General features: G+C 41.6%; 7 protein-coding genes across 13 annotated transcripts in view; 5 read left to right on the forward strand and 2 right to left on the reverse strand.

Annotated features, from left to right (window-relative positions):
• Positions 1 to 1486: 1486 nt before the first annotated feature.
• On the forward strand, positions 1487 to 13517 carry LOC134626510 (uncharacterized). 2 transcript variants are annotated; one of them, XM_063472405.1, is made up of 8 exons: positions 1487 to 1769; positions 7172 to 7231; positions 7486 to 7542; positions 9820 to 9879; positions 10031 to 10114; positions 10206 to 10265; positions 10710 to 10769; positions 10867 to 13517. In XM_063472405.1, exons 1-8 carry the CDS (start codon positions 1551 to 1553, stop codon positions 13105 to 13107), a joined length of 2841 nt encoding a protein of 946 aa, XP_063328475.1. In that variant the 5' UTR covers positions 1487 to 1550; the 3' UTR covers positions 13108 to 13517. The 2 variants fall into 2 exon arrangements, with proteins under 2 accessions (XP_063328475.1, XP_063328477.1); XM_063472407.1 differs by having other exon boundaries at positions 10206 to 10244.
• An 11080-nt stretch (positions 13518 to 24597) lies between these two features.
• Positions 24598 to 57987, forward strand: ppfia3 (PTPRF interacting protein alpha 3). 3 transcript variants are annotated; one of them, XM_063472408.1, is made up of 31 exons: positions 24599 to 24752; positions 25757 to 26527; positions 34310 to 34411; positions 34576 to 34815; positions 34918 to 34977; positions 36754 to 36882; positions 37012 to 37104; positions 37588 to 37640; positions 38260 to 38353; positions 38567 to 38701; positions 39509 to 39592; positions 39863 to 39994; positions 41278 to 41340; positions 41427 to 41506; positions 41753 to 41918; positions 42309 to 42499; positions 43453 to 43690; positions 45264 to 45397; positions 45483 to 45637; positions 45795 to 45894; positions 45985 to 46066; positions 46139 to 46339; positions 48223 to 48288; positions 48748 to 48774; positions 48932 to 49107; positions 49409 to 49506; positions 51790 to 51965; positions 53352 to 53420; positions 53533 to 53695; positions 54800 to 54861; positions 55134 to 57987. In XM_063472408.1, exons 2-30 carry the CDS (start codon positions 26180 to 26182, stop codon positions 54850 to 54852), a joined length of 3708 nt encoding a protein of 1235 aa, XP_063328478.1. In that variant the 5' UTR covers positions 24599 to 24752; positions 25757 to 26179; the 3' UTR covers positions 54853 to 54861; positions 55134 to 57987. The 3 variants fall into 3 exon arrangements, with proteins under 3 accessions (XP_063328480.1, XP_063328478.1, XP_063328479.1); XM_063472409.1 differs by having other exon boundaries at positions 26172 to 26527; XM_063472410.1 differs by lacking the exons at positions 49409 to 49506; positions 51790 to 51965; positions 53352 to 53420; ... (1 more) ...; positions 54800 to 54861; positions 55134 to 57987 and having other exon boundaries at positions 24598 to 24752; positions 48479 to 48774; positions 48932 to 49024.
• A 3893-nt stretch (positions 57988 to 61880) lies between these two features.
• On the reverse strand, positions 61881 to 69220 carry LOC134626786 (uncharacterized). Its single transcript, XM_063472711.1, has 2 exons — positions 68846 to 69220; positions 61881 to 63363 (listed from the first exon to the last, which is right to left on the reverse strand). Exon 2 carries the CDS (start codon positions 63342 to 63344, stop codon positions 61881 to 61883), a length of 1464 nt encoding a protein of 487 aa, XP_063328781.1. The 5' UTR covers positions 63345 to 63363; positions 68846 to 69220.
• Positions 69221 to 77480: 8260 nt separating this feature from the next.
• slc1a9 (solute carrier family 1 member 9) lies at positions 77481 to 100336 on the forward strand. Of its 2 annotated transcripts, none has more exons than XM_063472411.1 (11): positions 77481 to 77613; positions 84885 to 85040; positions 85868 to 86020; positions 87465 to 87721; positions 89513 to 89618; positions 89756 to 89882; positions 91789 to 92022; positions 92782 to 92976; positions 96665 to 96799; positions 96938 to 97376; positions 98110 to 100336. In XM_063472411.1, exons 2-11 carry the CDS (start codon positions 84890 to 84892, stop codon positions 98308 to 98310), a joined length of 1998 nt encoding a protein of 665 aa, XP_063328481.1. In that variant the 5' UTR covers positions 77481 to 77613; positions 84885 to 84889; the 3' UTR covers positions 98311 to 100336. The 2 variants fall into 2 exon arrangements, with proteins under 2 accessions (XP_063328481.1, XP_063328482.1); XM_063472412.1 differs by lacking the exon at positions 77481 to 77613 and adding an exon at positions 82443 to 82616.
• Positions 100337 to 108800: 8464 nt separating this feature from the next.
• On the reverse strand, positions 108801 to 113899 carry kcna7 (potassium voltage-gated channel, shaker-related subfamily, member 7). 2 transcript variants are annotated; one of them, XM_063470844.1, is made up of 2 exons: positions 113074 to 113899; positions 108801 to 110043 (listed from the first exon to the last, which is right to left on the reverse strand). In XM_063470844.1, the coding sequence occupies exons 1-2, from the start codon at positions 113758 to 113760 to the stop codon at positions 109108 to 109110; spliced, it is 1623 nt and encodes a 540-aa protein (XP_063326914.1). In that variant the 5' UTR covers positions 113761 to 113899; the 3' UTR covers positions 108801 to 109107. The 2 variants fall into 2 exon arrangements, with proteins under 2 accessions (XP_063326914.1, XP_063326915.1); XM_063470845.1 differs by having other exon boundaries at positions 113047 to 113899.
• A 2566-nt stretch (positions 113900 to 116465) lies between these two features.
• On the forward strand, positions 116466 to 121333 carry hsd17b14 (hydroxysteroid (17-beta) dehydrogenase 14). 2 transcript variants are annotated; one of them, XM_063472414.1, is made up of 9 exons: positions 116466 to 116706; positions 116802 to 116840; positions 116967 to 117064; positions 117240 to 117306; positions 117425 to 117516; positions 117940 to 118044; positions 118125 to 118192; positions 118895 to 118991; positions 120842 to 121333. In XM_063472414.1, the coding sequence occupies exons 1-9, from the start codon at positions 116625 to 116627 to the stop codon at positions 120995 to 120997; spliced, it is 804 nt and encodes a 267-aa protein (XP_063328484.1). In that variant the 5' UTR covers positions 116466 to 116624; the 3' UTR covers positions 120998 to 121333. The 2 variants fall into 2 exon arrangements, with proteins under 2 accessions (XP_063328484.1, XP_063328485.1); XM_063472415.1 differs by lacking the exon at positions 118125 to 118192 and having other exon boundaries at positions 117425 to 117536.
• A 156-nt stretch (positions 121334 to 121489) lies between these two features.
• bcat2 (branched chain amino-acid transaminase 2, mitochondrial) overlaps positions 121490 to 125144 on the forward strand; it is a 14683-nt gene continuing 11028 nt past the window's right edge. Inside the window, exons 1-4 of the mRNA XM_063472413.1 lie at positions 121490 to 121637; positions 123732 to 123803; positions 124258 to 124458; positions 124757 to 124867. Coding sequence (XP_063328483.1) covers positions 121620 to 121637; positions 123732 to 123803; positions 124258 to 124458; positions 124757 to 124867 — 402 coding nt within the window. The 5' untranslated portion in view covers positions 121490 to 121619. The remainder of the gene's footprint in view (positions 121638 to 123731; positions 123804 to 124257; positions 124459 to 124756; positions 124868 to 125144) is intronic.

Here is a 125144-nt window from a genome sequence, read left to right on the forward strand (position 1 = left end):
TTCAAAATCAGTTATTAGCTTTGGGAGGTAATTACTGTTTCACACAGGGCCAGGCAGGTTTAGATAGCTTTTTTACCTTAATAAATGAAAAACTATTTTGAACTATTCAGGTTATCTTGGCCTAATATTTAAATTTGTCTCATTATCTTTAACATCCAAGACAAATATGCAAAAAACTATGAAATCAGGAAGGGGTCAAATACCTTTTCACAGTACTGTACAAACAAGATTATCCTGACAAAAGGTTTGTCCGTCTATAAGATTCAATTCTTCCACCAACACTAGAAGTATCCAATACTTGAAAACATGAAAAATTATAATTTTGTCTCTGTTGTCTAACCTATTGTGTTTATCTTGTGACTAAGATGAATGTCAGATCGCATTTATGACCAGTTAAGTCAGTCCACAGGCTGTTTACTGTGTACTACGTTTGTGTCTTGTCTATCACACACTGTGGAATTCCTGTTTTGTGTTTTCCTGAACCCAGCCTCGCCTTCCTCCTTTCACTGTGAGTCTGCAGACACTCCGGGTTGTCTCCTGTCATTGTTCCCAGGGGAACTGCTGATGCTTCTTCTTCTTGTCCTCACGATGAGTTGTTCACTGAGCCACTCAGGGCACTCCTATCAGTAAGATATTAATCTCATTGTCTACTGTGGATCTAATACCAACAAAAGGGAAGAAAAGAAAAGGAAAGAAGATGGACACAGGTTTGGGGAAAATCTTAGTTTGAGGTATTTGTGTTTAGAACAACATTTGTATGACAAAGGTAAAGATGCTGGAGTTTTCTTGACGTCATTTTTAAAAGCATTGTTACGGAAATATGATGATGGTGGTGTTATTAAAGTGGGAGATTTTTACAGGATGCACTTCATTTAACAACACAATGCTCTGCCCAGTGGGTGCTGCTTGAGTTTAAGTCACTTTTCTCCTTCAATATGGAACCCAACCATAACCATATTAAGATATGGTGGCAACAAAATAAACACAAGTTAGAAGTGTGCATCAAACCAATAAATGTTCTGGAATGTTCTTGGGACTTATGAGGCGAAATTTCTCCAGAAACTGACTGCTGGAAGACCAGACATCATCCTTCCAACCCTGCAGAAATCTTGACAAGATTTCCTATTCGCTTTGCAGCTCATTTGTTGGAAAAAGATTGAAATTTCATGATTTTCTTTTTTTTTGTTTTGGACATATTTTGATTCCTTAGAGTGAACCTCAAATAGAGACTACATTAAATCACTGACCTGCTCTGGTTAATTTATAGCAGTCACGAAGAAAAGGCTGGAATTTAAAAGAGTGCAAGTTTCCTATCTGTGGTTATCATAACCTTTGCAGTTCATACTGTGTTGTTTTAACAAATTATTAGGTTGTCAGAATCCCAAAGAAAGTTGTTGCTTTTTGTCCTGTTTTTTGGTTTGTTTGGGTTTTTTTAATTATGAGGAAAAAGTCCACACTTCCGGTGCAGAGGGAGCGCTTCCTGTTGGCTGAATCCCTCAACAAATATATTCAAATGCTTTTATTGATGGATATTCCTCTTCATGTGAATCATGCCTCGTAAAAAGGAGCTCTCAGAAGATTTACGAGCCAAAATTGTTGATTTGCACAAAACTGGAAAAGGTTATAAAATAATAGCACGCACTTTGGGTATTCATCTCTCCACAGTTAGGGAGATTGTGCATAAATGGAAGCGATTCAATACTGTGGCTACTCTGCCGAGAAGTGGACGCCCTACAAAGACGTCTGCAAAGACAAAGATCATCAACGAGGTAACCTTAATAATCAGTCTGCAAAGAGTAAATCGTGCAGCCATGCGTGCATAAAGGCACCTCTGCGGGGCTGCAGCGAGTCATCGAGTTGATTAAAATAACTGGATCACAAAAATAATACATAAAACATCTTCGACGCATCTTATTTATTTAATTATTTAATATTTTATTCATTTTTTTAATTTTTTGCTTCGTTGCTTCATTTATGCTTCATGCGTAGATCTCAACTTGTAAAGGCGAGGGTTTCTCCCACGTTTGCAACTAAAATCAGACCCACAGGAGCATACGTGTGAATAAAAAGCTTTACAACATTAATGCAGGCAGTCCCCATGTTTTCAACGAAAAAAGACTGGTAACACACCGGCAGCAGTGAAGATGATGCTGTCATAGTTTTTTTTATGGGATCTGCACACCCGGCGGAGAGCAGAGAGATGGAGCCGTTAGCTCAGGTGGAGCGCTGTTCCTGTAAGCGCCGTTAAAACCTTTACTAGAAAACGAGCTCCAACGTGAAGAAAAGAGAACCTTTCAGAACTTCCCACCCAGCGCTGTTTGTTTTAAACAGTGACAAAATCTACGGCAAATCCACAGAGGTCAAAATAAAAGCATATGTACACTCTTAACTGATGACATGATGGTTAAATTAGTCCCACTTTCTGCCAGAGTGATTCCTAATGTAGGTTAATATAAATATAAATTATATTACAGAAATTAAAATGCTGATATGCTGCGTTAAATGCTCAAACACACACACAAACACGTTAAGACACACCAAATCTGCCTCATCCAGGAGACAATACTGTCAGAGCTCTTTATTAATATAAGAAAGTCTTCCAGGAAGACCGAGACTAAAGACTATTTCATTTCATGGCCTTGTTTGGGTTGTATTGATGCTTTATTGTATTGTATTGTGATTAATTATTTTGTTAACGTTTCATAAAATGTTTCCTTCAAAAACTGTTAGTTAAAGTGAGTTAAGCTGTTAAAACATTGTAACTTGTAAAATGGAAACTAATGAGCAGTTCGTTTTAAAAAATTATTATTTTTTTATTCGTTTGAATATTCACTATTGCCGAGACAAAAGTATTTCTTATCCGATAAGTCATTTAATTGATGGAATAATTGATAAAATCCTCAGTTACTAAGGAATCAATAGGTGCAGCCCCACTTTTAACACTAAAGGAATGTGCTTTATCTAACGTTTTTAGAGCCTGACTTATATTTTGGTTGGCCATTATTATCCCGCCATAGATTTTTTGGTAACAGCAGTTGTCACGGTGGGGAACACCGGGGGGGTTAAAGGAACGGACCCAAAAGCAGAACACGAAAGAAAACTACTTACTGGTTAAACAAAAGGCGAGCCTTTATTACAGCTGATGACATGAATGCACAAACAAAGCAACACCAAAAGTGGCAAAAACGAAACTAAAACCTAAACTGAAAAAACTAGCATTGGCTATAACAACTCCATCCATCCATCTATCTATCTTCTTCCGCTTTATCCGGGGCCGGGTCGCAGGGGCAGCAGCCTAAGCAGAGAAGCCCAGACCTCCCTCTCCCCAGCCACCTCCTCTAGCTTAGCCGGGGGAACACCAAGGCGTTCCCAGGCCAGCCGAGAGATATAATCTCTCCAGCGTGTTCTGGGTCTGCCCCGGGGCCTCCTCCCGGTGGGACATGCCCGGAACACCTCACCCAGGAGGCGCCCAGGAGGCATCCTTGTCAGATGCCCAAACCACCTCAGTTGGCTCCTTTCGATGTGGAGGAGCAGCGGTTCTACTCTGAGCCCATCCCGGATGGCTGAACTTCTCACCCTGTCTCTAAGGGAGAGGCCAGCCACCCTTTGGAGGAAGCTCATTTCCGCCGCTTGTATCCGCGATCTCGTTCTTTCGGTCACTACCCACAGCTCGTGGCCATAGGTGAGGGTAGGGACGTAGATCGACCTGTAAATTGAGAGCTTCGCTTTTACACTCAGCTCTCTCTTCACCACAACGGACCGGTGCAGCGTCCTCATCACTGCGACAGCAGCACCAATCCGTCTGTTGATCTCCGGCTCCCTTCTCCCATCACTCGTGAACAAGACCCCGAGATATTTGAACTCCTCCACTTGGGGCAGGAACTCATCCCCGACCCGGAGTGGGCACTCCACCCTTTTCCGGCTGAGAACTGTGGCTTCAGATTTGGAGGTGCTGATCCTCATTCCCGCTGCTTCACACTCAGCTGCGAACCGTTCCAGTGCGAGCTGGAGGCCATCACCCGATGAAGCCAACAGAACCACATCATCCGCGAAAAGCAGAAATGAGATTCTGAGGCCACCGAAGTGAAAGCCCTCCGCCACTTGGCTGCGCCTAGAAATCCTGTCCATAAAAATTATGAACAGAATCGTGACAAAGGGCAGCCCTGGTGGAGCCCATCACCCACCGGGAACGAGTCCGACTTATTGCCGGCAATGCGAACCAAGCTCTTGCAACGGTTGTATAGGGATCAAATGGCCCGTAGCAATGGGCCAGACACCCCATACTCCCGCAGCACCTCCCACAGGACACCCCGAGGGACACGGTCGAATGCCTTCTCCAAGTTCACAAAACACATGTAGACTGGTTGGGCAAACTCCCATGCACCCTCAAGTATCCTTGAGAGGATAAAGAGCTGGTCCAGTGTTCCACGACCAGGACGAAAACTGCATTGTTCCTCCTGTATCTGAGGCTCGACTAGCGGACAAACTCTCCTTTCCAGCACCCTGGCATAGACTTTCCCAGGGAGGCTGAGGAGTGTGATCCCCCTGTAGTTGGAACACACCCTCCGGTCCCCCTTCTTAAAGATGGGGACCACCACCCCAGTCTGCCAGTCCAGGGGTACTGCCCCTGATCTCCACGCAACATTGTAGAGGCGTATCAGCCAGGACAGCCCTACAATGTCCAGAGCCTTCAGGAACTCGGGGCGGACCTCATCCACAGCAGGGGCTCTTCCACCAAAGAGTTGTTTAACTGCCTCAGTGACCTCACCCTCGGAAATTGGCGGGTCATCCCCCTCATCCCCAGACTCTGCTTCCTCCTCGGAAGAATTGTCAGTGGGATTAAGGAGGTCCTCGAAGTATTCCTTCCACCACCTGACAATTTTCTCAGTCGAAGTCAGCAGCGCTCCACCAGCACTATACACAGTGCAGGTAGAGCATCGCTTTCCCCTCCTGAGACGCCTGACAGTTTGCCAGAATCTCTTCGAGGCAGTCCGAAAGTCTTTTTCCATGGCCTCTCCGAACTCCTCCCACACCCGAGTTTTTGCTTCAGCCACTGCCCGAGCCGCATTCCACTTGGCCTGTCGGGACCTGTCAGCTGCCTCCGAAGTCCCACAGGCTAACCAAGCCCGATAGGACTCCTCCTTCAGCCTGGTGGCTCCCTTCACCTCTTGTGTCCACCATTTGGTTCAGGGGTTACCACCACGACAGGAGATGCTGAACATGGTCCATTCGGACTCAATGTCCCCAGTCTCCCTCGGAATGCTGTTGAAGCTCTGCTGGAGGTGTGCGTTGAAGATCTCACGGACTGGGGCCTCTGCTAAGCGTTCCCAGCACACCCTCACTACGCGTTTAGGTTGTCCGGGTCTGTCCAGCGTCCTCCCCTGCCACCTGATCCAACTCACCACCAGGTGGTGATCAGTTGACAGCTCAGTCCCTCTCTTTACCCGAGTGTCCAGAACATATGGTCGCAGGTCTGGTGATACGATTACAAAATCGATCATCAACCTGCGGCCTAGAGCATCCTGGTGCCACGTGCACTTATGGACACTCTTGTGTTCCAACAAGGAGTTCGTTATGGCCAAACTGTGATTTGCACAGGGAATGTCCAATAACAAAACACCGCTCGGGTTCAGATCAGGGAGGCCGTTCCTCCCAATCATGCCCCTCCAGGTCTCGCTGTCGTTACCCATGTGAGCATTGAAGTCTCCCAGTAGGACAACAGAGTCTCCAGGTGGAGTACCTTCCAGCACCCCACCCAAGGACTCTAAGAAGGCTGGGGACTCTGAACTGCCACTCGGCGCATAAGCGCAGATGACAGTCAGGACCCGTTCCCCGACCCTAAGGCACAGGGAACAAACCCTCTCATCCACCGGGAAGAACCTCAACGTACAGGCAGCAAGCCGAGGGGATATTAGAATACCCACCCCAGCCCGCCGCCTCTCACCAGGGGCAACTCCAGACTGAGACAGAGTCCAGCCCCTCTCCAGGAGACTGGTTCCAGAGCCCAAGCCATGCGTAGAGGTGAACCCAACTATATCTAGCCGGTACCTCTCAACCTCACACACTAACTCAGGCTCCTTCCCCACTAGAGAGGTGACATTCCATGTCCCATTTGCCAGTCTTGGTAGCCGGGGATCAGTCCACCAGGGCCTCCGCTCCTGGCCGCCGCCCGGCACATAATGCACCCGACCCCTACGGCGCCTCCTGCGGGTGGTGGGCCTGCGGGAGGATGGGTCCATGTCCCCTTTTTGGGCTGTGCTCGGCCGGGCCCCATGGACTAAGGCCCGGCCACCAGACGCTCGCCCTTGGGCAGCCTCCCTGGGCCTGGCTCCAGGGCGAGGCCCCGGTAACCCTATCCCGGGCAGGGTAAACTGTTCCCTCGATGTTTTCCTCATAAGGGTCTTCTGAATCGCTCTTTGTCTGGTCCCTCACCCAGGACCAATTTGTCATGGGAGACGCTACCAGTGGGCAAAAGCCCCCGGACAACATAGCGTCTGGGATCCCTGGGACACACAAACCCCTCCACCATGATAAGGTAGCGATTCACGGAAAGGGTAGCGATTCACGGCTGTAACAACTATGAACATGATTTTGAGCAGGAGCATGAGAGAAGCTATGAAACACAAACATGAACTAGAAACATGAACATGCCCTGAACAGAATCATAAAGACATTGGAAACCTGAAGTGACGGGGAGAAGGAAAACAGACAACCTGACAAAAACTAAATGAAAACACAGACTAAATACACACAGGAGGTGATCAGGGGAAGTGGAAACACATGGGGAAACAACTGGCTGAATAAACGTAATGACACCACAGGGAACGTAAAACTATACACATTAAACATGGAAACACCAGATTTTTCTAAATAAAACCCGAAACATGGAGAGACGTAGACATGACAACACCAGCTAGACAATTAGGACATAGAACAAGCAGAGAGACAAACGCACAGGCATAACTGAAAGTAAAACACTGAGGACAAGACAGACCACATAGAGGACAGGAAAAGATTCATAATCACAAATAGTGATGCATGAGGCTTGTCAACCACAACAATGATAATACTCCTGTTAAAAATCACTGGCAGCTACAAATTGATGTTTCACATCTTTAAATGACCAAATATAATGTGTAGATTCCTTGATTTATCTTTTTGTGTCTCTCAGGCTGGTCATGGCTCTACTGAGCCAAAAGGTAACAGAAGAGGAGATTCAAATCATAAAAAGGTAAAATACCTTAATACTAATACTATATAATAAGGATTATTAAACCTTAGAAAAAAAAATTAAATGTTATTTTACAGTTAATGATCAGAAAGACTGTAACGTCACATTCAGTAATGTCGAGATTATATATTTCCGCTCATCTGATACTGAAGTAGCACCCGTATATGTGAGCCTTACAGTAAATGAAATGCTTTTTCTTTCACAATATTAAAATGATCATATGAAGATGTTTATAACAAAGTCCTGTCTTCTAGGCTCATCATGGGTCTGCTGGGCCAGCAGATGATAGAACAGATTCAGACCATCAAACGGTAAATTATTGTTTTGAGAATTTTTAAGGTTTAGAAAGAGAAGAATCCAAAATTACTTAAAATCCAGAGAGGCTATAACATTGGCCGCAAGGATAGAGTCAAAATGTGCAAAAAGGGAGTAAACTTACCTGATTTAAATTTTGTGCACAATCCAAACAAGTTTCTTTGTCCAGTGTCGCACTTCTAGGGAGAAAATAAAATAAGCAAGCAGATTTAAATCAAGTGCATTTTTCATCTTTTTATGGGAGCAGTCATGGAAGTTTTTGAAGAAGCTTATTTATCCTCCCTGGCCACTCTAGATACATGTGAAATACACAGTTAGGTCCATGTATATTTGGACACTGACACAAGTTTGTTTGGGTTTTTTTTACCCGTTTACTGAAACATATTCCATCTATAGTTATATAATGAACATGGACATAATGTGAAGACTCTCAGGTTTCATTTGAGGGTATCCACATTTAAATAGGATGAAGGGTTTAGGAGTTTCAGCTCCTAATATGTCCCACCTCTTTTTAAAAGAACCAAAAGTAATTTGACAATTGACTCAAAGGCTATTTCATATGCAGGTGTGGGCAATTCTTTCATTATGTCATTAATGTCAATTAAGCAGATGAAAGACCTGGAGTTTATTTGTGGTGTGATGCTTGCATTTGGAAGATTTTTCTGTGAGCAGACAACATGCGGTCAAAGGAGCTCTCCATGCAGTTGAAACAAGCCATCTGTAAGCTGCAAAAACAGAAACAACCCATTCGAGCAATGGCTAAAATAGTTGGAGTGGCAAAATCTACAGTGCCATACATCTTAAGAAAGAAAGAAAGCACTGATGAACTCGGCAACGCAAAAAAAACCCTATACGGCTACAGAAGACAACAGTGGTGGATGATCACAGAATCATTTCCGTGGTGACGAGAAACTCCTTCACAACAGCCAACCAAGTGAACAACACTCTCCAGGAGGTAGGCGTATCCATATCAACGTCTACCATAAAGACAAGACTGCATGAAAGTAAATAAAGGCGCCACTCATAAGCCTCAAGAATAGAAAGGCTAGACTGGAATTTGCTAAACAAAAAAAAAACATCAAAAAAAGGCAGCACAGTTCTGGGAAAATATTTTTTGGGCACATGAAACCAAGATCAACATCTACCAGAATGATGGCAAGAAAAAAGTATGGAGAAGGTGTGGAACGGCTCATGATCCAAAGCACACCACATCATCTGTAAAGCACGGCGGAGTAAGTGTGATGGCTTGGGCATGCATGGCTGCCAGTGGCACAGGGACACTAGTGTTTATTGATGATGTGACACAGGACAGAAGCAACCAAATTAATTTGGAGATGTTCAGAGACATACTGTCTGCTCAAATCCAGCTAGATGCAATCACATTGATTGGGCGCTGTTTCATGATACAGATGGAAAACGACCTAAAACATGCAGCCAAAGGGATTTTTTTTAAAGCAAAGAAGTCGAATATTCTTGAATGGCCAAGTCAGTCACCTGATCTTAACCTAACCCTAACTAAACTTCAGACAGAAAAGCCAAAAACAAACAGCAACTGAAAGCCACTGCAGTAAAGACAGGGGTGGGCAATTCCAGGCCCCGAGGGCCGGTGTCCTGCAGGTTTTAGATCTCACCTTGGGTCAACACACCTGAACCACATGATTAGTTTGTTACCAGGCCTCTGGAGAACTTCAGGACATGTTGAGGAGCTAATTTAGCCATTTAAATCACCTGTGTTGGTTCAAGGACACATCTAAAACCTGCAGCGACACCGGCCCTCGGGGCCTGGAATTGCCCACCCCTGAGTAAAGGCCTGGCAGAGGATTAAAAAGGGGAAAAAAACGTAACATTATATTTTAGGTTAATTAATTACAATTACTTTCGAACCCCGGAAATGAAGGGATTGTGTTAAAAAATGCTTTAGTTCCTCACATTTTTTTTTTTGCAATCTTTTTGTTCAACCCATTGAATTAAAGCTGAAAGTCTGCACTTCAACTGCATCTCAGTTGTTTCATTTAAAATTCATTGTGGTGATATACAGAGCCAAAATTAGAAAAAAAAAAGTTATCTTTATCCAAGTATTTATGGACCTAACTGTAGTACAGCTGTTGTCAAAAAGGTGGTGATTGAAATTTCTTATTGAGGCCATTAGTTAGTTGGAGTACTTGGAGACAATAGTATCTAATACTGAAGTTACAAAACATCCTATGGTGATTATATATAAACGTTGAATGTGATCATATCATGCTTAGAAATCATAATTTTCTTTATCTCAGGCCACTCATGTGTCTGCTGGGCCTACAGATGACAGAAGAGGAGATTCACAGCATGTAATGGTAAAGTAGGGGTGTCAAACATCACATGGGATTATTATTGGGATTAAATCATGGATCCGGCATATGTAGTTTATTGATATGTTTAGAAGTTTTTATACTTCTAAAATGAAAAAGGTTCCTCATTCTGTTTTCTTGCTACAATCCATGACAGCATATTGCGAGAGATAACACAGTCTACAATGACGGGGACACAGATTCTTACTCATCTGATTCTGACGAAGATGAAGATCCTACGGTATGTGAAGCGGCCTTGAGTGAAAAGTATTTTAAGGATATTAAAATTATGCCATTGAGATGGTCATCATCCATCTTTTTTTTAATCGTAGGCCAGTCATCTGTCAGCTGGGAAAGCAGAAACCAAAGAGGTAGATCCAGACCATGAAATGGTAACGTATATGCATACAGGAAGTTTTAACACGGGAGTCTGAGGAGACTGAGTCTGTTTTTTTCTTCTTCTTCTTTCATAGACTGGAGGCTGCCACTTAAATAACATCAATAGATCGTCACGTTTAAATGTCCTGTTGCCTAGTAGAAAGAGGCAGAATTACAGCTTGCAAAATGTGTTGCTCACAATAGCCAATTTATTTCAATTCATTTCAATTTTTTTACATAGTGCCAAATCACGGCCACAGTCACCTACAGGTGCTTTATATTATAGTAAGATAGTCTCTACAATAAAATTCCCCACTCATAATTGTGCAGGGGCTATAAGAAGGTTCCAGGCACCTATATCCTCTAGATTTCTACTAGCCTTCACCTCGTCTACTCTGTTTAAGAAACATCATCTGCCTCATTACACATTTTGTATCTCGTTCTCTTTTATGTTATAGCACCAAGAACCGACGAGCTGTGCTTCATCTGATGATGAAACTACAGAAGAAGATCCGACAGTTAGTATTTTTCATTTGTTTTGTTTATTTAAATTTTGGTTTGTTTCTACTATGTTTAGCTTTTAAAGCATATTTCTGGCCTGTCATGTGTTACTAGGAGCAGTTTTTCTGTGAAGAGAAGAAGATATATGCTGGTTCCTCAGTCACAATGGGAGCCCTCCTCCTGCTCCTCCTGGCGTTCATTGTGAAGCACGGCTTGTCAAAAGCAGCAGCCAGAGATCTCCTGCACCTCCTAAACTTGGTGGTACCCGGATGTGTTCCAAAGTCGCTTCGCTTTTTAAAAAAACATTCGACTGATTACAATGGAAAGACTGAGATTCACTTTTATTGCCCCAGGTGTACAAACTACCTTGGTGTGGATCCCGGTAATGAGTGTAGTGTGTGCCAGCAGAGCTTGAACAGAAAATATCTGATCTTGAAGGCTTACTACTTCCTTGTAATGCCGCTAGAAATTCAGCTAAGAAACCTCCTTGCACGTGTCCACTCAAAGCTTGGGAAGCATTTCACGAGGGATGATTCCTTCTCTGATGTCCACACTGGAAACGAATACAAGAGTGAAAGACAAGATGGCAGTATTACACTCACCTTCAACTGCGGTGGCTCGCCCGTCTTCAGCTCCTCAAAATACTCCATCTGGCCCATCCTGTGTACCATCAATGAACTACCGTATGTGGAACGATGCAAAAACGTTCTGTTGCACACTTTATGGTTTGGCAAAGGAAAACCACAAGTTCAGAGTTTTTTGACTCCGTTCATTAACGAGCTTCAGAAACTGTCTGCTGCAGGGTTCTGTTGGAAAGATGAGATCGGCTCGGAGCATCACACCACAGTAACAGTTAAAATATGCACATGTGATGCGATAGCAAGAGCAATGGTGCAGAACTTTGAGCCGTTTAACAAAGAATTTGGTTGTGGTTTTTGCTACCACAAAGGTGAGATGGTTATAAAGGGCAGGGGTTTTACCAGAGTTTACCCGATACAGATGGACGGCTGTGATCTGAGACACATGCCTGAAACGGTGCAACTTGCTGAGTTAGTGATGGGAAATAGTTATGACCAGAGTCAAATGGGGGTTAAAGGTCCAAGTCTCCTGTTTCTTTTGCCGTCATTTGACATTATCAAAGGCTTTGTTCCAGATTACATGCACTGTTTTTGTCTGGGCGTTGTCCGTCAGTTCGTCAATCTGTGGTTCGACCCGCTTTATGCCAGCAAGGACTTCCATTTGACAGATGAGCATTTAAACGACCTGGACAGAGCCTTGTGTGAGATCCAGCCACCAAATGAAATCAGCCGAAGTCCCAGGAGCCTCAGTGAGAGGATGCATTGGAAAGCTTGTGAGTGGAGAGCATTTGCTCTCCTCTATTCTCCTGTAATACTGAGGAATGTTTTACCAGCAGTGTACTATAAGCACTGGATGCTTCTTCCTTCTGCCCTTCACGTCCTCCTCTCCCACTTTGCCACTCAGGATGAGCTCAACTGTGCAGAGTTGTGTCTGGTTCAGTTTGTAGCACAGATACCGTCTCTCTATGGACTCGAGCATTGTTCGTACGACTGCCATTTGTTGACGCATCTTACAGAAGGTGTCCGGAACTGGGGGCTTTTGTGGGCCAATTCAGTGTTTGTTTTTCAAGACATGAACAGCAGACTGTTGCAGATGTACTCTGGTACACAGTCAATTTCATTACAGATTTTCAAGAATTTCTTTTCATATGAGAAAATAATAAGACAAGGAAGTGCTACCCTTCAGGACACCAGCACAGAAATCAAAGACTTCTTCTGTTCCATGACAAGTTATGATCGTTTTACAAAGTCATTAAATTACATTGGAGAAGAGTTAGTGACTCTGGGAAGTGACTCTCAGAGAGTTTTGACAGCAAGAGAAATTGCAGCATTGCAGAAGAATGAAACACTTTCGTGGTGCCAGCCACATCGTGACAGTGTAACCGAATATAAGCGTTGTGTTTATAAGAACATGCTGGTTACTAGTTTGGAGTGTAGTGGTACATTAAAAAGAAACAATTCAGTAATAGAGACGAGCAGTTGCTTTGCCGTGGTGGAGTCCTTGGTCGTTGTACCGAAACCCTGCAGCTGTGAAGGAAGGCCCGACTGCTCCTGCAGAGAACTGGTCTTTTTCTGCAAGCAGCTGCAGCGACTAACCAGACAGCCAACTATCCACGACACACAGATCAACACAAACATCGCCAAATTCCTTGTAAAAGTGAGGAACTCAAATGAACTGTGTGCAATAACATGCCAGGACATTGTTTCCAAATGTTTCATGATTGAACACGTGGGTCAGTTATATGTCATGAGAATGCCTGTGTTTGAGACACATTAAAGTCTGTCATTTATGATTCATGTCAGACCTCTCTGAGCTTGGGTTGGGAGTGTTGGAAATGTTCCAACCAACCTTCGTCACTTTGACAACCCCTGATTAAATCAAAGAAATCAAGTAAAAAATAAGTAAATATATTTTCCATTTTCCAACAACTGATTTCCAACTGATGTCTCATCATAAACCCACTGTGGGGAGTACTGAAACATGCAACAAGCACAACTTGTGTACTGTATTGATTAGGTTATTATTGCACCAGCGGAATAAAGTGATTTACGTTAGTATTTTATCATTACTTTTTTATTTTGTGCAATGCTTTACATCTTGCTGTTAAAGAGTACCAGTTCCATATTTTGTATGTAAATTAGACACCACCAGTGAAGGTCCTTCAATTTTGCATTTGTTTTGTATATATCAGCTTTGATTAAAAAGTGGAAACTTTCGAAAATGTGCATGCGTTTCAGAACATCTTTGTGCTTCTTTGCTCTCATTTGGTTTTAATACCAGCAGCACCCATGCTTTATGGACCCGTTTGTTTTTTTTAATCACCATCGTTATCCCAGCATTATCTAACAGTCGACAAAAGAGCTTCCTATGAGGAATACTTCACGTGGCTTCATATTAATTTTGGCTGAGGTCAACAGACTGATTACATCATCTGATACCAATAAAAGTAAAGATAATGTTGGGCACAGGTTTGAGCTTTTTGTGTCTAGAACAACATTTGTGTGACACAATTGAAGATGCTGGAGGATTTCTCAGTGTAACTTTCAAAGCAAATATGATTGTGGTGTTATTAAAGTGGGAGATTTCTACAGGATACACTTCATTTAACAACACTATGCCCTGCCCTGTGGGTGCTGCTTGAGTTTAAGCCATTTTTCTCCTTCAACAGGTCAAAGCCAAAGCACAGAACCCAACCACGCAAAAACTGTCCCGTTAACTCACAGCAAGAAGGTGCAGGGTTCAAATCCACAATCTGGCTAGTTTACAGTATTCTTGTTTCCTCCCACAGTTAAAAGTCATGCAGTTATTAGAGTTAAGTTCATTGGTGATTCTAAATTACCCATAAGTGTGAATTTGAGTGCAAATGGTTGTTTGTCTCTATGTGATAGACTGGCAAGCTGTCCAGGGTGTACCCTGCCTCTTACCCTATCACTTCTGGGTTATGCCCCCGCCCCTGCAACCCAGATAAAGATAAGAGGATCGAAGTTGTTATAAATCCATTCATTTTTTATGTAAATCAGACATTATGTGACAACGTAGTATTTAAGTGACCAAGTAGTACTGGGGTAAAAGTTATTGAATAGTGTTGGAATAAAGTGACAAAATTGTGAAGGATTCCAAGAGCTCAGCTTACTTCGTCTAAACATGTTTCAATCACGTTTAATCAACACAAAATGCACAGGTTTATTGAATATGAATACGTTGCGTTGTTAAAGTTTCTGCCAAAGCAAAGCAATTGTGTGCAGTCAATGTCCACTATTGAATTAAGTAAATCCAACATGGCCTTTTTTTCAGTGTGTAAGCTTTAAAGGAGCATGCGCCAGCTGCAATGAAGAAAAGTGAGCAGATCAGCATTCTCTGAGGTTTGCCCTGGACTTTGTTTCCTGCTGCAGAAAACAGATGTTCTGATGACGTAGATGTTAATAATTAATGTTAGTAATAATTCAGTGTCCAGCCTAATAGCACTGGGTCAGTGGCTCAAAGTTTTACTGGCCTTTAAAGGTGATTACAGTAATAAGAGCCGCTGTTTTAGACTGCTTTTCGAAACACACTTTCATTCGCTCCGCTTCTTTGTTTGTCGCTCTGTGTGTGGAGACAGACTAAACTATGAGACCATCATCTTCACTGCTGCTGTTATGTTATCAGGTTTGTGGTTATTACCTTATGTACTTTATGTGTGTCAGTTTTAGTTTGTAAATAATTGTATTTAAGGTTATTAAGGCACATTTAATTACCGTCAGATGGTGTTTGTCAGAAGGAGCAAACATGTTGGATACTAAGATGAACGGTGGAACAACAAATGGAACCGATGATGAGCAGGAGTTATTGGACTTTCTCATTACCACAAGTTTTGCTCATAACAGTAGCATCGCGTCAACCCCACCCATCGAACACCTCAGTGGCTTCAGAGTAGACTTAGCCTCTACAAGGCTCTTTGTGGAGAAAAGTGGGAGCGGCATGGGCATGTTCAAATACTTTTAATTGACGCGCACCAATAAATACCTTTTTATTGCAAGTCTATTTTTAGTCGCAAACTTCGCTCGGCTTAAATGGATTAAACAAAGCATCAAAGAAAAGAATTTGCCCAGAGGATGTTGTAATCAGGTTACTCGAGTTCTGCGATGAATCATTGCAGCCCTACTCTTGACCTTGACTGTTTAAGAAACATGCTAAACTTACACCTACCTAAATACAACTGCTTATATCTCTTTCTCTTTTATGTTATAGCACCAATGAGCAACTAGCTCTGCTTCATCTGATGATTAAACTACAGAAGACGATCTGACAGTTAGTGTTTTTCATTTGTTTCCCTTTTTTAAAAAATATAGAAACGATGATGTTTTGCTTTGTCTTGTGGTGGTTTAAACGAATATAAGTGTTGTGTTTATAAGAACGTACTGGTTTGGAGTGCAGTGGCGCATTTAAAAGAAACAATTCAGTAATTCTGTCATTTATGATTTATGTCAGACCTCTCTGAGCTTGGGTTGGAAAATATTTGCTAATTTTTAAACCAGCTCTTCTCATTAAACCCTGGTTAAATCCAGTCATCCATCCATTCATTTTCCCAGTAGTCTAAACAGAAATGCATCCTTTAGAAAAAGCTAACTTCTGCCACTTGTGTCTATTAACTCACTCTTTTACTTACTACCCACAGCTTGTGGCTATATTTTGCCTAAATGCTCTGTCTTTGCCACAACAGACTGGTACAGCATCTTCATCACTGCAGATGCCTCACCAATAGTTGGGTTGGACAAACTGCCACATATACTTACTATTCTCAAGAGGATAGGCTGGTCCACTGGTTCCCCACCATGACAAAAGCTGCTTTGTTAACCCCAAGTAAAGTTCAACCAAAGAAGAAGCTGTCACATCCAGCACCCTGTGTGTTATGAATAAATCGTTTTGTTTTTTTGTTTTTTTTTTTTGGGGGGGGGGGGGGGGGGGGGTAACCGGTATTGGTTTTATTTTGTTATATTTATCCACAACACCTTAAAAGCCGGTCTGTGAAAATATTGTCGGACATAGACCGGTCCGTGGCACAAAAAAGGTTGGGGACTGCTGCCCTAGCCCATCACCTTTCACCAAGGGAGACTAAAATTGGAATAGAGTCTAGCTCCTGTCCAAAAAGCTGATGCCAGAATTCATTAAGGTGATTCCAACTTTATCGCACTGGTACCTCTTGACCCCATTCACCTGCTTGGGATTCTTCCCGATCTAAAACATGATATTTCATGTCACAACAGCCAGTTTCCCCCAAGGTCTCCTTCTTTGACTCCTGCTCAATTAAGAAAAATTTAATTAAAAGTCATATTCTGCTACTATCAAACAACTCTTATACAATATCCATCGTCACAACCCTGCTGTGGGTAATACTGAATCATGTAACAAACACAGCTTCTTTATTCCATACTTTAGGTTACAATTCTAGCAGTGTGATTGAGTAAATAGACTTACTAGTTATAATTATTTTTTTACTTGTGCAATATTGTACATTTTGGTGTTGTAACTAATGTCACACATCACCACTAAAGATTCTTCTACTTTGCATTTATTTTGCATTTAATATGAAACTGTTGATATCAGCTTTGATTAAAAAATTGAGTCTTTGAAAGATGTCCATGTGTTTCAGAACATCTTTGTTTGTTTGCTGTCATTTTGCCTTAATGAGGCAGCACTTGTGCTTTATGGACTCCATATGTTTTTTATTTTTTTATTTAAATAATCCTCATTGTCCAAGCATAAGGTGACAGTGGCCTAGAAAGCCTCCTGCAATATCAGGATTTCACTGTCTCGGTTTACAGGTGTCTCCATGTTTTATTTGGTTGACATCAGGCGATGAATAAATTAATAATAAATAAATGAAATGAAATTTACTGAGATATAGAATAAGGACCGGCCTTTCACTTCAGTTCTTCGTAGGTTATAGCTTCACTCTTCTCTGTAGTTGGCTGATCGACCGGCAACAGCACAACCAAGAGTGACCCACAGACTAGTTGAATCATGCTTTTGACACTGCCCCCTTCTGACAGCAAACACTCTCTGCAAGTAGACGGGCCATCCATGATTGCCTGCAGACTGTCTTCACACTATCCTGCTTAAGCATAAAACAAGCATCCAGACTCCTCAGAGAGTCTGAGAATAAAGCTGAGCTGAAGCAGTTCTGTGAAGCCAAAGAGTGACTTTAAAAGGTCTAATTTTCAGCTATAAGCAAGGTAGAAATATTCACCAGCTTTTCCACCAGAACCTGAGTTGTTTATCTATGTCTCCAGATAGGTGAAAAACTAGTGAGTGTGTGTTTTCTAGCAGATTGTGTTTGCACATTTTATGATCAATTAAAGCTGAAAACCAAGTCTTTCCACAAGCTTTTTTTCCCCACTGCGTAATCATCTGTGTTTATTGTGTATCACACATTGTATCTCCTTTTTTAGATGAGTTTTTGTGAACCTAGCTTCCCCCTCCTCTCCTCTGAATCACTGTGAGTGTGCAGACACACTGGGCCTGTTGTCCACTGTCATGGCTCCCAGGGGACCTGCTGATCCTTCTTGTTGTTGTCCTCATGATGAGTTGCACCCCTGATTGTCGCTCAGGGCATTCCTATCAGCATTCCTCTAACCCGCTGACCTGTCATGACCCCACAGGGCCCCTCCCCTCCTGGTGACCATGCATCTGCCACATGTCAGTCACTGCTGTCACATCAGCCAAATATAGATGTCTGAACAAACCTTCCAAATTATGCAGTCTGTGTTTATCATGAAGCAATTTTTGTGACTCATCAGATTTATATTTGCATTTATCTCTCTATGTCCTGTCGAATTCACTTGGGATTTCAGGTGAGGTTATTATCCTCTCTCCACCATTTTCAGGCAGTATAAACATCAAAATGCATTTCTGCTGCAGGGTAAGCACAAGTTATTGTGTTTTTTGTTTTTGTTTTTATTATTTCAGCAGCTAACTGAAATGATGCTGACCAAAACTTGACTGTAGCTATTAAGCAGTTAGCAAAGAAAAATGGTAAAATAATTATAGCTAATGTTTGTACTAATATAAGAGCATCATAGTAAATTTTAGATTGGTTAATAAACATTCCTTTAGTTAAATTGTTAAGGGAATTATTATTACAGCAAAATATTTTAACAATTCAAGTCAAATCTACTTGTTGAAAAAAAACGTCTAGAAACTATAGTAGAAGTAAGCGTTTTACATAAGTGTTTACATTAAAAATATTTTTAACTTTTAAATATGATAATGTGCAGCTGTATTCAGCATGGACGTAAAGAGGTGAGTTTATTTATGAGGTTTTGTTTGTTTTTTAGTGTTATGCTTTAATGTGATTTCTGGTGTCTGTGGACAGATGTTCATTCCATTCTGTTCCATTCAGACCTCTCCACCACCATGAGAAAACCAAAGAGCTGTCAAAGGATGTCAGGAGCAAGATTGTAGACCTGCACAATGCTGGAATGAGCTATAAGACCGTCAGGATGAAGTTTGGTGAGAAGATGACAGCTGTTGGTGCAGTTATGCAGAAGTTATTGAAGACATTTAAAATGACATTCAGTCGACCTTACCTCATGGGGTGAGGATCATCATGAGCAAGGTGGGGGATCAGCTCAAAACTACAGGGGCTGAGCAGTCATCAAGGACAAAACTGGTAACACACTACGCTGTAATAGATTGAAATCTTGCAGCGCCGGAAAGGTCCCCCTGCTCAAGCAGGCATTTGTACATGCCTGTCTTAAGTTTGGCGGTGAACATTTAAATGTTTCAGAGAAGGTTCTACGGTTCAAAACCAAAACCAAGCTACATGGCACCAACTCAACCCGCCGTGTTTGGAGGACCTGAAGAATATCATCCCCACAGTCAAGCACGGATGGGGCAACATGTTTTTGTGCTAAGGGTACAGGACGACTTCACTGCATTGAGGCCCCAATCAAGGGGACCATGTACCATAAAGTTTTGGAAGAGAACCTCCTTTCCTCTGCCAGAACACTGAAGATGGATTGAGAACGAGCCTTCCAGCATGGCAATAACCCAAAACATACCGAAAAGGCAACAACGGAGTGATTAAAGGAGAAACACATTGAGGTCATGGAGTGACCGAGCCAGTCTCCAGACCTCAGTCCTTTAGAAAATCTGTGGAAGACGCTGAAGCTTCAAGCAGCCAAAAAACCTAAAAGAAAACAAGTGCCTAAATGCTTCTGAGACACGTGCAAACCTGGCGACCGAGTACAAGAAACGTCTTACCACTGTGCTCGCCAAAAGGGTTGCAAATCAATTTATAACTTTTATGTAGTGTGGGGGTTTTTCTAGATTAAAATGAAACTAACAGAAAAATTAGAGACTGTTCATTTTTGCACTGGATCAAATAATTATTTCCTCCACTGTATTATTTATCCCTTTACACTTATTTGACAGCTCCAGTTATTCTACTTTTCTACTCTAAATTTCAGATTTTTTTTCCATACAAAACAAGATAAATTAAAATAAACAGTACATTTGCTAATTAGAATATAAAAGCAGAGGTGAATCGATTAAACTGTCCAGTGGTCAACTGATAAAATATATTTGGCAAATACATAGAGTCATTTTATGTCCATTTTAATTGGTTGTTATTAATTTGGGGGAGGGATTAGATCTTATTATATGCTCTTATAAAAAAATATAATTTCATGCAGGGCTTTTATTTGTAATGCAGTAAAGGATCTGAACACATCCTCCACAACCGCCTTTAATCAAATTTAATATCAAGACTTACTTTTAATGAACTATGATTCCCAATAGGTGTATTGATAGTTGTAGTTATATAAAAGATTTGAGTACTTCTGCTCACATCCATCATGACTACTCTGACTTGTTCAATCCCTTAAAGAGGAGCAGACATTGTAATTCTGTAAATGGTGCCTCCTCCTCCTCCAGCTGCTGTTCTGAGCTTTTTAGTAATAAACCTTTTTCATGTAGTGTTGCCAAATCACAATGCCAGGCTGCTTGTCCCTTCCTCTCTTGTCTCTTTGTATGAAAATCCCAAATGAGTCACACAGAGTTGTCATTCCAGGCAACATCTCATGTATTTGCAGCTCATATTTAATCAACTCTGTTATTCTGTAAACTAGGAAGCTTATTATTTAGCTTTTGTCTCTCTGTCGATTTGAAATGGACAGATTACTTTTTGCAGACCTTAACTCATGAGTGCGTTTCATCATTATTCGCAAAGACTGTCAAATCTTAATGTGAATAAATAAATTAAACTGAATATTTTTGAAGCACTTGTAGGTGGTTTACAAACTGGTAGCATCTGATTTTGTTTCATGTTAACAAATATTTTGCAAGTATCATTTCTGATTCTTGAAGTGATGTATAGTAATCTGTTAACTCAGCTGCAGATGTGAAAAGAAGGAACAAAACACATTATATATTTATTTTCCATCGTTTTTGGACATTTTGTGGCTGTACAACATTCTCAACCTGGCTTATATTCATTAAAATACACTCACAGTCCACTCACATGGCAGCAGCTCAGTGCATTCAGGCGTGCCGACATGGTCAAGATGACCTGCTGAGGTTCAAACTGAAAGGTGGATTGGTGCCTTTGGATATGGCATGGTTGTTGGTACCAGACGAGCTGGTCTGAGTGTGTCACTCCTCTACTGGAATTTACCCACACAAACACCTCCAGGATTTTCAGAGAATGGTCTGAAAGAGAGCCAATATAGTGTAGTATACTGGATGAAAATGTTTTATTAATGGCAGAGGAGATTAGCCAGTTTGTGTCAAACTGATGGGAAGGCAACAGTAAGTCAAATAACCGCTCTTTACAACCATGCAGCATCTCTGAACACACAAAACAGTAAATCTTGAAGCAGAAGAGCACATCGCGTGCCACTCCTGACAGCTAACAATAAACTGAGGCTACAATGCGCACTTCCTGGTCTGAGTTTTGAAGCTGTGACAGAATTTAACAGCATGAATCCCTCCTGCCTTGTTTCAACAGTTCATACTGCTACTGTTGGTGGAGGTTAAATGGTGTGGGGGATATTTATTGACACGCTTTGAGCCCTTTAGTACCAACTCAGTTGTTCAGAGGTCACTGTACTCAAATCACCTCCACAGTCACAAACTCTGAGTCCAATAGAGCACCACTGGCCAATCCCAATCTCCTATTCTACCACAGGTGGAATGAGAGATTGGGATTAAATCAACAACTGTGCGATGTGATCATGTCACTGTGGACCAGAATCTCAGAGGAATGTTTCCAGCAGCTGTCTGAATCTGTGTCATGTAGAATTAAGGCAATAAGGATATCCAACTACAAGTAGCAAGGTGTGTCTAGTAAAAGGTATCACCTAGTATACTATACAACCTTGGGCCATTAAACTGTACCAACACCAAAAAACGTTAAGAAAGTAGATCTCACATAACATTTCTTTTCAGCATTACAAAGACTTCTTCTTAGTTTCCATCATTTCTTTATTTTCCCCCCTCCGCATCTCAAAACTATTTAATTTAGAGCACTGGTGGCTCTCTGGAGAGGACATTACGTCACCCCGGCAACCCCCCCCCCCCCCACATCCCAATACCCAGGGGTTTAAAACCCGCCTCCCCAGAGCTCCTATTGGTGAAGTAACTGAGAAATTTTCATAGATACATCTTCACATTTTCCGACCAATCACATAAAAGAAGAAATGTATACATTTTTTTTCTATTTAATTAGACTGAAGTAAAACAAAAAATGGACCCCCACAATAAGCCCCAGATTCCTTTCTAATGTCTGACTTCGCAAAAGTTCAACTTGTTCATTTTGAAGTTGTTCATTGCTGACTGCTACCTTTTAAAAGCCTCCAGTTTAACAGATATGATGATGTTTGCCTAAATTCCAGACATTTAGCCTGAAACCTTATGCTACTAGTGTACTGAATTTCTCCATTTCAGACACTAGAGGGTGCAATTGTACCATTGTCCCTGCAAGTTTTATCTATTACACAAAGAGGACAAATTGGAAAGTATTCACCCACATAACAGCTCAGATTGGTCTGCCTTTGTTCTGCGGATAAGCACGGAGGAAAGGCGAGGAGAGGCAGCTGGAAAGAAATGTGGGGATGTGAGGATGGGAGGTTTAAAAACGTGAAAGCCGGTAAGAGCGTGTTTCTTTAAGAGACAGCGTCTTCGCGAGGAGAGAAAACGATTGGAGGTCGTCAAGCTTCACAGAAACAGCAGGAAGGGAGGCGGAAGAGCTCGAGTTTGTCTTCAATATAAACCTCTTTGAAGCGTTCATTTTTGTTCAGTCACGGCTCATTTTTTCCCCACAGAGCAACTTTATAATAGCATATTTATTATTTCCGAGGGGCAAAAAAAGATAAATATGTTCACAGTCCCTCGCTGATGTTTTTTTCTGAATCAGGCTTCTCATTCTGTCCTGAAAAATCAGTGTTTTCACGTGTTTAACAGCTTTACTTGCACGAAGTTCCACTCAAATATATATCTCAATTAAAAGAGAAAGATTGGCTAAATCCAAAAACATATAAAAAAAATTAAACAAACTAGAAATACAGCAGATATAGATTACATTTGTTTTCTATCCTAGTTTACAATCTCCTGATTTGTCCTTTGACCTTTACGTTTTGGTTTACATCCTCATAAAAGAAGTCCTTACACATCCAGGGAAAGTTATACTGGCTATACTGTGAGATTTTACCTGCAATGAAGAAGTTTGAATTGCCACGAAGAAAAAAATAGCAAGATGCACTATATGTTTTGCATTTTGCAAAAGTAGACGTGCTTAAGTCCTAATGAAAGGACAACTGCTGTCAACTACTTTGACAGTGCTGTACAGCAGATATTGTAGCAATGCATTACATTGTATAAAATGATATATATTAAAATGAATAATTTGAAAAAGTAAAAAAAAATAATTAAAAACACTTGAAAAATTACTTTAAATAAAAAATCACTGTAATGAAAGGTGGAAAGTGGGCACCATAGATAAAATGGTACGGTATTTGTCCATTTATATACTCGTCTTTTGGCTTGTGGGAAACAATTAGTCTACTCGTGTTTAATGGACAAATCTTTGAACTCTTGAACTCTGACCTTAAAACTGCATTTATACTGAATCTGATTTTAAAATGGAAATAAGAAATAAGATTTGAAAATTCTTTCTTTTTCTCCTGGAAAATGTGCTTCTAAGCACCATTTCTGCTAAATTCTTTCATAATTTAAATTCTTTCAGTGCCATGTCTGTTTAAATGTCTCCGCTTTTTTCTTTCTGTTTTAGGCTGCTTACTTAAAGAGTCAACACAGCAGATCATTTGCCTTCACCTCACCCTGTCTCAAGCATCCTCCTGTGTCACACTAACCCTCTGCATGTCCTCAGTCACTACATCCATGAAACTTCTCTGTGGTCTTCCTCTTTTCCTCCTGCCTGGTAGCTCCATTTTTAACATCCTTTGTCCAGTATATCCACATGTCCTCCTCTGCACAGGTCCAAACCCTCTCAGCCTGGCCTCTCTAACTTTGTCTCTCTTTTGTCTCTCAACCTGAGCTGTTCCTCACTGTTATTTCTATTTCTGTCCATTCTGAACATCTGAACATCTTCAGCTGCACTTCCTGTCTTTTTGTCAGTGCCACCGTCCCCAAACCATACATCAGAGCGGCTCTCACTAACATCTTGTACACCTTCCCTTTCACTCTTGCTGCTATCCTTCTGCCACATATCACCCCTGACACTCGTCTCCATCCGCTCCACCGTGCCTACCTAGTTGATCCCAGGTTTCCACCATCCACCTTCAGTGCCTCTACTCCTTGCAGCTTCACTGTTACACCTGTCTCCCTTCCATGCACAGACCTGTACTCTGTCTTGCTTCTACTGACTGATTCCTCTTCTCTTCAGAGCGTACCTCCACCTCTCCAGGCTCTCATCCATCTGCTCCCTACTCTTACTACAAATCATAATGCAATCTGCAAACACAGTAGTCCAGGCAGACTTCTGCCTGACCTCATCTGTCAACCAGTATCCCACCCCTACATTGAAACTATGTTACTCCTCACTCACAGTTTAGCTCACACCAGTCTCGCTGTTCTCATGCATTGTATGTCCTGCACCACCCTCACATTCTTCCCTTAAGAGATGTACACGTCTCTTACAATGTCATAAATAAATATTTTAAAGAAGAACCACATCCCTGGACTGCCAGTTTCACACTTTTATTCTGAAAGTCTTGACCGGATGCCCCCCGTGTTCGCTACCTGCGCTTTGACGCAGCGGCTGAGCCGTGCTGTCTCTTCCACAGCAGAGAGAGGGAGGGGATGGGGCAAGCTGGTAACCGGGCTGTAACGGGGATAACCTGCAGCCTCCGTCTCTCAGCTGCTCCGATGGAGTGAACCGGGCCACGATGCGCGTTTATTTCCCTTCTCTGTCGCTCATGGAAAGGGTAAGGCACGCATCGGGGTGGCACGGTGATGTACGGCACGCAGATGTAGCCGTGCGTTAGACGGTCCAGCTGTTTTTATGGGTGGGTGGGGGGGAGCAGGGTGGCGTGTGTGTGCGGGGTGGGGGGCAGTGGGGTGTTGATAGGAAATAGACGCCTTGCAGTCGGAATAAAGCCAAACGCGGCGCGACGCTTTGGCGACATTTAGGTTCGTCTTAGTGGCAAAAAAGGGAAATAATCCACTGATGTGTAATATCTCCGGCTTCAATCTCGTTAATTAGGCCTCCATCATTTACTGGATGATTGGCACCTCCCACCATGACGTGATAGCGGTGTGAGGCTATCCTGTGCAGCCTTTAAGCGCATGAATATACGCTGGTTTCCACATATTTGGATCATTTATTTTTCCGGAACAGTAATTAATTCCCTGTCTGAGCACTCTGTTGTTAATAAGCCTTCGGATTCTGGAGCCGTATTTCCTCCTGGATACAGCCCGTAATTACAATTCATGATGACACCCTTTTGCCCCCCCTCCAAATAAATGTAAGAAACAGCGCCGCGTCTTTCTCCTGATGCTTGCTCCGTATTTGCGTGACGGCGTTTTGTGGACTCATTTCCGTACATCATGCGCATTCGTTATTACCATTATGGCTGTGGACGCGCGGATACATAAAGCCGAGACATACCCAGATGGATGAATTACTCCAAGAGTATCGCGATGCTGCTGTCAGTGTTAAGAGACAGCGCTGCTGCTTTTTGAGGTTTCAAAAAAAAAGTGTCCCGTTATTGTGTGTGTGTGTGTGTGTGTGTGTGTGTGTGTGTGTGTGTGTGTGTGTGAAATGGATCCATATGAGTGTTGAGGACGGATCACAACCTGGCTCGTGTTGGATGCCTTCATCATTTTATTCTCCTCCAGCTCCTCTCAGCGCCACATCCATCGCATATGTGGCTGAAAATGACCTCTCACTTTCATCTTCTTAATCCTCTTCTTCCTTCTCCTCTTCTAGGTTCACCTGGCACCTCAGTGAAGCCTGGGCCAGGGGGTCAGAGGTCGCCCACCAAACCTGCACTTCTCCCTCTTACCCCTACACCCCATTTCACCCCTTTCCTCCCCTTATACACCAGCCCCCTTTAGCTGCGGTCACCCTACACTGTCTTCTGTTCCAACAACTGGGACTGCCACCTTATAGCCTCACTCACAAATTCACAAAGCTGCCACGTCCATCCTCCCCCACCACTTGTTTCTCGCCTGTGAGCCTCATCCAGTCAGCTTGAGAGGAAAGACACCCCCCCCCCCCCCAGAAAAAGATAAATAAACAAACTAACTGTTGTGCATTTCATGACGAGGGCTGACCGGCCGCTCACCAGACACTCTGCTCAAGTGTCCTAGTCATCTTCTCAGATAACACCTCTCACACCCAGGCCTCAAGATGATGTGCGAGGTGATGCCCACCATCTCGGAGGACGGGCGCGGTGGAGGTGGAGGTGGCTCGTCTTCCCCGGCAGGGGGCGGAGGAGGAGGGATGGGTGGCGGAATGGGAAGCATGGGGGGCTACAGCAGCCGGGACCCGCGCGGTGGCGGCGGCGGTGGAGGCGATGAAGGAGGAAGCACAGGAAACCTGGAGTCGCTGATGGTGAACATGCTGACAGAGAGGGAGAGGCTGCTGGAGAGCCTGAGGGAGACGCAGGAGAGTCTGGGGACGGCGCATCTACGCCTACGAGAGCTCGGCCACGAGAAGGAGTCCCTCCAGAGGCAGCTTTCCATCGCGCTGCCACAGGTACAGAGGGCGAGGGGTCAGGGGGTTCAGGAGGATTGGCTGGAGCCAAACATACCAAGCTGAAAAAGACACATCACTATCTTAACACACACACACATATGTCTCATTTCTCTTCTTTATCTGTCTTCTCCCTGAACATAAGAGGACTTAAAGTGAAGTAGTTCACATTTCTGCTTCTCAAGGTCAGCTTGAAGGTGTGAGTGAAGGAGGGTCATGTAATGTAACAATATTCTGTGCAACAGGCCCAATCGTGGCCCTGTGCACACTCTAAGCCACAGGCAGAAGTGTACACGCGTCCCAAATGATAGTTTTTACTCTGCAAACAGCAGTTCATGTGAAAATGCGAGTAGAATCTGCAGCCTGGTTGTTTCACAGTGTGGGTTTGGTAGCTAAATGCAATGCATCATCACCACAAATGCAATATTTACATCATTCTCTCCCACATTTTTGTTGCTCGCAGTGCTGTGGACACTGAAGGCCATCCTGCAGTAACATACAGGGATACACCGTACAACATGCACGGGGAGGAAAAGGATACAGTTAGTAGGATAATGACTGGATTAATTGCAGTTGTCTATTTACGGGAACTTCATATTTTGTAGATTTATCAGAGCAGGAAAAAAAACGTTATGTGGTTCTTTATTATTATAACATAATTTACAAGCGTGCTGATTGACACGTGGCTGTGAATTGAAGGTGAAGCGTTCCTTTAATGTGGTGGGGATCAAGCTGTGGGGCAGGGTCCACTGTTGGGTATCAGAGTCACTGCATGTAACAGGGAAAATATGGCGCGAAACTAAGCTGAAAATAATTGGACTCTAAACCAACCGAGACTCTGCGGAGCTTCATTTCACTAAAATTCAACCTGAATTCTTTTTGTAATGTTTATTATTGAAAAAAAGTCCAAAAATCGCAGCTTTAATTTAGATGTTTGTTACAAAAGAACAGGAATACTTGGCTTTTTTGGGCAAATAGTTATTAACGGTGATATAATGATTCGCATAATAGTCGATCATAATAAAATTATAGTCTTAACAATATTATCTTAATATATATAGAAAATATTAAATAAGATATAATACCAATCAGTCAAATTCATCTTTAATTATATATATAATTATAACAGCTGTGAGCCCTATTTTACTAAGTAATTAAGCTCAAAATGCAAGTGCACAAAGCTGGGTCTGCTACCATAACTATATGAATGCATACAAAAAGAACAAATACACACATATTTATGATATTATATATACGCATTACTGACACTGTATTGATGAATATTCTTTAAAAAACACATCACAGGTATCTCCAGAGTTAAATGCAAACAGGTTGTAACAAAAAAAAATGTATAATGAGCACTTAAGTAAACAAAGACGAGACATTTATGCCTTATACACCCAAGATATTGATGTATTGTGAATATGCATTTAAATACTAAACATCGTAGTACAGGAAATCTGAAAAAGTCACAAAGCTACTTACATGTATAAAACATCAATGGCATGATGAAAAGCTGTAGGTGGAATTACAAGTAGAAGTGCTGTTTTTGAAGTGCTGTAAAAGTAAATATTATGAGTAGAGCATTTCCTTCGATCAGATGTTCTCATAGTGAAAATGGTTCCTTGTTGAATTATTGATACGTGAACCTATAAGCAGGATTTCAATGTGGGAGATGGTCCAGGTGGTGCTGAGTTGGGCTCCTTTGGGGGCGTTTAAACTACAGCAACATGAATAAAGATCACATCGGTTTGGGTGTATGTGAATCAGCTGAAAAAAACAAACACTTCTCAGGCTGAAAATGAATCAGCAGAAAATCTGAGGATTTTTTTAAATGAAAAATCACTAATAGAGTAAAAAAGTCTAGCTACAAATTCAAACATGTGTTTTCTTAATCTCCTATGATGATAAACTGAATAGTGTGGGATTTGTGATGGTTAATTTGACATAATAGGGTATTTTTAATAATAAATACTGATAACATTTAAAGTAAGTCATAACTTAGAGTACAAATTGATTATTAAAGTAGACACATGCCTGTTTATTCAACAGTCATAACAGACCTAATGCTGAAATCAGACTGTCATGTTTTCAGTGTGAGACACAACTCCATTTTCTATGTATCATCACAATCTTATAGACTATAACATTTTTTTTCTGGATAGTAATCAAGTACCAAATTAGAAATAGTCGAGTAAAGTACCTGAAACTTAAATATCAAAAATTCAAATTTTAATAAAAACAGGTAAATAAATAAATATTACTGTAATACTAAACAATATTTTCTTACACCCAGACGTCGGGAGCAACAGGTGTAACTGACAGAGCAATTAAGGGCTCGCTGCCACATCCTAACACATACACTGCTTTATCATCTTTTTTTACTTTGAATGGACCTTCAAGAAAAACAAAACAGACATTACATTGGACTCTAAGACTTTAATCTTATAATTGTGACTTTAAACTCACCACAAAGTCATTACTGAGGGCATTAATCAAGTGAGAAGTGGAGTCATTTTCCCTTAGGCATTCATACACTCCGGCTCTTTTTGCAACCAGTGATGTTGCCCTCTGCTGGCCATTAAGAAGAAAGCATTTAAGTTGCTTGAGCACCACTTTTCAGACACTGAGGCTACATCTATCTTAGATGGAGAGATGTTTTTCCAGCTCACTTCTGTTTAGATTAGGTTAAATTTTCATTGCTATTTGAGTAAATTAAGTCTTTAAGGATCTTAAAAATACCTCAAAAACAGCACTAAGTCTTAAACGACCTTCTGGGCTTTTCAAATGTGATGCTAATATGTGTGTGGCACAGACTGGTCCTACCTGAAGCCTGGGGATGATGGCGCAGTGTTTCATTTGCCCCTGTAGCTTAGAAGCCAATATTATCCCACATCCCATGCCCGAGAGCTAATCATGTTGTAATTCCACTCAACATAGTAGAGCTCCGTCTCTATTTTCAGGCAGGAGTCATTGTTGGATGCCTCGGGCTGCAGTGTTGTCTCCCTCATTGTTAGTACCTATTTCTCTCTCTCTTGCCATGTCTGAAATATCAAAAATGGAATAACAGACGTAGCGGTGCTGCACGTTCTACCAGACAATGATTGGACATTAAAGGGCCGTGTTCCCTCACTGAGAGGAGATCAATATGGTGCACACATCTGCAGAAGCACACAGATAGAGGAACACATGGGCGGCTGTGGCACATTCTACAGTAGATGAGTTCACCGAGTTTATCTGTGTGTGTGTGTAGATGTTGCCAGGAGAGGAAAAACAGGAGAGAGGGATGGAGTGAGCGACAGCACGGCTTGGAAAGAGAGAGGAAGAGAAAAAAACCTGGTGATATGAAACTCACAGAGACTAACAAATCAAGTCCATTTGCATATTGCTGCATGCTAATGAGGTCTGGAGTGTGTTTTAGATGGTGTGTATCATGACGGGGGAAGACTGACATGGATGAAGGTGGGATTTAGTGGTAAAAAAAATCATGTCAGTCATGACGCTAAGAGATTTCCATCATCTACCTGACCGAAGTGATGCAAAGTGTCTTGTTACGGGGGTCTGTTTCACACCATCCTTTACACCAATTAATCCCAAAATTATAAAATCCTTTGGGCCCAGAACGTGCCATCTGTACACAGTAATTTCCTCCCTCGTCCTTCCTCTTCCATCTTTTCAAATAAGCCTCTTTCTTTTACTTGTTCCTCTGATCCTCCTCTATTTCAGCCCAGTGAGCACATCAGCTCAGAGGCTTGTTACAGACTGTACACGCTGTACTTTATAAATGCGTTTTTGGCTGATAGAGAGTGTGAGGTAAGGCGCCTATTTGCTGCCGTGTGGGTAAACTGATCACTCTTAGCACGGAGCAAAGATAACAGCAGCCAGCGCGCATGCATCAGTACGCTTTACTGGCTCGTTTGCATAAGCATTTTTTTTCCAAAACACACATGCTTTGGTGCACACGTGCTCAGGGATGGTCATGTGCTCTGCATCATGTGTGCATCACGCCACGGTCACACACGAGAGGACAATCAGAGCATGGGCGGGCGCTTATGGTACACATTGTGTGCATGGTCGCGGGTGTGAGATTGCAGAAGCAAAAACACAATCTCAGCTGCTGAAAGCTGAAGTCGGCCTGAGCGAGCTGAGAGTGTCACCCTCTCTGTTGATTTGTTGCCATAGATTCTGATTGTAACTATTATGTGGCTGACCTCACAAAATATACATAATTGGAGTAAATTACACAAAATCACAACATTTCAGTTGGACCGCTGTCAGTTGGAAAAAGAAAGACTGGGCTGGCCTAATTTACTCTCATGCTTGTTTAACCTCCAGGTTTTAATGATGGGAGATAGCGGTCCATGCTTATTGTGCAATTAAACCAATTTCAGGTGCAACGCCTGCAATAAACCCAGTGGTTAGATTTTATATCAAGGTCTGGACTCCATGAGCGCTGCGGTAGACATGGCAAAGACCGTACTGTAAGTGAGTCGTTTCCTTTTTCTGCCGCAGTGTAGCTGCTTTTCTGTGCAAGTATGCGTTGATTTAATGTGCTGGAATTCTTTGAGGCCAATGAGCTTTGAGCTTGCTAATGAAATCAAGATCTGTCAAACGGTTTGCTGTGGTTAATTGCACTGTAGGTTAACGGAAAAGATTGGCCGTAAAAGCCTCCTGTTGGCTTTTACTGCTGCGCGTTTCGCTTTCTCTGGGATAGACGGCCAAAGCTGTAGAAGGTAACATACTCCTATAACGATGAAATAAAGGAGTTTGGTCGGAAAATTTTTGCGGTCATTGAAATTATTTGCTTGTTTTGCCTCCACTTTGTTGACATTTATACTTATCATAAGAGGGTAAAATCCACTGAAAGGCACCATTAGAAATGAAATGCAGCATAAACATACCAATTTATAACCTTCCCTCCTCTTCTGAGGTTTAAGTGTGAAAGTCTGAAGCACATTTAGTTAAAGTATGAACGTACTTGGCATCATATCTGTGAGCTTACCTGGTATCATCTTATAATGAGTAAATCTATTTAGTGGGTTTGACCTGAGTGTTGGTTGATGACGTGGACTCTCCACACTTGGCAGGTAAGCCCAAGACAAGCGAGCGTTTTCCTCACAGATTGACATGACATGTCACGATCATATCAGTTTTTCTACTGGCCCAAAGATAACATGGGAGGGAGTAATGGACACATATATGCTGGTTTGCTGATGTAAAAGGTGCCTTTTGTCCTAAACATACACTTTGATGATTCAGAATATTGTGACCGCTTGGTTATGAGCCACAGATGCCACTTTGAAGACTGGTTAGCTTCAATTTTTCCTTGGAAAAAAATGGCACTAAACTTCACAGCATGGAGTCTTTTTTTAGCTTTCATGTTTGTTTTTTAATTATTATTAAATTGGAAAACTGGCCAAAGTTAGAGGAGGTAACCCCATGCTGAGATCGTTCCAATCTAGTTAATCCAAAGTCTGGCAACAAGATTTTCAGTAATCATGAAGTTATTTGGTGGGTTCACATGCTCTCAGCCAATACTGAGTCAGCAGACAATAAAAAAAATCAATCAAAGGAGAATTTTTGGTCTACACCTTCCGTGCCAAGAAGTCATGAAAAAAACTTTGATGATAGCATGCATTGATCATAGCGTTGTTTCAATATGCTTTTAAACATTGGAGCATTTATTTCTGTCCAGAGTTGCATTAATTTTTCACCAAGGTCTTGTATTGATGCTGGATGAGTCGGACTGCAGTGGAAAATCTTCTCCAGCGTATCCCAAAGATTCTCAGTGGGTTTAAGGCCAATCCATGTGTGAACATGATGCCTGACGCTCCCAGAACCACTCTTTCACAGTCTGAGTCTGATGAATCCTGCCATTGTTATCTTGGAATATCTCTGTGCCATCAGGGAAGAGAAAATGCATTGATGGAATAACCTGCTCAATTGGTATATTCACGTAGTCAGCTGACCTCATTTTTTGGCCAGATAACTCCACTAAATAATAATGTATACTTTATTGATTGCCGTGGGGAAATTACTCTCTCTACATTTCACCCATTCACTCAGTGAAGCAGTGGGCAGCTGCAAATCAGGTGCCCGGGGAGCAGTGTGTAGGGACGGCATCTTGCTCAGGGGTATCGCAGGGTAGCCATTCAGTGGATTCAAACCCCCAACCTTCCGATCATGGGGTGACCACACTACCTACTGAGCTATCCCTGCCCTGCGTAGAGACCTGACTAAGCAACCCTAAATTATAACAGAGCCTCCACAGGCTTGTACAGTAGGCACTAAGTGGGATTGGTGCATTACTTCATATGATGCATCAATCAGGAAAATTTGGACTCTGTCTGATATTTATGCACCTGAGCAAACTGAAGCATTTTTTAAATAAGCCTCACTGATGAGTGGTTTTCTGAAAGTAACTGGAAAAACATTTTTCCATTAATATGAGGTATGCTGTTAAATATATACACCAAATATACAATCAGGAATACAGAAATGAATGTGAAAATAATTGAAATAAAACAAATGTACCATACCATACCAGCTTCATTTATAAAGCACTTTAAATAAAACCAGGGTTCACAAAGTGCTGTACATATACAAATAGCATAAGCAAAGTAAAATAAAATTAAATAAGATAAAATAAAATAAATAACTAAATAAATAAGATAAAATAAAACATGTTAAAACAAATTGAGTCAACCCCTTAAAGAGTACCAAAGGCTTCAGCAAATAAATATGTTTTAAGACGAGTTTTAAAATCAGAAAGAGAAGAGGCTTGCCTAACGTGCAAGGGCAGATCATTCCAAAACTTTGGAGCAGCCACAGCAAAAGCACGATCACCTCTAAATTTATACTTGATTGGCGGGTCTAAGGGAACGGGCAGGGGTATATGGCTGTAGTAGCTCTGAGAGGTGGGGGGGGGCAGGCCATTAAGAGATTTCAAAACAAATAAAAGGACTTTAAAAACTATCCTAAAATGTACAGGTAGCTTGATGGCAATAAAAACAAACTAATGAAAACAGAAATGATCCATTTACATCACACTTTCTAAATGAATTTGTGACTATCATCAATTTTCATATTATTTTGCTGCATTTCATGATTTATTTATTAATTAAATCATTTATTTATTTCTGTATGTGTTTTTGATGAAGGCAGTTTTGATTGCATATAGATCGGGGTCAAAATTAAAGCAAATAAAGTGACTCCAAAATGTAGAGTTTTTTCAGTACATTCTGTAAATTTAAACTATATATATCTATATCTATATCTATATAGATATATCTATATATAGATATCGATATATATATATATATATATATATATATATATATATATATATATATATATATATATATATATATATATATATATATATATATATATATATATAATTGGCTAAAGCTAGAAGATTTATCATCATCCTGAGATATTTCCAGCCTCATTAACGTGGGGTTTGACGGCAACATTTTCTCCTCACTACATTTTTTGGTGTCTGATGGAGAAGCAGAAGCAGATTCATGTCTTATTTGCAAAGCATCTGTAAAATAAAAGAAAACCTTGCAGCTTCGATGTAAATCAGCTGTCAGATGTTTTTCTGACTGAAGACCTTCACTTCCACCCGTACGTCCCACCTGCTTGACCTTTCTGTAATCATTCTTGGATGAATGAGAGGTAAAGCAGTGTGTGTGTGTGATCAGTATGTCTAACCTGCACTCATGACCTCATGCGGCAGCAGCACTGTTCAGTCAATAACAGCACCCTCTTGTGACCCTGCAGGAGTTTGCAGTGCTGACCAAAGAGCTGAACCTCTGCCGGGAACAGCTGCTGGAGAGAGAGGAGGAGATCGCGGAGCTGAAGGCAGAGAGGAACAACACACGAGTCAGTACACTTCCATGTCTGTTTTACGTTATGCTCTCCTCTGATCCTGGCATGCAACCTCGCCTTTTCTGAAAGACTTCACACGAGAAAACGTAATCCTCTGAGACATATCAGAGGCGCACTGTGGTGAGCTTTTACTGCATGTGAACCACATGTGTTTCCAGCTGCTGCTCGAACATCTGGAGTGCCTGGTGTCCCGCCACGAGCGCAGCCTGAGGATGACCGTGGTGAAGAGGCAGGCCCAGTCTCCGGCCGGGGTCTCTAGTGAGGTGGAGGTCCTAAAGGCCCTCAAGTCCTTGTTCGAGCATCACAAAGCTCTGGATGAGAAAGTGCGCGAAAGGCTACGGGTAGCTCTAGAGCGCGTGGCGGTCCTGGAGGAGGAGCTACAGTCTTCCTCCCAAGAGGTGAGCCCCTGTTTCCCTCCCGCTTAGTTTTCTTTCCAAATTAGAAATAGAAGATAATTACAGATGGGGCCTCTTTGATGATTCTCTTTGCCTTGTTTTTAGGTTCTCTCTTTAAGGGAGCAAATCAAACGACGCCAGCAAGGACTAGACAACGGCAAAGAGGTAATAGAGCGCATTTCATAGGCAATAACTGTACATACAGATCATAAAGCACAGTCAGCTTATTGTAGAGGGCAGAAAACAGGTTGGTTTTGGAGTTGTGTTCATGCTGACCTGACCTGTGATATTGTCACAGCAACACATATATGCTCTCTGCATGCAGCAGAGCAAAGCTGAAAAAACATGGCTGACATTACAAACCGCTGTGTTGTTAGCGTATAGAAGGTTTCCCATGCTGACCATCTGTAGCTAGGCTCATAGACCCGCATTGTGTCTGTTTGCATGGTCTTTGCGTACACAGTGTGAAGGATTATAGGAATGTTAACTAACACAAGAAAGGGAGTGACAGTGGAGTTCACCACAAAGAGCAAGAAGCACAAAAGAGCAGAAACAAAGACAGCTGAGAATTTTCATTGTCTTTAACACTCTGTTCACAGCAACGAGGCTGTTTGACTGTTGTGGCTTCCTTACTTTCCGAGGCACAGCACAAACACGAGCAGAAGTGGTCTATAGTGTATACGTGGGTCTGCAAAGCAAAGCTCTGACCTCAGCACTTGTAGTTTAATATCAGAGAAACACTCATTATTATACAAGTATCTTGTTAACATTAACAATAAAGTGTCTAATCATGTTTTGCTATCTTTTGCTATTTTTCCTCAGACTGCATACGTAGGTCTTAAAGTGGGGGTACAAGAAATAAAAGCAGCTGCTGTTTAAAGCTGCATAAATCTTTCCTCACTCTGCTGCTGGAGCGTTGATCAGGTGCCACTGATTGCCAGAAGCTGCTGCAGTTATTGCAGTAACTGTATACAGTTTATTCTTAGATCAGTACAACTGCCATCAGTGTCAGTTTATTCCGGTTAAGCAGCATTTCAGTCATTCTTCAAGGAGGAAGTTATGCACTGGTGGTTAGCACCGATGCCTCAAGGCAAGAAAGGGCCCGAGTTTGAATCCCATCCATGTCTGCATGTCATATCAGTGAGCTAATTCATTAAATTGATGGTGGCTTGAGATGTTTTTGTTAACATGTTATGTTCCTCAGTTACATAGATATCACAATATGATGTATGTATTGCGTTGAAGTGTACTGATTATCAAATATTGTGAAACGGTCACAATTGGGCGAATTATCGTATAACCCACCCCCTATCTGCAACAGGATTTCTTAATTTCTTAAAAACTGTACATTTCACAGTGTTAACGAAGAAAACTTACTCAAAATACTAACTGTTGTTTCTTTTTTTATGTACAAAGGCTTAACAGAAAGAGAAAAACTGTGTAAAATCCCTGCTCCCACTTTGAAAAATGAACACATTGTAAAACCTGCACATTTACATGCACCTCTCATTCAATAACCAGACCAGCCCGACAATATATATACATTTTTTTAAACCTGGGCGATTTAATAGAATTTAAAAAAATAGAGCATTTCACACGTTTTAAAACCACTGTGGCACAAGATAGTCCTCTGAGTGGAAGATTAGGTTTCAGATGTTACAATAATGTTACTTTTAACATATAGAAATGAAATATATTGTATTATAATTTTTATCTTAAATTTCTGCAGATACAACTTTTTGCTTCACTACAATTAAATGTTGCAGAGTTCAAATTTAAGTTCTTAAATTTTGCTTCCTGGGGTGGAAATGTTTGCTTTAAAGGAAAAGAAACACGACAGCAAAATCCCTGGAAAACCCATAAACTCTGGAAGTTTTATTCTTAGTAATCATAATTTATCCTTTTTATATTAAATACAGTAAATCTTTTCTTTTCTTTCAGAGGCTTCCCAACGGACCATCCTCCATCCTGGACGACGGCGAAATTGACAGGCAGAGAGAGGGCGAGATAGAGAGACAGAGGTCAGAGCTGGGACAACTGAAAGAGCGACTGGCCCTCATGTGCAGACAGGTATTCGGTTTAGGAGCTCCTAAGGTCAAATGCTCTTAGCAAAACAAGCAAAATATAGCAAATCTGGAATGCTAACAGACAGAAAACAATGTGTGCCCGTTTAGCCTTGTATCCTTCATTTCCTGTCAGGTTGGCGAGATCGAGGAGCAGCTGACGTCTGCCAGGAGGGAGCTGGCCCGATCAGAGGAGACCAACCAGAAACTACAGAGGGATCTAAAGGAGGTGTGACACTCTGAGCTATGTTGTTCATACTTTTTTGTTGTGGTTACTATGCTGTTTGTTTACGTGGCTGCAGCAACTGCTGTTTTATGCAAAGCACCGTGTAGCCGTGATGTCACTGGTAGAGCTGCAGGCGATTTTTCGCATGGATGCGGGCCGGTTAATCAGTCAGTGCGCTGGCAGCTGAGTGAAAGGCGTGTGGAACATTTTGGAATTAGAGGCAGTCGAGCGAGTTTAATCAGCAAACTTTTATTTCTTGCCACGGCCTGTATCCTCCCACCCAACCCCCACTCTCATTTCTGTTGGACATAAGAGGGTGCTTCTGACATCTGTCAGCGATAACTATCAACCGGTCATTATCATTCCTTAACTAATAGCAGTTCACACTGAGTGAATTATCTTTTTGAGAACGCCTCCTTGTAAATTTACCATTTGCTCTCTTACGCCTTTCTATTTGTTTCTCACAGTGGTTACATATTTTCACAGGCGCTCTGTCAAAGGGAAGACATGGAAGAGAGGATCACCACATTAGAGCGCAGGTTTGTGTTTTCTCTCCATGTCCATCAATGTGGAGAGAGTGCAGGATGGAAAGTGCAATAAAGAAAATCTATAAAGACAGAAACAGTAGAATGGAAAAAGAACATGCTATTGAATGTGCTAAACTATATTAGATATAAATGTAGGGATTAATTAATACATTTAATTATCTGCATATTCATTCCTCGATTTGTTCCCATTTATTTTTTGTTTTGTTAATTGTTGAATTCATCTATTTGTTTCATAAAATTTCCTTGCATTTTGTCCCTTATTCATCTTTTTCCCGTTTACATTTATATATAAAATTGACATCTTGATAAAAATCATGCAAATCTCATGTCATATAAGCTTCCCTTTCACACCAGATTCCCTCCCAGAAACAAAATACATGAATAAAAACACAGATGAAACAAATAATTTTATTAATAAAATGATATTTAATTTTTTAAGGAATACAGGAGCAAATTTAAATATTTAGTCTCATATTTTATAAATTTATTGTGTGCATTTACCCTGGATATTTATTATTTTTGGTCGATTTATTTCTTTATAGTCTTCATGAAGATGACCTTTCTTCCAAAATCCCGTCCACTCACGTCTCTGTTGGGGTCTGGTTTGCAGGTACCTGAGTGCCCAGAGGGAGGCGACTTCTCTCCATGACATAAAAGATAAGCTGGAAAACGAGCTGGCCAGCAAGGAGTCACTCCACAGACAGGTTAGGTTAACAGTCTCTTTCATCTCCATGTGTGTTCATGTCTCTGCTGCTGATTGGCAGCTTGGCTATGTTTCGCATTGGCACAGAAAGAGCATCATTAGTGCCTTTTCTACTTCCCCCCCCGACGGCTTTAAACATGTCTTTTTGCCCTCGGCAATCTTCTATTGCGGTCCGAGTTCCACCTGCATTCCCTGACATCCCGCTTTCCTGCAGAGTGAAGAGAAGAACCGGCAGCTTCAGGAGCGTCTTGATGATGCCAAACAGAAGCTGCAGCAAACCCTGCAGAGAGCTGAGACGCTGCCTGAGATCGAAGCCCAGCTCGCCCAGAGAGTGGCTGCACTCAACAAGGTGTGTACGTCCTAATCGGCCTCAGTAAACCCTTGTTGGTGTATTTTAAAGTGATCCGACAGGTTTGCCAAAGTCTTGCGAGCCTTTTTATCCGCAGTCATGTTTTTTTAACAGCAATATTTTCTTGAGACAAAATTTAGTACGTGGATGCGTGTGCACAAATTTGGTGCGAGCTGGAATGTGCAGCAATGCAGAGACTCAGTTGCATGCGTGAGTACATGCAGGCAGGTGCAAGCAGGAGCATTTGTAAGTGCATGTTTGTGTGCATTCACGCCCACATAAAGTGTAGGGGGAAAAAAACCCACAAGATGTCAAAAGATAGAAGAATAGCAAATATTTTATCAAGTCGTGCCAGCAATACATAATCAGACAAGCTGAGATGAAAGCCCGCTCAGGGCACAGAGTGAGCACAGCTATTACATCCTTGGGCGCTCAGCACGTCAAGGACTGTACACCGCAAAAATTCTTCCTGACTGACTGATTTAATTGCATGTATGTTAACCTCTTGCATTCCCGTAAAAAAAATGGTTTCCTCACACCAAAAAATTTGAATAGAAGTCGCTCTGCTCTTATTAGTCAAACCTCTTCAACGACTACTGCTTCTACATGTTCGGGCAGGAAGGCTGGCGTGGAAGGATAAGATTAATGTCCTGTAAGAAACAAGAAAACAAACTTTCCTGTAACACTGTGATCTGTACAGGCATGTAACTAATTGAAGGAATAAGTCAACAAGCTGTTCCTTTTGTGTTAATTTGTATTAGTGTTGCAACATGATTCAGGCTCTAACCTTGCTCTCCAATCGCTCAGGCGGAGGAGCGTCATGGTAACTTTGAGGAGCGACTGCGACAGATGGAGGCGCAACTGGAGGAGAAGAACCAGGAGCTACAGCGAGTGAGTCATGCTTGCTTTTCCATCTTTCTGTGTTTTCATCCTCCCCCTCTTTTCCTTTTGTCAGGATTTACTCTGCACAAAGGCGCACTAATTTTCTAAACCCTCTATTTGACCGTGCACATTCAGATTGAAGTTGTTGTCTCTCTCTCTCTCCCTCTGTCAAGCAGATTCCCTGTTATTAACTCTCCTCCCCCCCTCCCTTCTCTCAGCCTCTGCACTGATTTTTAAAAATCTTTCCCTCTCGCTCATCTCGCTTACCCTGCCCCTCAGGCGAGGCAGAGGGAGAGGATGAATGACGAACACAACAAGCGCCTCTCTGACACGGTGGACAAGCTGCTGTCCGAGTCCAATGAGAGGCTGCAGCTCCATCTGAAGGAGAGGATGGCTGCCCTGGAAGAAAAGGTGACTGCCTCCGACCGCAGAAAGAGTTCCCAGCCAAAGATTTTTTAAATCAGAACTGCATTAACTGCAGTAAATATTATCTTAACCCCCAAATTAACTCCTGGCCTCGGGTGCGTTCACTCAATTCTCTGCCCTCCAGGAAGTGACCAGTTTAAACTTGAGTACATTCCCAAGCCGTGCCTCAAACATCCATTAGCTCTTTTTGCGTCTTACTTTTCATTATTCCTGGAACTCATTAATTTACAAATACAGAGATTTACTACATGTAATAGACATAAACATCCAGATTAGAAATGCCTGGCAGGTTTTTTTTTTAATCTCTTATCTACAATCTGTGCCTTATTTGCACTATCAGCAAACAAAAAAGGGATCTTTTCTAAATGTAAACTGCTGTGATTTTACAGCAGGTATAAAGTCCTGTTGATGATAAAATCCAGGTGGGATTAGGTTTAAAGGAATGTGCTTAAAAGTGGAGCTTTTCGTTTGCAGGGTAGCACAGTGAGTTGGTGAAATGCTTACTGAGCTGTTACTTGTAGCACTGATAGTTTGCTGTAAATGTAGTCTTTAAATTATACTGCTGGATTTTGAGATACGTGACATTTATAGCTGACAAATAATACTTTATTGTGAACAGGTAACACGGACAAAGTTAGCTGGTGACACAGTTTAATCCGAAAACTGCATGTCTTTTCCCCACATGCGGTAGTGTGATGCAGGTCATTGAGTTCTTGCTAAAAAGGCAAATCAGTAAAATGTCTGGGGTTTAAATTCGACAGCCAGCTGGAGACTTCTCTCCAAGCACTCTGGCTTCCTCCCACAGTTCAAAAATATGCACATTAGGTTAACTGGTGATTCTAAATCGACTGTAGGTATGAGTGGTCGTTTTTTTCCTTTTTGTTAGCCCTTTAAAATTAGCGGCCTGTCTAGGGTGTATCCCGTGTCTCACCTCATTAGTGCTCAGATAGGCTGCAGTCCAGCTGCAGCCCTGAATTGGCTAAGCAGAAGAAACTGAATGGGTAGATGGTTATGAAGAAGTTGGGAAGAATTTGCAATGCATGCATCTGTGCTTTAATGCATACATATCTATATATGCACTGCTGTTATTGTAGATGTAATTTGCATATGTAGATCATCTGTAATTCTAATGAAACACTGGCAAGAAATTGAGTCCCTTTAAAAAAACACACTGGTGGCAGACAGTAGACTAATTTTCTCAGATAGAACAAATAAGGTTTTCCTGAAATTCTCCTCATACTCTTATTACTTCTTATCATTTTCTCCAGAATGCGCTATCAGAGGAACTGTCCAACATGAAGAAACTCCAGGATGATCTGCTGGCAAACAAGGTGACCGTACATCCAGGCTTTATTCTCAGGTTAAGCTAGCAGACATGATTTTCCTCTTTTCTCCAACATTTTTTTTTCATTTGCAGGATCAGCTGATTGCTGAGCTGGAAAGGCTTCAGCTGGAGTTGGATCAGCTGAGAGCGAGGCCTGGGGGCTCTTATTCCAGGTTGGTACCATTATTTGGACAGCTTATAGCTGTACGTCGACTGGCTACTGTTGGGCTGTATCTTCATTTACCGTGCTCTTTTATTTAATCCTCTATTATTAGACAATTTTTATTTTTCACATTGATATGTTCGTTTGCTTTGGAGTTGGCACATGTCATGCTTTAGTACCCCACTTTGTTTGCTACTTGTGTGTAGGGTTAATCGTTTCATCTTATCGTGTCTCATCTCTTCTTTTATTTTTCCAGTCGCTCTCTGCCAGGCAGCGCTCTGGAGTTGAGGTATTCCCACGGAGGCGGGTCCCTCCCAGCAGGTTCCACCACTCACCTGGATCCCTTCGGTAATGCCTCTGCCGGAGGCGCAGGCAATCGTCACTGGCCCCGCTGGAGCTCTGCTCATGAGGACACTACCAAGGTGAGACTCTGAGATATTTTAAAAGGTGCTTCAGAAATCACTCTTCAAAGGTTTAAAAGTGAAAGTTGGGATCCTTTTTTTTTTTTTTTTTTTTTTTACAAAAGAAAATTGGTGTAGCTCAGTGATACACTGTAGTAATTTTCAACAGCACTGAATCACTGCAGCTCAAGAAATAAGCTAAATGGGATTTGAGATACACAAAATTAGATGTTCCTAGCATAGACTGTATACAAAAGATGGACATTAACCTTTTTTTTTGGATACTGCACTCTGCACATGAGTTATTTCATATACCTACAAACTCAATTTGATGTTGAATGATTGGTATTTGCAGATGGGATCAGATGTCCGTTGTGTAGTGAATCATCCTGTCTTGCTTTGTGTGTGCAGTACTCAGATTGGGATCACACTCTGATTGGGACTGGGTTCCAGCCAGGCATGGATGTGGGATGCTCAGACGATGAGGACGACGGGGAGGCTCGGTTTGGCTCCGAGCTTCTGTCACCCAGCGGACAGACAGATGTGCAGACCCTGGCCATCATGCTGCAGGAACAGCTGGAGGCCATCAATAAGGAGATCAAGTAAGCAACGCCAAGAGCGCTTAGAAATTCAGAGAAGTAAAAATGTGAGAAACACCTCCCTACATGCTGCAGACTGATTCACACCAACACCTGCTACAACCTCAAAAATAAACATAACAGCACCTCTCCAACATGTCCTGAAGAGAAAATGCAGTTGTGGAAGAATTAATCAGATCCTGCTAGTGATGAATTAATACATTATTAGATTGTTTATGGATGCACCGACGCATAAGCAGCAGTTGCTGCTACTCAAGGTGGAGCTAGTCTTAACAACTGTGGACCCCCTTTTTCCTTCAGAACTGCTTGAATTCTTCATGGCACAGATTCAACAAGGCACTGGAAACATTCATCAGAGATTCTGGTCCAACTGACACAATAGCATCACAAAGTCGCTCCAGTTTTGTCGGTTGCACATCCATGATGCAAATCTCCAGTTTCACCACATCCCAAAGGTGTTCTGTTTGGTTCACAGCTGAATTTGACTTATCAGCAATTAACATTTTGGGAAAACGCACTGATTAGCTTTCCTGTAGAGGTCTGAGTGAGGAGAATTTGCCTCTTTGTCTAGATTAAATAATTAGCTAGAGCCACCAACTGCTAAACTAGCATGGTGCATACTAGACAAAGCCATTTTTTACAGAATAAACACACAAAATAGAAAAGTAAATTTGCCAACTTAAGTGACGCTGCTTATATGTGCAGTAGATATATTATTAGATAGAGCCAGGAGAGGTGATTCTTCTTGTCTCCAGTAATTCTGCTCTGCTGGCTGTAGCTACATTCATGACTATGGTATCAATTTTCACAGCAAGAAAGCTACCAAGCTTTTTTTTCTCCAAACTGTCAAACTACTTCTTTAAGACTGTCCCGATTTGTTTAGAGCTCCAGGACACTTCTGGAGCCCTTTTCTGAGTTCTAATATTATCCACATGTTTGTTGCCCTGAAAACCCAGATTGATCCAGGAGGAGAAGGAGAACACAGAGCTGCGTGCCGAGGAGATCGAGAGCCGGGTCAGCGTGGCTTTGGACAGCCCGCCCATCCCTCCCTCTTCCCTGGGGAGAGACAGCACAGGACGGGGCTTCATCCCCACTTCCATCACATCCTCCACCCTGGCCTCCCCCTCTCCCCCCAGCTCCGGGCACTCCACCCCTCGTCTGCCTCACTCCCCGGCCCGTGAGACTGATAGACAGGTACGACTGGAATGTAGAGAAGAACTCCTATTTCAGTTCGTGTTAACCTTTTTACCTCACCTTGGTGTCAGCCTCCCTGTTTATGCAAACAGCTCCTCCAGACAGTGAGTCATTTAAATAAAGCATAAGTAATCACGCAGATAGGGTCAAGAAGTTTAGTTATTCTTCAGCGGCAACAATGTCAGATTGGGAAAGTTTGATTTAAGTGACTCGTGGTGCGGTATGAAGGCTCCAGCAACGGGCAGATAGATTACAAGTAATGGTGCAATAAACAAAAAGCAAGCTGTCAGTGGTGATTTTGAAAATTGATCATGTTTATGTAGGCGTTCAGTGAGAATGGCAAGATTGGTTACAGTTAGGAAGCTGGATGTAAGCCAAGGAAAATAACTCTTTTAAGACTGTAGCAGGAAACCTAGTTGACTTCTGCTCCCCTTCACATCATAAAGGTGAGCTGTGCAACTAAAAGTGTACAATCAAAGAACTCCTCTTGCATTAATCTCAATTTTTAACCATTTGGTAAAAAAAAACAGGAAAAGGATTACATTTCTAAACAAATAGGATATATTAATATAACAGTTGTTGATTAGTGGATTTTGCTCATGTTTTTCAAAGCAGGGCTTGCTGTTGTCCCCTTTTTCCATTTTTTAGTTGTTTACATGCATCATTGTTGGACAGAGTTGAGAGAATCAGGTCTGGACAGCGTCTGAAGTTGACTTTCTCGAGTATAACACACAGAAAGACACTGACAGCTTCAGACAAGTTGTTAGAAATGGAAATATTTTGTGCCGTTACGTTGCAGTCAGTCAGAAATCATTCGAAGGCAAAACTTCAAACGTTTTATTCGATCTAAATCGAGCAATTTGTGGCTAAGATGAGTCTTATTGTTGGGACCTACAGTCACGTAAATAACAAGGTTTTCACTGTGCTCTGTGCAGCCCTGTGAAAAAATACACTCCATGATTCAGCAGCTTGTGGAACCACTTCTAGCAGCAATAACCTGAAGTATTCATGAAGTGATCAGTTTCTGTGTGCCTTTATTAGTCTCTCACATTGTTGTGCATTAATGTTGGCCCACGCTTCTTCACAATATTGGTTCATTTCATTTCATTGTGCATTCATTTAAGCACAGCGCTCTTAGGATACCACCACAGCATTTCAGGTCTGAGCTCCGACTCGGTCTTTTCTGTTTTGGTGTAGATTCTTCTTGTGGATTTGCTGCTGTGCTTGGCGTCGTTGTTCTGTCATGTGACTTAATTTGGGCCAAGCTTTAGCTGTAAAACAAATGGAGTCACATTTGACTTTAGAATCCTGTAAAAATGTAAGAAATCTGTTTCGGCCAGTCTCAGTCACAGTTATGGCTTGGCAATATTAATAATGATGCTACAACAGGTAAAAAACATACTTAGAATATAGTAGCTAATATTTTTGTTAATTTATAGACAAAACATTTGAATATGTATTTTAACAAAGCATATTTTGCTTGTAAAAAACATTTTTCTAATATTATGTCTAGTTTTGTCCTCAGCAGAGTTTTGTGTTTCGCTGCTTATACAGTTTACATTTTATATTCCAGAACAGCAAAGATGATGATCGATCCCTGGCTCTTCTTGACTCTACACCTCCTCCCACTCCTCGTGCGCTGCGATTGGACAGGATGGCTCTCACCCATCCGGGAGCGATGCTCGATGACCCCAGAGAGTTTCGCAGGTAAGACGGCTGCGCATTCAAGCGTGATGCTTTCAATGCGTATTTGTTTTTCCAACTTTAGTTACTTTCTTTGTCTCTCCTTCAGTCTCTCGGCAGATGGCAGCAGCACCAACAGCAGCCAAGATTCACTCCACAAGGCCAGCAAGAAGAAAAGCATCAAGTCTTCCATCGGCCGGCTTTTTGGGAAGAAGGAAAAAGGAAGGATGGGCCAACCTGGACGGGATGGATCTGTTTCTCTTGGTAAACTGATAAAAGATAAGGGAGGGACTGACTGAGCATGAGTAATCCATGCTGTCAGCATTTACATCTAAACACTTTATTGGCTCGGTGAATTCGGAGCCAAAAAAGTGTTCTTATCTAGTTCTTGCAATCTTTGGCATCACTGTGTGTTTCCCAGCATCGACACCCTCTGAAGACCTGGCATCTGGAGACCCAATGGGAATGAATAAGACTGGAACTCTTGGTCCAGCAGATAAAGACCGCCGCAGCAAGAAGAAGTCAGTGAATTATATGCTGTGCATTTCATATTTTGATCTTTTAATCGGACAGCACCAAATAAGAAATCTCTCTGTTAAATCTCTTATCAGGCATGAGCTGCTGGAAGAAGCATGTCGCCAAGGACTTCCCTTTGCGTCTTGGGATGGACCTACTGTTGTGTCGTGGTTAGAGGTAGGTAATCATAGAACTGAGATGTAAATGAAACTTTCATCTTGATTTAATCCACTCCTTGCCTCCTTCCAGCTGTGGGTGGGAATGCCAGCTTGGTACGTCGCCGCATGCCGTGCCAACGTGAAGAGCGGCGCGATCATGGCCAACCTGTCCGACACGGAGATCCAGAGGGAGATCGGCATCAGCAACCCGCTGCACCGCCTCAAACTGCGGCTGGCCATCCAGGAGATGGTGTCCCTCACAAGCCCATCTGCCCCAGCCAGCACTCGCTCTGTGAGACTCTGAAACTCCACATACATTTAACAAGTCCATAGCCAAGGGGAGCACAAAATTATTAGCTATAAATTATAAAATGCTCTGGTACATAAAAAATGCATATCTACCTCATGGCATTATATGAAATTGTCACAAAAACCCAAGCCCTTTTTTCCATGCCGTCAGCACAGCTTTGAAACGGACGTATTTCATTTCAAAATATGTTTCATGTCTGCACCACATATGTTTACAGAGTAAGTACATCACCATGGTAACCAAGAAAACAGAGCTTCAAGAAGCCGCAACTTTGCGCATTAACTCAAACAGTGATCAAACATATTCGAGTGATGTTGGTCACCTAAATGTAACCAAACAATGACTGAACGTGTAAATGAAAAGCAAAAGAAATATACAGCAGGAACATGAACGGTGGCCTGTGGTGTGAGAGGTGAAATTACTTGTACCTCCTGCTTCCTCCAAGAATTAGACTTTTTCGCCCAGCATGACGGATAAATAGATTGGATTTTGTTCATTTTTGCAGAACTTCCATAAAACTTGGTAGTATCTACAGATGGGAGTCGTTTAGGCTGTGGGTTTTTGAATCCAGTTAGGTCGAATGGCTTATGAAACTGCAGATGTATGTGCCTAATATCTAGGATTATGAGTGGGTCATTGGAAAATGTTCGATCTTGTAGGGGGTCCCTGCTCCTTGAGGCTAAAGGGGGGGACCTCCAAAATTATAAGCCCCATTTTAACACTCTCATTTACCTTAAAGAATGAATATTTTCTCATGATAAAAAGATCCCAGTCTAGACAGCTTCCCCCTAGAATTAAAGGTAAAGAAGCCTTTAATTGGAGCACACTAAGACCTTAAACGCCTTCATATGTCGATTTATGTATTCATTTGGGACTGATATCTATCTTTCTGCTGAGTATAGACTTTTTGCTCAGAGTAGCGCCTTGCTGCATCCATATTTAAAGTCTGAGGTAAATGTTGAGCCAGATGTTTGTTGTTTAGAGACTGGCACAAATTATCAGATTATAGTCTCTGTGAAGGCCACATAATTAGCGCCAAATGTCACAGTCACTAGTCATAAAATTAAAATGTGGCCTGGAATATATGATATTAATAAGGAATGATGTAATATAAATAGCATGTTGGGGCACATGACATGTAGGATGTAGGATTAGAAAGAGAAAGAAAGAAAACAGATGCAGATAAAAATGAATGCTAACAAACATGAAGCCTATTCTACACGTAATAAATGTCCAAAATGATAAAGATATGAATGGAAATAGGCTCTGCTGGGAGTGATGGGGTTCACCTTTGTCATCTGGAAAACATTGGCAACAAAAACTTTGCCCTCTCCCTCGGCAACAAAGACAAACCAGATGTTGAAAAATGTAGTAAAAGTGCTGCACGCACATGCATTTGTGGCACTGTTTTTTCCTCCGCTTCCTCAAGCAAGATAAAGTGCAAAATAGCTCAAAGCCATCTTCTTTTAAGCGTCTGCTTTGGAGCTTTTAACAAATGCCAGATTTTGGTTTTTCTTGGCTTTCCCTTTTCTGCATTTGGCTTCCTCTCTATTTACAGTAGAAATCATATTAATGATATGGTGAAATGCGGAAGATGATCAATCATGCAATTTTGCCTAACAGGCTGAGCAGATTCATTAGTTATCGGTTCACATAAGCCCGTCGAACCTCTTGTTCGTGGAAATCACCATGGCAGTGAGTCTTCTGTTGTGGTTGGCTGACATCTTTTGATGTGGCTGTTTTGGCATCGCAAAAATGTTCGAGTGTTGACTCATTGCTGTAGACAGGCAGTGAAGTGTGGTGTGTGTGCATTTTTTGTAATCTTTTATCTCACTGCTTCGCTTCTTTTGTTCACATAACTGCAGTCTACCAGTAACGTGTGGATGACCCACGCAGAGATGGAGTCTCTGAACGCCGCCACCAAGCCCCCGGTTAGTGCCCCAGCCATCCTGTCTCTGTCTGACAAACTGCCCTTTTATGGTCATGGTTATTTTATTTTATTTATTTTGAATAATGTTGAGCGTCTCGTCCGGTCTGAATCACGTTGATGAGTCTCTCCCCTCCCTTCTCCTCTCTCTCCTTGTACTTCTTTTTTGTATTTCTGTCTCTCTGTGGGCCCAGGCCATAGTGTTGAGCATCTTCTTCTCTCCCTGTTGTTGCCGTTTCAGTGTGAACTGCTTCCAACTAATTACCCGTTCACTAACACACTGTTCCTCCCTTTTGTCCTCTTTTCCCGCTGCTGCTGTTGCTGCTTCCTCCTCTGCTGCTCCTTCACTATCTATCCATTCGTCCACCTTGCTCTTCACCTCCGCACCCCTCTCCCTCACCACCTCCACATCACTCTCTCTGGCTCTGTCTCTCTTCGTCTTCCTCTTCTCTTCTCTCTGCAGGAGCTGAAAGAGTTCAGCTGGGATCAGGTAAGGGATCAGCTGCCCCTTTTTGAAAAAAAGTTCGCACAACATGCTGCGTATTTGTCACTCATTTCATCTCTAACAGTAGTGAGTCATTTGCAGCGCCATCAGATACGAGGCCGAGCGTGAATCAGTGTTGCTCATCTGTGGTTGTCCCCTCCAGATACTGGCCTATGGCGATATGAATCATGAGTGGGTGGGCAACGAGTGGCTGCCCAGCCTGGGCTTGCCACAGTATCGGAGCTATTTCATGGAGTCCCTGGTGGATGCTCGCATGCTGGACCACCTGACCAAGAAAGAGCTGCGAGGACAGCTCAAGATGGTGGACAGCTTCCACAGGTAGAGCTCGGCTTCATAACTCATGCTCTTTTGTCACGTCTTGTGTTTACAAAACTCTTACTCTCCTACCTTTGTGTGCATGTGACAAGGGAATTTTGAAGGTGTTAAAAGACAATGGTTATGGCACTCTGACAGCTCAGTTGTGTGTCTCCAGGCCTTCTCTGAGTTCTCTTTTGAAGGACTGAAAGGGTCAGAGGTGCTGGGTTGTTAATGCTTTCTGAGCACATGTGAGAATGGAAACACGCCCTCCTCGGTTAACCTGCTTGAACCCCTGACCCTCTGGCTCTTTGCCCTCTCCCAGGGTCAGCTTGCATTACGGCATCATGTGCCTGAAGCGTCTAAATTACGATCGCAAGGAGCTGGAGAGGAGGAGAGAGGAGAGCGCCCACCAGAACAAAGGTGACCCCTTGTTTCTCTGCCATTATCTCACCTTTCACGCCCCAGTGGAGGGATGGTATTGTACAGTTCTCCGAGCCAGTAGAACCAGCTAATTCGTTTATTCATGTGGTGCTTTTGTGCTGTTTAAAGCATACCTTAGTGACTACTAAAACCAGGTTATTTGTTTTATTTGACTATTAATTTTATTGCATTTTTACCATCACCTTGTTGATCTGTTAGACCGCGGTTTTTATTGCCTGTGCTATTTCATGTGCCATGCACAGCTCAAGTTTAAGAAGCAAAGCATTTTCTCTTGTGGAAAGGCAGAAATCCTGTGTGTTTCTGGAGCTCATCGTAACAAAACTGGACCAAGCACAAACTAATAACTAGCAGTCTTGGTTAAATACAGCTTCAAATAGAAACTCGCACTAATCTGGTGGTATCGTAAACATTTAAACTTCTACCAAACATCAATAGAACATGAATCTTATCACAGCAGAAACAAGCTGATGTGAATACCATGAATACATCTTTCCAGAACCTCCTACATGCTGTCCCTGAGCAGAGAACAAGTCTGACTGGTACTATCTCCTGTTTGGCGTTACGTGTTAGAAAAGGCCACTTCCCACCTGGATTATCAAAGTGTAATTCGGAGTTTATGTGTGAACTTGAATCTTAGATCCTTATACAGTTTTACTTTGCTACCTTCTGAATTAAATAAACATGAGCTGACTGCATGGCTCTGCAAAGGCTGAAAATCACCTGCATTCTCTAATCGAATCTCTGGATTCAGATAAGTTTGTGATATTTTATTGAGACTAACGAGACCATACATGAAGCTCAATTTGATGTATTTGTAAAGTTATGATGCAAAATCCAATTGTGCCATGTCTTGCATGGGTAAAGAAGCTTTTCAAGAATTCTTTGGTTCCCATCTTGATAACTTCTAAGCAGGGTCAAACCACACCTCTGGTAAAAACTGTTATGCATATCTGTCCAAAATCTTTTGAGTTGTTCTGATAAAGAACAAACCAACAACATAAAATGAAGTGGCAGAGGTAACGATTTGTACCTTATATTTATATTGATACTGATCAGTGTATGTTTTTAATTGTTGTTGTTTTTTTAATTCTAGTATTTTTTAACCCAGCAAAGAGCAAAACCCCACCCAATTTACTGTCTAAAACAGAGAAATAGTAACAAGCACTGGTACCCTGGATATTTTATCTGTTATTTTATCTATTTTATCTGTTTTCAAATGTCATATCACCATGTTGTATAGGTGGCTGATCAGTTCAAGTTATAGCTTTCTTTTGTCTGAATTATTTTCTCAGATTTGACTGCTTCACCCTGTTTCAGTGTGAAATTATGTTTGTTTTTGACCTGCCATCAGTCTACACTGCCAGCACCCTTTTACCAAACTGCCTAGCATCTCTGCGGACTGTTTCCATACTAATAAGAATTTATCATCTGCATAAAGGAGTAATAAGATTATGTAATCTCCGTAAAATGATGCAGTATTTGAGAAGCTACATTTAGAAAACAGATTTTAATGACTAAACCTTCTTCACAAGTTTGGGGGTTTTAGAATTTTAGCAGGGAAAGTCGCTGTACTGCTTTTAACTTTCGTCAAATCTCTTTAAAGTAAGCAGATGTAAAAAAGGAAAGTCTTTACAAGTAAACTATAAAAATACTTTCTTGCATCAGCGCTGGCATGTAAAAAAAAAAGTGAAAGAAAAAAACCCTTAATAATGGCTATTTTCTTTGATTTCTCACGTTCCTCGGAATTCCTGTGTTTAGACCACCCATTGTTTTTTCCCCCCCTCGTCATACCTAGAAGAGATTATAAGCCACAACCTTCTAGCTTGGCTGGATAATGATTACATAAATGTCAACACGTTCGGTCATTAAACAAACCCAAATCTCTCGCTCTCCCACTGCTGCGCCTTGAAAAACACATGTTGTGCATTTACAGTCAGTTCATCTTGGCTTCTCCCCAGAGGAATCATGCAGATGAGGAAATTAGCGAATCTGGGTTTGTCTGATGATAGGCCTGACCTGTGTTGTCCATGTGCAGAAAATAAATCAGTTAGTCAAATGTTTCATTATTTCCTCTGATCGCTGACCCTTACAGAGGACGGTTAATAAATCTGAGCAGCCCTGCATGTGTTTATGTATCCAAATTAAACTAAAGGAAGTGACTTCAGTTTTAATAAAGATTTAAAAATAGTGTGCAGACAGCTTTCTGTTTGCATATGAATGTCTCTCCTCCCTTCCTTTCACCTCCTCCCTTTCTCTTCCTAGATGTGATGGTATGGTCCAATGAGCGTGTGATGTGCTGGGTGCAGAGCATCGGTCTGAAGGAGTACGCCGACAACCTCCGGGAGAGCGGCGTCCACGGGGCTCTGCTGGCTTTAGACGACACATTTGACTACACTGACCTGGCCCTGCTGCTGCAGATCCCCAATCAGAACACACAGGTAGTGAATTAATTGTCGATGCACATCAAGAGAAATGTCTTTGCATCAAAGTCTGTTCCTACGTCCAAAGACAATTTATCAGATATTTTGCACTTTAAGATCCCTATAAACTTTTTTAGATTTTGATAATTTGCCATTTTTAGACAGAACAAGTTTAGCCAGTTCTGTGGTATTTACCCTAACCCTAATCTGAGTTATACAACAGGCAGCACAGTGGCAGAATTGTTCACACTGTTGCATCACAGAAGGAAGATTCTGGGTCCGGCTGGGACTGTGTGGAATTTGTATATTCGCTCTGTGCCTGTGTGCTTTCCTTTCGGGTGTTTCAGGCTCTTCCTGCAGTCTAAAGGCATGTAATTTAAGCTAATTAGCCAAAAAGTTGGCCACTGTTAGAAATGGTTCACCGTATCTCTGTGATGGACAGGCGACCTGTCCAGTGCGTACCCCACCTCTCACCCTATGACAGCCGGGGTAGGCTCCAGGCCTGCTGTGACCCTGAAGTGTTTGTGATAATGGATGAATTTCTATTTATATGGCAACAAATTCCTAAAAACCGAGCAAAAATGCCTTTCCCCAGCTGTAATAGTGGGAATTACTGCAAAGGCAGTTTTGAGTACTTTGACTGGTGTTTATCTTTCTATCTGGAAGTCAGTGGACAGACGTAGTCAACACAATGATGTCACACATCTCCAAGATACAGTCCCAAAACATTTACAAGTTTGGAGTTGAGATCAAAATGAAAGAAAAGCTCAAAGTTGGGTGTGGTACGACCCATGTGGACCGAGTGTTCATTGAAAAAGTAGTGTTGACTGCTGAAGATGAGCCTGAATGCCAGCATGTTTATATATGTGTGTGAGTTGTGTGATCCCATCGCAAAACACAAGCCAAAGTACTCTAAACTGCGATTGTACGAGTCTGTAGGACCACATTTTGCCATGATGACACACAAAGCAATCCCAGTTATGCTATCGCACCTGTAACAAAGGTTTTGGGTGTAGCTGTATCCAAAATTCTTCTTGCTATTGCAGAAATGTATGCAGAAAGGGCATATGTAATTAGATACACCACTGCACACTTAGTTAAACATATATAAGAAAATTAGTAATATAATAATTGTCTTTGAAAAGATCTTCTCAGCCTCTCCGTCTCAAATAGAATTACGTCTGTTATGTCTAAAAGCATTTAAAATGACAAGTCAGGAGTTAAGTGCAGAGGTTGTTCCTGTTGCACTGAAAATCGAATGAGAATCCACAGTATTGTTATAAAATAGGTATCATGTTCAAAGAATTAATGTATGCCAGCATAGCAGAGCAGCCCTGATCTGAAAATGCATCATCTGCAGAGTCCAAGCTAATCTCCGAGCTCTCCATCACCTCTATCCTACAGGCCAGAGAGCTCCTGGAGCAAGAGTACAACTCCCTCATCTCCATGGGAACTGAGAGACGGCCCGATGAGGTGAGCATGCTAATATTTCTTTAAAAAAAGAAAACAAAATACCCATGAAGAATACAAAGGTTGTTTGCATGAGGATCCATCTTAAGGCTCACGACATGTGTCTCGCTGACAGGATGGGACTAAGACATTCACCCGCTCTCCCTCCTGGAGGAAGATGTTTAGGGAGAAAGACCTGCGGGGCGTGACCTCTGACTCTGCCGAGACCTTGCCTGCTAACTTCCGTGCCTCAGCCATCTCTACACCCTCCGTTACCCTGAGAAAGGTTCAGAGTGAAGGTGAGTATGACCCCGTGACCTCTGAAACATTTGCTCTCACCTTCGGATTCGTTCAGCTCTTTTGAGCCCTCGAGCCACGTCACCATTTAGAGGACGAATCACTTAATGTTCTTATTTCCTGGCAGCCAATTACTGCAGTTTAGTCAAAGCTCCTGGAATCTCAGAGATTCACACAAGGTGATTTCTATTTGGAGGTTTACAGGAAGACGACAGGGAGACCAATCTCATTCCAGACTCCTTATGTTTTACTCAAAATGCAATTTTCTTTTCAAAAACCTCACCAAACAGCTGGTAAATATGAAGATAAAAGTCAAAACAAAGCAGTGAGTGAAACAAACCACAGTTTAAAATTAGTATTATAAACATCAGTTAAAGGTTTACCGTAACCACTTCCAGGCAGTTGTTTACAAACCCAATTAGTAAGCATTATTAATTATCCATCATTGTTAACGATGTTAAACCAAAGCTCAATTTACTTTTATTAATGATGGTTATTATAAAGCACCAGATTCTTGCATTTGTAATCTCAGGGAACCACACATAGCAAGGTCATATCCTTACATTTAAACCTAATAAGTCCTCCTTGAGGTCTGGAGACCCTTCTTAAAACTTCCTTTTAACAGGAAGAAACATGAAGAGAGGGTGTCTGCCTTAAAAGGTCAGTGTGAGGGAAGAGCATCTGAAAAACTGGGGCAAAACTTTGGTTGTAGTTGGGTAACAGTGCAAGGTCGGCCCAGGTGAAACGGTACCGTAGACCTCTTAATAAATGAGCCGTGTGTTTACATTTGTAATTCTTGGAAATGAGCCTTGAGCTGAAAGATTTTTCTGCAGCCAGAATACCCCGGCTGTTATATAAGATGCTGCTAATGCACAGGCGGCAGTTGGTTGTTTTCATGCTACTCTGCTATTAATTTGCCAGTGGAATTTTGTGTTGCCTTCAGTGGAGGAACTGGCAATAACAGGGAGCAGACGCTTCAAAGTACAGAGGAAGACTATTTTCCCTCATTCCTCCTCTTAATAGGAATGCCTCTAGAAGGTCAGTGCTGTTTAAAAGACTTTGCAGTTATAATAATAACCCCCTCTGTGTCTCGGTTTCCAACACAGCCAGCTCTGGTGCCCGGGGTGAATCTGCCTCAGTGAGGACGTACTCCTGTTGAGTGGCTGAGGTGAGAACCCTCCGACTTATTAATTAAACAGTCTGGTAGCGTTTCATTCGTGTGGGGTTTCATGACACAAACATTTCCTCTAAGCTTCAGAGATAGCTTGCACATGTGTCCAAACTCTCCCTTTTTTTTGAAGTCTTTGTTTTATGTATTTGTTTGTTGCAGTTTGGGATTTTTAAAGTGCTTGGTTTGGTTGGTGGTTGGGGGTTTGAACCGAGTTGAATTGAGGCCACAGAAGCAGTGACGTGGCAGTAATGTTGTTTCTCTCCCCCCAGGGCGCTGACAGGATTGTGACTAGAGGACCCTCTCGCTCATCCACAGAGAAAGAAGCAATGAATATAACCATTTAACTTTAAATAAATCTTTCAGTCTGACCATTCTGCAATAACAGAAGAAAAGAAATAAGGGGGAGATCAAGAATGTATGAATGTATTTTACGACCAGACTGCGAAGGTTGAAACGGATACGCTGTTTTCTCCCTCTGTCTCTCACTACCTGTCTCAGCTCTTCCTCTCTCAGTGCGAAGGGTGCGAAAAGGACAACACCGGTGTTGGTTAGAGTCGGTGCCGTTGCGCTGCGTAGGTCTCTCCTTTCTTCATTCCTGTCCACGTAAAGTTAGCAGAGTTGGCAATATCAGGGCTCATTTTCCTACCTACAGAAAAAATAACACTTGCTGCCATTTATTGTCTTACAGTTTGAAAACAAGTAAATGTGTCGCCTTACAACTTCTGCTCAACAACAGGTGTTTTATAACGAGGGCCGGGACAGAAAGTAACCTCACCGTAAAGTCTGGAGAGGACCGAGAGGGTGTTAAAACTGAGTGACGACTTGGAGGGGAAATGGCTAGGTGGACATAAACGTGTCATAAACTACACCGGTGTTCTCCTTTGTACTAAAGGGCTGGCTGGTGTCCAGTGTCAGCCATTGTGGCTCTTTGTTGGCTTCTATGGTCCTGTCAGGGGTGACTAAGTATCCCCTATTGGTTGCGGTGGTGTAGTAAAACCCGTCTGAATTCAGACCACCATTTAGCTCTGACCACATCAGAGGGACCCTCCTCACGGCTTGTCTATTGGGGCCTTGAAAGCCGATAAGCTGAGTAATCTCTTTTGAAGGGAGTCCATTATAGAGATCAAAGGCACAGAGTTGCATGGGACAGTGTGTAGCAAGGCCATAGAAGCATTGTGTTCATGATCTCATGATGTCAATGGCAGGAAGTCAATTAAGTTACCGCTGGTACCACTTTCTAAAAAAGATGTTAATAGGTTTTTATAAGTTTTGGCTTTATTGATGTTAAAAGGACACTCCAGTGATATTTGTTTTTTACTTTCAGTGGGGTACCGCTCAGACTGTGGAAACAGTTCCACAACAGCATTGTGGTTCTGGTAGGAGCCTTTTTAAAGTTTGGAAAAGAAGTGATACAATCTCTGCTTCGGTATGAGATTTACATTTTTAATATAATCTATAAGTGTGGAACAGAAGAAATGAGCAAATGCAATCTGGGCACTTACCGGTCGGTCTGCTAACTTAGCATTTTGGGGCAACAGCAAGTTTTTATGTAGCCTACAGATATCTGGGCCAAGACTGTTTATCTGCATGTAGGCAAACCTGCTCAAATGTGATTAACAATGTAACTCTGAATGCAAATGGAAACCAGAAAGCTTCTTGTAGCAAAAATCTGGTCTCTACTTACTTACGTACAGACATCTGCTTATAGAGACTGGTGTAGAATCATTTTATACCTAGACCTACAGTAGAGCCTCTGCTAGTGACAGCATGTCAGAATATAGATCTAATAAACATTAGCGTCTCGTCTGAACAGAGCTCTAACGTTCGATAGCTACACATTCCTCTGATTGGTGGATGTAGACAGGGGAAATAAAATAGTTCCTACATAAAACTCAACAAAGATTGTCGCGAGGAGATCGAGTGCTATCAATTTCAGCTATATTCAAGAGAAGCCACACATATCGACAGGCAATATCTCCAAAACTGAGCAACTCAAACCCAAACATTCTGGACGGTGGAAAGCTTGATTTTTAGGTAAACGGTTCCTCTAACCAAATATAATCTTTCTAGTGACTGTAAGACTGAATTAAAAAGGAAAGGAGGGTTATTCTAGAGGCGAATATGCACCAGAAAAATCAATTTTTCAGGAACTTGCACCAAAAAGTTCACCTTTCACTTAATAATTCAGTATCTCATTAGTGTCCTGTACATTGTTATAAATATTAATGTTTTACACGGAAATAATGCCATTTATTAAAACCTCTAAGCCATTTCGAAACTATGTCTATCTAGAAAGTGGTACCTAAGTTTAGAATATAAAGCCAGACTCCAACGCAAAATCCTCAGTCAGCGTCCACGGTGTCATTACGAGGTTTGTGGCTTGTAATCATCAGCTCAGGGTCTTGGGTAATCCTGATGATGGCAGAGGCAACAGAGAGACAAAACAGCAACTCAAAGGGAGGAAAGAAGAAGAAAAAAAGAAGGATGGACAGAAGCCGGTCATTTTATTGCACACAGAAGCCATAACCGAAATTTAGAGCGCTTTCTGGGGGGATGGGGGTGAGCTCAGAGAGAGGCCAGATGAGGTCGGGGCGAGCCCGAGGAAGCCCAGGAAACAAAACCTTTAGCCTCTGTGTTTACGATGCATGTCAAACAAATGACAATGACCTAAAAACATTTTTTTGGTAGTGAAGATGATATGAGGTGTCGTTAAAAAATATATATCTGTATGATAAACCTACAGGGGGTGGGAGCCTGGGGATCAATTTGTAAAATGTGTGTATTTTTTTCAGTTGTATTTTTTATTTTTTACAATAACTATTTATTTTCTTTAGGTATGTATTGGATAAATGTATGTACATGTTCTGTTCCTTCTTGACTTCATTTGAACTAGTTTTAAAAGTAAATATGAAACATTGAAAATGGTCATTCAAATACGTTACTGTATGTGTACATTTTGAGAACAAATTGTGCAATGATTTAAGAGATTTCCATGATTAAAGTGATAGTAATACAAATTGAAAAAAAAATCATCTGGAAAATAAAGAAAAATAATGATGATGATGATGATGAAAATGGTGATGTAAAAGAAAAAAATAAATAAAGCGATCCAGGTGGATCTGCTGATCATCGCAAAGTTTTCCTGATTTTCTTTTATTCAGTGACTTCTATAGATGTGGCACTACAGGTAAAAATTTTAAGATTTAAGAAGCTGTTTTGCTTCTTCTTTCAGAGTACAAGGAAAATACATATTTAGTTTGTTTCACTTTACTTTGTATATGATTGTATATTTTATTAGATATATCTTTTGCATACTTTGCAAACACCCAAGTACTAATAAGTATACCTATTAAAAGTTTTCAGAAAATTTGCCAAACAAACTAGCAAAATAATTTAAACCAGCTGGACTTAACTGGGAGGTTTCAAAATGATTTTTTTTTTTTTTTTTTTACCAACAAATGCAGTAAAACCTGAAGAATTTAAAGCTGGAATACATTTAAAGTACGTTCCCTCACTTTTTTGCTTGTACTCTCCACTTTAATAGCACGTGCATTCACCAAACTTTTCACCGGATTTCTGGTCGATAAAGTTTTTTAAGTTTTTTTTTTTTTTTCAAATATTCCTCAAAGTCTGATTGGACACTTTTAGTCCTTAAAATGTGATCAAATGAACTTTTTCTGACTGTCAACAGCATTTTCTGGTGTACACCCAATGGGTACTTTGTTAGGTATACTTATTCAACTGCTCAATAACACATATATCTAATTAGTCGATCACATGCTAGCAACTCCATGCATTCAGTCATGTAGACATGGTCAAGACAACTAGCTGAATTAAAAGCGTTCTCTCACCCCTATTCACTCAATATATATTCATACACCATGCATTTAATTATGGGTTATTATTCATCTCTGGTTTTCTTCCACAGCATGTCTTTTGTCTCCCTCCCCTCCCTGAGCTTGGTTCTTCTGGAGGTTTTTTCTGTTAAATGGAAGTTTTTCCTTCCCATTGTCGCCAAAGTACTTTCTCTTAGGTGTCGTCTGATTGTTGAGGTTTCTCTGTCATATTGCAGGGTCTTTATCTTACAGAATTCAGGCAACTGTTGTTGTGGTTTGGCGCTATATGAATAAAACTGAATGGAATTGAAATGGGGAGTATCGGAATGGGGAAGAAGGGTGACTCTACTGGTTTGAGTATTTCAGCAACTGCTGATCTATTTGGATTTTTCAAGAGAGAAAATTTTCAAGGGAGTGGGAGTTCTCTGTGTGAAAACACCTTGTTGACGTCAGAGGTCAGAGAACAATTGCGAGACTGCTTTGAGCTGATAGGAAGACAACAGTAAATCAAATAACCACTCATTACAATGAAAGTATGTGGAGAGGCATTTCTGAACACCCAACACGTCAAACAGATGACCTATAGCAGCAGAAGACCACACAGGGTGCCACTCTGTCAGCTCAGAATAGTAAACAGGCTCACCAAAACTGGACATCAGAGGACCAGAAAAACATTTGCAAGATCAAAATTTGGAGGCAACACTGTGAAAGAATGGATATATCCTACCTTGCATCATTGTTTCAGGCTGGAGGTTGGGCTCTAATGTTATGGGGGATATTTTCTTGGCAAGCTTTAGTCCACTAAGTACCAACTGAATGCCATTTAAACAGCACAGTCTGAGTATTATTACTGACCATGTCCATCCCTTTTGACCACAGTGTGCCCATGTTCTGGTGGCTGTTTCCAGCAGGAAAAAGCACCATGTCACAAAACTCAAAACATCATCTCAAACTGGCCACTTAAACATGATAAGCTCACTGTACTCAGATGGCCTCCGCAGCCTCCATATCTCTTCCAATAGAGCCCATTTGACATGTGGTAGAAGAAGAGTTTTGCATCATAGATGTGCAGCCAACAAATCTGCAGCAAGTGTGTGATGCTATCATATCAACACAGACCGAAATCTCCGGTGAATGTTTCCAGCATCGTGTTGAATCTATGCCACACAGAGTTCAGGTAATTCTGAAGTCAAGCCGGGATCCAACCCAGTACTAGCGAGATGTACCTAATAAAGTGACTGATGAGTGTACAACTGGCATTATCTGATGTTCAGATTTATTCTAGAAAAAAAATGCAAATTCAGGCATATTTCTATAGAAAATACCTCACCTGCATTATTACCATAAAATAGCAACAAAAAAAGGCTCCACCTCAATGTAAGTAACTTTTTGGTGATATCACTTTCTTTAAATTTTAACAATCGCTGCTGTTTTCAAAAGAAACATTTTACAACACATATCTCTAAAGGGCGTGCTCTCACTCTGAGCCAGGAATCTACCTCAGTAGCGCTTACATCCACCCAACATCACAGCTTTATATCTGTTTATATCTTAAAGGGCTTTTTAATAGAGGAGTTCATTAATGTGTCATTCCGAGCTTGATTTATAGAACGTCATATGTTATAAAACAAAAACAAAAACGTGGTGAGGCTGACGCTTTCCTGGCTGTTTACTGCATTATCTGAATGATGTAGTGATAACTAGATATTTAAAAAAAAAAAAAAAAAACCTCTTTAAAGACCTTTAAATGCAATGTGACAAGAAAATTAAACTTTATCCAGTATTTGGACTTCTATGAAAGCATGGATTATTCAATTTTTGGATAGAAAACACATGTTTATTATCTTTAAATAGTGCCAGTAAGTTTATTTGATTGGTTTGTGTTTTGTTGTTAGTGCTGACCCAAAAAGTAAATCCACTAATGTTTTTCGACACATTCTTCACCTTCATGGGGCATAAAAATTGACATTTTCTTGTCATATCTTCACAAATACATATGCAAATAAAAGCAGAAAAAATGGGAGATACAGTTTAGATGTTCTCAAGAAACATAAACGTTATCCAGGTGTAGATATCCTACTGTGTGTAGGGACTCGTGCATGTTGTGCACCTCAGCCTTGTTGGAGGTATGTAGTCTTGGCTTGCTCTTTTTCCTGAAGCAATTATTTTTAAATCAACTACATTTATCTGGATTTATAGACAACTGAACACAGAATAGCCACAATTTTTGCTTGTAATGGATGATTTTTAAAATTAGGACTTTACAACTTTTAAGCATGTTTGGCACGTTTCCTCTTACCAGCAGATTTCAGCAGCAAAAAATACAATAAAAAGCTAGTAATGAGAGCTGTATTTTGTATGTACATTAGTTAAGTTCAGAGCATACTGAGTACAAAGTTCCTTTATTACCATGTTTGGCAGGACAACTGAACAAACGCAAAGATGGTAAATCAGCTTGTTTAAGTGTCACATAATTTACAAACCACATGCTTTTACAATCATGAGCCACATGTGAGGCCCACATGCACAGATACATCCTGCCACAAAAAATCCTCTGCCTGGCTGAAATCACGCTAGCATGTGCCCGCGCTGTAGTCTTAGTTAAACCATAACTGTAACGTTTCATGGTAAAATATATGGTGAGAGTTTGGAGCAGTAAAATGGAACCTCAGTAGGGGGCGCTCCTTCCTCTTACAACCCGAGCGGACCAGAGGCTGGAATTATCATCAGACACTGGAGAGACCTACAAGCCCATGAAGGCTTCTTCTATAAATACACACAAATATACATAGCTTCATACACAAAGGTATACTGGTGTCATATTGTACACTTATATATATATAGGAATATATTAATATCAAAGACATACACATGCTTACATACTAATCAAAAATAACTTAGATTATGAAAGATAAATCATACAAAAACAGTACTTCTTAAAGTAAAATTTCTATAGGACAATTTTCCCTAAGATCTAGTGTTGAGGTCTTCTTGTTTTGTTTTTTTTAATGCAAAAGTCACTTAAAGTTGTAGTGGAAGGAAAAGAGATATCTGAAAAGGTCTGGATTTAAGAAGAGATAGCTTCCCTCATGTTCTAGGAAAGACCATGAGGAAGAGAAAGTGCACACAGAAGGATGTCAGAGCTGCTCTGCTCTGTGTCACTTCACTTTGTGCTGTCTCTTAAGCCCTCCCCCTCCCCCTTCTTGTCAAAACCTCCCTCCCGGTTGCCTGATTTGCTCTGGACAGCAGCACACAGACGCAGGACGAGTTGATTCGAATCCACCTCCATCCGATTCTGTTTCTATTATCTTTGGTGAGTGCTCGCACGTACGACTGCTTGACTCTACACTCACTGTTCCACTGTTTTTTATCCACTCCCAAGCAGCTGCCCCCAGCCACACCTATCCCTCGAGGTTTGAGAGATTTCGCTGATGCAACAGCACCCTTTGACTGGATCCCGTTGTTGGGATGGTGGCAGTTAGTTTCATAGAAGTACTGTTGTAGAGGTCCTCTCTGAGTCTGGATTTCCTGTAAGACACTGACATTCTCTCCTTTGAAGTCAGTGGCTTCTGTCTTGTTAACCCACACACTTATTGCCTCGCACACCGACTGTTCCCTTGACCTAATACCCTCCTTTGATCTGTCAGTCAAATGTGAGCGTTTATCCCTTTTAACAGGATGGACATCCTCGCGGGTTAATCTAGAAGAGTCTGCCCAAGACAAAGTCGTACTCCTGTCGAGTGCGCGGTCGCCGTGACCCTCGATGCGCTCGTCCATGTCCTCCTGCTCCTCCCCATCCCCGTCCTCCTCCAGCATGCCAGTCTCTAACATGAGCAAAAGAGGTGGGTCTTCCGGAGGTGATGGAGAGGATGAGAACAAGACCCGAGGATGAGCATCGAGAAACAACTCGTCTCCCTTTAAGATGTTATCCAGCCCTCCCAGACCCAGACCACCCTCCATTGTCAGACTCTCTTCAGGAAAACCTCTTCCAGTTCCCACGGTCCTCTGGCTCGCTGTCCCGATTTTTTGTGTATCTCTGAACTGATCTGAAGTTGTAGTCAGTTTTGGTCCTGTTTGACCCTTATGTGTTGTAGCAGGACTCACATGGTTTTCCAATGCAGAAACCTGCAATGGCCTATCAGTAGCGTCCCGAAGATTGTCTTTCTTGGAAAAGTCCACAAAGCCTGCGTATTCATACCTGCTGGTGCTGCCAGGTTTGTAATCCTTGGGAACAGAACTATCCTGGGAAACATCCTCGGCCCTGAGTGTAACTTGTTCTGTGGGAACATCTAAGCTGCTTCTGTCACTGCTGCCTGAGTTGCTGTTTGATTGGTGGGTTCCTCGACTCTCCACCTTGAATGTCTCTTCGCGTATAGGTTTTACATAATCCTTACGGCTCTGGAGGTTTTGTCTGTTGCTGTGTTGACTGAGCGCAGCAGTCATGTTGTAGTCCGTCTGCGAGGCACTTCCATTGAAGCTGTAGTCCGCGGGGGCAGCTGCGAGGCGAGCGGCTGGGTCATGCCGGTGCTCTCTGCGTTTGTCGAAGCCAGGCTCGGCGGTCGCAGTAGCAATCTTGGACACGGGGTTGTGAGGGAAGGGCAGGGCCGAGGCAATCACCATGGCAACCAGGGGAAGCCAGTGCATCACTCCCAAGACGTATCAGCTGGTGGTTAAAATAGAGCAGACACAAGAGGAGAGAGAGCCAACGTTACTTTATACAATGCAAATTGTGGCTTATACAGTTAAACCAAGCACCACAATTAAAGTGTAAATTGAGAGGTTTTACTGGTGGCCTACAGCTTTATGAGACTGGTGCTTTAACTGCTGAGGTATGGCTCTAAAATCTTGGCAGAACTCGTGGAAAAATAGGTACAGCGAGGTCGATCTTTGTTTCTGCAAGAGGAGTTCAGCTATGAATGGTGCACACTTTGAAGAGCTCACCTTCAAACGGAGACTCCGACAGACTGGCACGTATGTGTGTCAGAAACTTTACAGCCAAAGCTTTTAAAGGCATGATTTGTTTCTCTTCTGCTGTTGCTACTTTTCTTCAGAATTCAAGAATCTGGGACTTTCTTCTACATGTTGTAACTTACAATATACCTTCTTGTCAAAACACACACACATAATAAGAAAGCATACCAATACAGCTGAGATAAACCGCAAGTATTCTACCTGTTTACACCTGGGCTGTGGGTGAACTGGTGATGGAAATTTAATGACGGATACAGTACTGTATTCAGCTGCACTAGCCTGGAAGAGTTTCAATTATAGAGTGATCGCTATTGTAAACGTCCTGCCTGCCATAACCTGTATTATCTAAACTTTGTGCAGCTTGTAGTTACAAAAGGCTTTAGTCCTGCTTTTTGTGTGGCAAAAATAAGAAGCAGAAATTCTTCTGTATAACTCCTTTAGGTCATATACACAATATTATGTTATAAAAAGTACATACTAAGCATTTCATAAAACGCATAGTTAACTGTTGACTATTTAGTTCACTATTATTGTTTTTGCCCATTTTACTTGGTCACAGAATCTTAGAAGGTTAATAGGTTTGATATATGTAGACTGACAAAACGAATCATAATACAATACTTGCTGCATTACATGACTATTATTTAGGCTAGGGTACCATGTTGGTGTAACTGAACTGTGGTGTCAGTGGGAGTAGCACCGTATCAACACTATCCAATTTGTTAGCTCTGTCATTTCCTTCTCCCCTTGTCTGTAACACACACACATTGCAGACATGTAAATATCCTATTATGACAGGCCTGATCCCTTCATTACGCTGATAAATTTTCAATTCACTCATGACCTGAATCATATTTGGACATTACAGTTTTCACAATTATGGTATGGGACCTGAGATACAGTTAAACACCAGTTAAACTCCTGGTTTCAATAGTTTGTCTGACCACTAATTTGAAGGCAAAAATCTTTATTGCCAACCTATCAGATGTGCACAGTTTAGTTTCCCATCTAAAAAAATTATGAGCAAATTTCCTGAAAATCAAAACTAACTGTTAGTATAAATTTCATTCAATAAAACAAATAAATATAGTCAACCAGACCGCACACTCCCTCGTGTAAGCCAAATGTAAACAATTCCTGACACGCAAAAGACGTTTAGGGTGAATTGCTTCATCAACTCTGACATTATCTGAATGAAATAAAAAGTTATGACTTGGGCAGAGATGACTCACATGTGACTCAATGTGAGGTTGCCCTCTGACTAACAGTAAAAATATTCCAGTCACCAATCTATACCGCAGGTCCAGCGAGACGGGATTCAAGCAATACTCACGAGCCTACACGGGGGAGGTAAGTGAGGATTTAGTTATTTGTTTAAAAGCAGGGAAAAGGTCAATTGGAAAGAGTTAAAACAGGTGGAATGATGGGAATGTCAGTGATGTAACTTTGCTGGCGAGGCTCCTTCGTGGCAAAGGATGCAGACTTCTAAAAAACCACAGCAGCATAAAATACGTGTCAAAAACTGAATGTTATGACTTCGTTTGTTTGCTGATATTATAATTGTGTTTGTCTTAACGGGTGTGTAAGAGCGACTGAGTGGGTGGATCACCGGTGGCTATCAGTGAGTGTGTGAATGAGTGAATGAGTGGTGACAAAACTAAATCCTTCCTGTGACAGGACCTGTAACTCGACAGAGCCACACCCGGGACACAATGCTGCCGGTGAGAAGCAGCAAGGTTTGGTTGAGACATCATTCATGCTGTCACCCAAGGTGCTGTCGCTCAAAGTGCCTGCTGACGCAAAATCACACCTCAGCGTGTAGAGCTACATGTTTGCTTAGTTTACTGATCAGTGTACCAGGCCTGCCAAATGTTTTGTGTTATGGAAACCAATTAAAGTGATACATCTGACCGTTAACACGAAGGGGAAGTAAAGGATCAAATATCCCAGACAGCTGTGGAATATGTGATCAGTTGGAGTTACAGGTTTCCTAAAGGCCTTTGTGGAGCACTCAGACATCACACCGAGGGCAGGCAGGCCGACCGTCTAAGTGGTTTCTTTGTAAAACAGCAGCAGCAGGAGCCGCACTTCATCACCATGCTCCATTTGCCACAATGACATGCATCATTTGCTCTCCCTGCAAGGCTAGACACAAAGTTCTTCCACCCTCTGGGCCAAACTCAAGCCCTCGCAACCTACACCCCCTCTCCACAAATGAGTATGCACAAATACCCCAGGCTGTCTAATTCAAAAACCTCACCTAGTAAGTAAAACCCTACTCGAGGCTGCACTCTTATGTTAATCCTAATCACTGTAGCCTGAAAGTCTTCAAAATGAGCAGCACAGGAAGAATACCACAGGATATACAGTCTAAACAAACAGATGGAACCACCTCATCGAGCAAAAATCCATGAATAAACAGACTAAACTATGAGGACACTAACGGATAGACCTCCAAGAACTCCATTTCTTAGCACTGATTAATATAAGTCCTTGATAGCTCACATACTGACTTTTTTTCTCTGCAATCACATTGGCTGTGCATTTATTTAAGCTTCAGAAAAGCAGTCAAAACAAGGCGGAAGATACAACTTGTTCCCAACCTCTGCAATACAACATTCCCAGCAGATATGAGCATACCTCAGGGAGCATTTTTAAGTGACAGGTTGAAACTGTCCTATTTCACTGTTTTTAACCACTCTTAAAATGCAATGTTTCTCCTCGCTCTGACAGTTCGGTATTTTACTTTATATCTCTTTCTATGTATTTATTTTTTTAACTCATTTTTATCAGATTAATGTGCTGCTTTTTCTGGTTCTTACATTATACAGCGCTTTTAGCTGAACACAGATTTCACAGGCTGTTACTAAGGGTCTTTTTTATGGACACTTTTAAATACACATAATTGACATTTATTATTTTGTAAAGACATTTAAGAAGCTGATGAAGTTTTCCTGAATCACTTGAAAAATTACAGTACAGTAGACACTAACTTCCTGTTAATGGATGATAAATTGTCGTACATTTTTCTGTATTATCAAGCCACTTTAAGTTAGCGTGAAACACATGCATCAATCCACATTCTTTACATGCCGTCACTCAAAACTCTTGCTGAACATTAACAACAGAAAAACTTTAAACACAGAATATAAACATCAACGTTTTTCTGAGTAAATCTGACACCTGGAAAATTGTTCAGACTCCTGCCAGTGTTAAAGGGAAGAAGGAATCAGGGGTAATTATGGTACAGTGTGCCTCTGGCTCTCTCTTGAGACCCACCCCAGGAAACACATGCCATAAAGCAGATCCACACCTGGCAATGGCTACTGTGCTATTTAGCCTGTTTACAAGTTCCACATGTGCGGCTAATGTCAGGCACATCCATCTGACAGCGGGAAAATGCATTCAGTGTTAGGACTGCATTCTCTCCTGAACTAATCCTGCCTCTTTGAAGTTCTGTAACTCCCCCTCGATGGGGGTGGAAGATCTCTGAGGGAAGCTTCCCCCTGAAAACAGTTTACACGTCAGATTGCATCTTTCACCAGATTTTAATCACAGGTTGGGTCTGACTAAACGGTCTCAAAAGCATCCATTAGAAACACTGACAGCAGGAGTGGCTGTGACACTATGTGATGGAAAAAGCATGCAGGTAAATGTTTGTCCTCCCTCTGCTTCGTCCACTCTTTCGAGGTTAAAAATAAAAGCCTTTACACCCATTTACAGTGCCTTGCGGTCCCGCTCTGCAAACAGCCCATTAATTCCAGCTCTGTGATTGTTTCGTACCATGCTCAGCCTGCAGGATCGAGCCCCCTCCTCTCTAACCTTGGCTCTGTCAGTGACACCTCTCTCAAATGACTTGTAGATCTCTCTGGTTCACACTGGGAAACACTTCTAATGAGGTGCAAGCAAGCCATGCGTTTTCTTCTGTTTAAAAGTGTAAAAAAACCTTAAAATCTGTAATGAAATAATTTATATTACACTCAAACTTGCACTTTCACCTGCAAAAACCACCCACGGAGCCTATTCAGCCCCTTATCTGTTGACAGCGCGGAGTTAAGAGATCAGCTGCAGGTATGTTAAAATGGCAACTTGTGTGATCTACCAGCAGGTTTGTGTTGTGACTCGGTAGCATTCACCTCACCTGAGTGACTGCCAAGGAAAACAACATGTGAAAAACCCTACAAGTGTCGGGCTGCCAAGGAAAACACGTAGAGCGTCTTGATCTTCTCAATCAAGTGAGAAATGCTGAGCTTCAAAAAAGAAAGCATGAATCAAATAAAAAAAATTAAACTATAATGATCAATTCGTGCCTGTTTATACATGAATGTAATTAAAAAGAGAACTCGGAGAAATAAATAAATATAAAATTATTAAACTTATTGTAGCCTGACTTAAATAACTTTCTGGTTGTTATCCTCAAAGTGATAGGACCTCACCAGTGCCTTTGAACCAGGGCACTGATAAGCTTCCATCTTCCAATCTAACTTAGCAAGTCTACTTACTAAAGTACGTTACTAAATAAGTATTAATAGAAACTTTCTGATTCTACTCCACTATAATTTGTATGCAAAATAATGTGCTTTATACTCCATAACAAAAATTTTAAAGCTTACATTTTTTGTTATATATTCCAAAATATAATCATATTAATAAATATTAACTATTATAGCTATATAGATTCAGTTATGATGCATGATCTAATATAATGTATTGTATAATGCATATATTTTGATTCTGCATAATTCTGCACGTTCTTTTACTGTAAGTACCTTCAGCATATGTTGAACCTACAAGTTTATTTTTACTAATATTTAAGCAGGGTTATGACTTTTTAACTTGTTTCTTCACTTTGCAAAAAGGTTATTCACATTCACACTCTCGTCTACTACATCTGTATGGGGGCACTTGAGCTTGGAAATCCGTGTTTTCTGCACCAGTTTTCTACTTTGTATTTATTTCTCATTAAATATTATATTATAATATGTTTTCCAGCGGGGCCCCACTGCCTTGGTCCCCACTATGCCACTCAATTTACAAAATCATGGAGCCGCCCCTGTATCTCTAACTGACTGATTGCATAAATAAATGAAGAAACGTGTCTGTATTTCGATTGAGCTGCGCTGCAGAATATTTAAACATTATTTTGAGTGTACGTGTGTGATTTAAAGGCATACCGTTTAGGTGAGATCCGGACCCCGCGTCCTTCCAGCTGACACCACATTGATTATAGTCCTGTCGCTGTTGCTCAACTGGTTTAAAAAATAAACCCCAAATCACTTTTACACGCTAACCACAAACGCTATTCACAAACATGTCTTTCTCCTTTTTTTAATAGTCCGTGACATCGCACGAGTGCCCCAAAATCCAATGAGGGGAGAGAAAAAAAAGGAAAGGAAAGTAGTTACACACCACAAAACTCTCCTGTCCCGGGAGCGCTTCCACTCAAGAGAAATACTGTATGCAATAAACCCACAAAACTATTACAAATGTTGACCCGCCTGAAAATGTGGATATTCCATAACTTGTTACTGCTCCAAGGAGCCCCAGAGAAAAATTATGTCAGTTCAAATAAGTGAGCGACGAAGTGGAGCGCTGAAGAAGCTACCCAAACGTTTTAAGAACTCCGAACTCCGCCTGAAACGCGTTCAACAAAGCTAGCATTAGCTACAATTTAAACTTCCGGTTAACATTTTCAAAATAAAACATCAATTGAGGAATTTGAATTTCCATCGAACGCTGACGGAAAGACTGGGCTTTTATTTTAAAGAAGCACGCAGTCTCTTCAGATTGGCCCTGTTATTGGCTTACTGCTAGCTCGACTCAGTTGAGATTACTGAGTTTCTTGGTGGAAGCGCAAAGACTGGGCGAACTTTTTTCCCCCCTCAGGATCCTTAGTAGAATATGGATAAGAGTTCTGGAGCATTCAGCGACTAACATCTGTGAAAGCAGATGTATGAAACAACCGCTCCTAAACAGACACCTAAAAGAGAACACAATAATTAGCCCAAAAACAAAGTCACATATCTTTGCTAGCTTGGAATTAACAAGCGTGGCCATGAGATGATCTTAACCGTCACCCCTCCTGTTTTTGATCTCCGCCTCACACTTCACAGGAAAACAGCCTATACGGGCGCAGATCCAAGTTCGGTGAGTTCATTATGGGGCATCAACTGTAAATTATTACAAACCAGCCGTAGCTGCACGGTTGTCGTTTGCAAGTGTGTGCAACATAACCCCGTTTGGCACAATCAAACCTGGAGATGTAACTCTGTGTTTTAATGCCAAATCCAAGTCTGCTCTCAGATTGCTTCCTCTTTGCTTGTGCCAGATTTTTAGGCATGTTTGCAAGACACGTAGAGATGTGAGTGCTTACAGGTTAATTTCGATGTTGGCATGCACATCAAATCCTAGGAAAGAGTAAATAGGCCTAAATTACAACAGGAAGATACTGTATACTCTGACAAGATGATTAAAAAAATACTGTGCACTGAGGCTATAATTCATCATGTTCGTGTTTAGATTGTTGGGCCTCCTTATCTGAGGACTTTAGGTGGTGATTAGTATGGGGACCCTTGAATTACTCTGGCAAACTAGCCTTGTGTCTAGGAAGGCCATGGCTTCTGTGTCTGAAAGGTTTAAGGCACCGAAGTGACTTAAACCTGGCTTCAATTTTTCATGGGAAACGTATGAGGTGCAAAAAGGTTATCTATTTTTTGCAGTCACGTGACCTCTAACCAGATTTTGGAGGTGTGACATTGTATGGGGAAGGAATAAGGTCTCCGTGGATCACAACATGGAACCCACTAGGCAAAAATGTACTCCCCAACCAGTTTGTGCAGTTGCATTTGCAATAAGGTATTCACCAACTGAAGCTGGTTACAAAGAGGGTGCTGCACCGAAATCCTTCTTGTTGTTGCTAGCAAATTGATGCAGCTTTGAAGCAGTACATCATCAATTTCCATTTTTTTCAAGTTTTACTGCCATTCAGCTAATAGTTAGCGAGTGTTTGCAGAGAAGATGGTGCGTTCCATGCAAACTTCGGGCGATTGAGACAATCTGCTAGTGACCAAAGCAGTTACAATGAGGTTTCTGGTGTAATCCACTTCACCTAGTGATGTTCAGAAGCCCCAAGAGTCTGGAAATATATATTTTTCCCTTACCAATAGTGGTTGTATCACATCCAAGCAATGTGTGCATGATGTCATATGTTCCAAATTCCTGATAGTCTTAAGGGCTCCATCATTAGTTCCAGGTAATACTAAAGCTGTTTTTGTGAATTATAGTCATTATTAGAAGGGTCGATAATCCAGGATATTGGCATTAGCTAATGACCTGTCAATCACAAATTATCAGCCAATGAGCATGCAGTGTACTACTACTACTTTTACAGTCAGTCCATCACTTGCTTTTCAAGTCTTGTTTCAAAACACCAGCACCGGGACTGCCAAATCACTCAGCTTGAGCCTTCATAACAAGAATTCAGTGACGATTGCATGACATCACAGTCACAGGCATCACACTTTTTTACACTTTTTTTCTGGAGGTTGAAGTGAAATATGGAGCTGCCTTCCAGCTGCACAACATAGAGACTAAAACCATTAATGCACACATAGTGGACAAATCCATGTGCCACAACCCATTAAAAACGTTGCTGCATTTCCTGCATGTGCTTCACTTCTTCAGGACATCAAATAAATTGATCAGTTGTGTGTAACTGCTTGCATCTTGTCTATATTTCTTGTTTGTTTTCCCTCCTCTTATTACCATGCACGAAAGGAGAAATAATTCTAATGCTGTTAAAACCAATTTTCATTTAAATTTCATCAGTTTAGCTGTATCTTTGTGAAGGTTGCATCAAAGCCCCCCCCCCAAAATCTTTCAAATTCTTTTCCCTTATCCCCACTTGTTTGCACGAATGAAAAAGAACAAGCAGCTAATCTCCATTTATTTGATAAGAAATGTTACACTGGCTGAAAACAAGTTTTTTGCAGGATCTTTTTCTGTATGGTTGCAGGTTTTCAACAGTGATACCTTTATTACTAACCGTAAAGTGTATTTGAAAGATACTTGCTTAGAAATAGTGAAAATATTTATTGACGCTACAGGCAAAGTAGCAGGTGTCTGTTTTTTGGAGCGCATCCAAAGGATGTAATTTATATTTCAATGTGACGTAGTTTTGGCATACTCTATATTAATTTGCATATTTCTCATTAAGTGTGTTATTATGTGTTATTTGATGCAGATCTAGTTCATGTTTTCACATGGTTTTGACTTCCATTCAGTCGTGCAGATATTTGCTGCTTTGATTTTCACTAATGCTGCAATGCAGGCAGTTTGGATGTACTGTTACAGCTGGAAAGATGAAAATACGAGTTGTTGACTAGCCACTCTGTCCGCTCACAGGTCTTCGGGGGAAAGTCGGCCAAGGCCCGTAGGAGTCACAATGGAGGTCTATAGAGGACGCACAGGCTGACAGACAGTTCAGCGGGTCCTCGGCGCAGATAAGTCACCCCTATACAGACCAGACGAGAGTTCATTGCTATTGACCTGCGAGAACAGCGCGTCCACTGAGCCTCCCCACCTTGAATGGCCTTGTTGAAAAGGAGAGCCATAAATTGGCGGATGAGCAGTGAGAGGAATGGGGGGGGGGGGTCTACTCTGCCTCCCCTCTTCATCCCACCTCCCACTCTCTCTTGCTCTCCCACATGTTATCTCTTTCTTTCCTTTACCAAGTAGTGGTTTCCATCTCACCAAACCCCTTTCCCCCTGAATGTTTAAAAAGATGAAAGGATAAGGAAAAGAATGGAGACAAAAGAGCGCAGGCTTGTGTTACAACCCTGCCCCTGAGAGACTGCTCATGAAAGAGTTCGGGGATGGGAGAGATAGGGACCTGGAGAGGAGACACAGAAAGAGAAGGGGGGGATCGTGAAAAGAGGGTTTTCAGGCCGCTAAAACGGGTCACTCTTGTATAGAGAGGCAGACTAAAGTGCAGTCTTCACTCTGAGTCGGAGACATTTAACACTGTCAGGACCATCAGATGGAAGGCGGCGTTGATATACTTGTACTCACTGAGTGATTGCACAAGCGCACATGACTTCACGCGCACACGCTTTGTTTGTCTTATCCACATCCAGCGTACAGTAGAAGCAGAGAATCTTCTGAGAATTTTCGGGATCGTCTTTGCCAATCAAACACAAACACTTGCGCGCACATACATACACACTCCCTGGTGTCTCCTTTGCGGCATTCCTACCCCTTAGCATTTACTGTCAGTCGCTCGAAATCCGTTCAACCCTCCCACCATTCTCTCTATCTCCTTCCCTGTCTGAACTTGCCCTGCGTGCACTTAGATATTTCCACCTCGGGGTGCATCAATGAGAGTTTGAGTGGTTGAGAGAAACAGAGCAAGAGAAAGTTGTTAGCTCGGTGTGGATGGGAATCACCTTCAGACAAAGGCGATGACTGAAAAGGCAGGGATGCATTTTTCTCGGGATTTCGCGTGCATATTTAAGACATGGAAATGTAACTGTGACCGTTTCACAACCGAGGAGACCCAGAGGTTTATCTCAGGCATTCATTCACAGAACAAGTTTTGCTTCATACTACCACTCTAACACGTCACATTAAAAGCTTTCCTTAATCCTTAAGTCATCAAAACCCTTTAAAGTTAAGCTGCACTATTTAGCAGGCAAATTCAATGCTGTACAGTGGTTTTCTGTTTTCAGCAAACAACATTATCATGACTGAAACAGGTTTCCGGTCTTTTATTAAAGCCCCGTAAAAAACAAAAAACAAACAGATTTCTTTTATAGCACAGCGCTGCCTTGTACAGAGTCTCTCCCTTCAGAGGAGCAATTGAATTTGATCCACCTTTTGGATCCCAACATTTCAACTGGTTCTCATTTTGAAGTTTCCAGATGTCACTCTTACTCCCATCGGCCCTTGTGATGAATCTTTCCCACAGGCAGCGCCATCAGGCATCAGCTTGTTGCTTCTGCACTGGACATCCTCCTGCATTTGAAACTCGGATCCGAGCGAAATTGGAAGGTAGCTATTATAGCAATTATTGCAAATCGCTGAGCCGAGCTGTCAGGGCGAGGCTCTCAGTCTGTCTGTCCACAACAGAGCCACCAAGTCAGGCCTCAATTACACATCCTCAGCCTCCCCAAGGTACCTGGTGTCAGTCCTCCATCATCTCCTCTTCCATCCTCACTCACTTTGAACCTTATTTTAGTGTCTTCACCTTATTTCCTGACATTTTCAATCCTTTTCCGTGTTTCTTCCATCACTCGCCTCCCACCCGCCGCATTCCACCTCCTGCTCACCCCTAAAAAAACCCTCTCTAATGAAAACTGCACTGCCATTGCTACCACACACGTACACACTGAGGTATAGCTGCATGTGTTTCCAATTTCAGGCGTAATGCTCCGTTCTCCGCAATCTGACCCAATTAGCCAGAGCCTCCTGGAAATGCCCCAGTCGCCAGACACGGTGGCAAAGAGGTAAAGGTCAAAGGTGAGGTCATTCATGGGGGAGTTAGAATTGATGAATGCATCACCTCCTGCCTGCCTGTCTGTCTTTGACATCCCTGTGTGCGCCACTTCAGCTGCTGTCCAGTTTCCCCATGAACATATTTAGCACAGGTGGAGGTTTGAGCGCAAAAAGCAAGCCAAGCCTGAAATTGAATTTCACAGCTTACTAAAGGTCAAAGAGGATGAGTGACAGGGTCTGGAGCCAGACCACACATAAACATGCAAACAGCGCACATGTACACCGAAGAAAAGAATGCACGCACACACACACACACACGCCCATACCGATACACTGCCGCTCTGACAAACAAACAGCACATGCGGCTACAAGTCTTTCCTGCATGAAACTGAAATTAGCGTATGGAATGTTCACCTTCGGGAAAACAGTTTGGGAGGGAGAGGGAATATGAGCATCAAAGCTCCAAAGCCCTCATTAGGAGAACGGGGTTTGGTAATTCAGTTTAATGCCTAATTAGAAACAGGTTCAAATGGGTGCAAAATGCAGACTGGCGCTGTGTTGCATTGCCTAGCAGTCTGCCTCGTTCCACGTCTCCCTCAGTTTGGATTTTGTGTGATGTGCGATGTAGCTGGGTTGTTGTCAGTTTACGAAACGGCTTCACACAACGCATGCACACACTCTGCACGTCTTGTTTACATCATCTGCATCGCTGTTACCTCTCCCCTTACAGCACCCCTCTCTCTCCCGCGGATCACCTCTCAGTCACTCCTCCTCGTCTCCTTATCTGTGCCTCCTCAGTGTCCCGTTACAGGACCCAGTCCACCTACAGCGGCTACACTTTCATTCAGTCTGGATCCCCTAGATTAGACATACAGCCTAAATAGTGAGTGATCTATTTACAGTTACATCCTCTGTGTCGCCGACGCCAGCACAGTCCACATCTTCCTTGGTTTCCCCCCTTCTTTGCCCTCGCCGTTCCTCTCCATCCCCTCACCTCCTCTTCCATGTGCCCTATTTTTTGCCAACGGGGGAAAAATGTTACACATTGTAAACTTTACTCACTGTACAACACCCGTAGGATTGGATTTCAGTGGCAGACTTTGTGTTTGAACTGGTCTGGCAATTAGTAGAGGATAGACTTACGGCTCACCTACTGCACAATGGAAACACCGGCCCAGTTGTACAAGCCCCTGTTCCCATTCTGCCCCTCTCCATCTGTCCTCCTGTGGGACTGTGTGTGAGTGGTGGGTGTGCATGGAAGGGTATGTTTGATATTCTTGTCGGTTGCACAGTTTCATGTGTGCGAGTGTAAATTTGTTGTTGCTGGCACTGGATAAAAAAAATCAAACTCAGTAGATGCCAAGACTTTAAGAATACAGTATACAATGCACTAACATCTGGCTTATAACTGTGATGTTGTTATGAGTAGAAAGTAGTGTTTGTTAATGTATAATTTGTGTAATAATCAAAGATATGCCCTTATAAAGGAAAGATAACAAATACTCTACATGAAAAGTGGAAACCTGTGAGGCAGAAAAATTAAGCCAATGCAATTTGTCTAAAAGCAATTGAGGTTGACTCCATTAGCGAGCCAATTCTCACAGACGTCCACATTAAGATGTTCAGCTTTGAAGCATTAAAACAGTGTTTGCAGCAGTGTGTTGCAAACACTGTTTGATCTCTGGTTATAGTTTCTCTGGTAAGGTATAGATTTATGGATGTGGCTGCTTTGATTAACATTGATTAACCTTGCCTGCACTAATTCAGTTCCCTAAATCGAACCAGTCAAATGTCTCTCTTTGGCTTTTAGACATTTGTTAACAGAATTATACTACAAATGCTGTGCAGTGTAGCAGTATAGCCTGTCTGAGAATCTTGTACTCCAGTTGTGGTGAGTGAAATTCGAATATTTTATTAGTCTGTCACTAATTAGCAGATTGCACCTGTGCAGCTCATGCATGCTGCTTGCTAGCCAAGCTTTTTAGTGTTAACTGTTAACTTTGCACTCCACCCTCTGTTTTGCTCTCCGGGTCGCTTCTCACTAAAACGCTAATGCTGAGGTTTCAAAATACATAGTCGGGAAACCATGACGTCACGGTGGTTGCATCCATCGATTTCGTGCAATTTGTGGAATAAAAACAAATTTAATGTTTGTTTAGCTTTTGGATAAAGTGACATTGTAATATAAAGCATCTGTACAGTCTTTTAAGTCTTGTTCTTATGTTAATATTCTTCTTGTATATGCTTAAATTGACACTTAAAGCTCAACTTTAAAGAATATCTTACTGACCTAAATATTTGCTGAATGTGTTTTTGTGTATCCTTAAGCTAAAATTAGAATGGACTCAGCAACAAGTGACATCTGCTCGGCAGTCCATATTCCAGATCAGAATTTCTGGGGGTTTTTATTTTGGGGTTTTTTGGGGGTTTTTTTTTGTAATGAGCGATCCTTTTAGAGATACCACAGAAGTTAACTGAATGTGCATCAATTTATAAAATCACCTTTTTATTAGTACTATAGTTTTGAGGTAATTTTATTTTACTCTAGTTTCGTCTGTCTGCCAAGCCAGCAAGGAAACGGCTGTGCGGGTTTCGTACTATACCGAAGAATGCTTCCTTATTAATGTCTGCAAAGTCATGTTGTTATACAACATCATGTATGACAGTTGAGATGCTACACTCATAAATCACCCCCCCTTCCACCCCTCCCCATAAAGCCTCAGGCCTCCAGTCTTTACGACGCAGCGCTCTGGAATGACAAACCTGAAACTTCTCATCTTCTTTATCACTTTATTTCTAACTCCGTGTATTGATAAAGTGTCATGGTTCATGGAAAAAGCCTGACCCTTGTATGTGCAGTATGTAGCAGCTCCACCCTTGGCCCCCCATGCACTTTGAGGCCTCACCGACTGACACTGATATCTGTCAATGTATCCCTCAGGGGGAAGCTGCTGAGCAGGTTTCTTCCATTCAGTGAAGAGTCATAGCACCCTCCTGTGGAAGGGAGGATAATGATGCCCCCCCCCCCTCAAAGTCCCCAAACTCCTTCCTTGCAGAATTTCCATAATCATTTTAAAGTTGTTTCTCGCATCTATCTTCCACCTTCCGTGTGATCGTTGTCACTGGTAATTCTCGCCTGTCCCGTGCATTCCCCAAAAGTGTAACCAAAGTGATATAAAAGAGGCTTGTGATAGATACAGTCATGAAGGCTGAGAGAAAGGAGGGAGGGGAGGAGATGGGAGTGTGGGTGAGATGCAGTGGGGTGAGGTGGGGGAGGAGAGGGGCTCAGAGCATCAAGCTGTTGTATTAATCTGCAAATTTCCTCAGATGACGCAAGGACTGTGACTTCGCCTCCCATCCCCTCTTCGTCTTCATCATCTCCACGTCCCTGCTCTGCGTGTCTCTCCCGATGCCTCGCTCTTGTCGGATGGGAGACAGCGACAGACAGCAGGTAAGCTCGTCCGTCTCCTTGTTGTCATTTTTTATATTCTCCTCTCCCTTCATTCACGCCTCGCGCACATGCGCTAAATTTGCATCATTTGTCACCTTTATCAGTTATTGTATCATTTGTGATTATTGGGTGTTTATTTCCAGACACATTAATGGTTTGTTTAATCTTTTTTTTGTGCAAAGATTGTGAATGTTTTGGGGTTTTATTTCATTAAAGACATTGGTTTGGGTGATTTTTCAGTTTTTCAACATGTGGGCCCTGTCATGTTTTATCAGATGTGAGTAAGAGGAAGAAAGATCAGAGAGGGATCAGAGAGATTCAAAGCTGGAATAAGAAGTTTCCAAAAAGGTCTGGTGGCCAAATGAGAAGATGGATTTACTGTATGAAGGGAATGAGCTGTGTTAAATTTAGTCCTGCTGGAGTGAGAGGCGATAGAGAAATTGCGGCGACAGATCAAAAAAGGAAAAGACAGGAGAAGGAAGGAGAGCGAGAGGAGAAAAAGGGAGTTTATAAACTGCAGAGCTTTACTGGGGTGAAGAGAGCAGATGTGATAGACAGTCTGTGCTTAAGGAGTTCAAACAACAGATTAATGCACTCAGATTATCGTCCGTGAGAGAGAGGAGGGGAGGGGGTGCGTGTCTGTGTCTGTGTGTTGACATGTGTTCACACACGCACATGTAGACAACACCACACACACAAGAACTCAAGTCTTTTCTCTCATTTGCACTCTACCTATTCTCACATCTTAGCAAAATAACGCTGCCACATTTATTGTTTGTATCTTCTCAGACATTGGGATTTTCTTCTTGTTATTGTATATGTAACGCTGTCCAACAGATAGGCCTGAGACATAAAGTGTTAGTTGTTGATGTCAGCTTGTCACATCCTTGACTTCCTTTGAATTAACCTCAGGACACTTCTGAAATATTATCCAGAGCCTGCTCCTGACGTGCCTAATTTCATTCTACTGGTGATCTTCAACTTGTGTGAACTGACAGGAAATGCAAGTGAGATATCTTTGTGCACTAGAAGGAATTGGATTAGACAGCATTTACCAAATCCAAATTCGGTGCTGAATCTGATTATCTAGTATCAAAAGTTTCCTTGTTATTCACTGTCAAACAGTCAAGAGGAGGCATCTAGACCCATGTGCGCTCACATGTGTGTGTGTGTGCAGACCTGATGTGGCCGACACTGACCTTCACTGACTGTAACCCCGCTGCTTTTGCGATCTGGTAAACTCATACACCAGGCATGTGTTTGAAGGCAGTTGTGCATATGTTGAAGGAGTTTGGTAGCGCTCTGCTTTGAAGTGCACGGACACTCGTGCTGTGTATCTGTCATCGCTGATATCTAGAATATGGGTGTCTGTAGGGAGAGAAGGCCATTATGGCGTTTTTGCGGTGCAGCATGTGCGTGTAATCTCTTGTCTTTGAGTGTAGCTGTTATTGTGCAGCTTTACAAATAGGTAGCAGAAGCAGGCAATCTTATCCCACCAGGGTTAATGTTTGAAACCAGCAATCAAATGTGAATTACAGCTCAGTTCATGTTTTGCAAGGTAAAATTAGATATTTGCAATACAAATGACCACCTGAAAGTTTTTTTACATGACTTTCAAGGTTTTTTCAGGCTCAAAATTGGCCTTTGGCAGATGGCCGAGTCTGGTTCTGCCACAAGTTTCTTACTATTAAAAGGTCAGTCTTCCTCGACAGCATTGCCAAGTGCTGTTCAAGGGAGTGTGTCTCATCTTTGAACCTTTCAACATAAAAGACTACTGTTGTTATAAACTGGTGCTATAAAAAATTAAGTTGTAGTCAATTGAAACAGTCTCACAGTTTATATAGTTAAGACATTACCGTACTTAGATATTTCTGTGCATTTTTCTATTTTTTTCATCTGTTTAATGAACAAAAATGTATTTTATTCTCAAATAAATGAAACCCAATTTAAAAGAAAAATGCTGAGTGTATTTTTAATACAGTTCCGGTGATTTTCTGTCATGGAACGCCATCATGGTCACAAACTCAAAGGAGAAAGAAGATTTGAAAAGGTCTTTGAAACTTTGAACTAAAATGCACATGTTTAGGACTGTTGAAAAGTAATCAGCAGTTTCCATTTGTCCAGATGACTAATTAGACCCAGAAGTCAAGTGATGAGTTAATTATTTATGAGCTTAAAACAAATTTGAACCTTTATAGTCATTTTTAAGTGAGAGACAGATTGTAAGATGATGTCGTCTTCTCAAATGTGTGACTTTGCTGCTTTTTTCCCATTTATGTGGCAGGAAGACTTCATGTTATTTTGTTGATTTTCTGTCATGTAACTGACCAGACAATCATTGATTAATGCAAAAAAAACCCAAACCATTAGCCAGCTACAACAGTACAACACATTCATTTTTGTGATATTGCATAATGGTGCTAACAGGATAACACACCCAGATCTTCTCATTTATTACACACGCAATGGCAGTTGTGTGTTGTGTAGTTTATTGTGTTTGCTGCAGTGGCCATCCTCATCTCCCTCTGCTGAACAAGGGTGGTGGAGGGGCGGGATGGGGATTATATCTCGATCCGTTTGCAAGGCTCACACCAAACAATCAACCATTGGAAATAATCCTCTGACACACCCGTACACACCCGGAGTTACACGCACAGATGGTTCCTCAAAATAAAATACAGCGTATATTTGTAACATCCACACACAGAAAATCTTTACATGGATACACAATTTGATATTGTGTTTGTAAATTGAAAGGACAAGATAATTATTGGTTGGAATTTAGTCTGTGTAGAAAGCACCAGTGAATCAGGTGATTTAGTGGGAGACGAGTACCTTTGATCGGTTTACATGCCGTCACACAATGATCCCATCTGGATGCAGAAGTTCTCTTATAGTTCATGTTCGTTCCATGAAAGAGTTGAGCCTCTCCTACAGCCTGCAGTTTATATATCAAAACTGCGTAGAAGCGAAGGTGACATTCTCACATTTACTCACTTAAAAACCAAGAGAAGTTCACTTTACAACAATAGTTTGCGTGACTACAACGACTTTATCATGTCAAATGGTCAAATCGATTATTCACGGTCCTTTGTTGATGATTTCAGATTTAAAAATGTACATTTTTGTTGTGTATATCTAGTGGCAGCCACGTTTGTATGTTGATTTTTAGAAGAAATCAAAAAGCTTGTACGCAGTGAACGTTAAGCTCAGTGACAGTCAGACACACTGGATGGAAGGAGGGGAGTTAGAGCTGCATCTGTTTGATCTCTTGGATCAACGTCTGTGATCGAATGGTCGGATTATTTATGTGGAAGACTATGGGTGGAAATGAGGAGGGGGGTTGACGAGCCTGCGACAGAAACTGAGGTAGTTCTCTCGAGTTGTACGCGCACCTTTTTATCTACAGCTGCTTGGGCTCATTTACAGTAATCAGAGCTCGCTCTTTGGGGAGATTAACTCATTCTGGCATGGTGACCCGTCGCCCTGGAAGCCATGACGATTAAGAAGATGTGTCGTAAGTGCATGACCGCATGTGAAGACTGATTGTGATGGTTGTCACGCGCTGCACAGGTCATCATCACACATCAGATGGATGACCGCAGTGTTTACACTGAGGGACCTCATGTTTATCCAGTCGCCATTACTCTGAAAGTCACTGTGGGAGGCTTCTGTCTGGTGTCTGTATTTGGCAAAGAGGGCATGTAAACAGCAATGCTATCACTACTGTACCAGCAGGGTTTAGTGCTTCTTTTATTTTTTTATTTCTGCTCTAAGCTTCACTCGCTTTGAAGTTCCTCTTCCTTTACCCCTGTGTTTCAGCACTTATCACTAACATGTGTTTCCAGAGCTCTTGCAAAAATTTAAAGGTGTTCTCTCTTCAAAGGGAATATGCCCCCGTGTCTGCAGCCTACCTGGCAGACTGGCAATACCTGTGTCATGTTGCTCTGAAATCCTGGATTTACTGTAAGCTGGCTGACCAAACTGAATTCACTGACTTGAATTCTTGCATTTTATTCGTGATGTAACAGAAATTCCATGTGGTGCGTTGCCTTTGCTCTGTATTCTGTTTAGAGCTTTTCAGGCAAGACTTTAGAAAGTTAAGGAGTAAAATTTAATCTTCCCACACTGTAAATGGTCTCGGTTTTCCTCTGTTGAACAGAGCCAGCAGGTCAGCCCAACAAGAGTTGCTTCCTAGAGGCCAGCTACATTTTGTCTTGAGGCAGCGCTGACATTTCCTGGAGCAGGAAAGTAATCTCTCTGTTGGGGAAAGAAGACAGATTTGCAGCACTGCATCAAGTCCTTGAAGATGTCTTTGCAGCTTACACTCATCACTGCCGCTCTCATCTCAGGATACATGCTGTTGATTAGTTTTTTCAAGGTCTCTTATCAGGAAAGGAGAGGATGAGAGATATTGTTATTTTCATAGTATTAGTCTTTTTCACATTCAGCAGGATTTTTGGTTTTTCTTGTTGTCTGTTTAAAAATTAAACTTTACTCATTCATTTTCTTCGTAGTAGCCCCTTTTGTAGCCCGGTCACATCTCAGTTTGAAACTTTTACTTTTTTGGGCTCAATTTTTTCCGCCTACTGTGGTCATTTAAATCCACACAAGGAGCGGACAGTTGTCGTAAACACTGATGAAAAGGGGAGAGACGTCTTTCTCTTATTCTCATTCGCATATGCAAGCAAATTGCATGTGGTCAGCTGACATTACCAAACAATATTCATGCTAAGAATGACATAAGGATTGAAAAGAGGATTTGTGAAGACTATTAAGAGGAACACCCTCCCCCTCCTCTCCTCGGTACTCCATTCACCGAGGATTATATCTCTGCAATTGAAACTTGGCTGGGCATGCTCCGGCCCTGATACGCACCAATTTGGGATAACTCTGGAAATCCAAATTGGTGCTTGGACTGGACACAGTCACAGACTAGAAAGGGGCAGCGATATGGCCAGAGGGAGAAGGAGGTGAGAGCGTGGAAGTGAACACATAAAGCAGTAGGTATCTTTTTACACATCCTCCCTTGTGCACTGTTCTTTTGGTTAATGTATACGACTGTATGCCATCTGCTAAAATTGATGGATTATAACCATGGCTGATTGCAGCTATCTCATTGAGTCAGACTGTTTGTAAATGTGACACTCATACTTGTGACAGGGATTTGGCACGACCGCGCTGCTCTCCAGATGTGTTTGTGTACAATTAATGTTGAGAGATGGTAGCGGTGGGGTCTCTGAAATTTTCTTGGTAGACTGGAAACGCGTCGTGTTATTGGACAGTAAACACATTCTTCCTCCATGACTCATTGTTTTGATGGAAATAACTCTGCTTTAGAGGGAAATTTGAAATGCACAGGAGCTAAAATAAACTCTGAGACTAATTCGTCGACTTGTGCTTATTGAAGAATTGGCTTTAAGGCGATTGTTCAAAATGGTGAAGATGTGTTAAATCATTTTGTTTTTCAGTCTATATATATATATATATATATATATATATATATATATACATATATAATTTAAATTATTGTCGGTGTGATTTGGAATTATAGAGACAGCACACTTGGATTTCATTATTATCAAATTACTCTTTTCAGTAATGCTGTCCATGTGGGAATGCTGACATCATTCCTGCACTTTGGTCCAGGTTAAATATCTATTGGATGGATGCAGACATTCACAGTCTTTGAAGGATGAGCCTCTTCGCTCTGGTATTCCCTAGACTTTTCATTCAGCAGGCTCCTGACTGGGACAGCTTTCTATGAAGTAACTCAACAAGTATTTGATGTATTGCCATTAATTTTCACTCAGATGTCAAATGTTGCCCAGAGCATTAATATTGACCCTCTGAGTTGCGAGTCATCATCTTTGACAACCCCTAACCCTTAATCAAGAAGAAAAAGAAAGTAATCATTTTAACTGACGCACATCTAAAAGTATTGAGACTTTTTACCAAAAAAATCTGTCTTATCTTTCTCCAAAATATAGGGTTAGGAGAGTTGTATCACTTATGAAGACAGGCATCAGAACATTAATGACTTTGGTGATCCTCCTGCTATCTTTGTAGCAACACCAGCAGGTAAACTTTCGTTTATCCAGAAAAATATTTGATCAGTCTGGGAATTTATTGGTTAGTCAGCTAACTTAACTTCTTGGGCAACAGACAGGACTTCGGGACTTCGGTGTTACTAGGAAGTCCAGATAACTGATAACGGATACGATTCAACTTTCTTGTTTTATTTGCTGGTCTGAAAGCACCAGTGTTCCAAGTGTCTGTTATGCTCACGTGATAATATTCTATATAACTGAATAACCCCCAACCGGTCACGGCAGATGGCTGCCCATCCTTGAGCCTGGTTCTGCCGGGGGTTTCTTCCTGTTAAACAGGAGTTTGTGCTTGTCACTGTTGCCAAAGTGCTTGTTTAAGAGGTGTGATATGATTATTAGAGTTTTCTCTGTTTTCCCTGTATTATTGTTGAGTGTTTACCTTACAATATAAAGCACCTTGAGGCAACTGTTGTTGTGATTTGGTGTTATATAAATAAAACTGAATTGAATTAAAGTGAATTATTAGTTGTGTATTATTTTGTACAGAATTTTTTCAGTTTAATAAATCTATCAGAAAAGATGGTGCACATTAAGCAAAGTTATAGATGAATTTGACTCATCTTTCTGCTTTAAGAGAAATGTAGGTGATAAACATCATCAAAAACACTTGAACAAATGCTTTCACTGTACACAGGGCTTCATTCAGAGCGTCTAACACATCCAGGGTTCACATCCTATTGCTTTTAGGGGGTCATTCTTTACCTCACTTTACCTCAAAAATCAGCTAAATCTGTTCCTCTATCTTCTATCACCTCCATATTGTGCTGTATTTAGAGTCTGGCAGTTTCATCATTTTCCATTTAAAGGATGATGAACAGATTACATCTCTTGAGTTGTTTCTTCATGTCCTGTTTAGGCCTTGCCTGCTGTGTTTGGATTGCCTTCAGTTATGCGCATTTACCTCCATTTAGAACTTAAACCAAATACTCACAGGACATTCCTGTTGTGTGAGCCTTAGGTGCTTCTGGTTTTCACTAATCCCCTTTGAAAAATAGGCTCGACCACCCCCAGCGGTAAAGTGTGAAGCCTTGCTAGTCTACCCTTGCTATGTTAAACATTTATAGTCTAAGCTAATCAGCATTGCTATGAGATGCTGCAGTTTGCTTTCCAAAGCATGTCGTCATTCAGCACTAAAACCCACCTTTTCCACTGTCCTCACAGACAGGATGACAAACCAGCCGACAGCCAACCAGTCCAACGCAAACAAGGAGAAGGAGAAAGAAAACCAGCGAGATGACAACACAGAGATTGCGTATAAAGATGCTGGCCATTGTAGCCGCAACACACACAACCTGCTGCTGGGACTCACGGTTATGGGTACACATGAAAAGAAGCACTCAGGCGATGCCATGATGAGGGCATAACTTGAAGAAATGCTGGAGCAAAACAAGCCTTTGTTTTGCTTTTATGCACATAGTTTAACACTCCAAATTCCCACATGTTTTACTGAATGACTAGAATTACAACTGAGGTTAGTTTTATTGTTAAAAAAAAAAGAAAAGGACCAATTTATGCTGCAGAAAAAATTACCACACGCAAACCTTGATGTAAATACTCCGGGATCATTTTCCCATGAGATGTCTTAGGCTTGTTGTTGTCTTTGCTCTGCCACTGTAAACACTTTGGTATGTTTTTCCACAGCTGTGTGTTTTGTCAAAAAAAGGCCTGCAGAGTCAAGGAGTGTGTTATTTTTGTCTGCAATTTGTCACTTAGATTTAAACCTTGATATGAACTTGTTTACATTACAGTAGATGGCTCTCATTAGTCTCCAAGGTTAAACACAGTGTTAGGGGCCCTCACAAAAAAGGCTAATGAGTCCGCCGAAAGGTTATAAACTGAGGTTGATTTCTGACACGGTTAATATTACTACCGAGTTTTACATATTTGTGACATTTGGAACTCATTTTTTGAACCAATATTCATTATATTTTTAGCTAAATGTGCACATAAGGTAGTGTTTAGGCATGCGTTTCGACTTGTCTGGAAACTAAAACAATAGCCTGTGCTATTATGGGAATTTTTGAGGCATGGAAACATAGTATGCCTTTTTAATGGTTTGGGAAATTAATGCAGACATAATTGGCTAAATAACTGCTGCACAAAAACAAAACTCTGTAATTAGCTTATTTTTTTCCACTCCTCAGGCGTCGTCATGGGAGCTGTTTTTGGGATGACGCTGCGGTACATGCAGGTGACAGACAGCGCCGCCCTCACAATGGTTTCCTTTCCTGGAGAAATCCTTATGAGGATGCTGAAGATGCTCATCCTGCCTCTTATCATCTCCAGCCTTATCACAGGTGTGGCCGTTATAGACAGCATCATGTTGTTTTTAATAAGTTAAAAAGTAACCAATACTGTGTTAACACTGTAATTGATGATTGTCCAGTGTGTGCATAATTTAGGGCACACTCATTGTCCCCAGTGATTACTAACCAACTACAACCTCATACTCCTGAACTTTAACCATAATAAACTAAACTAAAAATGTTAATATGTTAACTGTAGAAAAATGTAAATTCTGACATTAGTAGAACTAATGGACTATTGCATTTGCTGTACATGTAGTCTACAGGACTACGTGTACTTATTAGTCAGAAGTTACCATATTTGGACAAAAGGGTGGATTTCTGTTATAAGCTAACTCAAGCAAACTGTATGGGACTCTTACTCCCATAAGACTGTATGGGAGCGTCACACAGACATACACAATGTAGGTAAAAGTATCGAGCCACTCCTCTTATGGTGTGTTCCATCTGAAGCTGGAAATTGGAATTTCCTAGTTGGATTTTTCAACTGGAACATTCCCCTCAAGTCGGACTTCAGATGGAACACAGTGAATTCAGGACTGATAGCTCCAGCATCCAGCCTCCAAGGCAAGAGCAATGCTGCATTAATTTTTGAATTCAAGTGTTTTCAGTCCCATCATCACAGGTGTATAAAATCAAGTACCTACCCATGCAGTCTGCCTTTGCAAACACTTGTGAAAAAATAGGTTTTTCTAAAAAGCTCCCTGAATCTGCTTGTTGTCCTGTAACAGGATTCCACCTTTTCCACCAGGATTCCGCAACAAGTTGGTTTGTGAAATTTCTTGCATCATAGATATTCCACAAGCATCTGTAAGTGGTATTATTGCAAAGTGAAAACATTCAGTAATCACAGCAGCTCAGTCATGAAGCCACAGACCTATAAAGTAACAGAAACAGGGTCAACAAGTGCAAAAGTCTTAATATCTGCAGAGTTCCAAACCTCCTCCAGCATTAACATCAGCACAAAATCTGTATGCTGGGAGCTTCATGGTATGGGTTTCCATGGCTCAACAGCTCCTGCACGTGTTAAGTGTTAAGGATTTAAGTAAGTAACATGCAATTTAAATGCTCGAATTAAGGAGGAAAACAGACGTATAATATCAGTTATGTATGCTCTTATATTTCTCATGTAATTGGATAAAAATACTCCAGAAATCATCAAACTGACAACCAGTTCAGTGACTGAAAGTAGAAAACCTAGCAGATAGCTAGCCAGCTAGAGCCCCCTGAGTTGATTCATGAATTGGCATGTGAAAAGCTAAAAACTAAAAAGCCAGCGGTTTATCCAAAAAACATGTATCAAACTTTAAACACTCTACAGGAAGTATTTGCAGTTTAAAGTACTGGGAGACTCGAGCTTTGAGGTAAAGACACTGTTATTGACTCTGTGGACTTGGACACACATTGTTTTAAATCTGTTCTCTGTCTCTTGTAGGGCTTGCTGGTCTAGACGCGCGCTCCAGTGGAAGGATGGGTAGCCGAGCCATGGTGTACTACATGTCCACCACTGTAATCGCTGCCGTCCTCGGGGTCATCCTGGTGCTGGGGATCCACCCAGGGAACCCTAAACTGAGGGGAGGCAACTCATCATCCACATCCGCAAAAAACCAGGAAGTCAGCAGTCTGGACGCTTTCCTTGACCTGATTCGAAACCTCTTCCCAGAAAACCTGGTGCAAGCTTGCTTCCAGCAGGTACCCTCCACATTAACCATCTAGTGCTTCATTATCTTGGCTCATTTTGAACCATAAGCTTTCAAGCAAACTGAAAATGTTAATATAAACATAGCAAAGAAAGATTCTTGACTAATAAGTTTCCTTTTAATAAAACGCGAGTGTTTCCCAGTATTGCTTTGCTGGCACTTTCAGCATCAAAGATTTTGGTGAGGCTCTACATTCCTTATATGAAATTTTCATCATTCAGCTTTAAGGTGATGATAATCAAACTACACTGAATAGAGAAAAAAATGGTAAATAAATAATGTCAGAAGTTTATTAAAATTGTATTTTTGTTTTTCAAGATAAATTTCCGCTTTAATTTGAATGAATGTTCACAGACATCGCTTCATGTGCTTCATGTGCTTCATGTTAATAGTTCACTAGAAAAACCATTGCAAACTACAGATTTAAGTTTCCAAAACAGCTACCACTTGGATCCTGATTGTGATTGTTTTGTCAGCGATTGTCAACAATTATTATTGCTAATAATTATTATCCAAAGTGTATCATATTGGAAAGTCTTGCTTGTGCCCCAGGCCACATTTGAGGACATGAGCTTTTCTGGATAAGGGATTACTGAGCAGTTTAAGAGAATGAAGGACTCGGACAGAGTTCTTAAAAACTTATGGTTCTCCAGAGAGGTTAGCTGTTCCCCAAACTTCATACGTAACAATTTTTACATATGTTGTCTGGACTGATTCAAAGGCTAGATTCATTTGGCTAGAAAGAGGCTAAGAGGCCACACAACTTTTTGGACTGTTGGAGGAAGCCAGGGTACTCAGAGAGACCTCACGCTGGTGTGGGGAGAGTATGCAAACTCCACACAGAAAGATCACAGGAGTCAAAGCCAAACCCATCCCCAGCAGGGGTGGGCAACTCATTTTCTAAAGGGGCAACATGAAAAACTGGGACTGGTGTGGATTGCTGCAGTAATAAACTTATAAAATTAAATTAATATTAAGCAGAAATGAGTTCAGATCATTGGTGCAGATCTCCACAACAGTTCTGGGAGAGTTTGTTGCCCACCCAGGGCCCAGAGTGTAATAATCTAGTTTAAAACAAATACTAATATAGAGCTTATCAAGTGAACCACTGAAAACACGTTTTACATACTAAAATAAGATAAATCAGTGCCATTGTGGTCATGGCACTGAAGTCATTTATAAAATAGATCTAGGGTTGCTTTTTTCCATTCTTTGTAATGGATTGTGAGTTAGTGCTAATGGTGCGGTCGAAGAGGGACAATTCAGGAAGCGGCTTGTGTTTTCATGATGCTGCAGTTGCCTTCTTCTGTCCAATCCTGTTTTTTCTGTCATGCGTGTTCGTCTGAATGATTAGAAGTAGTTATCTGTGTTTGACTGGGCGATGGTCAGCCGTCCTGCTGCTACCGCTAATCTCTTTACATCTGCAAAGCCACATCCTTATTTAGTGCAGTAAGGCATCTGCTGGTGAACCGAGAGCTTTATTTCTGTCTGCATCTTTTTTTTATACTGCTTCTTTGTTCGTACTCATCAGGAATTCAGTAAATTCATATAAGTCACTGCTTTAGCAGCAGGGAGTTGTCCTCCCCCTTTCAGCCTTTTCGTCTCCTTTTTCTTCCCCTATGTTGTATTTATGTTTCTGTTTTGCCTTTTCTTTAAACAGAAATCAGAGCACGTCATGCCGCTGCCAAAACTTTGTTTGTTCACACACAATGGGAGTTACAAAATCTAAGCACCCCAGCACAAACCACAGAATAATCTGAATGTCGCCCCGTGTTTCCTTCAGGTTCAGACGGTGCTGAAAAAGGTGCCGGTCGCAGCACCAAACCAAACTGAGCCCATATTAGTGAACAGAAAAAAACTGGAATACAAATGGGGCATGAACGTCCTCGGTGAGTTGATAACAGAGTTCGTATTGCGAGACGCTTGCGTTTTCCAGGTCTCTTTTTGTTTATTTGTCCTCATTTTTGCATCTGTTTCACTCCTTTGCGTGGTTCCACTGACGCGCTTGCTTTGTGTTTTCGTCAAGGTTTAATTGGCTTCTTCATCACCTTTGGGATCTGCATGGGCCGGATGGGCGAGCGTGGGAAGGTCATGTGTGACTTCTTCAACATCCTCAATGAAATTATCATGACGATGGTGTCCATGATCATGTGGTCGGTGTCTTGTATTCCTTTATTCGTATTTGTGTGTGTCTGTGTTTAAAAAGTGCGTGCCTCTGTTTTTCCTCTTGTTGGCCAACGTTTGACATTTTGGAGATACCGCATACAACGGTCAGAGACAGTGATGGATAAGGCGATGACTGTGTGCTTGAGGCAAATTGTGGGAACAAGCAGCAAGGTCAGATAGAAAAAAAAAACAAAGAGGAAGAGGGAGAAAGTGTGTCAGTGAAGGACACAGACAGATGGAAAGAGGGAGAGGGTTTCCCTGGGACATGCTGGAGTCTGTGGTATGCTGGGGAGTAGCAGGAGCCGGGGCCCGGAACGGCGTTGTGGGCTCCCAGGGGAGCCGCGGTGGAAGATCTCCAGAATGTAATGGATCCATCGACGACAGAGGAGCCACTTGGTGGCAGAGCAGAAAGCAGATGCGGGCAGGAGGGACGTAAAAAGATGCGTGTGAGAGCATTCCTTCAGAGAGCAGTGCACGTCTTGAGGCTTCGCAGAACCCTGGCAAGTGGCGCAGAGAAAGTGTAGCGGTACTCGGAGCGGGGATGGGAAAGGAAAGGAGGAGTAGAGTAGGCGGTTGGACGAGAAACAGCAGGATGCTTGTCTCGCAGCTCCTCTAAGCCTCCTCTACATGTGCAGCTGGACACCAAAGGAACTGTATCATTGTCTGTATCACTCACTCAGTGTAAACAGATTACTCACGGGCTTATGGTGCGAGCCAAACACAGAATCCAGTGTATACAAAAAGCACGCATCATACAAGGGGCACATCTATCAAATCATATACATGGCATACTGCACCAAACAACTGTCACTGGATGCCAGCTGACCTGGGAGAATGCACCGTCTCATGATGGGACAAGGAATCGCTTTAATTCAAGTGTCCCAATAGCTGCAGTCTGTATTCATGAACGGGAACAACTGCACTCCAGAGCTGGAAACCGGAGATCCAAGCATGTGTCCTGTCCCCTTGCAGAGAAACGTGCTTCTTTGACAGTGACTAAAGATTGATGAGGTGGCGAAAACATTGGCCTGACATTAAAAAAAAGTAACAGGGTGGCTACAGCTCCTTAAATATTCTTAAAATATCTTAAATTCACATCAATTTATAAAAGGCCTTGTAAAATTTATCGTCATGTCACCACATGGATTACTAGAACACAGTGCCACCATTTCTGCGGCATTGTTTATTGTTCTGCTATCCCTTTTAAATGTGTTTTATATGTGTAAATATAGTTAATGGCAACAGGACGCTTATAGGCTAATTATTGGCTTATTTAATGGTTGTTGTGTCAGAAAACATCTTAAAATACTCAAATGTGATCCTGGCAGTAACATGCAGACATGGTGAGTTCACTGACAAACAGCTATGGTGGTAACCACCAATAACTCTTGGTGGTTAAAGCCAGTTCATAGAATTATTTAATAGAACAATAACACTGTATGTGAAACATTTTTTTAATGTTTGGGACGATGACAATGATTATGTTGTTTTCACATTTACACACACTTGTGACCCTAAACAAAGCCATTTTTTGTCTTTTTACTTTTGTGTGAACATTTGTGCTTGACTATATATAAAGTCTGTACTTTCCATTGCAGGTTTGATCTTAAATATTATTTTAAAGAATAGTAAAGTAGAAAGAGTAGCCTTCAAAAGACCTGTAGACACCTTGTCCTTTGTTGTAATTCATCCATAATTAATAGATTAAGTCAGTCAATCAAATCAAACTATTTCTGCCTTTAAATGGCTTTGTTGCTTATAGGACAGTTTAAAAAAGCAGAAAGAAATATTCATGTACATACACATATATAGTGTATACTAAATGGAGTTTAATGGAACATAAACCACAATCAGTCCCAATCAAATAATTTCTGCTGTGATGTCTGTGTCCAGGTACTCTCCTGTCGGCATCGCCTCTCTGATTGCGGGAAAGATCGCAGCTATCGGGGACCTGGAGGTGGTAGCCAGGCAGCTGGGCATGTACATGGTGACTGTCATTGTGGGTCTGGTGATCCACGGGGGCTTGATCCTACCCGCTATATTCTTTGCAATCACCAGAAAAAGCCCCTTTGCTTTCTACTCTGGGATCTTCCAGGCATGGATCACAGCCTTGGGCACTGCTAGCAGGTATGACAGCTTGCAGGAAGTGCATATGTATGTTTGGAAGTCGTCTGTTTGGGCATGTGTTCACACATGTGTGTCACATATTTCTTTTACAACACGTATTGCTCGGACAGCTGTTGTAGTTACCGTGATTGATCGGCGTAGCCTGCTACTCGCTTTCAGCTATTTGGGTTAAATCTGAAAGGCCTGAAGGCAAAGATCTGTATTTATGCAGCTACACTGACAAATCAGGACAGCAGAGCCAAAGCGCAGGCTATCATAGACGAGTCCATGTCGGACAGATTCTGTGTTGTAAGTATCTAAGCCTTCGGATTAGTTGCCACCAGCCAAACTGGCCCCGCTGTATCCTGCCCGGCTTGGCTTGGCCCAGCCTGCCTGGGATTCAGCATTGCTGCTGAAACCAACTGTTATTTTGGCACATTACTGAGGCTTTAGTGAATATGGGTAATCCTATCAACGTTTTCTCTAATTATATTATGACCCGACCTCAGCGGGGCCGGGAATCAAATTCCTTTAATTCACATGTTGGAGGATTGAAACAGTGGCCTACCCCAGCTGTTAGGACGAGGCTGTCGGCCGACTCAAATTTCTCCTGCCTTTTTTAATTGTTGTCTCTTCCCTTCGTCCTCACCTCTGCACTTATGCCTTTCACCACCTGTCTGCCTATTTTATATCCCTCAGCAGACACTTTGCGCCTGCTCCGAGTACATCTGCACCTTTTTTCCCTCTAACTTGCCTTCGTGTGTGGCCTTCTTCTTTCAGCGCGGGGACGTTGCCGGTCACCTTCCGCTGCCTTGAGGAAAATCTGAAGATTGATAAGCGTGTGACTCGCTTCGTGCTGCCCATAGGTGCCACCATTAACATGGACGGCACCGCCTTGTACGAAGCCGTGGCCGCCATCTTTATTGCCCAAATGAATGACATCACCCTGGACGGTGGGCAGATCATCACTGTCAGGTAAACCACATGGTGACTTGACTCTCATAACTCAGGTTTCATTATCAGAAAGCAGCACCGTTGAGGCGCCAGTGCTCTTTCTCCCACATCAGCTATAAGCCTTTAATAGTTTCCTTACTTGGCTGCTTCTGAAGATGCCTTACAGCATCTTTGCCAGCCAGCTATTCGTTTCCAAAACCAAGAGCAAAAAACATTTATCTTCTACTTAACCTACTCAGATTCCAAGCACTGCTTTTTCTTCTATTTACATTTTTCATAAAAGAAACAGAACAAACCAAAGTGGTTTTAATATCTATACACTGGACCTTAACCAGTCCACACAGCGGTACAGTGGTTCGCGATGTAGTTGCACACAAGAAAGTTCTGGATCTGCACCTCGAGGTCAGCTGGGGCCTTCCCGTGTGGAGTTTGCATGTTTTCCCTGTGCCTGTGTGGGTTTTCTCCAAGTGCTCCAACTTCCTTCCACTGTGCAAAGGCTTGCATTTTAGGTTGACTGGTCTCCCAGAATGGGCTCAGGGTGTGGATATGAGCGAGAATGGTTGTCTTGTCTATCCGGTTTGTAGCGCTGTGATGAACTGATGACCTTTGCAGGAACCAACACCCCTCGCTCAGTGTCATCTGGGAGAAGCTTGAGCTACCCTGCAAATCTAGCTGGGTGTGCAGTTTATAAAGAGGATGGACTGACATTTGTAGAAAGTGTCCAGTATACAAACATTTGCATTGATTCAACACACAGAATGTTTTAGTTACCACCAAAATCAGAACACTGACACAACATGAGATGCAAATGAATAATAAAACTGTATGCATATATTCTGATTCTACATATAAATTTAAATATGTGCTGATATTGACGTGAAACGCTTCATAATGCTTAAGCATGGATGTTGGAGCACCTTTGAGGCCCTTGTGACAAGCTGTTTGTTGTCTTTTTGTTGTTGTTTACACCATCAGCTGAGTAAACTAGGTGATAGAAGGTCATGTGTTTAGCCAGAGCAAAAAGCACCTGGCACAATTTACTCACATGCTGTGGCCAAAAGCAGGATGGGACAGGAAATTGTGGGGGTGTGAATGTAAACATAAACCGCTGTGCACATTAGTGTAAGTAGCCTCCATCACAGTCTCTGTCACCTAACTGCACCAGAACAGGTTCCTTTTTTGTCCTGCTCTCTGTTATTTTTCCTAAGAAGGATATTAACAAACAATATTCCCTGAATGCCGTGTCAGCCCGCCGTCCTGTAAGGTTTTTGTGTCAAAGTTCATTCTGATTCAAATATTAGTAAAAAGGGAAAAATATCAATTATGTTCTGACTCATCCTAAAGTCTCTCATCCCGCGTCAAACATAGATGAATGGAAAGTGACGTTTGACTTGACTGTATATAAAAGATCAACATGTTTTGGAGCCAGAAGTGACTTCAGCTGAACAAGAGGAGCGCTAAGTTTCCAGCTAACACCTAAAACTTGTTTAGCAATCTGCATCTGTAGCTTTTATGGTTGCACAAATACCAGCTGATTAGTGTTAGGCAACATTCAGATAAAATACAAATAATTTCACTCATCAAATGTCTTGGTGCATCTTTATCGAGAAACCAGCAACACAAACACAGTGGAACTCGTTCATTCATTTTCTTTTCTGCATTTACAGAAATGTACAGTCTGCATGCTTTAGTGCATTTTCAAACAACTTGCATCAAGTATGTTACGAGATATAGAAATAAATATGGAAGGAAGTAAAGAAATATTCATCTCCCATTTCTGAGGTTTGAGCAGGAGATTGGATCCAGTCTGCTTGGATCAGATTCTGCTTGTTGTGGCCGCGGGTTACAAATAACGCTCAGCACTTTGAAGTTGTTTATTGTGTGTCTTTCATCAACAGCTGTTTACCACAAAATTCCTAAATCTAATTTTAAGAAAATGCTCTATGGTTTTTGTATCATGTGTGATGAAACTGAAATAAAATCCATATGTGCTACATAAATCTGCCCCACTTAATCTCCCAGTCACAGCATGGTGATAATTGGCACTGCAGTTTGTCAGACGCAATTGAGATGTAACTAATAACATATGAATAGCTTCATGCAGTAAATATCACAGTTTAGAGCAGTATCCAAACTGGCTGGCCTGCAGGCCCATGTGGTTACTGATAATTCTCTAATTGCAGACATGCCATGACAAGCAGCACTTTTCAGAGTCTTTAAAGTTTTACTTCAGGAAACATCTTTTGTTGTGGACAGAGGAACTGAGTCCTTTCTATCCTCATGTACCTCTCCTTTATACAAGCATTGCATTGATGAAATACATGTAAATGAGCTCACATAAATCCGAGGCTTTTGGTGTGTGATGTTGAAAAACAGAATACTGGACCACTCCATGTGTAAATCTTAGTGGGTGGAGGCAGATTAAGGTTTTTGATTTTTTTTATATGGTGATATTATAAACACGTAAAACTAAAACTCACCTCCTGCTACAATTAAAAGTCTTTAAATTTAAGCTAATTGTGCTTTTGGCTGCCACATGACTGACTAAACATGCTGAATCAGCAGTGAAAGCATGAATTGGTGAGTTCCAATATTAAATGTGGTTTCGGTTTAGCCTTTTCTGGTGTTTCAGCAGTTTTTGAGCACAATGGTCTGGTTTTACAGTTGGGTTTAATTATTTTTTCAGATATTTTTTCCATCACACATCACCTTTTGCATGTGGAATTAATTCACTTTTGCATTTTTCAGTCTACCATTTTTGGCGAGTGTTCAGAAAACTATGAAAAAAAGTAATGTCTGCATGCTTTGACTCTGTTTCTTGAAAAGCCTAAATTCAAGAGCTTTCCAAATATGCCAGCATGCCATTAGTTCAGGCAGGCCATGAACTCAAGTTAGCCTCAATTTCAGATCAGTTCAGCTGATCTCATTGCCAGCCCACATCACTCAGCTGATACCCCTGCTATGTAATCAAAGAAAGAGTAACTATTGGAAAAACTGATGGAGGCCATGCTATTTAATTTGCTTTAGCTTAGAGCTACGTTACTAATGACAAATTAGTTACAAATTATAATCTCAAATATTTGAACAGTATTCCAAGCTTGTTTATTTAACACAATTAGCCATTAGTGTAACAAACATTACAAATTATTTAAGTTTAAAAAAACTCTTACAGGGGAGGTAGTACTAGACACAGAATTTTAAGACAGCCAGTGTGTCCTCTGATTTATGTGTATGTGCAAATAGTCAAAAAAGGCAAAAAGAGGCAGCACAGTAGTTACAGGGATGTCTGACGCTTGACTGGAGCTGAACTATTAGGGAGTGATGAAAGGGTTGCACTTGATTGAATGACTGATTAGAAAAGGCCAAATGAGCATAAATGTGAAAAAGCCAGAATCATCACAGAAATTACAATTTGATTATTTCCCCCTGCCTACAGCACATTACTGCAAGCCGCTTTGCAACCCACATTCACATCAGTTCCCCCTCGAGTATCATCAGATATGAAACTTGCCTCTTTTCATGTCACAAAATATAATTTACTCCAGATGGGAACGAAAGTCCTCTTGCGACTATAGTGGTTCTCTTTAACAGCAGCTATAAACAACTATTCAAGTGCATCTTTTAATAGATGCTTGTCTTCCTGGTCTTTCCTTAAAACTCTTGGAAACGAATGATTTAAATATACCTTTTTCCCATCTCTTCTCTCCAGTATGACCGCCACACTGGCCAGTGTTGGAGCCGCCAGTATTCCTAGCGCTGGACTGGTAACCATGCTACTGATCCTGACAGCTGTCGGCCTGCCTACCCAGGACATCAGTCTGCTGATCGCTGTCGACTGGCTGCTGTGAGTCAGGTGTCTGATGAGCAGGCAATAATAAATCACTGCTCTGCAATCCATGTTAGGGTACTGACACTTAACTTAAAGTTGGTATCACTAAGCCGTAATTTCACTCACTGACGCTGATGCCGTTTGTCCACTCAGTGACCGAATGCGTACCTCCATCAATGTCGTTGGCGACTCATTTGGTGCCGGGATTGTGGATCACTTGTCAAAGACGGAGCTCACCGAACTTGATGCAGCCGAAATGCAAACGCTCCCGCAAGAGGAGGAGCTCGATTTCGTCCCTCCGCCGCCAATCCTCACGGAGATGGACATGGTCGACCCTCTCAAACCGCCCGAGCTGCCTCCTCGTTCCCCTCGCCCACCCAAACAAAACCACCACAGTCACATACTCTCCCAATCCCACTCCATCACTTACTCGCCATCCCGTTCTGTCCGGTCTCCGTCACCACGCTCCATCAGTTCTCCCTCTCCGCGTTCCGTCTGTTCCCACTCTCCCAGGCCTTTCCGTACTCATTCCCCACGCCTCCTGCGCAGGACAGAGCCGGGATATTGTGTCCTGCCCAGCCATGACAATCAGGTATGTACTTTCTACCTTATACTTTAAAGACAGATGGCAGTTAGTACATATATTAGAAATCTAAATCTTCTTGTTATCCTTGTTATTTAGCATAGAGTTTGTTGAATATTACAAATATGTGTCTATAGTTTTTTTTCTGATAAAAGAGCAGCAGCTGGCTTACATTCTGTCACATCTTCTAAACTATAGCAGGATCCTAATAACTTGTAATTGACCAAATGTCTGATGTTTTAATGTTTTAATGGGGTCATTTTACCAGTTCAGTATAAGTATACCAAAAGCTTAGGCTTGACACTACTCTAAAGGCTTTTGTTTTCAATTCTTAGCTCTGTATGACATCACAGAGAGTGCTTATCCCTTATATGATACACTGAAGCACACGGCTACAGCTAGGAGCACAGAAACCCCACTCACCTGCTGTTAAAACCTTCGGATGCATTAAGATAACTAAGGAGTATTTTGAACTGCAAATCATGTAAAGCTACTCTAATAGAGTATAAAAAACAAAAACAAAACTACAGAGAAATTAATATAATATGCCCACTTTATCATGTATATTAAAAATGCATCAAAGATTTCTTGATGCAGATAAACTCAAAGCCTTGATCCTAATAATATGACTATGATGACATCATCCTGGGAAAGACCTTTAACATTTAGCATGTTAAATTTAAGTATGTTGGTCAGTCAGTGCAGGCTGCATGATCTCATTTCGGTCTCTTCACACTCTCAGATTCCCACACTGCCGCGCTCCTACAGAGAGAGAGAGCGAGAGAGAGAAAGAGACAGGGAGCGGGAGCGACTGAGGCGAGAGAGTGAAACTGAGGAGGAAGAGGAGAGGGAGAGGGTTCTGGGCGAAGTGAGCGACGGTGAGGAGAGCGATGACACCGCTTACGATCGAAGGCACACCATCCCACCGTGCGACCTGCCGTGATCAGATTTCACCACCAGCGTGTTTCACAGTCGATTTGTTTCCACTTTTACGACAGGTTTTAACCACTTTCAGCTTCACTCTTCAGTGGAGGTACAGAGTGGGTTTCTAGCTGGTTGCATTGCTAATTTTTCAATGCACGGATCTTAAAATGTCATGATGGCAATGCAGTGTAATATTCCCAAGAAGGGCCCTTAAAAACCAGGCCTGAGACTTTTGCTCTGTGGTTGGATGCTGAAAGAGTTTCTTTTCCTCCTTATCTTATCTACTCCAGTCTTGATTTATAATTTTTCTTCTGAAATCCACCCAAACCTAAAATGTTCCCAAACGCATAAACGTCCAAGAATTCGACTGATGCCAGAGAATGTGAGTCTGCTCTTGATGAAAAAAGTCTGCTGGTGTTCTTACCAGCCTTGTAACACACAAACAGGAATTCAGTTTGCTCAGATTCCCTTTGCTTCCCTTTAAGGAAGTTTTAAAAAATGTACTTTTAAAAGAAAAATTTGACATTTTGAGGACATTTGCAGTGATGACAAAATGTATTCACAGTTAAAGACTAATATCATTAACTGTAAATATATGTAGAACTTCAGGTAGCTTTCAGTGGAAAATGGCTGGCCTGGTTCTCTTTCAAGGTCATAAAAACATTTACTAGCACCTTTAAATCTCATTAAATAACAGGTGATGTCTTTTTCTAATAAGTTTAAAAGCTGAATTTAAAATGTGCACTTTTGCTGGATGTTTAATTTTTCACTAAAGTGACAGTTTGATCCTTTCAAATCCTTGCATTGCAGGTGGTCACCAGTACTGGTGGATTTACTTCACTTTGGAGATAGCCAGGATAGCTGATTCCTACTAGTGTTTTGGCTGAGAAAACTAGCTGGTAAAATGTAGCTTTATATTTAGTATACTGAAAGAAAGTACTCATTTTAATTCTGCTTTATCGATATAATTCCAAATCAGAACAGTAGTCAACTCAAGGTGCTTTGAGTTGACTACGTTTGAGACCCTATGGTGTTTTGGAGCGAAAAACTCCAGAATCAGATGATCCCCTTTGAACAAGCAGCAGGTGACAGTGGGAAGGAAAAACTCTCTTCTGACAGGAAGAAATCTCCAGCAGAGCCAGACTCGGGGAGGAAAGCCATCTGCCGTGACTGGCTGGGAGGTTGGGGAAAAGGAAAAGGATACAAAGGAGTAAAACGAGGTGCTCATTGCAGTCTGAGCCTATTGCAACTTAACTAACGGATGCTCCAGGGTCACCTTGTCGGAAATGAAAGTAGAGTTTTTCACACGTGAACTGGCTGCAGCTATGAAGCTTTTCTAGCTGTTACCAAATGTAAATGTGGAAATATAAAAATGCATCTCAGTCATTTCATTTATTAGTCTATAACTTGCCAGCATGAGAATACAGAAGTTATGTGGTTTCCTCCTGCATGCCCAAGCGCCACTCGAATTCAAACCAAAGTGAGAACCAGACTAAAGCAGATGTGCTACACGTGAAAACTCATCATGTGCGAGGAGTTTGTGCGTGAAAGCCGCAAGACAAATAGATCTTCCTATTTAAGACAGCAAATATCTTTCAAAATGTTGAATTAGTCCTTTAAAAATACCAACTGATACTTTACATCTGGCAGGCAGTATTTTTATACAGTTCTCTTTACATGTTTATCCTCAGTGCTCTTTTACCTCATTCCCTCTGACATCAGTCACCGTTGATGTTAATATTGTCTATATTATCTAGGGTTTGTATTTTCTTTGTTGTGGTCTGGTGTGTGAAATGATGAATTTTAGGCCAGAAGCTGTTTCAATTTTGTTGTTTGTTTAAATTTACTTGTTATTTTACTCTTACTTATTATTTAAATTTGTTAATTGCTGTAAAATATCATTTTCTGTCCCACTGAACTGCCTTTCATTTCAAACTGAACTTCATGAACTGCCTCCCTACATCCTTGAGTCTCAATGCAGAGTCACAGGTCCAGATTGTGTGTATACTGTATGTAATAAAATCTTAGAGATTTATTTAAAGTAACTGCACTTCTCTTGTGTTTCCTCTGCTGCTAAAGGAACTTGTGCAATCTGTGGGAGGATTTGCAGTCAAAGGGGGACACGCGTCAGTGTTTGGTGACTAAAGACAGTGGAAAAATCCTGCAGACAAAGATATTACTGAGTGGAAAAATTGCAACACACACATAAGCAGAATGCACACATTACACACGAGGACGTAATGAGACAAAGACAGAGATACCAACACACTTAATCCTCTCAGGGAAGAGTTAGAGATGGGCGAGGCAGGGGAGAGTGATGGATGGGAGAGGAATCGGTAGGCGGCAGATGGCCAGAAAGACGTCAATCCTTTTCATTCTTCCCAGACAGCATAAGGGCTTTGTGGGTGATTGCAAGCAAGGCTGACGTTAGCTTAGGGACACGTCAGAGAGGAAAGCTGAGCAGAAAGGTGAACCCCCCCCCCACCACCCAAGAGCTCGGCAAAAACTGAAAATCGAAACTCTCGTTTAGGTTCGTTAAAATTCGAGTTTGTCTCGATCGACATTTGCGGCTGATGGCGTCCAAAGAAGAAAGCGCTAATCTGCCCTGTGGCATGAGAGAGCTGCCCCTTCAGCGCATGACGTGGGGATATCATGTCGCACCATCTGAAGGGACAGGAGGGTCAGGAATTTAATCACTGCAGCTATCACTGTTCAGAGGAGTTTGTGTGTGAGTGTTGGGGGTTTGGAGGGTCACAAGGAGCATCATCTGCTCCTTTCTATTATCTTCACTCCAGCTCTGTTTCAACATAACATCAGGATAAAAATTTAAGACGCAGAAACCATTTTCACAAACTAGAGGGATGTATTTAAAGCAGTCTGTGATGACTAATCACTATTTAAAATTACAGGTGCTAAGAGGTATTCCTTATAGTATAAACAGAAATACAAAGAATTATATGATTACATTAATCAAAGTATGAATCTCGCAACTATTTTCATGGCTGAGTGCTCTGAGAAATAATGATCTGATATATCATGTGGCCTGAAAGTTTTCCAGAGCTCAAGTTGAAGCCCACAGCTTTGCAGTTTGAATTCAAAGCCAATTTCTAAAAAGCTGCGTGTGAAAAAATTAAAAACAATTTTTAAAATAAATACATAACAGGATAGAGAGACAGATTTTGTCTTGAACTCTAAACTAATTCCATTTTTTATTTTATATGACAGCTACAAGCTCTAGAGGACACAAGTGAGACCTCAATAGATTCCCTTTCTGGTTAACTGAAATTATAAATGACTTTATCTACTAGTGTTTCACACATGATAAGAATATCAGTGATAGATTTTCTTTCCCTCTTCACATTCTAAATTGTGTTGTTTTTTGGATAACGTAGTATAAAAATAAAAGATTATTTATGCCGTGAGTTCGAGATGGTTTACGAACGTGATGATTTCAAGGTGGAACACATTAATCTGAAGTCTTTCTGGCATATTCTAAATCAGACCCACAAGAAGCAGGAGTGAGCCTGGCAGCCTGGTTTGGTTTTAAAACTCAGTCTGACATCTAGAGGCTGGATCGCTCGGCACATCAGCCTGCAGCTCTGACTCAGAACATTTCTGAGATTTCACAATTTTGTTTTGACCTGGAAAAAGTCAAAGAACCTGACTCACACTTTGTCCAGTACCATCTTCTCCTGTACACGTGCCTCGTGATGCTTCTGTAAACATGTTTAGACTTGAGCACTCGTCATCACATTTTCCCACAGTCGCTGCACACGGAGTCACGCAGAAGGAATTCAAAAATGCGTGAGTGATAAAATGTGACCTTTGTTGAGTAAGGAAAGATGTATACATGATCATCTGCCCTCAGAATACAAACAGGTTACACTATGCCCACATGCTCAAGATAACTTACAAAACCAGCTTTTAAAGTCTGAAATGATTCATGTTTCTTACTTGTTCTATTCAGCTAATACTCATTACAAAATCAAGGACCCATATCTCTCTTCTCTCACTGTAATCTTGGCATCTTGATACTTAAGATTGATGTTTAAGACAAAATATTTCTGAATATATGTTTTCCACATCTTTGGCCAGAAGACAGTCTGAAATCTGTACGACTGTATATCATCACACGAGCACATGTCACAATAGATTACACCAAAATACTTATGAAGGTTTTTCTTTTTCTACGCAGGATCACGGGCAGTCATTCTGAAGAGGGCACTCTCAGAGGTTGCTCACTGGTGCCTTACTGTAAGAATGTAATGACTTGGCGTCTGAAGACTCCTCCAGAACTCCTCTTTACTAATTTTAGAGGAAAGACCTTGCATAGTTCACATGCCCTGTCTGTCGTTTGAGATCTGCCACTTACGTAATGCCTTTGAGACTGACGTATAGAAAGGAACGCACGGTTCACATGAATGCCTTTTTCTGTGTGAATACTGCCTGTTATCTCAAAGGTTTTCTGATTCGACGCTGGCCTTAAGTGTGTAAGCTCGCGTCAGCTGTTCTCTATTCTTCTCAGACGACTTTCTGTGTAAGACATTAGCTGATTTCATTGTGGGTCAAATGACCCATTCACACAAGATTCATTTCATAATGCTATACTGATAAAAAAAAAAAACATAAAGATGAATGGAAACCATGCTATTTTAGCAGCTGAAACAACCTTTTATGTCCTCTTTAAACTCATACGGGAGTACCTTTTTAAATTTGCTACATCTAAAATGTTCTAATCAGATCTTTATACCATACTTGGTTTAGGGAGGAAGCATTTCCTGAAACTGCACCTGCCTCAGAAAGTTGCCAACTCTTCATCCACTCAGTGCTAAGAGGACAATATTTGAGTCAGTGTGCTACAAACATTGTACAGATGTGGCCAACCAGCCTGTCTGGTGTGGTTACTCAGTTGTGAAACCACATATACTTCAAGATTTAGGTGATTCCTGGTTTAGGTTTAGGTGTGTTAACCATGGTTCACTGCACATCATTGCAATGCACTGATTTGAATTGTAAAATTACAATAAAATCAAAGTCTATCATTTAAAAAAACAGACATTTTCATGACTTTCGCGTTGTATTATCCATCTTCTTCTGCTTATCTGGGGCCGGGTCGCGAAAAGCCCAGACCTCCCTCTCCCCAGCCACCTCCTCCAGCTTGTCCGGGGGAACACCAAGGCGTTCCCAGGCCAGCCAAGAGATATAATCCCTCCAGCGTGTCCTGGGTCTGCCCCGGGGCCTCCTCCTGGTGGGACATGCCCAAACCCCCTCAACTGGCTCCTTTCAATGTGGAGGAGCAGTGGCTCTACTCTGAGCCCCTGCCAGATGCCGAACTTCTCACCCTATCTCTAAAGCTGGGCATAACCTGTGCGATTTTTGGGCCATTTTGAGACGATTTTTCAGTTGTGCGACTGTTTTGGGGATCGGCCCCAGTTTCGCCTTTATCGTGTGTCGTGCATCGCGTAGTATACATGGGGTAACGAGAAGCGATTAACACCTCACGACCAGCTCCCGATCAGCAATCGTATGGTCGCAAGAAAATCAAACCTGTTTGAAATCCCGTCGCCCCTCGTGAGGATATCAACGCAACTTCTCACACTGCACATGCGCAAACACAGAAATGGAAGTGAAAAAGATGGAGTAGCATGGCAGCGCAGTGTTAGAACTTTGGCAAGCTCATCCGAGCCTTTTCAATGTGGCCTAACAAAATTATCACGACCGCAACAACCGTGAAAACAGTTGGATGGACACTGCTGCTCAATTGCAGCTGCCTGGTCAATGTTTTTCATTAGCAATTTAGCAAAGTTGATGGTGGTGGTGTGCGTGTGTCTGTGTGAGTGAAAGACAGAGAGGGAGAGCAAGAGACAGATTTTGTGTTATAAGCTTCATGTTATGGACGCACAGTGTGAGCACTCAGGTCGCATCAGAGCATCGGGCCGTATAGTGTGAGACCATGCATCGTGACCCACGAACTTCTAACCCCTGCGATTCAGTCGTACAGTTTGAGCAGGCACTGAATAACGGGACTGAAAAAATCGTACAGTGTATGCCCAGCTTAAGAGAGAGGCCAGGCACCCTTCGGAGGAAGCTCATTTCTGCCGCTTGTATCCGCGATCTCGCCCTTTCAGTCACTACCCACAGCTTGTGACCATAGGTGAGGGTAGGGACGTAGATGGACCGGTAAATTGAGAGCTTCGCTTTTACACTCAGCTCTCTCTTCACCCATATCTCATTGTATTATTTTTATTTTTAGTTGCTTTCTATTATTGCGATCCTAAGGTTATGTTAAAAGAATAGACTGAAAAATACAGGAAAAGGAATCTAAAACCTAAAAATACCATATAAATTATGTGACTGAGAGGGATCTCTTGTGACCCGAGCCCATGTGTCACAAGTGCTATACATTTAGTTTGTCCTTAATAATGAGCTGAAGCCGAGCAGCTATGGAAGACATAACCAGCCAAAATCATAAATAAAACATTCTACAAAATGAATTGCTTCTGTATTCATGTAACCGTCATAGGAAAAATAGTAAAAGTTTGGGGAAAATAAAAAGATGGAACAATGCAAAACATAAATAAATAATTAATCAATAACATTTTGATAAATAAAGATAATTGGTGAATTAATAAGAAAGGAAAAATACTTGAGAGGCAAATTGAGGCAGAAATTTAAACTTTGTAACATTTTATGACCTGATTCATGTTTCCATTATATTTTTATGGTATTTTGATCTTCTTTTGGTTGCAGTTAACATCACAATCATTGAATTAGATTCTCTGTAAACAGTCTATGAATGATCCCCTGATTATTAAACAACTGCCTCTTTGTTGCTTTCTGCTGTGACTAAATTTATTCTGTACCCACGTCATGCTTTTAGCTTTATTACAGCCACCCTTCAGTCCCGAAGAGTGTTTGAGACAAAGAACAGATTTTAGATTTACTATAAAGACAAACTGACGTTGCGCAGCGCAGTGTATCAAAGAAAGTCAGTGACACAAGGATTATGTTGCGGTAACTACTTCATCCAGAACACCCTGTGACAGAGAGCTGTTCTGCCCCCAGCAAATACCATTTCTGCCACCCACCCCCTCTGCCCTGTATCGGTTACACATAACGCATAAACTGGCTCCGGACCAACTACATGAACTCTGTCTGCACCACTGCCAGCCGATGAGCAAGCTCTTTGTTATCCTCGTAAGCATAAGATTGCAGCGCCACATTTCTGCCATAACTCTGACAAATGCAGGGCATCGACACCTTAAACACTCCTGCCACTTTTAGCTGCTGTATAATAGTTTTATCTTCATGGGATATCCAATTTACTCAGACAAATGTGCAGCAAATGGACATGCAGCAAGTGCTGCTGTTGCATCTATTCCTCCATTAAAAAGACAAAGTAGTCTAACCTATAAGCAATTTAGAATCGCCAACTGACCTACAGTAACCCCACTAACTGCATGTGTTTAGATTGTGGGAGGATGTCAGAGTACCTGGAGAGATCCCATCCAGATACAGGGAGAACATGCCAACTCCACGCAGAAAGGCTGCGCAAGCAAAATATGTGAAAAGATTTTAAAATCATTTGGTGAAAAATAAATATTGTTATAGCTAACTTCATTATCTGCACATTTACTCAGCTGGTTCTTCCTGCTCTTGTGCAATCACTCTGTCCTTGCCTCCTTTGCACTGACAATCATACACAAACACTTTATATTCAGCTATACATAACAATATAATCTGGTGATAATTATTATAAGAGCAGGCTGGGAATCCATATTTGATATGAGTATAGCACACTGCTTGGTTATGTGAAATCATCATCATGAATATGGGTAAAACAGAAACTACACTCCCTTTATAATATACATGTCCACTCCTACCTGTTTATTTGTCTCTCTCTCTCTTTCCTGTCTTCATCCTGCTCCCTCCCTTTCTCGCCCACGCTGTCATCCTCTCAGTCTTTGTGCTGTAACCCAAAAGTTAAATGTAACAGGGAAACACAACTTACAAACGAATAAAAGGCATAAACTGCTCCATTTCAATTTATAACAGTATTCAGACTGAAAGCAGGGTGCTACTGAACATGAACTGACTTGCTCCCACCAGGATCAGGATCGGTACTGTAAACAAACAACAGAACAGGCCCAGAACAGGAATAGAAATGAAACTAAAATAATAAAGTACATCAGCTCATTTGCTGGTAATACCAGCAGACTAGTGGCTCAGAAAGCTAAAATTAGCTAATAATCTCTAATGATTTAGGCTACAACACCTCTGAGTGAGCGCCCTGTAACATCATGACATCAACAATACTGCACAGTTTTCATTCTCTCCTGACTCCAGTAGACAAGTTGGCAAAATATAACATTAGAAAAATGTCAATGTCAGAAAATAATACTAAAATACATTATCATTACTACTATTACTATAATATTATACTAATATATATAGTAAAGGGGAAGGTCTATACTAGACCCCAGACCTGCCCCTTTCCTGATGAGTGCCCCAAGTGACCTTTTCTTGAGGCATTTTTAATTTAATTATTTTTTGTAATTTGTGTCTGCATGTGGAGTCCTGCCTGTGCCCCTCAACAATATCATTTAACTATTAATCATAATTTTGCTAAATAAAAGGACCTGGCTTGCATCAGTCACATGACCACCATTAACCAATGCTCACCCTTGACGGCAGAGCGCGCTGGTTATGAGCCGGAAACAAACTCAGAAAGAGCACGTGCATTTTTTGCTACCTGGGCAGTGCGGAGCTGTAGGGAAAACACTAATTAATTAAGAGACACAGGCTGATTCAAAGGAAACCAGTAAGTATGGTGTACAGCCTATACACTGTAGTCTGTACGAAACAGGAGTAGTAGGTTATTATATACACGTTGGTAAGTTGTGTTGTGGCCACTGACGAATTGAAACAAATGAGCGTGCTGTGTGTGCAACAAACATTACCTGTCCTTTTAGTAGCTTTACAAGTAGTCTGGTCATTAGCTGCCAGCTAACTGGGTAAGGGTGTCATGGGTCTGTAGCTCTGTCCACCGTTTTAGTGAACATATTTACTTTTAAAGTAAGTTATAGGGCTTTCCCTGCGTTTCTGGAGGGCTTACATTTCACTAAAACTGATCTAACATGCACATCCACATAATTATGGATTTATATTTTATATTATTTTATATTTATATATGTATTTTTTATTCTCATTACTTTATTATTATAGCACTAGGAATAAATAATAAGAGAAGGATTCTGAATCAGCACCATGATGAAAACTTGTGGCCACAGTACTGTAAACACAGTATTCTGGAGAAGGTATAAAATGTCACTGCATGTGTATGTCCCTCACCAGATGGATTAAAAAGGGCACAGGTAACAATAACACATGTACCAGTTGTTGCATTGCAGAGGTATTCAAGTATAAAAACTATAATAAACACAATTGCAATGTTTGGTTCTATAACATTTTTCTATCATTACTTTAGCATGGAATAGGTGCAAGAGTTGTTAAATGTGGACAATTAAATAATAGATTAATGCAATAGCAAATTATGCCTAGTTCTCAGATGGACAGCAAGTAGAGAGTGATAGATGAGACGAGGAGATGGAAGGAGGAAGAGAGGCGAAGAGTGAGTCACAGGCAGAGCCTAGTTTATTTCCCACAGTTTTTTTTTTTTAATTCTTGCCTTATGATTTCAAGCACTGTCACCAATCTTTGCATTTTAATATTATCTCATAACACTTGTTTAATCAGCTACCATCTCTCCTATGGACTTTTTAACATCTACAGTCTCAAAGCAGTAGAGCCCTGCCTTCCAGCACTATCAGCAGCAGGAGCAGCAGCAACCCCTCAACAGCAACATTGTACCCCATCAGGTAAAACATAGACTAAAATAGTCATTGTTTGTTATATATGGTGCATCCTTTCAGTTCATCCTCTGTACAGAATACTTTGATCTGATTGGCCGATTGCTTAATATGTAACGTGTATATAGACTATATAGACAAAAGTACTGGGCCACCCCTGTTTGCCCATGAAAACCCATTCCACGAAACTCCCAGCACACAGGTTTTGTGCTGATGTTAATGCCAGTACCATGCTCTGATTCGGTGAACTCTTTAAAGCAACTCTTCCTTTCACAAATGCTTGTAAAAAAACAAACTGCATGGCTAGTTGCTTGATTTTATACACCTGTGTCAATGGGATTGAATTCAGACAGCTGTAGTCGAATACTGTTTCCATATAATTTAAGACAAGATATTGTAATATTATACACATGACAGCGTACATATTGACTGGAAAGCACTTTGGGTTAAATGAGCTGTAGAAATAAAAGTGATTTGGCAGAAAATGAGGAGAAGCAGAATTTAGTGTTAAAGTTTTTTTCAGGAAATTATCTGGTTAAAGGAAATTCTAGGTCCATTCATTACAGTCATTCTACATTCATTCTTCCTGTGACCAAAACATGTAAGTAACTGTCATCTGTGTTTGGTTAAAGAACCAGAGGGGGTGGTTATAATTTAAATCATTTTGCAGCTGGTGGAATATTTTTCATGTGAGATGCACAGAAAATGTTTGAGGCATCTGGAAACATTTTACTTTTTTCTGTTTATTTACTGAGGAAAACGGATGCTTCGTGAGTAGCTGTGAGTCGAGTATAATCATGCAAAAGCTTAACATATAAAACTATGTTCACATGTCACTGCACTTCTTGGTTTTCATGTCTCCCTCTGTGTGTCCTTTCAGCAGTATCTTTTTATATCTTGGCTCTGTTTTCTTGATGTGTTGCCATGGGTGTGCACTCTGCAGTCTGTCAGACCTGAGTGACGCGAGATTCCTTAAAGAGGAACTCCATGCCTCTCTGATCCCCATCTACCTGTCCTGCACAAAGGCCTGTCAAAAGAGGCCCATTGATCGGAGGGCAAATAGCCCTGTTCTGCCCATACAGTGGTGCGTAATCCCTCATATATTCAGGCCACTCATCCATTCCATCCTCGTCCTCCTCATCTTCATCATCATCTCCTTCCTTTTCCCAGAGCGATGTGGAGACATGCTGGTACACCCTGGTGTCCTCACACTCCATCTCTCTGTGGTAAAAGTAGCTGAAGTTGGACACAATGACAGGCACAGGCAAAGAGATGGTGAGCACGCCAGCAATGGCACACATGGACCCCACCAGCTTTCCCCCAACTGTCCCTGGACACATATCGCCGTACCCGACTGTAGTCATGGTCACGACTGCCCACCAGAAGGCCTCTGGGATGCTTTTGAAGTTTGTTCCAGAACTGTCCACCTCAGCGAAGTAGACGGCGCTAGAAAAGAGTATGACGCCGATGAAGAGAAAGAAGATGAGCAGCGCAAGCTCTCTCAGGCTGGCCTTCAGCGTCTGGCCCAGGATCTGGAGGCCCTTGGAGTGACGAGAGAGCTTGAAGATCCTGAAGACTCTCACTAGCCTGATGACTCTGATGAGAGCCAGAGACACGGAGGGCTGCGTACCTTTGTCCTTTGCTAGCTCCGTGCCCACCGTGACAAAATAAGGCAGGATTGCGAAGAAGTCTATGATGTTCATGATGTCTTTAAAAAAGTGCATCTTGTTGGGAGCGCTAATGAAGCGCATGATGAGTTCAAATGAGAACCAGCAGATGCAGATTGTCTCTACTATGAAGAATGGGTCCTGGAAGGCAGTGAATCCAGGTGAGACCAAGATGGTCTTGTTGGATATGTTGGGGTGAGGAGTGATGGAGTATTGCTGCAAGATAAATAAGGAAGTAGAAGAGATTAAACTCAAACATTAGATTAAAAGAAAAATCCAAACATATAACCTGCACTGCCCAAAAGATTCAATTTATTTTCACACACTCATTGGTTTGGAAGAAGAAATAGGAGAATAGAGAGAGAGGAAAGGTAGGGCAGTAGTAAACAGCTCCATGGAGATGATGTTTGCATGAATGTAAACAGAGAGAAATCAAGAAGGACAGAGTAAACAGAAGGAGGAAAGTGAGAAGTAGTGATTATTATCAAAGTTTGTCCTCAGCACATTTGAAGTATGACATCTGTCACCAGGATATTGTGAGATCTCTGATACGGTGCTAAATTCTCTCTCCTCTCCATTTTCGCTCTCTTAGTTTTAATGCTTTTTTTTTTTTTCCCTCTCACAGACTTTTATAAACCAGTTTCTCTATATTTAAACATAAAACATCAAGTTCATGTGACTCAGGATTGTATTACAGCCACCTGACACTTTATTTAACCCAGCTGCTTTTTTTTTTCTGGGAACAAGGTGCAAGTTTGGAATAACTGGACAGTAGTGTCTTTTAACAACTTATTTAAAGTTACTCTAAGCATTTGATGGCCTTGCAGTACATACTGTGCTCAACTGTGCTATTTCCCATTTCCTGTTAATTAGATACACCTGGCTGAAAATGTTGCTGTCTGGTATAACAAGCCTGCAGTAAATCCTGCTTCCGTCAAGGTCAAAATGTTCAGGGTTGGTTTTGATTCAGCTCTACTTTGTGGTGGGTTTGAACTGTATTCTGATAGATGTTTGGTTATCCCCTAAAATAACCATTCAGCTCAACCAGCATCTCCCTAATTCCACATCAACCAAACCGAACACTGTAACCTTCACGAAGGGAGGATTTACTGCAGTCTGCTCGTCTTAAATTACATTATCTTTAGCTAGGTTGACCTAATAAACTGGAAACAACATATGTTTCTTGTGTCCTCGTGTTTGCTGCTTTATATATACTTTGAAATGCCTGTGACATTTGCAAAGCAAATTCTAAACAGGCACTGCTCAGATTAAGGTGAAATATACTAATGGCGAAGTTCACCCAAATCTCTGTTATGATTCTTGTAATCCAGCCTTTCAGACTTTTTTTGATGTCTGGTTTGATATAACTTGTTGACGGAGAGAGTCAACGATTAAATGGATATTTACCCCCCAAGCAGGTCGAATGAAGTTAGTGTCCATCAGTTCCAGGCTGAAATGTCACATAAAACCAATAACATGCATGGACATACATCTGGTGAGTGACTGATAACGTGGAGATGGCTGTGCATGTATGTTTATGTTGGCTTGCATTGTATCCGAGAGTATTGCAGGCTCTGATCACTTTAGTATGGAAGACCAAATCTGCTGGTCAGTTAAGTAGCAGAGGAGGTTGTTAATCAGTTTCAGCTGCTTTGGTGGTAATGGGATGAACAACAGGTGCACTAGAGGGGCAACAATGAGAGAACCCCCAAAACAAGAATGGTTTGGGAGTTGTGGTGGAGGCTACTGACACCTTTTCCACCTCTAATCTTTTCTGTTTCTTTTCACTAGTTTTGCATTTGGCTGCCTCCCAGAACAGTCTCAAGATCATGGAGGAGATTCCAGGAGACATGCGGTTACTTTTGGAGAGCTGGACAGGGCAACAGAAGGTTCATAACCCATCAGTGGGACCAGTGTCTGCTCCTTTGTGCAAGGAGGAACAGGAGGAATGCTGCCAGAGCCCTACAAAGTAATCTCCAACAGGCCACTGGTATAAATGTCTCTGACCAAACAATCAGTAACAGACTTTGTGAGGATGGCCTGAGGGCCTGACATCTTCAAATGGGCCCTGTGCTACTTCCCCACCAGTGGAGCCTGATTAGCATTTGCCATAGAATACCAAACATAACAGATCCACCACTGGAGCTCTGGACATAATCTGGGTCTGCAAACAGAATGGCTGAAAATATAAGAAACAAGATGTTACAATGGACCAGTCAAAATCCAGATGTCAACCTAATTAAAAATCCTGTGGCGAGACCTTCAAAGAGCTGTGCATAAATGAATTCTTACGACCCGCAATGAAGTGAAGCAACTCTGTAAAGAAAAGGGGCCCAAATTCCTTCACAACTTTCATGGAATATTCATTTATTTTTCTATTTGTAATTGTTTTGGCAGTTTTTGTCCTCCATACATCAACATATCTATCTCTGTTTACTGGAGGGAGTGAGGGAGGGAGTGGTGGTGGTGTTTTGGGAGCATGCACGTCTGCTACCTGAACCGCCACAATCCATCTCGTCTCCAGGCTGCCAGAGCACATGCGAGACAAATTTAATTTTGCCGTAGTCATCAGAAAAACCGATCTGTCTCCATCTTTTCCATGCCGTTTTCAGTGTGTAGCCTATGAGCCACTGTGTTTATTAATACAGGCTTTGGTTTATGTGTTGATGGGCTCTTTGGGGTGTCCTTCCTCTATATATAGCACCTTTAGATCTCAGAGGAGTAACCTGAGACAAGCTCATCTCCTTTCCTGCTTTTCATGCTGGCTTCTCTTCGTCTAAGTCCTTCCACTCTCTAGTGCTTCTTCATCTAAATTAATCAACTAATAAGTAAAACTCCCAATCCGCTTTATCCGCTCTCTTTTATCCCTCATATTTTTCCACTAGTGGTTTAACTGCTTTCCTCATCTCGTACTTCTTTCCTCTCAGTCTAACTGGATCAGATTAAATGGCAACTCCAAAATAATTTCAGCAGAAAGTCTCCTTTACTTTCTCTCTTTCCTCAGCCTTTGCTTTCCTCTCCATTTTTCACTCAGTGTTGCTTCAGGAGATAAAAACATTTTCATCTTGTGCTGCAAAGTGACATCTGTGCTTTTTTGTTCACCTCATCACTTTCCTGCAGTGTTACGCTGTGTTCTCTAAGCACCCTGTCATCAGCCTACTCCCTCACTCATGCGGTTATTGCAACTGACATAACTTCCACGTGCAGCCCTGTGAATACCGGTTTTGTAGATATGAGCATCCTCACCTCCCTACGCTCCTTTTCATTTCTGAACTCAGGCAGGGTCTCCAGGCAGAAGATGAGAATGGAGACCACAATGACCATGACACTGATGATGGCGATGATCCGGGCTCCGCTGGAAGATTCCGGATACTCAAACAGCATCCAGATTCGCTGCTGCCACTTTTTTTCAGGTAGAGGTCTTTCCTCCTCTTTGGCGAAGCCTTCATCCTCTTTGAAGCGGTCGATGATCTCCTCTCCGAGCTCATAGAACCGCAGCTCCTCCAGGAACATGTCCAGGGGGATGTTGGCGGGCCTCCGCAGCCTCCCACCTGACTGATAGAAGTAGAGGATGGCGTCAAAGCAGATGCGGTTTCTGTCCAAGAAGACTTCATTCCGCAGAGGGTCGAAGTAGCGAATTCGACGCTGGGGGTCACCCAACAGGGAGTCTGGGAACTGAGCGAGGGTGCGCAGCTGGGTCTCATAACGCATCCCTGACACGTTGATGGCCAGACGCTCCGTCAGAGCCCACTGACACCGCCGGCGGTTCTCCCTTCTGGGATGGGCTCTCGGCTCCTTCTTGCTGCTCTCTTTCTCCAACTTGTTCTGCTTATTTTTGGCCTGCTTATCTTCATCACTGACCTCCTCAGCTTTTTGTTTATCTTTTGTCTCGCCTCCACCTCTATCTGTACCTCCCCCCTTATGATTGTCCATGTCTCAGCCTGGAATAGTTCCAAGTTATTTTGTTTGTATTATTTTTTTTTTTTTTGTTCTGCAAGATGAAAAATCAAAGTTACCCTTTTCACATCATACTTCCAGCAACCAGTTACAACAACCTAATAACTGTGTATAAAAGGTGTATAACAAATAAATTGTGAGCAAAAATCAGTATTTCAGCATTTATGAGTTGATTCTTTTAGCAAATCTCTTCAATTTTTACATATTTTTCTACTGTTACACTTTATTGTAACACACCAGAAAATGTTACACCTGTACACCGTTCCCTGAACTGACTTCTAGGTTAAATCAAAATGGATTTTAAGATGATTTTATCTGTCTATAATCCATAGACCGTCAGAGAAACTGCTGTCAGCTCCACTTTTCTTAAAACATGCTATACAGTGTGTTTGTTTAGATTTGATTTCATACTCCATGCACAAATTCCAAGACATGCTGTTAATGTAAACCCACCTTAGTTGAGCTCCTCCTTTCACCTGCCTGCCTGGCAGCTAATGCTTCAAGCTAATGCTTCAAACCCCAGGCGAGTGACCATGACCCTCCTGCTGTTCCTTCACCTCCATGTGCCTTCTGGGCCGACCCATCATTACACCATCCAGGCAACCCCTCCTAATTCTCCCTTGAGTCACATTTAGGAGGTGAGGGGAGGAGATAGAGGGAGCTTCTTCAGGGGCTGCTGTGGTGTTAATCTGCCACCCTGGGTAAAGTTAAAATTGTTAAGCTTGTTTATAGGTCACTCGCTGTCTGTGCTTGAACCCTTGCGCTGTCTCTCGCTCTCAGCATGGGGAATGCTGTTAGGCGGAAATTCAATCTTGGACTTGCTCCTTTTCCAAGAGCACGCCGCCTATTCGTCCACTTTTTCTGACCCCAACAAGCCTCCTCACTCAAAAATGTCAACCTCTTACAACCCTCAGTCTGTCTTAAACATGCTGTGCATTCTTACCTGCAGTTGTAGCCTGATCTGTGCCTGAAGTAAGAAGTTTAAAAAGGAAAAGAAAAGATAAAATAAGGGAGCAGTGTTTGCACTGATGAACATGATTTACACTCTAGAATCATACCACAAACATTTGGTTGGTATTTATGTTTTTTCCCTCTAACTTCTCTTACAGCTTAGATATAAATTAAAACTTGAAAGTTACTGTGGTTTGTGCAGACTTATCCCCAAATTAGATCAGAGCAGTGATAAATCTGTCATGAAATGTGCCCACACCATTACTCACTTCATGTTAAATATAAAACTTGATTTCTGTGGTTATTTTAGACACATCTTAAATTATACACCAAAACATCTCTGAGTTTCTGGGTCTGTGTGCAGGAAGACTTTACTGAAATGTACTGTTGCCTTCAAATACTTCAAGTAATTTACAGCTTTTAAGTGTTTATATTCATTAAGGATTTGTAACGTTTTCTCTTTGCATTCCAAATCTCCAAATATAATTTTGATCCTTTGAATAAGAGTAGCTGGTGCAGAGGACTGTAGGTCGGAATGTGTGGGAAAACCTGCTGGCTTGTTTACTGCAAGCTGCAGCTGAAGGCACTTGGACATCCTGGTATTTTTGGCTCACTGCATTTATTAAACTCTGTAATGAGATGTGCTGAATCCTTTACTGGCATAGTGAGTGGTATTGTAGCATGCAAGCTATGCTCTGTATTAAAAAAAAGCTTCCAGGTTTGAAAAGTGAAGCAAATGCAGTGTGCCTTAAACTGCATTCTTTGTAATGGCCAGCAGGGGGCAGACGCCACGGGTTGCAGAAAGAAGTCCAATTTAAAATAATTTCTTGGTGAGTTTATGGCCTCAAATGCTAGTTTAACTCTTAAGTTAATAAAGCACAATGTTCCTTAAAAAATAAAATTCTATAAGCTGGTGTCCAAAATCAGAATCCCTGGAAAAAAAAAATCAGGAAGTTTAAGGATTTCCAAATGTTTGGTTTAACACACACACACACACACACACACAAAATGTTTTACCATGTAAAATGAGGAAATTAGATTAAAGTTCGTTTCAACTTCTACCTTATCCACATGTCTTAAGTCAGATGCCCTTCCTGAGCCAACTTCAAAGGTTTAGTGTCTCTGATTTTTACCTCCAGTCGACCCAGCACCCTTTCACATGAATATGTTGACCAGTGAGGCATTAAAATGAAGAAATGAAATAATTACGTTTTATATTAAGCATACAAAAATTAATATTTCTAGCAAAAGGCCAGATCGCCTTGATCTTTTAGTTGAAGCAGCGTTGAGATATTTAATGGCATCTGAGGATTGTCAGAGTAAATCAGCTTTCGGACATGATTCAAATGTTATAAAGGTGGCAGAGCTGCTGTATAACCGTTAGAAACATAGCATCAGCAACTTTAGTGAAAAGCAAGCGCTTCATACTGTCAGGTAAAGACACTACAGTATTGGAAATCAGACAATCAGACGATCCCCTTCTTGCAAGTGCTTGACAATGGGGAGAAGAAAGAACTTCCTTTTACAGAACGAAACTAACCATGTCCAGATGCACCCAAGCACAGATGTCCAGACACAGTTGCATTAAAAAGGAAATTATTATAAACGTTCAGGATCCCTCTCTAGAGCTAGTTTTCTTGTGAATGTAGGGATTTCCTACTATCCCCGTCCTCCTGAATGCAGCAAAGCAAACCGCATGATTTTGTGGCACTTTGAACTTTACAAACAAACATGCTGACAGCGGCTGATCGTTTCTGCTGGCGGCGAAGACACAGAGGAGTCCTGCTGTAATTACTCCGAGCAGACAAAGTAAGAACTAACCGTTATTAGTCCGCTGTTTGACAGCAGCGCCGCTTTGCGTCACATTTATCATCGTAACCGCAGACAAAATGTCCCTCCGCTACCACGACAAAGTGGCTGTTGTCACAGGAGGATCCAAAGGGATTGGCAGAGGGATTGTCAGAGTGTTTGGTATGAAAATGTCTTTATTTATGCTGGCAGTTTGCGCACGCAGCGAGGAGTGGCGCACTGAACATTTTTGGGTCTTTTTTTTTGTTCTTTTATAGTGGAAAACGGAGCCAAAGTGGCGTTTTGTGGAAGAGAAAGTTAGTAAGGCTGTTTTTATTCTGCTGCTTTGTAAAACAGTTACACGACTTCACTTTTGGCAGCATATATGAAAAGAAAAATAATGGGGTGCAGTGTTTTGCGGCATGATCAGACGTGTCTCGTAGGTGCAGCAGGTGAAGCTTTAGAGGCGGAACTTAACAAGACCGGACCAGGCTCGTGCAAGTTTGTCAGAAATGACATCTCCAAGGAAGAAGACATAAAGGTGAAGTGCAGCTTTGTGGGTGTATGGTCTGAAATGGAAAGAGTCACATGATCACATGATGATCACATGATGATCATATGATGATCACATGATGAGCTCACTGAACTCAGGGAGTGACTCAGGCAGTCATTGCTGATGTGTATTTGTCATTTGTTGGTTTCTCTTGTCTCTGCAGAGGCTGATTGCAGTCACAGTGGAGCAGTTTGGTCACATCGACTGCCTGGTCAACAACGCAGGCTGGCGTGAGTCACACATGCTTTTTGGGGGGTTTTTTGTTTTGTTTTTTTACTTCCAAGGAGACATGACAACAAGGCTGTGTTGCTTACTTTCTGTCTTTGTGTGTGAAATCTTTCTCTTCAGACCCTCCTCATAAACCCACTGACGACACCACAGCAGAGGAGTTCAGAGACTTGTTGAATCTGAACCTCGTCAGCTACTTTTTGACATCTAAAGTAAATTTTCACAGCTTTAGGTGCAAATAAATTCTGTCTTCTGTGGAAACAATGACAGTCCATAAGGATTAAAGTGATACATTTAAACACTGATGAATGGAATAAATAAAAAATAACTGTATTTTAAAACGACAGATGGGGAAACAATATAGGAAAAAAAATATTTTCAGTGGTCTTAAAAGTACACAATAATACCCCTAACATGGAATCTACCCTTTCCTTGTTTCTATAGACCACCTGTGATATCACTTTTGAGTTTCCAGGATTTTTGCATTGACTGATTGATTTTAGCCAAAGCCAGTCTGACTAACTAATAACACATAAACCCTTCACACTTTTCATTTCTGTTTGAGCTCTTGGAGTAATCTAAACATTATGTATAGAGGATCTTTGCACCACCTGAAAGTCTCGCTCTCTCTGCAGTATGTGTTACCCTACCTACGAGAGCGCCAAGGAAACATCATCAATATTTCCAGTCTTGTGGGAACTATCGGTCAGAAAGATGCTGCGCCGTATGTTGCCACAAAGGTGAGCTTCTTTCCTCGTTTCCTAAATTTCAGCCCCCTGCCCAAAAGAAGAGTACTGTAATGTGATGTTTTCTCCACAAGGGGGCGATCATTTCCATGACAAAGGCAATGGCAGTGGATGAGAGTCGCTACAATGTGAGAGTCAACTGGTGAGGCAAACTGGCGTCTGAAAAAAATCACCAAAAAAAAAAAAGGTTCCTAGGGAGAACATATATTTTCAATCTCCAGATTAAATTAATTGGATTTCACTTTAATCACAAGGATAAGATATAAAAATGTGTTGATGCTATTAATGAATCGCGGGGGGGCAGCTTGTGACTAATATAGTTACTTTTGTGTACTTTGTGAGCTAACTAGTCTCAGCCAGTGGTTCCCAAACTAAGGGTTGGCCTCTTTAAAATGGTCCCAGTATCAGTCTGAGGGGTTGTGAGATGGTTGATAGGAACAGAAGTTAGAAAAACGTAATCTGTGTTTCTTATTTGGACTTCTCTTCAGTCACTGCTGTCTGTGATAACTGCCACAAACCATAAAGCCCAACTTTCTTATACCAGCTCCCCCCCCCCCCCCCCCTTTTTTTTTAAATTTAATTTCGTAGCCATTGATAAGCTCTGATTCACTATTTGGGCTTTTCTACAGTAGACAGTTCAAAATTACACATTCTATTCTCATAAATCCACAAGACTAAGATACCAAACAACTGTAATTACGCAGTGAAATAAAAAATGTGATTCTGATAAATAAAAAGAATTCCGGTGAGATATAAAAACTGTAGAGATTCTACAAGTATTTCATTTCCTTTAATCTAATAATGCCTTTCTTTTTCTAATCGGAGTGTCTGGTTTTTGTTGCAGCATTTCACCAGGTAACGTGATGACACCTCTGTGGGAGCAACTAGCAGCACAGACACCAGATGCAGCTGCCACCATTAAAATGGGGGAAAATGCTCAGGTATGTTCAGGAAGGTGTTCAGAAGCCATGCAGATTATGGGGGCTGGTTAGTAGTGAAGAGTTGAGTTATGCAAAGTCATTAATGAAAAGTTATTAAAATGTAATAAAAATGATCCGTGTCATCATCAAATCACAAAGAATCTCCACATTGGATCAGGGCAGCGAACGCCTCTGGTGCTGTTGGTCAGCAGGCTGTGCTACTGTTGCCTGAAAACAATGGAAGAGGGGAAGAGGAAGGTGTGAGCAAAGGAAAGGCAGGAGTGTGGAGGTCAGAGATAGGGGCTTAATGTGAGGAGCTAGCTGATATGAAGGAGAGAAGGAAGGCGGATATTTTTTAGAGCAAGTGTCTGACAGGTTAATGAGTTTGAAGCTGGAAATCGAAGAGGTAATGTTGAATGTTGTCAGCGTGAATGCCATGCAGGTTGGATGTCAGTTAGAAGAGATGCAAGAAGTTTGATGAAGTACTAAATTTAGTCCCCAGGGAGGAGTGGGTGGTAATTGGAGCAGACTTCAATTAACATGTAAGTGAAGGTACGAGGACTGCAGAAGAACAGATAGCACATATAGGAGTGAAGGAAGGTGCACATAGGTCCACTATACCTTTGCAATCTGACAGAGATGAGAGTTTGCAAGGTGGTGTCATGGGAGATTGTAGCTAGGCAGCATGAGATAGAGACGAGGATCAAATGGTCGAAGTTGAAAAAGGAAAAATGTAAAGAATTCAGAGAGGAATATCAACAGCTCTGGCTGGTAGGGAAGAGTTACCAGATGATGGGGAAAGCTGAAGTGATGAGGGAATGAATACAAGGACACTTGGGAGAGGAATGAGAAAGTATTGGAAAGTGTTCAAAGAGTTTGGCAAAGAAAAAGTGGGATAGTCAAGAAGATGAAGACAGCTGATAGGAGTACTTGGAGGCTAGGTGTACAGCAAACACAGGCAGCAAAGGAGGAAAAGGAGGCAGGACACTAAGGAAGGAGACTTTTATCGGTTCGCTAGGCAGAGAGATTGAGCTTGAAAGCCGAAAGTGCAACAGGACAGAGAGTGGAAATTGCTGAGATTTTTCACTGGGAATTACCAGGATGGACATTATTAGAAATGAATACATCAGAGGGACAACTCAAAGTTTGAGAGGCAAGGCTGAGATGGTTTGGACATGCCCATAAGAGGAATACTGGATATACTGGAAAAAGCAAAACTAAACTGCCTCACACTGGAATCTCTCTATCAGGCAGTCAGCATCGACACCTTCAGTCTTGGATTGCAGCTGAACGAGTTTGTGTAACAGGCTGCATTTTTTCCATGCAAATTAGAGGTTTCCTTTGATTCAGGCAAGAAAAGCTGTTTGAAGCTGACGCAATACAAGAGGAGAAACTAGACAGCCACCTCCTTTAGTTCCGCATTTATAGAAAAAGAGTGAAAGACAAATTTGTTTCAGTTCTTTAAGCATTGTTGTTGTTTACATGTTGTTGACATCAGGATCTGTCATTTTCACACTTTTATTACGCCTGTTATCTAAATAATGGAGGATAGGAGACCCTCTGTTAAGCCTCTGTCGCATTAGGAAGTTTGTAGTTTTCCCTGTTCATGAGTTGAGAAAGCTGAAATTATGAAATCTCCAGGGCTTTTTTTTTTTTTTTTTTTTTGGGGGGGGGGGGGGGGGGGGGTGCATGGGAAGTCGTACAGGAGTTTTTTGAAAAGCTTCTCCTTCTTGGCAAATACTTGTGAGCTAGGCAGCAACAGTTGGAACAGCTGCAGGCCTGTAGAAGCACAAAAACAAAAGGAATTTACCCAGTGCACCCAGAAATATGCAGTCTAGGAATGAGAAGTGACACACTTTCTTCTCCAACAGCTCATGGGTCGAATGGGGACTGAGGCTGAGTGTGGACTGGCTGCTTTATATCTCGCTGCCGAGGCCACTTTCTGCACCGGGATTGACCTGCTGCTCAGTGGAGGAGCTGAACTGAACTACGGCTTCAAGAGTCAGATCCAGTCCTCACAATCCTGAGTGTCCTTGTGGCGGAGATATGTGCAAATGTGCTGGTTACATGACTAAAATGAATACTAAATAATTTTGGATATAAGGAAAGAAATTATGTTAATTGATTTCAACTAGCTTGGTGCTTGAAGTTGAAAATTTAAAGCTTAGAATTTTGGCATCCTAACTTTGTAACTGGACCTGCACCACTCCCCTATGATTAGCCAATCAGCACTAGCCTCTCTGACCTATAATAACCTGCTTTCGCCTACCCCAATCAGAGGTTTGGTTTTTTTTTCTTTTCTTTTTTTTCTCTTCCCTCATGCTTCCAAGGACTTCCTGAATGAGACTGCTGGCCAATAAAACCGGTCACTACAACTGCAGAGCTAATTATTACATTGATTTTTTTTTTAATACATCGTTGTGTCGTTATTCTGAGACGTGTAATTTTTTCTGAATTATTAAACTGGTAGAAAAGTTGAATAGAAGATCCTGAATATTTCAAAGTCGGCACACGCTGCTCGTATCCTGACGTTTCTGGGTTCAGGGAGAGCAAGAAGGTCTCGTATTTCAAAGCGGAACGCAAGCTGACTTGGAGCTTTTGTTTCCACACGGACTAACAAAGTTGTTTATCATCGCTGGCGTAGCGGAGATGGCAGCCCTCCGGACGGTGAGTCCATTGAGTGTCTGTGTGCTGTTTATTACCAGGTTGCTGTGATGTTGTGGGTAAATGATTAACCTGAATGGGCGATAAGGTGGCCGGTAATCATTAAAGAAGATTAGAGGCCAGTAAAACATGCCTGTCCACTGCTACTGGAGAATTCGGCGCGAGCGCGGAGCGTGGCAAAATTGTACAGCATGGAAAAGACCAAACTTAATGCAGAAATGTGGAGATTTTATGTCTTCTGCTTATGGTCAAAATAAAAACACGCCAAAAACACTAAGAAGATGCAATTGTTAATCTTAAAGGTGGTTAACAAATTCGGCTCACTTAGAGACGAAAAAATTGTATGTTTTTTGGGATCATTTATCTTATCTTATCTTATTTGTTTCTGCTTAGGAACTTTGAGATTTTCATGCGTGACGTCACGTTTTTGGTCAGCCTGTCTTGTGCGTCGAGTTAAATATTAAAGGGCTTTTAGTTGATGCACATTTACAGAAAATGTAAAGTGTCTGTGTACATTGCTACCACGTTATTACTCTTGTGTTTTACATTTAGAATGAATAGAATAAGTTACTTTCCTGCTGTATTAAATGCCACAATTGAATGCAAGAAACTAAATGTTGCTTTGGGAAATAGGGATATATTTCATTCATCAGATTTGTGTGTGGCAAAAATCAACTCGGGGAAAAAAATATAACTACGCTCTCATTGTGCAATAAAGACAAAATCTTGCATCATCTTTCCGCCAAAATGCTTCCCTGGGCTCCATTGTGCAGAAATTATGGACACGAGGTGATAATTATATTGTCTGTCTGTAATGTCAGTGGTTTAGATCTTTGACCTTCAAACATGCCAGAACTGGCCTGTCAGGTGAGCTGCCCTGTAACCCTTTATCAACGCCAGCTGTTGTCTACCAAATATTGGAATTGTATGCATACAATTAACAGGCCAGTACTTATTAGTTTGGTAAAGTTAAAACCATTTAGAAGCACAGCCTGGATGTTTTAGCCCTATATCCATTCTGCTTTTTTAAATATTTAACTATTTTTCCAAATGTTTCTACTGTTTAACATTGTTTTTATTGTTAGAAAGAATCTAGTTGTGTATATTAATTATTTACCCAATATTTAACTGATATTTAATCATTTATTTCAACACACTTGTTAACTTCAAACGCAATAATTTACTAACTGGTTGAACTTTTTCCTAGTTGTGTTTTAGCAGTCAAATTGTAATTTCTGTTTTCTTTCTTCCCTGAACTTGTCAGGCTAATTATTTCCATTTAGTCTATGGAAGCTGTAGATGTACTCCCAGTGGTTCAATTACTCAGGGCTCCAAATTGCTGCTTCATACCACAGAGGGGCATTTGTGTGATGACTATATCTAAAAGACTCTGTGCTGTTTTAGTTGGCAAAATTAAAATCAGTTAAAATATGGGAAACCCAGCACCATATTAAGAAAGGTTAACCAAAATGTGAAATTTCAAGAGATTAATTAGAAGATTGCTTCCAGCGTAAACGCTTTCATAAGTATTAAACTGCCAGGACAGTTGATCTTAATACGGGTTAAATAAGTAAAAGTATAATATCCCATCCTGTCTTACCCCAGGGCTGAATTACCTTTAGATTTCTCATGTTACCTTGCCTGAACTCCAAGTATGACTGCCAAGATCTACAAAGCCAGTTAAGGAGTGGCACTGATAATTTATGTACCTAAACTAATGATATGTTTTTATGAAATAAGCTTTTATGGTTGGCTGTTGCTATCTTCTTATTTTAAAGCCCTTTGTCGCCCACATAATATCATTCTGCAGAGAGCACCCTACACATGTGATCTGATTCTATTTACAGTGCAGCTCTTAGGACTGTCTCCTTCTGGAATGTGCAGACAATATGATTGGTGCTGAGTCACACACACCCCTCAGAAAAAAAACAATATTGCACATAGTCTTCCTGTGTGTTCCCAAACCTGGATCAATGATTGTCACCTGGAAATCAGAGCTTAAACTGTTATCTGTTAACATTTTGAAACTTTTTGATGGGTATTTAAAGAAAGCTGCCACATCATCTCACAAAGAGTTTCATCATGCTTTCCTTGCAGGCACTCCATGGACGACTTCTTCAGACTTTCCCCTTTTCCTTTGGCTCGCTGCGGTTCGCCAGCTCCTTTAAGGTAATGAGGAAAACGTTAACATTTTCTTTTTTCACCAGGTGATACCTGTGTCATTAGCTCAAAGCTTGAATTACAGTCTGGCGAGCCTGTGAATGGCTGGTTTGGTATGGAGAACATGATGGTAACAGAAAGAAGAAAGTAACTTTCATTAGAGGGATTTGTCTCTTTAGCTTGGTCGAGTTGCTTTTTATTTACAGTTTCTTTCCTTTTCTGTGTTCCCCTCACTCTTTGCCTGTTGTAATTATTTAATTCAGTTTAATTTAACCTGTTTAATTGTGTCCAAATGATCTGTTAACCCTTACCTGACTATGTTTAACCACCACCAATTGTCCTTTTGAGCATGCTGTGTCAATAACAGCAATTTTAAAAAAAAAATCACTGTTTTCGTCGCCTGCTCTGCTCTTGTCCGTCTCCTTCCTTCTTTTTTCTCCACCCGTGTCCGTCTCCATCTCAGGCAGCAGATCTCACCATTGAACGCAACACAGAATGCAAGCCGAAGCCCGAGCCCTCCACGCTGCTCTTCGGCAAACAATTCTCTGACCACATGTTAACTATCAACTGGTCGGAGAAGGGCGGCTGGGAATCTCCTCAGGTCAAACCTTTCCAGAATCTGTCGCTGCATCCAGCTACCTCTGCCCTGCACTACTCCGTAGAGGTAAAGAGCACTCTGCCAACGTGCAGTACACAAACATGCATGATATTTTCACTGGGTGCAGCACCCTCTGCTGTAGTGTAACATAAAGTAGACCAGGAACTTGTAATAATAGCCAATGGCTGACACATATTGGCCAATGAAATTTTTAGGTATTGTCCTCTCACCCGATAATTTGATGAATATCAGTGCCAGAATGGGCTTAAAGTCGCCATAACCATTCAGTAAAAGGGAAACACTGCCACATTCATCTATACCTACATAGTAACTAACAAAAGTTATTTGTTTCTACCTTCTCCAGCTGTTTGAAGGCATGAAGGCGTACCGTGGCGTCGACAACCACATCCGTCTGTTCAGACCCATGCTGAACATGGAGAGGATGCATCGCAGTGCAGACAGGAGCAGCCTTCCTGTGAGTTTGCACACCATCAGAAACCTTGACCCTAATATATCATCGACTGTATATAAAAGATGGATACCATCCATTGATTTTCAGGATACTCTTTCCAGATCAATAGGTTATGAACATGCTAACCTTTGCTGTAAATGTGGGTATTTAAGGTGTCTGGTTGTTTTCTTGGTGGTTCTATTTTTTATCCCTGGAGGCTGCTCTTTGCAATATATATTGATATCAGTATTTTGTTTGTCCTTCACACAGTATATCATTTTAATCAGAGTGGAAACCCCTC

Source organism: Pelmatolapia mariae, linkage group LG4 (genome assembly GCF_036321145.2).
Source record: "Pelmatolapia mariae isolate MD_Pm_ZW linkage group LG4, Pm_UMD_F_2, whole genome shotgun sequence".
Taxonomy (NCBI): domain Eukaryota; kingdom Metazoa; phylum Chordata; class Actinopteri; order Cichliformes; family Cichlidae; genus Pelmatolapia; species Pelmatolapia mariae.

Excerpts from the sequence above, each read along its gene's own strand:
- ppfia3 (XM_063472408.1), top strand. The coding sequence starts at position 26,180 with ATGATGTGCGAGGTGATGCCCACCATCTCGGAGGACGGGCGCGGTGGA. Across the intron at positions 34,816-34,917 it reads TACAGTCTTCCTCCCAAGAG|GTTCTCTCTTTAAGGGAGCA; the intron begins GTGAGCCCCTGT and ends CCTTGTTTTTAG. Across the intron at positions 49,108-49,408 it reads ATGGTGGACAGCTTCCACAG|GGTCAGCTTGCATTACGGCA; the intron begins GTAGAGCTCGGC and ends GCCCTCTCCCAG.
- slc1a9 (XM_063472411.1), top strand. The coding sequence starts at position 84,890 with ATGACAAACCAGCCGACAGCCAACCAGTCCAACGCAAACAAGGAGAAG. Across the intron at positions 87,722-89,512 it reads TGCAAGCTTGCTTCCAGCAG|GTTCAGACGGTGCTGAAAAA; the intron begins GTACCCTCCACA and ends TGTTTCCTTCAG. Across the intron at positions 97,377-98,109 it reads TGCCCAGCCATGACAATCAG|ATTCCCACACTGCCGCGCTC; the intron begins GTATGTACTTTC and ends TCACACTCTCAG.
- hsd17b14 (XM_063472414.1), top strand. The coding sequence starts at position 116,625 with ATGTCCCTCCGCTACCACGACAAAGTGGCTGTTGTCACAGGAGGATCC. Across the intron at positions 116,841-116,966 it reads GGCGTTTTGTGGAAGAGAAA|GTGCAGCAGGTGAAGCTTTA; the intron begins GTTAGTAAGGCT and ends CGTGTCTCGTAG. Across the intron at positions 117,517-117,939 it reads GCTACTTTTTGACATCTAAA|TATGTGTTACCCTACCTACG; the intron begins GTAAATTTTCAC and ends CTCTCTCTGCAG.
- LOC134626510 (XM_063472405.1), top strand. The coding sequence starts at position 1,551 with ATGCCTCGTAAAAAGGAGCTCTCAGAAGATTTACGAGCCAAAATTGTT. Across the intron at positions 10,266-10,709 it reads TAGATCCAGACCATGAAATG|CACCAAGAACCGACGAGCTG; the intron begins GTAACGTATATG and ends TTTATGTTATAG. Across the intron at positions 10,770-10,866 it reads CTACAGAAGAAGATCCGACA|GAGCAGTTTTTCTGTGAAGA; the intron begins GTTAGTATTTTT and ends ATGTGTTACTAG.
- kcna7 (XM_063470845.1), bottom strand. The coding sequence starts at position 113,760 with ATGGACAATCATAAGGGGGGAGGTACAGATAGAGGTGGAGGCGAGACA. Across the intron at positions 110,044-113,046 it reads TGCTCATATCTACAAAACCG|CAATACTCCATCACTCCTCA; the intron begins GTATTCACAGGG and ends TTTATCTTGCAG.
- LOC134626786 (XM_063472711.1), bottom strand. The coding sequence starts at position 63,344 with ATGCACTGGCTTCCCCTGGTTGCCATGGTGATTGCCTCGGCCCTGCCC.